Raw genomic sequence first — 144,179 nt, forward strand, 5'->3', positions numbered from 1 at the left:
AGTTCCTTCACATACATAGCATGAGGAAATTCCTAAGCTGCCAACTATGTTTTCTGCTAGTTGAGAAAATAATTTTTTGGTTGAAATGCTTATAGAATGACTTACAGACCCAGAATTGTGAGGTTGGATACATTTGAGTTCTTCTAGTCTTTTTGAAAATTAGTAACAGAACTCCAATGCCTGATACTTATCTATCAATTCATCATAGTACTGTCTGTCCTGTAGACCAAAAAGGCAGCTCTGGCCTTAAGACAGTAAAATTTAGATTGCAAAATTTTTTTCCCATTCTGTAGGTTGCCTCTTCACTCTGATGGTAGTTTCTTTTGCTTTACAGAAGTTCTTTACTTTATTTATATCCCATTTGCCTTAATTTTGACTTTTGTTGCCATTGCTTTTGGTATTTTATATAAGAAGTCCTTGCCCAGGCCAATGTCCTGAATGGTATTGATTGGGTTTTCTTTTAGAGTTTTTATGGTTTTAGGTCATCTGACAAACAGGTAATATCCAGAACCTACAAAGAACACAAATAAATTTACAAGAAAAAAAAAAAAAAAAACACCCCGATCAAAAATTGGGTGAAGTATATGAACAGACACTTCTCAAAAGAAGATATTTATGCAGCCAACAGACACATGCAAAAATGCTCATCATCACTAGCCATTAGAGAAATGCAAATCAAAACCACAATGAGATACCATCTCACACCAGTTAGAATGGCATTCATTAAAAAGTCAGGAAACAACAGGTGCTGGAGAGGATGTGGAGAAATAGGAACACTTTTACACTATTGGTGGGACTATAAACTAGTTCAACCATTGTGGAAGACAGTGTGGCTGCTGTAAGTACACATGCACACATATGTTTATTACAGCAGTATTCACAATAGCAAAGATTTGGAACCAACCCACATGTCAATCAATGACAGACTGGATTAAGAAAATGTGGCACATATACACCATGGAATACTATGCAGCCATAAAAAAGGATGAGTTCATGCCCTTTGTAGAGACATGGATGCAGCTGGAAACCATAATTCTCATCAAAGTATCACAAGAACAGAAAATCAAACACCACATGTTCTCACTCATAGGTGGGAATTGAGAAATGAGAATATTTGGTCACAGGAAGGGGAACATCACACACCGAGGCCTGTTGTGGAATGGGGGGAGTGGGGAAGGATAGCATTAGGAGATATACCTAATGTTTATGATGCATGAATGGATGCAGCACACCAACATGGCACATGTATACATAGGTAACAAACATGCACGTTGTGCACATGTACCCTAGAATATCAAGTATATATAAAAAAAGATAGTAAAATTTAAAGGATTGCCTGTCCTTGTCTTACAATTTGGTTTGACTGACATATTACTTAACAGAGTAGTCTTTCCTGAATATAAGTGTTGGAACTGTGTTAGGATAGACCATGGAATGTTAAAGTCTGGGCATCCTATTTATGGTTCTCTGTACAGTTTTTTAGGACTGCTGCTACTAAGTCTCCCTTATGTTAAACTGTTGCAGATGACTTCTGTTTTTTTTTGAATTATAAACATAGGTGGCATGGCAGGCATCAAAGTACAAGGAAATAAGCCCTTCATAGTAGGGAGGTGCTTCTTTCTTTGTGGTTATAAGCTCTCCTTTATTTGTTTCTCTGATTTAATATGAACCTCAAACCAGAATTCATAGGGGAAGAGCTTAAAGTTTGTGATAACAAACACACAACTGATTATTTTCTGGGTCACAGACTGAATAGGTGGTCTGGTTGCATATGCAGATTCTTAACTTGGTTCTTGCACATTCGTAGTAGCTATGCTGCAGTAGAGTTTCAAATATGGTATTCCTTACCTAAGTAGTGTGTACACACTATGGACATCCTTTTATAAATTTTTCCTTTTTTTAGTGTAGGCAGAAATGTTAACAACGTTAGCATATGTAATAGAAATATGCTTACACCACACATGGGCAAGGCAAACTTTCCTCTGGGCATAGACATTTGCAGCATTTGCAGTAATAACATTACAACAGAACAATCAGTTTGACAGAATTATAACTAGTCTTATAAATTGTATCCACATTTACTTATCCGCAGATTGTCCCCTTGCCTTTGGCTGTGCATAGACTAGTCAGCTTCTGGGATGTGACTAGAGTAGAGCTTGCGGGATCCTCAATCTTCAGCTGTGTGTAGATCAACCAGCCTCCAGTGTGGTCAGAGCAGGGCAGTTGTCCTTTTTACCAGTGGTTGGGTTTTGTCATAGAACTATTTGAGTGGGGTGATCTCACTCTTGTTGGCTAATCTACTGGTTGTCATTGAGAGTCACTGTTGTGACTGGATTCTGCTGGCTATGGTGAATCCAAGGTTTGATACCTGCTACTTTAACTGCAATGGGAATAGACATGATCACAATCTGGGGTCTTTTCCAAATGAGTCTGAGGGTGGCTGGATCCCATTTTTAACCTAAACAAAGTGCTTAGGTTTGAAAGGGTGTACTGGGTCTGTTAGATTTATAGGCTTTTTTTAAACACCTAGTCATGAAATTTTGCATGGTCATATTTAAAGCCTGCATTTGCTTTCTTAAAGTTAGTTGTCCTAGTTTACAGAGATTACCCTTAATTTGACTGATGATGGGGAGCGGCTGGCTGAATAAAATCTTATAGGGTGAATACCCACTTTGTTTGGTGGGGGTGCACCTGACTTGGAGGAGGATTGTGGGCAAGACCTGATTGTAGGAGACCCCCTGAAACTATTGCTATGGAATAAAAGATGAAATGCTGATGATTATTGTAAATAAAAAATTGTGTGCAGGATTGCATAAAGACAATGCCAGATTGGACTGTCAGAATGAGCCAACAGTGCATGATGCGCTTCCCCCTGCAGAGAGCCCATGAATGGATGTGCAGCCAGGGAGGTTTCACATCACCAAGATTCATATCCCAGAAAAGCAGATGTTCATAGCTCTGGAAATGGAATGCCACCCTTGTGGAGAGCCTATAAATGGACGCATGGGTGGCACCTGTCCATATGGATAAGATATGGCTATAAATACTCTCATCTTGCCATGGCTATTCTAGGCCTCTTTAGGGTAAAGGTGTCCTCCTTTATGAGAATCTCTGGTCTAACCGGTTGTCTAGCTTCATGTCCTGTTACTATAGATTGTTTGTAACAAGCTTTTGCTGCAACTGCTACTGCTGATTAATATGTTGCTAATCATAGGTTATGGAAAGACTGTGTTTCTGTTTTAAGGCTCTGTTAGAAATTACTGATGCACACACTATATTGTAAATTCTTATCTCTGTATACTGTACTTCTGCATACAGATGTTATGTTAAAGAATTACTTCATCCTCATGTGAAGTAATTAAATGTCAGATCATAATGAAACGACCCTAAATCCCTCACTAACCTACCCCCACCCTCACTAAACTTAATAATAAATGCTGATATACCCAGTGCATTGGCAGCATCGCGGGACCAGAAGGCTGTGACCACCCTGGGCCCAGCTTTCACTATCTTGTGTGTGTCTATTATTTCTCAACCTGCCAATCCACCTGGGAACAAAGACAGAGCCCTGTTGCATTGCAGGCTGCTGGCCAGATCCCACACACAATGCCTGATACTACCATTGATGAGTTTTTGACAAAATTTCTTCAGCAGCTGTTTGAGCATTCGGTTTATGCTCTTCACTTTACCTGAGCTCTGGGGCCTGTAGGCTGTACGTAATTTCCACTTTATTTTTAATAGTCAAGTTAATGTCAGAAATATTTCAGCCACAAATGTTAGTCCATTGTCTCATCTTAGAGTTAGAGGCAGTCCAAATGTAGGAATAAAGTCTCCTAACAAGACCTTTGTCACATCTAGTGCCTTCTCTGAACAGATGGAGAAGGCCTCAACTTACCTTGAAAAAGTGTAAATGAACACTAACATGGATTGATAGCCCCCTTCTCAAGGCAATTCAGTGAAGCCCATAAACAGTTTTTTATAGGGCATGGCTCCTGTTTCCTGAACTCCCAGGTCTCAAGTAGGTCCTTGTCGTGGATCGTTTTGAGTGCAAGTTAAACACTGTTTGTTTACAAACAGCTTGAGTAAGAGCAGTGAGCCATGGCACATAGAAATGATGCCTTAATAATGACTTTAGTGTTATTATTTTTTTTTTCCATGTGAGATCCTTGGTGGAACTGTTTTACAAATCTGGAGACCACCATTTCAGGTACGGCTAACCTCCTATTGGAGAATTTTACCATCCTTCTTCAATGTAGTTCTTATTTTTCTGGGCAAACCAAGTCCTTTCATTTGGAGAGTAGCTTTGGATCTTCAGGGGGAATCCTCTTTAGAAGGTGGAGTTGTCACTGGAGCCTGGTTTGCCTCTTTGACGGTCTTTCTATATTTTTTTAGCTTGTAGTGTTTTTGCTATTTGGTGTCCCTTGCAGTAAGTAACTGACATCTGTTTTGAGACCTGTACAGCCTCTAAGAGGTGTAGAGTTTCTTCCTTGAACTTTGTTTCTTTACTTCCAGACATTAAATATATTTTTCTCTTTGTAAATAGCCTCATGAAGATGCAAAGTGGCAAAAGCATATTTGGAATCTGTGTAAATATTTGTCTCATGGTCTTCTTCTAGCCAGAGAGCTCTTGTCAGAGCTGTTGTCTCTGCTTCCCAAACAGAAATTTCTGTAGGCGAAGATTGCACCTTTACTACTGAGTCCGAAGTCACCATTGCATACCTAGCTTGGCAGACTCCCTTTAGTATGAAACTGCTTCTATCAGTAAAATATTCAATGCATGGGTCCCCCAGGGGCCCATATGTTAAATGTCTCCAGCTTGAGAACACTTTATCTACCACATCCAAACAACAATGAAGGGGCCTCCTGACACTGACTTGATGAGAAACAAGGTAGCCAGGTTTAGGGTATTCACAGACACTAAAATCAGTTTATTAGCTTCTTGTGGCAGTAGAGCAGTGGCAGCTAGTGCTTAAAATAATAAGGCTATCCAAGTATATGGAATCTAATTGTCTGGATAAGTATGTTACTGGGTAATACCATGTCTCTATGGGTTAAGTTAGAATCTCCTAAAGCTGGGGCCCGAGTCAAGGCTTCTTTGATTTCTTTAAAAGTCTTCTCCTGGTTGGCCTCCTAGAGGAGGGGTTCCTTTTTTCTCTCCTCTTTGTGGCTTCATATGATGGCTTAGCCATAAGCAAGAAATTTGGGATCTAAATGTGGAAGAAACTTGCTGCCCTTAGGAACTCTCTTGATGCAAAGAGGTTGGAATAGGAAGTGCATAAACAGACTGCTTTTGTTCACTATTAAACCATCTTTCTTTCTGGCTTATATAAAAGTCTAAATACTGGACACTTTTAGAGTAGATTTGAGCTTTTTCTCCTGACATTTTATATCCTGCATTTCACAACAGGTGCAGGGGTCTTGGGTTTCTCCGGAGTGTAGAAACCCTTGGCCGGTGTTTTTTTTACACATCAGGGCCCTGACAATTCTTATTCTTTTGACTTTTATCCTTCCAGTGTCCTTTCCTTTTGCACCGTGCTGATTAATTTTTCTTTAGTCTCAGCTGGCTTTTAAACTCCTGTCCAGACTGGCCATGTTCACGAATGTATTCATGCCTGCATCCATGCCTCCTGATCTCAGTTGATGTACAACTTGGTAGCCACTTTAATAAGCTGAGTAGCATTCATGCCTATGGAGCTTCCAACTTCTGCAATTTATGCCCGATAGCTCCATGGGCCTGTCTTACAAATGCCGTATTCACCATTCATTGATTTTTCGGTAGTGTCAGGGTTAAATGGAGTGTAAAACTAAAATGCTTAACAAAGTCTTTTATAAAACTGGTTGGTGCTTTTATCTGCACCCTGGATCACCTGAGATTTTTTATATTGGTTGCCTTTTTCTTTCACTATCCTTTGTCCTTTCCAGAAGTATTTCTTTGCACCTTTGTAGGTGCTGAAGCTGAACTGCATCATCTGGGTCCTGGTAGGGGTCCTCTTGTCCTCTTAAGAGGCATAAGCATAAGTTGGTCATGACCAGGCCTAACATGGCCTGCCTGACCTTTTGAGCCTTTTACTTTAACTTCCTGAAGCTCTGATTTCTCCTTCTCAGGTGAGACTGAGAGTGTGTATCCTTTTGAACTTAACATCTTAGGGGCAGTTAGCCTTGGTAAAGAGGAGTAGATTGGAATGTAGGGAAGAAGGGTCTCTATTCCCTCCTGTGGTTCTTAAAAAACTCTTCTTTTTCTGCCTTTTCTAAGACTTTTATTTTACCTGTATAGCTTCTAGGGCAGCTGATTTTTAATTTCACTTTGGCTTGGTAGTGCTACAAGCCTCTGTGACTTTCTCTTTAACTCTGTAGCTGTCAGTGCAGCTGATATCTCTCTAGCAAGAGAGAGCTGTGAGCATTCTAAAACAAACTGCTATACAAGGATGCATTCATTTAGCTATGAGTCAATATAAAGACTAGGTCTGAATTCCCTGGCTGTCCTCTGACCTTAGTCACCACCTTAAAACACACAACCAATTTCTCAATAGTGCCTTTGGCCAACTATCTGAAACTAAAAGAGGTCTATTCTAATTCAAAATGTGTCCTTAACTTTTGAGCATCCAGTTTCATTCTATAACTACCTCTAAATCCTTTTTAAAAATTCTTTATCATGCACTCCAAGGGAGTTAGTTTCAATGTTTTCTCTCCTATTTCTTCCCTTGTGGTGCACTTTCACTCTCAGTTTTACTCTCAGGTCCATGAGACCGGATCCTATCATGGCAGTTTCAGATGCTCCTTAGCCAGGAACGTGCCTTCCTCTGTCACAGACTGCTGTGGCTGCAAAGCTGGTCCTATCAGCTGTATGCAATATCCTAGGTCTGATTTCCCCCATACTTGCCTTGGAGCACACAGCCCATGCTAAGGGACCTGTGCCTCCCCATGTCACTCCCTGCATTGTTCTCTCTGGAGACCATCTCTTTCACACACTTTCACATTCCTCTCCTGCTCCAGGATTCCTCATTGAATGAAACAATCCTTCTAGTGCCCTGGGTGAGAGTAGTTAGTATCCCACATTTACACACATACACCTCACCATAGTTGTTGAAGTGCTGGTATCATCCTGCAGTCCCATCCTTTGTTTCATTGCACTGACAGGCAGGCCACAGAGAGACAAATGACGTTGAGGAGGATATTTATTATTTAGGTACACTGAGCCAGTAGGATTCATATCTGAAGGACTGAGCCCTGAACAAAGAGTTAAGTTACCTTTTAAGCATTTTATGGGGCTAGGGGGAGGGGGAGATCTGTGTAGGGGGAAGCATATTACAAAAGCAAGAAACAAGGAGTTATTTTATTAATTGAGACATGCATCACATCATTTCTTACTTTTCAAGAAAAAACATGTTTTATGTCTTAAGTTTATCTAATGACCTTGCAGCTGTACAGCCAGAGAAACTGGACCTTCAGTATGCCTGGGAAATGAGAGATAAGGCTCACTAACCACAGAAAATCAGGCAATTAATTTTTTTTTAAATTTATTTATTATTATTATACTTTAAGTTTTAGGGTACATGTGCATAACGTGCAGGTTTGTTACATATGTATACTTGTGCCATGTTGGTGTGCTGCACCCATCAACTCGTCAGCACCCATCAACTCGTCATTTACATCAGGTATAACTCCCAATGCAATCCCTCTCCCCTCCTCCCTCCCCCCTCCCCATGATAGGCCCTGGTGTGTGATGTTCCCCTTCCGCAGTCCAAGTGATCTCATTGTTCAGTTCCCACCTATGAGTGAGAACATTTTTAAATGACTCCAGCTCTTTTTCTTTCTTAGGAGGAATTTGATTTCTTACATACGACTGAGTTTCTGTTTACACAGTCTTTAATTTTTTTAAATTCCTGTTCCAAGTGAAGATTTTTACATATCTGTGGTTTGACTCTCCTGCCAGAACTGAGTTCACTGATGAGATTGTGACCTATTGCTGAATACATCACCATGTGATGTGACTCTATCTTAAGTTTTGACTCAATGTACAGGGAGCGCTTGCCATATTGCTGGGCCTTGCACGTGGGAGTGTCTCTTATCCTTTGTTGGTGTTGTGAAGCTTTGCTGAGCTATATAATCAGATTTTGTAACCCTCCTGCTTGTGTTTTACCCACATGGACAATTGTTACATAACACTAGAGTTATGTAACTCTCCTGCCTGAGCCCTAACTACTGGAAGCATTGTAAGATATCTCTGGACTCATCACTTAGGTGATATGACTCTTTTGCTGCCTGACACCTGCTCACAAAAGGTATTGTGACCTATCTCTGTGCCCACCAATTAACAGATGTGACTCTTGACTTATTTATAGATTTTGCCTGCAGGAAAGATTGTGACATACTGCTAGTCCCAACACTAAGGTGATGTTACACAATTGCATTGTCCTTTTCATCAGAAGGCTTTGTGATATATGTATGAAGCCAGAACAAATGTGATATGAGTCTCCTCTCTCTCTTCTGCAGAGGTCATTGTGACATATCTGTATGTCTAGCAACTATGTGGTGTGTCTCTCTTAACTGGGTTTTCCCTATAGAATAAAACTCTAGACCCAAGACCTAAGTCGCTCTCCTGTCCTGCTTGAACTGTGTCCCTAGAAAAAAGAGTTACTTATCACTTGACTGAACACACAGGTGATGTAATTCTTTTACAGTGTCCCTGCCCACAGGTGGCATTGAATCATGTATATGATCTCATCAACTATTTCATGTGACACTTCTCTCCTACTGGGGCTTCCCTATAAAGAAGATTGTGACAGAACTTTTTACCCAGGAACTAGGTAATATGACTCTTCTTCTGACAAAAAAACGCTCATAAAAATTCCCAAGAAAAGACAGTGACTTGTCACTGGTTCCAGCACCCAGGAGATGTGATTATTCTGCCTGTTTCTTGCTAAAAATGGGCATTGGGATATATATCTAGGTCCATCAACTATTTTATCTGATTTTGTTCTCTAACCTGGGTTTTGCCCATAAAAGTATTATAAAATAAAATTTCCATATCTAAAGCTGAGGTCTGTCAAACTTTAGTAAGGTATCTAGGCCTACTCTTTTCAGAAGGGACCAGAACCAGGCAAAGAGAGGATTAAGCCTATTTTTCTCCTTTTCCCTTCCCCCAACCTTCAAAGAGCTAAGAAAATGTTGCGGCATTACACATATTTGCAGATTCTGGGTATAGTAAAATAGCTCACCTTTTATATTGCCTTATAATGGAAACTCCAGCAGCTAAAACTCACTCTTTTTCAGCTCTACCGGGTCATTTACATTTCTTATATTCCTCAGAAAGGAACATAAATTATATTCCTTAGAAAGGAATGTAAATGACCCAATAAAGCTGAAAATCACAGCATGGGAACTTCATGAAGCATACCCAAGTATCAAGAGCTCAACTGATCTAGCAAAAGAGAGAAGGCAAGCAGACCAGATTAGAGAAAAAGGAATAAGAGAGAACAAATATAAGCTCAGAGAAATACAAGAGTATTTTAAATAGTCGTAACCTATGAATAATTGAAGTACCCGAAAGAGAGAGGGAGAATGGAACAAAGTTAGAAAACACACTTCAAGCTATTATTCAGGAGAACTTTCCAAATCTAGCAAGTCAGGCTAACATTCACATTCAGGAAATACAGAGAACACCACTAAGATACTCTATGAGAAGATCAAACCCCAAACACAAAATCATCAGATTCTCCAAGAAAGAAATGAAAGAAACAACAACAACAACAACAACAACAACAATGTATTAAGGGAAGTCAAAGAGAAAAAAAAAAAAGGTCATCTACAAAGGGAAGGCCATTAGAATAACAGTGAATCTCTCTGCAGAAACCTTACAAGTTAGAAGGGAATGGGAGCAAATAATCATCATTCATAAAGAAAAGAATTATTAATCCAGATTTTCATATCTGGCCAAACTAAGCTTCCTAATTGAAGGAGAAATAAAATCTTGTTCAGACAAGCAAATGCTGAGGGATTTAATTAGATCTCCCTTGCAAGAGATCCTGAAAGGATATGTGTATGCTAACTGTATAGCACTAACTATAAAAAAGGAAAAAGCAGTACCACCCACTGGAAAAACAAACAAACATAGAAACACTAAAGACACTATAAATAAGCTGAATGACTAGTGTGTAAAACACAAAGATAATATGATGAAAGGTTTCAAATTCAAATATAACAATATTAGCATTCAATATAAATAACCTAAATGGCCCAATAACAAGACACAGACTGGCAAATTGGATAAAGAGTCAAGACCCATCTGTGCACTGTATTCAGGAGACCCATCTCACTTGAAAAAACACACAAAAACAGAAAATAAAGAGATGCAGGAAAATTTACCAAGCATATGAAAAGCAAGAAAAAGCAGGGGTTGCAATCCTACTCTCCAATAAACAAACTTTAAATCAAGATCTAAAAAGACAAAGAAGGACATAACATAATGTTAAAGGGATCAGTGCAACAAGAAGAGCTAACTATTCAAAATATAGATGCTCCCAACACAGGACCACCAAGATTCATAAAACAAGTTCTTAGAGACCTTCCAAGAGAGAGTCACAAAATAATAGTGGGAGGCTTTAACATTGTACTGTCAATATTACACACATCAATGAAACGAAAATTAACATGGATATTCAGTACTTGAACTCAATTCTAGATTAAACGGACCTACAAAACTCTTCACCTCAAACCAAATGACTACACATTCTTCTCAGTGACACATGACACTTATTTTAAGATTGACTACGTAATTGGAAGTAAAACACTTCTAAGCAAATGCGAAAGAACTGAAAACATAGAATTCTTTGAGATCTTAAAGCAATCAATTTAGAACTCAGGATTAAGAAGTTCAGCCAGAATCACAAAAGTGTTTAACAACCTGCTCTCTCATGCCTCCTGGGTAAATAATAAAATTAAAACAGATATAAAAATGTTCTCTTGAATCCATGAGAATAAAGACAACTTACTAGAATCTCTGGGAAGCAACTAAAGAATGTTAAGAGGAAAATGTATGACACTAAATGGCCACATCCCAAAGTTAGAAAGCTTTCAAATCAACACCCTACTGTAACAACTAAAAGACTAGAGAAGCTAGAGAAAACTAATCCAAAAGCTAGCAGAAGAAAAAATATAACTATAATCATAGCAGAACTGACAGAGGTACACAAAAATACTTCAAAATCCAGGATCTGTTTTTATTTTTTAAAATAACATATAGATACACTGCTAGATAGACTAATAAACAAGAGATAAGAATCAAATAGACATAATAAAAAATGACAAAGGGGATATTGCCACTGACCCAACATAAATACAAACTATCATTAAGAATACTATAAAAAATGCTATGCAAATAAGCTGGAAAATCTAGAATAAATGATAAATTCCTGGACACATAGATTCTCCCATTGCTAAACCAAGAACAAGTCAAATCCCTGAATAGACCAATAACAGGTTCTAAAATTGAGGCAGTAATTAATAGCCTACCCGTCCCATAAAAAAGCCCAGGACCAAATGAATTTACAATCAAATTATACTGGATGTACAAGGAGGAGCTGGTACCATTCCTTCTGTCACTATTCCAAACCAAGGAAAAGGAGGCATTTCTCCCTAACTCGTTTTGTGAGGCCAGCATCACCTTGATACCAAAATCTGGTAGACACAACTAAAATGGAAAACTTTACACCAGTATTTCTGATGAATATAGATGTGAAAATACTCAGTAAAACATTGGCAAAATATATACAGCAACACATCAAAAACATATCCTCGATGATCATCTCAGCTTCAGTCCTGGGATATAAGGCTGGTTCAACATATTCAAATCAATAAATGCAATCCATCATGTAAACAGAACCAGTGGCAAAAACCACATGATTATTTCAATAGATTGAGAAAAGAGCTTTGATAAAATTCAAAATTCCTTCATGTTAAATACTCTCAGTGAACTAGGTATTGATGGAACATATCTCAAAATAAAAAGAGCTATTAATGGAAATCAATCCCATAGCTTATATCATACTGAATGGGCACAGCTGGAAGCATTCCCTTTGAAAACCAGTGTAAGACAAAGATGCCCTTTCTCACTATTCCTATTCAACATAATATTAGAAGTTCTTGTCAGGGCAATCAGGCAAGAGAAATAAATCAATGTTATTCAAATAGGAAAAGAGGAAGTCAAAATGTCTCAGTTTGCAGACAACATTATTCTATATTTAGAAAACCCCATTTTCTTAGCCAAAAAACTCCTTAAGTTGATAAGCAAATTTTGCACTCTCAGGATACAAAATCAAGCTGCAAAAATCTCAAACATGTCTATACAACCAAAATAGACAAGCAGAGAGCCAAATCGAGAATGAACTTCCACTCACAATTACTACAATGAGAATAAAATACCTAGGAATACAGATATCAAGGGACGTGAAGGATACTTCCAAAGAGAACTACAAAACATTGCTGCTAAAGAAAATAAGAGAGGACACAAACAAATGGAAAATCATTTTATTCTCATGAATAGGAAGAGTTTATATCACAAAAATGGATATACTTCACAAAGTAATTTGTAGATTCAATGCTATTCTTATGAAACTGCCATTGACTTTTTTTTTTACAGAATTAGGGTGAAAAAAAAACCTTTAAAATGCGTATGGAACCAAAAAAAAAGACCTTGTATAGCCAAGACAATCCTAAATGAAAAGTAAAGCTGAAGGCATCATGCTACCTGATTTCAAACTATACTAAAAGGCTAAAGTAACCAAAACAACATTGGTGCTGATACCAAAACAGACACCACAAGCAGAACAGACACCACAGAAATAACACCACACGTCTACCACAATCTGATCTTCAACAAAACTGACAAAAGCAATCAAAATGGAAAAAAATTCGTATTTAATAAATGGTGCTGGGAAAACTGGTTAGCTATGTGCAGAAAACATAAACTGGACCATTTCTTCACATCTTATACAAAAATCAACTCAAGGTGAATTAAAAGCTTAAGTGAAAAAACCAAAAACCATAGAAGAAAACCTATGCAATACCGTTCAGGACATAGGCAGAGACTTCATAATGAATATATATATATATATCTTAGTGAGTAAGACATTAAATAGAACTTAATTACATCATATTTACAGGAATTGTGGTACTAACTTTGTTCTTTGCAGTAGGACTATGTACTGTCACACCCTCTGAGTAAAATACAGAACAAAGTGTCTCATTTGCCATAATCTTTGGCTTAGTTATGATTCTTATAGCAAGAATACTAGTCACACATATGAGATAAACATGAAGATTTTGTTACTATCAAGTTTACTAACATCCACTGCTAGATGTAGCAATGCCTCACATTCTTTGTCCCTTGCAGAATCAGCCATTGCCTGTCTATACAACAAGACTGATTGCTGGGTTTGCTCTGGATGATTTTCTCAGTTTAATAACACCAAAACAGGTGTTTAATCACACATGGTCCTTCCCAAACATACATACAAATGAACACCTGGACCCTTGTATAATATTGGGTAATGGCAATAATATGCAAATTTGTGGATCAACAGAGAATATCTGGATAAGTAACCCCTGTAAGGAGAGTTGTCTCAGATACCAGCTGGAATATCCTGTGTCCTTGATCTTTTAACTATCTATTTGCCAAAATGATTTTTCCTACAAAGCATATAAAGTTCCAAATGGAACTGTGGATTATTATAATAAATAGAAATATCATGCTAAAAATACTTCCATTAGATGTAGGAATGGTGACCTTATATGGCCTGGACTAACCATAACTGGAGTCCTCATAAACCACAATACAGAACCATTCCTTCAGGGAAGAGGGTTTTACTTTGTTTGTGTCTGCTGTGTATACTTAGGCACCAAAGAGAAAGGTGTGCTATAGCACCAATGGTTTCCAATTATTTTTTTAATACTATTGATGTGATAGCATCTTGGGGTGACATCCCCAATTTGGGCTCTTTCTTAAGAGTGCATTTTCTCTTACATACCAAAGCAGGAGATTGTTGTCTCTAAACCATCATATGGAGATTTAACAAAGAGAGAGAGGATTGCAGAGGAGATTCACATGAAAATACTATGTTAGAAAAACAAGGACTAGGGTATGCAGTAGACAGAGGCCTATTTTGATTTGTTGATATTCGCCTTTTTGAAATGTCATTGCTTAGTAGTTCTTTTTTTTTATTTGTAATTTTTTATTTATTTGCTTTTAAGTTCTGGGTTACATCTAAAGAACATGCAGGTTTGTGACAAAGGTATACATGTGCCTAAGTGGTTTTCTACACCTATGAATTCAATATCTAGGTTTTAACCCCCACATTCATTAGGTATTTATTCTAATGTTCTCCCTCACTTTGCACCTCACCCCTGGATAGGCCCCAGTGTGTAATGTTACCCTTCCTGTATCCGTGTGTTCTCATTGGTTAAGTCCCACTTTTGAGTGAGAGCAAGCAGTGTTTGTTTTTCTGTTTCTGTGTTAGTTTGCTGAAAATGGTTGTTTCCAGCTTCATCTATATCCCTGCAAAGAATATGAAGTCATTCTTTTTTATGACTGCATAGTATTCCACAATGTATATGTGCCATATTTTTTACCCAGTCTATTGTAGATGGGCATTTGGGTTGGTTCCAAGTCTTTGTATTGTAAACAGTGCAGCAATAAACATACATGTGCATGTATCTTAATAGTAGAATGGTTTATAATTCTTTTGTTATATACCCAGTAACGAGATTGCTGGATCAAATTGTATTTCTAGTTGTAGATCCTTTAGGAATCACCACTCTTCCTTCTGCAATGGTTGAACCAATTTACAATCCCACAGTGTATGGGTTTCTATTTTTCCACAGCCTCCCCAGGATCTGTTGTATCCTGACTTTTTAATAATCGCCATACTAACTGGAATGAGATGGTATCTCATTGTGGTTTTGATTTGTATTTATCTAATGATCAATTATTAAGAGCTTTTTTCCTTACAGTTGTTAGCTTCATAAATGTCTTCTTTTGAGAGGTATCTGTTCATATTCTTTGTTCAATTTTTGGTGGCCTTGTGTGTGTGTGTGTCTTTTTTCTTGAAAATTTATTTAAGTTCCTTGTAGATTCTCCCTATTAGGTGCTTTTAAGGTGGTTAGATTGCAAAAATGTTCTCCCATTCTGTAGGTTGCCTGTTCACTCTGATGATAGTTTCTTTTGCTGTGCAGAAGCTCTTTAGTATGTTTAGATTCCATTTGTCAATGTTGATTTTTGTTGTTATTGCGCTTGGTGTGGGGTCTCTCCTGCATACCCTGACACAACGATGGATGAATAAAGTATACTGACACACAAATACTCTGCTTTGTCTGTCTATCTGAGCATCTGGGCCACTTAGTCACAGACACAGCCTTGATTAATCAGTGATACTTGAATTTATTCAGTAAAGTTTAATTGACAAAGGTCAGGAGTAAACAATACTAGAAGGTAATTGATGTTGCAAACTTCCTGAGTAGAAAGCAATTAAGAACCCACAGTAGACCAAATGTCAGTATTAGGACCAATTGAGGAAACAAACTAGTTAGGTAAACTACTCTACCTTCCTTTGTACCCACGTTAAGCTATTTACTCCAGCTAGTTGTGTCTAGGTAAAGATTAGGTTTTCTTCAGCCATGAATGTATCCTGAGACTTTTGTAAAAACCTTCAGACCTTCAATGGTTTGTGGCTTATAATTTTCCCCACCATCCTGATTGAGCACCCCCAGTTCCCCTTTTATGTTTTCTGCATCAGATCTTTTGGATTGGAGAATGCAGGTAAGTGCAGCAACTAATCTGTTAGGTGTGGCGGTCAGTGCTCTTTTTCCAGCTTTGCATCCTAGAATTAGCAAATAACATAAAACAATCATAAGTACAATTATCCACATTTCTTTTCCAGTCAAAGAGTGACCCCCAGTGGTGGGGGTTCTAATCAGGAGAAATGCTCTTGCACACCCTTCCATATGGCTGTTTGCTGGATGTATAGCTCTATGGTGTGAAGAAATTCTAAAATGTATATATTGCTTTATGTCTGCTATTAAATTGTCATAAAAATTTCCTCAGAGGTGTTGTTTTACCCCATATCAACTATGTATTGACAGATTCCATGCTAGAGAAGTGACACAGATATGTTTATGTTCCCAGTCACAGTTTAATTACTTTTGGAATTCCAGTGCATGTTGTCATTCACCTACATATTCTAAAGCAGCCTTGAGGGCTTGCAGACACACAATTTTTTTGATCTATACCTTATTAGACATATTTTTGGCCACATTATCTACAAAGACAGGTCTTTGTTCTGACTCAGTAATAGATGCAACAGCAACACTAGCAGTTGACAGGATGAGTGTGACTGAGACTATAACAGCTATAAATGTAACTATGAATCTTTTGTGTCTGACCTGGGACAGACAACGTTCTAAGATGGCAAGGGCAGAGTAACCTTGCCATTCACATGTGAGATTGACTGGTAGAAATACCTCAGATTGTCTCCTTAATAACATGACATTAGTAATTTTAAATTAGATATATTGTGATTAGTGATACATGAGGGAAATCAAGGCTGTCCCTGCACCTGGGTCACCCATGGAATTTTGTGATGTAATGGAAATGTTAGTTTCCATAAAAAAAAAATATGGATTGATAATGCAAATCAGGCAATGATCAGTGTAATTATGGATAAAGGTTATAGTATAGTTGCAACTGGAATTACAACATGTCTCATGAGAGGTGTTAAGAAAGTTGCTAGGCTGTCCCAGGAGTCATAAGTTGCCTTGGGGTGGCATGGACTTTACTTGGGGTCTGGGGTATCCCATCCCCACATAGGCCCAAATCATAGGGGAATGGGGTGTGGCTATGAAACTGTGAATCATGCTATGATGGATGAAGGCATTAGTAAGGCTGTCCTGAAACCAGCTGTGGGGGTTCCAGTCTGAGATGTTATAATTTTGTGATAGATCTCTGAGCAAAAGAGAAGTCCATTACTTTCCCCACATTGTTCTTTAGCACAGGAAAGAGTATTTGGAAAGTGGCATTGATTGCATTGCCCAGTTTGAGGCTACTTACAGCTAAGTGTGTTAAGGCAAAATTTCCTTTGCCATGATGTAGTCATACTTGTTTTTGTGCAGGTACACAGTAAAGGTTAGAGCCTTTATAACTTATAGTCAGTGGTAGAATAGTGGAGTGATATGTAGCGTTATCTGACACCTTAGTCCAATGTGTGCAATTATTGAGGGATCCCACTTGGGGTAAATCTATCCCTCCTAGCCAAGCAGTCACATTATTATAGGCTGGGAAGGGAGTGTCTGCCCAGGTGACAGGGTTAAAGAAAGGCAGGTCTAAAATATAAGCCCAATAGAGTGTAGCAGGTACAGGTTGCGGATAAAGTGAGAGCACAGAAAGGATTAATACCATACATGAGTTGCTATGTACAAAAGAAAGCATAGCAAGAAACAAATGATCTGGAGTTAATGGTGTCTGTGTCCAGAGCAGGATTCTTTCAGCCTCTTGTGTTGTCCTCTTCAGCATTCCCTAGGTAACATCTGACACTTGTGTCATTCATGGAAGCCACATTGCCTGGGGCTACAAGTATTGAAGGGTTAGTTCCTTCAGCCCTGGTACCAGATTGGGTCCTAGCCATGCTATGGTATGATTTGATGTGTCATGGTGGAATTGAAAAAGAACCTGAGAGGGTGTGGACACAAGCATACCTCTTCTCCATGTTAATAAACTACCTGGACCACAGCATAAATTATTAGGTTCTAGTCCTCTAGGGTTAACACCAGTGGAAGGAGTGGAACATACCTGTGAGTTGGCAATCTGGGTATTGCAGGATAATTTGTTTAGCTAGTCTGTGGGTATGTTGAAATTGCTTAAATAAGTTTCTTCAGTTTGGGTGAAAAAATTGATGTGATTGAATGGCTTGGCAAAGGAGTGATGTCATAACTTCAAGGTCTGCTAAATTATTGTCATAAGCCAAAGGGCCAGGTAGTGAGCTGTGGTCTTGAGTATGTGTAATAAAAATAGGATGTGTATATTGATTTAACAAATGCTAAAGTCAGAGAAAAAGAGCACACAAGAAAGGTTCCCGAGTGGACTTAATTAGGGCTGCTCAAAGTTCTGCAATAAATAGAGTATTGCTCTAATTGAATGAGTGTGCAGACTCATAATATTTATAAACTGAGTGAAAAAAGTTTCCAAGGCTAGTATCAGAGCCCCAATCTCAGTTCTCTGGGTTCTACTAAACCCAGATCAAGTGACTGAATTTTGTATTCTCCACCAGACTGCTGCTTTTCTGTGTTTAGCAGACCCATCAGTAAACAGTGTGAATGCATTAGGTATAGGGGAGTGAACTGTTTTTGTGGACAAAATTACCAGTATATGAGGTAAGAAATGAAGGACTCTATCAGCAGGAAGTATGAGCTCTATTTTTTGTATGTAATCAGAGAAGACTATTTGCAGATCTATCAATAAGGGCCATAATGCTTAGAATTGCTTTTTACTTGTAGGAATCCTGATGACATCAGATTATAACCCAGCAACTGATTGCATCATTTGCGGCCTGAATAGATGACTTCAGTAATTAATGGAATATAAGGAGATATTGTTTTGGTGCCAGTATGTGAGCAAAATTCCATTCTAGGAAGTGTAGCTCAGGGGCAATTTGTCCTATTAACCATGTAGAGGAGTGTTTCATGGGAAAGATAAACAGCTGAACTGAAAATCCTGCATCTATGTAATCTAGTTACCTCAGAGAGATGGTTAGTTCTATTTCTTCAATTTCTCTTTTTGCTACAGTGGTTAAATATCTGGGAGAATCTAGGGCTGAATTGACCTTTAAGATAGAAAACAGGTTTTGTAATTTATCAGTAGAAATCCCCAAAGTGGTGCAGGGCCAATTAATGACTCCAGTAATTTTTGATAATTATTTAAGGTGTGTAAGTTGTTAGTATTTAGTTGTTAGTATTTAATTTGAGCTTTTGAAGTCTTATTGACCCAAGAAGTATCTAAGATATTTCCAAGAAGAAAACATCTGCACTTTCTCAGGCACAATGTTTAAACCTCTTAGCTGTATGTTCTTTGCAACAGGGAAATAAAAATTTAAAATTACTTGCTCCATTTGGGGATGCTAGAATAATACCATCCATAAAATGATTAATCTTAAAATCAGGAAATTCTTGTCTGCTGGGGATCAAACCTTGATTTACATGATAGTGACACCTGGTAGGATTGTTTAGCATTCCTTGAGAAGCACTATTCAATGAAATTGGCAAGCTAGCTTTTCATTATTGATAGCTGGTATTGTAAATGCAAATTTTTTTTCTGTCCTTTTCTGCTAGAGAAAGAGTATAAAAGCAATATTTTAAGTCAATAACAATTATAGGCCAATCTTAAGAAATTGTTGTGGGAGAGGGGAAGGCCCTTGATGGGGTCCCATAGGCTGTAAATTAGCATTAATAGAATGTAAGTCATACAAAATCTCAATTTCCCAGACTTTTTGTGAATGACAAAAATGGGTGAATTCCAGGAGCTGTGAGATAATTCCACATAGCCAGCCTTCATTATTCTTCAGGTAAGGCATGAGTTTTCAGTAATTTCACCCCCTTCAGAAGCCACTGTTCTACCCAAATCAGATCTTGAGAAAGTCATATCTGGGTTAGGGGAGAAATAACAACAGCTGCCCTTGTTATAAAGGGGTCTAAAGTGACCCCCGCATTGGACTAATATGTCCCATCCCACGGATTAGCAGGGATGGGCATGATTGAAGGTTGTAGAACTGTCTTTATTCCCTCAGATCTCAGCATGTTGTGGGGTGTATGTGTGCTCTGCTTGGCTGTGTATGTTGGTGTGTCCAATAAGACAGTAAAATTCTTATTTCCAATATTTAAGGTAATAATGGGTCTCTGATCAATGATTAATTGAATCTAATATCTCCTGTGGCTCCTATGCTTGCAAATCTTCCCCTTCCCCTTTCTTTTCTGTGGGCACTGGGGACCCAGTATGTTAAAAATCATTAACTGAGCTATCTTGGATCTAGGGGAAAGAATATGCTGACTTTTACATTCCATCACATCCAATATTTCATCCTGATAATCACTATCAATTATCCCAGTGAGGACATTAATTCTTTTACTAGATAAGTTAGACTGACCTATGACTAATATCACTGTTCCTGGAGGCAGTAGGCCCCAGACCCCGGTCACAATACTTTTAGGGTCTTCCCCCTCTTTTAGCACCATTTCATTGGGGCAGAGTAAGTCCAGTCCTGTGCTCCCAGTGGTAGCTGCTCTAAGAGAGAGAACTGTGGGATTTCCACACGACCAATGGAAGCTGCTGGCATTTCCCCAGTTGGGAGTGGGGTCTGGGGCTAGTCCCTTGTGAAGTTTCCCAACTGCTTTCTTATGGGGTTACTGTTTTTATCAAATTTAGACCTGTGCTGCTTTGTCCAGTACTTCCCCTTCTTACACTGGGGACATATAGAAGGGGATTCGTTCCCTGAGTTACCTTGGTCTCTACTATTGGGCATTCATTCTTCATGTGTCCTAGCTCTCTACATAGAAAACAATTTTGGCTTCTCTCCGTTTTCGCTTTAGGAGGCCTTAATGCAATAGACAATATTTTGGCTTTGTGTGTTTCAGTTCTTACTAGCTGACAAGCTCATATTAGCTCCCTGACTGTGGTTACCATTTCTCTGATTGCCTGCATTGCCTGCTGTCAATCTACATTAGTGTTTCCAAAAGCCAATTGCAGCAATAAGATATCAGCAGGCTGGGCATGACTAATTTGTCTCTTAATTGTCTGGGTTAACCAATTGATAAACTCAACAAACGGCTCCTGAGGCCCTTGTTGAACATTTACAAAAGATACCTGCTAAACTCTGCTTTTGAGAATTCAGTCCCAAGCTCTGAGAACAACACAGAGAGACGTAAGTATAGACCTGGGGATCAAAATTTTGTTGTTGCACATTGGAATGAGGACCCCGCCTCCCACTGGGACTTATCAACTGTTATATTTTGCCCTGATGCCTGAATATGTTTGGCTTGTTGTTTGCACAACTCATAACATTCTGCTTTCCAGAGGAGGTATTGACTAGACTCCAGAGTTGTTTTGACCATCATTAACCAGTCCCATAGGGTCATATGGAAGTGGTCTGCCAATACCTCAATAATTCCTTTCATAAATGGGATAGTGACTCCATTTTCTTTAATGCTTTTTCTTAGCTCTTTATAAGCATTAAAATAAAATGGTTCATGTACCTGATTGCTGTGTCAGTCTTACATTACTGAGCAGGCTAAGAGCTCCCCTTTGAATGTGGCTAAGACAAGGTCCTATAGCTGGAGCACATTTCTTGTTTTTTTCCTACTTATTGGAGGAATGGAGCTCAGGTAAAACTTTCATTTCCTCTTTGTTATTTTGGCCTGGTGATAGGGGGGTTGAGGGAAAAGGCAGTAAAGCAGGTGAGGTTTCCTTCTTCTTCCCCTTTTTAGGCTCCTCTCTGTATAATTGGACTATGCCATCTGTACTAAAGCACACAGTGTAACAATGATGCTGGGACCTATTGCCCTTGTTCATAATGTTGTTTACGATTTCTCCCTACTTGTTCCAAGAGTTCTACATCTAGCATTCCTTCTTTTGGGAACACTGGATTATGTGAGATAAGAGTCTGCATTAGGTCCCTTAACTGAGCCTGTGAAACTCATGCTCAACTAGCCTCCTAAGTAACTGTTTCAGTACTTTTATATGCTTTTTCTGTTGACAACTTTCACTGTTGTCCCATGATGAAAGCTTAGAGTGATCAATCCCCCCAAAACTTGAAAATCCCAAGTGGGCACAAATGACTTACTGAATACTCACGGACCACACAGTTTCTTTTTTTCTTTCATTTTCAGGGGTCTGTCATGCTTCCTTTGCAGCATTCCTCACATGGGGGTACCAACTATGGGGGTCTGTCCTGCAAACCCTGACCTGTTAATGGATGAATAATGTACACTGACATGCTTTGCAAGTCCAGCTGAGCATGTGGGCCACTTAGTGGCAGCTGTGGCCTTGAGCATTCAGTGAGATTTGTATTTATTCAGTAAAGATTAATTGACAAAGGTCATGAGCAAACAACACTAGTAGGCAATTGACATTGTGAAGTTCCTGAGTAGACAGCAACAAAACACCCATGGTTGATAAAAGTTTAGTCTTAGGATCACATGGGTAAACAAGCTGGTTAGGTAAATTATTCTGCTTTTCTTTTTATCCACTTTAAGCTATTTGCTCAAGGTAAGAGTTAGGTTGCCTTCAGCCATGACTTCATCCTGAGATTTTTTCAAAAATCTTCATGTTTTCCAAGAAGGTATGTGGCTTATAATTTTCCCCATCATCCTGCCTGAACCCCCACACAAAGTCTTTTCCCATGCCTATGTCTTGAAATGATATTGCCTAGGTTTTCTTCTAGAGATTTTATGGTTTCAGGTTTTACACTGAAGTCTTCAATCCATTTTGAGTGAATTATTATATAAAGTGAAGGAAGAAGTCCAATTTCAGTTTTCTGAATATGGCTACCCTGTTTTCCCAGTATCATTCATTAAATAGGAAATTCTTTTTCCATTGCTGGTTTTTGTCAGGTTTGTTAAAGATCAGATAGTTTGTAGATGTGTGCTGCTATTTCTAAGGCCTCTGTTCTGTTTCATGGTGCCAGTACCATTCTGCTTTGGTTACTGTATCCTTGTATTGAGTTCAAATGGTGGTAGCATGATGCCTCGAATTTTGTTCTCTTGCTTAGTATTTTCTTGTCTATATGAGCTGTTTTTTGGTTCTACATGAAATTTAAAGTACTTTTTTATTCAAATTGTGCAAAGAAAGTCTCTAGTAACTTGATGAGAAAGAATTGAATCTATCACTTTGGGCTATTTTCATGATATTTATTCTTCCTATCCATGAACATGATTTTTTAAAATCTGTTTGTGTCCTCTTTTACTTTCCTTGCACAGTGGCTTGCAGTTCTCCTTGATGGAGTCCTTCACTTCCCTTGTAAGTTGTATTCTTAGGTATTTCATTACCCTTGTATCAATTTTTAATGGTAGTTCTTTGATGCTTTGTTTCTCTGTTTATCTATTATAGGTGTTTAGACATGTGTATGATTTTTTAACATTGATTTTGTACCTCAAGATTTGCTCTATTTGCTTATAAGCTTAAAAAGTTTTTCAGCTGAGTCGATGGGGTTTTCTAAATATACAACCATGTCATCTGCAAACAATTTGACTTCCTATATTCCTACTTGGATATCCTTTATTTCAGTCTCTTTGCTAATTGTCATGGCCAGAGCTTCCAATGCTATGCTGAATAGGAGTGGTGAAAGAGAGCATCCTTTTCTTGTGCTGGTTTTCAAAGGGAAAGCTTCCAGACTTTGTAATTTCAGTATAATGATGGCTATGGGATTGTCATAAATATCTCTCATTATTTTGAGATATGTTTCATCAATACCTGGTTTATTGAGAGTTTTTTAGCATGAAGGGGTGTTGAATTTTATCAAATGCTTTCATCTATTGAAATAATCATATGACTTTTGTCATAAGTTCTGTTTATTTGATGGATAACATTTATTGATTTGCATATGTCAAACAAGTCTTGCATCCTAGCAATGAAGTAAACATGATCATTTTGGATAAGCTTTTTGATGTGGTACTGGATCCAGTTTTTCAGCATTTTATTGAGAATTTTTGTATTGATATTTATCATGGATATTGTCCTGATCTGCCAGGTTTTGGTATAAGGATGATGCTGACCTCATAAAATGAGATATGGAGGAGTCCCTTTGTTTTCCATTGTTTTGAACAGTTTCAGAAGGAATGGTACCAGCTTCACATTGTACCTCTGCTAGAATTCAGCTGTGAATCCTCCTGGTCCTGGATTTTTGTTGTTGTTGTTGTTATTCAGTAGGCTATTAATTACTACCTCAATTACAGAACCTGTTATTGATCTATTCAGAGATTTGACTTCTTCCTGAATTAGTCTTGGCAGACTGTATATGTCTAAGAATTTATTCACGTCTTCTAAATTTTCTAGTTTATTTGAATGCAAGTCTTTACAGTATTTGCTGATGGTAGTTTGTATTTCTGTTGGGTCAGTGCTAATATCTCCCTTTTTCATTTTTATTGTGTCTATTTGATTTTTCTCTGTTTTATTTCTTCTTATTCTAGCTAGTGGTCTATATATTTTGCTAGTCTTCTCAAAAAAAAATCCTGGATTTATTTTTTTTCAAGTTTCTGTGAGTGTGTGTGGATGTGTGTCTGCTTCAGTTCTCTCTAATACTAGTGATTTCTGGTCTTCTCCTAGGTTTTGAATTTCTTTTGCTTCTCTAGTTCTTTTAATTGTGATGTTTGGGTGTCAAGTTCAGATTTTTCCAGCTTTCTGATGTAGACATTTAGTGCTATAAATTTATCTCTTAACACTCCTTTAGGCATGTCCAAGAGATTCTGTTTCATTGTCTCTTTGTCCTCATTGCTTTCAAATAATTTCATTTCTGCCTTAATTTCATTATTTATCCAGTAGTCACTCAGGTGCTGCTTGTTCAATGTCCATGTAGTTGTGCAGATTTTTTCATTTGTTTGTTTGTTTGTTTTTGAGACAGAACCTCACTCGCATGATCTTGGCTCACTGAAAGCTCTGCCTCAAGGATTCATGCCACTCTCGCGCCTCAGCTCCTGAGTAGCTGGGACTGCAGGTGCCCATCATCATGCCTGGCTTAATATTTGTATTTTTAGTAGAGACTGTGTTTCACCATGTTAGCCATTATGGTCTCGATCTTCTGACCTTGTGATCCACCCACCTCAGCCTCTTAAAGTGTTGGGATTACAGGTGTGAGCCACTGAGCCTGGACAGTTGTGCAGTTTTAAGTGAGTTTCCTAATTGTGAGATCTAATTGATTGCACTGTGGTTTGAGAGACTCTTTGTTATGATTTCTATTGTTTTGTATTTGCTGAGGAGTGTTTTACTTCCAATTACTTCTTAAGTTTTAGAAAAGATGCTTCATGGTGCTGAGAATAATGTATATCAGTTGATTTGTGGAAGAAAATTCTGAAGTTGTCTGTTAGGTCCCCTTGGTTCAGAACTGAGTTCAAATTCTGAATATCCTTGTTAATTTTCTTTCTCATTGGTCTAATATTGACTGTGGGGTGTTAAATTCACCCACTATTATTTTTTGAAAGTCTGTCTCTTCAAAGGTCTCTAAGAACTTGTTTTATGAATGTTGGTCCTCCTGCATTGGGTGCATACATATTTAGAATAGTTATTTCTTCTTGTTTCATTGATCCCTTTACCATAATGTAATGTTCTTCTTTGTCTTTTTTAATCTTTGAAAAAGTCTGTTTTATCAGAGACTAGAATTGCAATCCTTCCTTTTTTGCTTTCCATTTACTTGGCAAATATTCCTCATTCCTTTATTTTGAGCCTTTGTGTGTCTTTCCAAGTGAGATGGGTCACCTGATTACAACACACAAATAGGTTTTGCCTTTTTATCCAATTTTCCAGTCTGTGTCTTCTAATCAGGGCATTTGGGCATTTACATTTAAGGTTGATATTGTTATGTGTGAATTTGATTCTGTCATCATGATACTAGCTGGTTATTTTGCACATTAGTTGAAAGTTTCTTTTAGTGTCATTGGTCTTTATATTTCGGTGTGCTTTTGCAGTGACTGGTACTTTCCATATTTAATGTTTCCTTCAGGAACTCTTGTAAGGCAGGCCTGGTGGTGACAAGGTTGCTCAGCATTTGCTTGTCCGGAAAGAATTTTATTTAGCTTGGTTGATATGAAATTCTGAGTTGAAAATTCTATACCTTAAGAATTTTGAATATTGGCCCCCACCCTGTTCTGACTTGTAGTGTTTCCATAGAAATATCCACTATTAATCTGATGAGCTTCCCTTTCTATGTACCCTGACCTTTCTTTCTTGCTGCTCTTAACATTTTTTCCTTCATTTCAACCTTGGACAATCTGATGATTTTATATCTTGAGGTTGCTCTTCTTCAGGTTTATCTTACTTCTGTTCTCTCTAATGGGAGAGAAGATGACTATCATAGTTAGACTGTGTGCAATAGGTTAGGGCTAGGGTTAGGGTCTGTGTTAGTCAGCAGAAGTTTTACATCACAGAAGATAACACTTCTGTATATTATGTATTGCCCTTGAATGGTACAGAGACTCATAAAAATGTCTAAAACACAGATGAGATGATAACTCATATTTGCACATCAACACAACCCTACTCTCATTGGCATTATGATATAGGTGGGCCAAGCACTGAGATGATGTGACTTTTCTGCCTGAGCCCTGCAGTCAAGGGAATTGTAAAATATTAATGGGTACAGAACCTAGGTGATAGACTTTTCTCTCCCATTTGTGCCCTGCCCACAAAAAAGATTATGACAAAAATTTCTGGATACAGAATATAGGTGTTGTGACTCTCCTGCCAGAGTTTTTTTTCACAGGGGTCATTGTTACATATCTCTGAGCTCACAACCTATATGGTGTGACTCTCATTTCTTGCCCACACCCACATGGGAAATTGTGACATATTATTGGGCTCAGTCCGAAGGTAATGCGACTCTCCTCTTTTGCTGAGCTTTGCCCACAAAGGGAATTGTGACATATTGCTGGGTCCAACACTTATTTGATGTAAATCTCTTCCCTGGAAACAACAACTTGATTATGTGACTCCCTCTCCTCTCAGTGGCATATGATGCTGAGTACACACCATATATGATTTGGGCTACTGCATACACACTGAATACAACACCACATAGAACACTGAGCATTGGTACACATGAATGAAACAGGGATAGCAGGCACTGAAAAAGACATTAGACCAAGTGTACCTGTCACCAGCTCCTCCTCATCCTCCTGCCTCAGGAAAAAGTGCCACTGGAGACTGAAAGTGAAAGTCTGGTCCCAGTGTCTCCAGGAAGCACCTCACACCACCCACATCCTTAGCAGCTTCTACCAGTATCTCTGGGTGGGAGGAAGGTGGTGGAACTTGCAGGAATCTCCAGAGAATGGCAAGGACCTGTGGAGGTGACAGCCTCACTGGCAGGGTTTCTGGCAGCCCAGGAAGACCAATGAAACTCTGACCCTGACCTAGGAACAAGCTCTGCCCACTGCTCCCATACTAGCACACCTCCTTCTGCACCCAAAACTCTTTTCCTCCTGCCAACACACACCCGTGACTGGGCTCCCCACCAGCTCTAACTGCACACAGCATGGGGCTGACAGGAGGTGCTCATGCAAAACCCACAGCTTACCTCTTGAGCACGCCCCAGTGCAGTCCTCTGGTAACCCCATACCGGTGCTTTTTCTGCAGCATCCCCAAGGTGAAGGGGTGCTAAGTGGGCCATCAGCAGGCCCTACAATTGTCTTTGCAGGCTTCACAAGCCCATCTTGTCACCCACACAGCTCCTTAGCAGCATGGAGTGTTTACGATTAGGTGGGCAACTCTCAGCACTCTCTGGTACCACTTCTTCAGAGGCCATGACAAGGCAGACTCCACAGTGCTGGTAGTTCCATCTCCATGTATGCTTGTTTCCTGTGCTGTCACCACAACCAAGCTCTCCTCACCATTATTCTTGAGAACTCAGGGAGAAGAAATGGAAAAATCAGCTAGGTAAGACTCAGGCTACAGAAGAGACCTTCTGAAATGTCACAGCAATAGGTAAAAATAAAGTATCCTAGGAAAAAAACTAAGGCTGCACCTTCAGAGATAAGCAGACAAGGTCTGGCACATAAGTCCTTTCTTTTTATAATTAGGAAGCTCACAGGAAAATGTTTTCTCCAATTATCAGGCATACACTTTGTGGGAACTTGCACAGGCAGGAGGGGTGCTTACTTAAAAAACCCACAGTTAAACAAACAAAAAAGACACTTTGTGCTTGCCTAGAGACATACCCAAAGGTGCATAAAATAAAGGGAGTTGTAGAAACATCTTTACTGATAAGAGAAATTACGCAAACTGCTATAGAGATGGAAGATGTTTCTTATAAAGCTTGTGAATTCAGCTGTAACCCAGCAATCCACTCAGACACCCCTCTTTCTGTGGAGAACTTTCTTCTTTTGCTTATTAACCTTTGCTCCCATCTCACCCTGTGTCCCTTTCCTTAATTTTCTTGAATGTAGGACAAAAAAAAAAAAAAAAAAAGAAAACACAGGGACTAGTTCAGGCAATGAGAAACCACTACATTAAGGCACATTGGTAAGACTGCAATATATTCTCTGATTTATTTTTATCTCGCCTAAATCCCTATATAAGAGGTCTGGAGACTTTTGACCTACAAATTATAAATTTTCATGAGATGGGTTTTATTTGACCAAATATATTGTGACTTACTTTCCAATATGACTCTAGCATAACATTTGGTGACAAAGGAAAAAAGTGTTTATATATATGTGTGTGTGTGTGTGTGTGTGTGTGTTATTCTAAATAACATATATATATATTTGAGATGGAGTCTTGCTCTGTCACCCAGGCAGGAGTACAGTGGCATGACCTTGGATCACTGCAAACTCCACCTCCCATGTGCAAGCAATTCCCCTGCCTCAGCTTCCTGAGTATCTGGGTTTACAGGTGCCCACCACCGCACTTGACTAATTTTGTATTTTTTTGTAGAGACAGGGTTTCAGCATGTTGGCCAGGCTGGCCTCAGACTATGCCCTGGTGGTCTGCTTGCCTCAGCCTCCTAGAGTGCTGGGAATACAGGTGTGAGCCACTGCACCTGGTTAAAGTCATAATATTTTACCGAAAACATGTTTCTCTGTCGTATTTTGAAATAGCCCTACAACACTGTTCTTTGTGGGGAAAAATTTGCATTTGTAATGAATGTCTGTTAACATCGCTAGATAATTTTCTTCCAGTCTCCCTCAATCCTAAAGAGATTAAGAGACTAAGGGTCTATCACCTTTTAAAGATCTATAGAGGAAACATTTGTCTGGTATTGTCACTGAGAGCAGCAACTGTAAGACCTCAAGAGAAACTTGGTTTCCAAAATCTTTTATCCTAAGCTGAACATTTTCTTTCTATTGTTCTCAGGTCTTTAGATAAACTCAACAAATTGCCAACCATAAAATATTTAAAGTTACCTATAATCTGGAAGCACCTACCTGAATCCTGCTTTGACCTGTCCTGCCGTTCTGAACAAAACCAATGTATTTCTTAAATATATTTGATTGGTGTCTCATGCCTCTAAAATGAATAAAACCAAACTGCACCAAACATCTTGGGCACATGTTCTCAGGACCTCCTGAGGGCTGTGTCATAGGCCATGCTCACTCATATTTGACTCAAAACAAATCTCTTCAAGTATTTTAGAGAGTTTGACTCTTAGATATGCTCCAGCTCCACCACCTGTTGCCCCCAGGGTATTGACTTCTTTCCTCTGGCCAGATTCCCTGGGGCTTTTGGTGGGTAATGGTTGTGGGTGGGCACATGTTTAGGCTGTCTCTTCCTTCTTGATACTCTCCTCATTCTTTTTCAGCTTCCCTTACCCTGACACCATGACCAGCTGGTTGGAAAGGCTCCAGGCTTGCTTGCAATACTCTACCTCAGAGAACAGAGGTATGGTGCCTGGGTGACGGGGGCAAGAAGGTTGGGTGCCAGGTGCCACAGGCATGATGATGGCCTGTAGGCTGTGGAACCCCATCAGTCACACTTACTGTGTCTCCCTCTGGCACCTGTGCCTGTGGGACTGGAGCCAGTGGCAGGAAGTTGGGCAACACTGCTAGGAAAATTGGGTCCAAGGGAGGCCTCCACAGACACTCACATGGTGATACTCCAAGGGGCAGCAACTGTTCCTACTGAATCTTCAGACCACCCAAGACCGCTCACTGACAGAGTTTATTGCATCAGTAAAGATTCTTGTGGCTGGTGATGGGGTAGGAAAGTGACAACTGGGCCAGGCAGTGCACGAGAGGCTCCAGAGCTGAAGGCCAGACTTTTGTGCCATGAGCCAGCTGGTGATAGCCTTTGCTCCATCTGTGCATGCTGCTCTGACCTTCCCCACCTTCTGTCCTTCCTGCCTATCTAAACTTTGTTTCAGCATATTTCTCGGTCTCCACAACTGCACTTCACACGTGTTAAAACTATGTAGGTATGAGCGTGCTGGAGCCAGGAGCTGATAATAAGGCTGAGGTATGAGGGGGTCATTGTCAGGTGCCAGCTGCCACTCAGCCCTGGTAAACCTGGTGCCTGCCCCAGGCTCATGAAATCAGAATGGGAAAGTCTGAGAAGTGTGAATGCTTTTGTTAACAACATTGTTTAGGTCATTCTACCATCATTTAAATCCTGTCATCAAAAAGAATGATACTGTGAGAGGCCTGTGAACAAGAGCAAACTCATCTAGAATAGGAGCTGGGTAAAATGAGGTTGAGACCTACTAGGCTGCATTTCCACATTGTAAAGGCATTCTAGGTCACAGACGAGATAGGAGTTCCACAAAAATTACCAGTCATAAAGACCTTGCTGATAAAACAGGTTGCAATAAAGAAGCTGGCTAAATCTTATCAAAACCAAGACAGTCACGAGAATGATCTATGTTTGTCCTCAATGCTAAACTCCCACCAGCACCATGACAGCTAACAGATGCCATGGCAACATCAGGCTATTATCCTATATGGACTATAATGCAGAGGCATAAATAATCAAACCCTTGTTTAGCATATAATCAAGAAATAACCATTAAAAAAATGGGCAAGCAGCAGCCATTTGATCTACTATGTAGTAGCCATTTTTTATGTTCCTTTACATTCCTAATAAACTTGCTTTGTCTGGGCATCATGACTCACACTTGTAATCCTAGAACTTTAGGAGGCCAAGGCAGATGTGTCACCGGAAGTTGGGAGTTCAAAACCAGGGCCAGACTGGCCAGCATGGCAAAATCCGATGTCTACTAAAAAATACAAAACTTAGCTGGAAACCCAGGTACTTGGGAAGCTGAGGTAGGAGAATCAGTTGATCCTGGGAGGTGGAGGTTATAGTAAGTAGAGATCATGTCATTGCACTCCAGCCTGGGTGACAAAGTAAGAATCTGTAAAAAATAAAGTTAAATAAACAAACAAACAAACTTGTTTTCACTTTATGCACTTGCCTTCAATTGTTTCTTGTGTGAGATTCAAGAACACTCTCTTGGGGTCTAGAATACACTAAGTTCCTCCTTTCACCTCTGTGAAAACAGGACTGTGAAGAGAACAGGACTGCTCATCATCAGCATGGCAAAAAACACTGCAGACTTGCATGAGGGAAGGTAGGTTATCTTTCATGGTGAGTAATCCTAGAACTAATTAGTGATGATTTTTTAAAACCATGGTTTAAGAATGGCTCAAAAATAAGCATATATTTATAGTATTCACCCGTTTTTCCTAGCGACCATTTTCTACTGGGAGTCATAGGAACACTTATCAGCAGAGTCCTCTCATCTCTTGGACTAGGAATTTAAAACTGGTTTCAGGTTCCAATGGCCACACTATAGTAAAATATAGTGTCATTATAATAGTTTTATTGTATTGTTAGTGTTACTAATCTCTCATTGTGCCTTACTTATAAATTAAACTTTATTATAGGCATGTTCGTATAGAAGAAAACTGTGTGAATAAGGTTCAGTACTATCCCAGGTTTCAGGTATCTATCTATTGGGCTTTTCGGCATGTGCCCACTGTCTGAAAATCATTAGATTGAGACTTGTTGAAATTTTGGGATTGTGATCCAATTTATCAATCTCTTTTTATAGGAGATCTCTAAGATTAAATTAGAATTTAGAAACTGGTGGTACTTCAATAGATCTATGATAAACACTAATCATATCATACAATATTTGAAATCATTCACAGACCTCATTCTGATAGATCCTGAAAAAAATTTATCTCGAAGAACATCACAAAATAATTTTAATTTATTTTAAGAAAAAATACATATTATTAAAATTTACTAGAGAAGTTCAAGAGTGTCAGAAGAAAAGAAAGCCATGCCTGCTTTGAATGTTGGGCCAAGAGTTCCAACAATTAAGAACTTTAAGTTAATTACCTTTAAAACTCTGTTACTTCATCTGCAAACCAGAGGACTGCATGGTTCTCTATATTTTACAGAAGCCACCCCTGTAAGACGGCATCATATCTGTACAAAAGGAAGCTTACCTTTGGGAAAGAAATGGCTGTGTAACTCTACATTTCTCTCCAATTATATATTTGTGACAACTTTTCAAATATTATACCCAGACGCCATCTCTCACTCAACCTAACAAAAGTTTAATGACTTGTCCTGAATTCCTTTTTGATTTTGCCTAGAATGACTCTTTGCTCTATTTTCCAAATGAGATGGTATTTATCCAGGAATATAAATGCCAGTGTTCCTCCCCACAAAAAACACAAAGGCTGTGGATAATTTACAAAAGAAGAAATATGAACAATTAATAAATATTCAAATTCACTAGTAATAAAATGACACATTAAAATGATATAACATTTTTTTCTTCAAATGTCAGAATTATTTTCCTATAATAATGGTACTGAGGGTTAGCAAAATGAACACTCTTATACACTGCTGGTAGGAACTTGGATTGATACTAACTCTTTTGAAATGCATACCAAGAGGTTTTTAAAACACTTTGACATATTTCATTTGTCCCTCAGCTGAATAAATATGAATGTGTGCAGCTGGGGGCCAGTAGTTTGATGGGAGGCAGTCCAGAAGACCAAAGTAGTTATTTTCATACAGTCTAAGTCATAATATGAATTTATCTAGTAGATTGTGAAAACAGGCAAAGGTCTAAGATAGGGAAAAAAGACGGTATATAATAGCTAAGGAAAAGCTCCAGGAATGCAGATAAACAGCATATCATATAAAAAGTAGTGAAGAGTAACTGTTACATTATGGTATGATTACTACTTTGAATGAATGAAGTAATCAGATTAATTTCAGTGAGACTTGGCAGCACATTTAGGGGAACTCAGAAACATATAACATTTTCTCTAAAGTAATAGTAACTGCATTTTTAAGTTTGGATAATGGTTTTTATTAAGAAGTTACCTTTGTAAAGTAAGAAAAACTGTACAACTAAAAATAAAATACTAACAAACTAGAAAATATATATGTAAGAAATAAGAACTAGGGTAATAGTCTTTAAATATATATATATAAAAAAAAGATGTCACATCAGTAAAATAAATGGCAACATTACTCCCCCCAGAAAAGAAGAAAGCCATGGATAATTTACAAAAAGAAGAAGTGTAAAATATTAATAAACACTGACAAATATACAAATTTACTAGTAAAATGATGCATTAAAACAGCATAACATTGCTTTTTCCCAAATGACAGTATAATTTTCTAGTGATAATGCTATTGAGAGAAAAATGAACACTCTTATACACTGTTGGTAGGAAACTGGTTGGATATTAACTCTTTTGAAATACATACCAAGAGGCTTACAAAAATCTATGTCTTTGACCACATAAGTCTGTGATTAAAAACCTATTCTGAGATACTACCTGAAAGACAGGCAAAAATGTATGGACAAGAGTATTCATGTTGCTTTTATACTTAAAATCCTTCAGCAGTTTTGTCTTGCATTAGAATAAAATCCAAACCTTGTTCCTTGGCTCACAGGGGTCAGCATCATTAGACCCCTTGCCTGCCTTCTAACTTTAATTTTACTCTTGCTTCACTAACCATTGTTTTATTACAGGACATAATCAAACCATGGTTTTATTACACAAGATTTATTTCCTGTGATTGTGGAACATCTTGCCCTACTTTTCCCAGTTCTAATTCTACTACGTCTTAAGGTATGCGATCAAATGCTACTTTTCCCAAAACGGAATTCTTGAACTCCCATGTAAATTATGTCCTCCTTGTATTATTCTCCACAACAAAAGAATTTGTAATTCTGTGTTTATGTAGTGTTTAGAAACTGATAACAGATCTGTTCTCCATGGCATGCCCAGGCCTCAAATCACACTTTTAAATTGCAACTGTCACAAATAAAACTGGTTGTCTCATTTGAAGGCAAAGCACTGTCAAGATGTGGGTGTTCTCTTTTTAATTAACATAATATCAGTGGTTCTGTTATTCAGGCATTATAGTCTTCCTTAACATATTAATTAGAACTATGCATTCATTTGATCATGCCATATTTAGGTAATACCTCAGGAGTGTGGAACAAAAGAATCTTGTAATGCCGACATCCCATGCAAGGAAAGGAGCTGTATAGTGTTCTCTCTGCCCTCATAAAACGGAAGAGGTATCTATATTTGGAATAATATTATTGAAGCATGTAAAAACACTTTTCTCCTTTTACTTCCACATACATAATGTTGCTAGTTAGCCCAAGTCATCCATCTACTGTGGAGGACATTAGAATTATCACAACAATAAGACTGCACCTATACATGGAAAAAAATTAATATTCAGTTTCTAACACTTGAAATAGGACATTTTCATCTGCAGTGAAACAGTAGGATTGGAGGCATGGCTTTGTTGAGAGAAAATGTAAATCTGTGTTATTTTCTTTTTACTTTTAATATGTTTAGAAACTGGTTTGTCTAGTAGGCTATTGAATCTTAGCACACTGATTAAGAGACTTAGGATGAGGTTGTGGGAGAGAGAAACAATAGGGTATGTAATTTACTGCCCAGGTTTTGGTGCTTACCCCCCATGTTTGTTGGGCACTCAGGATAAGCACTCAGAAATAGTTAATAAATTAATAAATAAAGTACATAACAATGTTTCCTTTTTTGTTAGCACACATACAGTAAGGAAGAAATGAGCAACATGCAGTAGCTACTAGTCTGCATAATAAAAGACTGTTGTTGGGGACTTGCGGAGACTCATACCCTATCTAGTCCTAACCAGTTTTTTTAATGCTCTATGTTGATCAAACACTGCCTACTCTCTAATTCATGTGTAAAAACTTGCATTTCACCACAGACCATCAACTCATTTATCCAAAATCCCTCTCTGTAATAGAGAGCTATTCTTTTTCTTTAACCCATTAGATTTCTTCAGTTAACTGCAACTTTTGTGTGTCTGTATCTTTGATCTCTGTGGCCATGAGACAATTAACTTTAGGTTTTTGGTTCTTTGACAACAAGACTACTTTATCTGGGGGCTTATCTGCCACAGAGCATTTAGCTAATCCTCCAGTGCCCTCAGGGTGCTGGGAATGTTGGCTCTGTTACTAGCTAGTTTCCTTTCACAGAAAGCCAAGCCATTTCATGGGGCTAGAAGAGTTCCTGAGGCAACTGAAGGTTTCTGGCTGAGGTCATACCCCATTGTTACCTGAAGGCTTCTGTACTAACACCAGTTCCCAGCAGCCCATTGGTTGTCAACAATAGGATCTTCAAACTTTTTCTATCACAATTTTCTTATTTCCTTTTATGGTGATTATGTTTTCTACTTCCTCTTTGTATGCAATGCTTTTTGAGTTCTTACAGCTCAGGGAAATAATCAAGATCAGCAACAGCCATAATAAGTGGAAATATAACTCAAGGAATAGACATTTTTGTGATTTTCCTAGAAACAGAGGATTTTATCCCCAGTGAACATCCTTCTCTTTCTACCTTTTGTCTGGAGAACACATGGAAATAAAGTTACTGCCTGGTATTTCAAGTTCTACAGGGTCACTTAGCGGAATGAAAAGTCTCCCCATGAGGAACTTTTTTTTTTGGTCAAAAACCTCTAGTTTTCCAATTCTCCTTCCATTTTGTGTCTCTCTGCTAGAGATAAGGCTTGATGCCACTTCTGTGAATGGGAAAACTCAATAATGAGGAGAAAAATATCCTCTGAAAACAAATTTTAATCCAATATTGTCACATCAACAAGAAAACAATAATTCAGTGCCTAGGTTGTTTTAAGACACCTATTTTCCCTCTTAATTAGAATGGTACTTAAATAGAAAAGGATTGCATGTCTAGAGGTTAATCAAAACCACTGCTTAAGAATTCATGCTGTAGTCTGGGACATAAGAGCAGAATATAGAGCTCAACTCAGTATATTCCATCTATTAAAGGGTTTTGACCAAATACAATGAATACATATTATTTCCCAAAATACATCTATTGCGGAGCCACACAGATGACACAAGTCTGGAAATCACCAGCAGAGGACTAAGGTTCTCTGTGGATAAGCATGACCATTATCACCACCTAGCTTTCCCAGATCCTTTAATTAGAGTCATGGCTAAATCCGTGGGCTGCATTTTTAACAGATGTTGGAGCCCAAGAAACCAGGGAGGGAAAACAAAGTGCAAAACTCTCACTGACTTCTTTTCCACCATGGGTCATTGCAAAGGAAGGATGGGGTTGAATGAATCCTTGCTCCTCTATCTCTCTATCCATATTCAGTCTGTACTTGAGTGCATTCTGAAGCACCAGGACTCCTTTGACCCTGAGATTTTGAAGAAAAGGCAGTGGTTTTTTTTTTTTTTTTTTTTTTTTTTTTTTTTTTTTTTAACATAAGAATGTGGCCTTCAACTATATTGAATGGACCTGATCTTCTGAAAGAAGCCTTGATTTAAATATTATCCAATAATTGTATCTTTTCTGTAGAGAAAAGGAAAAATGATCTGAGTTTCTCTGTGTACAAGCTTTCTTTGCCCTATGAGAAAACCCAGAACCTCATAAGTGTTGCACAATCAACCCAATTATCTTCGCAGTCATTAAAGGGAAGCCTCGAAGGGAATAATTCCCCAACGTTAAGAAACAAATTTTGTGGGAGTTATCCAAGACAGCTATTGGGTTTCTTGGCTCTTTTTGTTCCCCTTATTTAGGGCACCCTCTACCCACTCCATCAATTCCTTTTGGTCTAACATCTCCAAAACTTTCCACTATCCCAGCTTTGCTCTTTCCCCTACAGAAAATGACCAACAGAAAGATGCCCATAGGGTTCAAGTTTTTTTCTCATTGAAGAACCTTGGGCAAATAAAGGGAGACTTGGGTTGATTTTCTGATGACCCCAATAGAGTATATAATAGCTTTCCAAAATTTAACTCAGATTGTAGTTGGGGGACCTGTTACTTACTCATGCCTCCTTAATCATGTCTGAAAGTCTCATTCCTTTATTAAGAAGAGATATTTTAGCTTGCATAGGGGCCAGCATTCTTATGGTCCCAGGACAAACCCTTTTATCTTTCCCTCGTGGAAACTAATATCAATCCAGAAGTGTGGACAACTCAAGGAAAAATAGGCCATGCTAGACCAGTCTGGAGTCACCCTAAAGATCCCACTTTCTTTTCTAACCAGAAACTATATCCCCTAAAGTCAGAGGCTGGGAAAGGACTAGAATTATTAATAATCTAAAAATGCAGGGTATCCTCAAACACTGAAACAGCCCTTTCAACACCAAATATTAAGGGTTCAAAACACAATAGAGAAAGGAGATTAGTTCACAACCTTTGCCTCATTAATGAAGCTGTATTCCCAATTCATCCAGTGGTCCCTAATTCCTAAACCTTGCTGACTCAAATACCTGATGGAACTAAGTGGTTCATAGACTTAGATTTAAAAGATGCTCTTTTTTGTATATCATTACACCCTGACTCTAAGTATCTGTTTGACTTCAAGGATCCTTCTGGCCAAACTACCCAGTTATCAAAGATGGTGCTGCTTCCAGAATTTAAATATGTTCCTCACTTGTTTGGATAGGCACTGTCAAAGAACTCAACTTCAGGTCAGGATTTTACAATATGTAGATGACATTCTCTTCTGTGCCTTAACTGAAGTAGCTTCACAGGAAGACACTGAAGCTCTCCTTAATTTCTTAGTCAACTAATTACTTGGTTTTAAAATCCAAGGCCCAGCTTTGCTAAACCTCAGTGAAGTACCTGGGTTTAGTGTTGCCTGAAGGAACCGGAGCATAAGTGGAATAAGGGACTATATTCTTTTCCTCCTTCTCTCTTCCTATAACCCACAAGCAACTAAGGATTTTGGGACAGAAATCCACAGACTATGGATACCTTGGTAAAATGAATTAGATTTCCCCTTTTATCATCTCAACAAACAAACTCAAGTGCTAAAATTCATTTCCTATTCTGGAAAACTAAAGCTCAAAATGCCTTTAACCGGCTAAATGGAGCCTTACTTACGGTACAAGCCCTCAGATTTCTGTTGAGAGGGTCTTCAATCTTTATATATCAGAAAGGCAAGGAATGGCCCTGGGAGTTTTAACTTAAGCCTGAGAAATAAATCAACAGAAATAAATAAAATCAGAGTTAAAACAATAATTTAGTGGCTAAAGGATGGCCAGCATGGCTCCTAGGACTTGCAGCAGTGGCCTTCCTACTGCCAGAGGTCGCCAAATTAACCTTGGGAAATGTCTTTACTGTTTACACCACACATAATATAGCAGGATTATGGTGGAACATTTCAATTTTTGGCTAACAGACAGCTGCTTCCTTAAATATCAGGCTCTGATGTTATAGGAATCTATGGTCCAATTAAAATGTCCTCTCACTAAACCCAGCCATTTTTCTTCCTGAGGAACTGGAGAACCTGAATATAGTTGTGAACAAATGGTGGTACAAACCTATATATTCAGAGAGTATCTTAGAAAAGCCCCACTAGAAATCCTAGACTAGATTCTCTTTATGGTTGGGAGCAGGGAGTCTGTAAGACAGGTTGTACAGTACTCACTGGGAATGATGTTATTGAAAGTGTGCCTGTCTCTCTTGTCACAACTGCTCAACTAGCTGAACTAATAGTTCTTACAGGAGTACTTGAATTAAGCAAGAGAAAGGTACTTAACATTGACATTTACTCCAAGCATGCTTTCTTATTCCTTCATGCTTCTGCTGCCATTTGAGGGAAAAAAAGGTAGTTTCATACTGCTGATGAATACCTTATAAAATACCTTCAGGAAATTAACAGGTTATTATCCTTAGTTTTCCTTCCTTGCAAAGTAACAGTGATACATTCTAAGGGATGTCAGATGGAAACAGATAAAGTAGTCAAAGAAAAGAGTTTAGCTGATCAGACAGCCAAGTCAGCCACAAAACAAACAAACAAACAAACAAAAAAAAACAAAACCTTAGGGCCTCAACACAGTTGAAGTACCTCTAAACAGGAAAGACATCATAAGATAAATTAAGTCTCATTATGCATGTGCAGAGATAGAAAGGGCCAACTCTCCAGGGTATCATTCTCAAGCCTTCAGGATGGCTACAATTAGAGGATGTCAAACTCCTCTTCCAGTCTCCAGCCAGGGGAAAATACTTAAAATAATTCGCTGAGCTTTTCACTTGGAATAGAATAAAATTTATTAGTGTGCCCAAAAAATTGTTTTCAGGAGAGGACGTTTTAAAAATAGTCAAAGAAGTTGTTAATGCTTGTGGAGTTAGTCTTTAAAATAATCCCCTAAACAGTTTCTTTCTTCTCTAACTCAAAGGATAAGGAGAGGATGCTATCCAGAGGAGGACTGGTTGATGGAATTCACCCATATGCCAAAGATGAAGGGTATCCAACACCTCCTGGTATGGGTGGATACTTTCACTAACTTAGTAGAAATATTTCCATGTGATACAGAAAAGACCTATGAAGTAATAAAAATGTTAGTTAATAAAATAACTCCCACTTTGATCCACTGAAGTACTTCCAAAGTGACAATGGCCCCTTATTTAAGGAAGCCATCCCACAAAGAATTTCAAAGACACTAGTCATGCAGTATTATCTCCACTGTGCTCAGAGATGTCAGTCCTCATATAACGCAAAGAAGACAAATGATATTATCAAGAAAAACAGCTTAGAAAATGGCCTGACTCAAAAATATTCCAAATTTACAACTGACATACAATTATCAAAAAAACAAACTTTACATTTAAACAAATGGAACCCGCATTCATTCCAAAGAAACTAAATTATACAGGTATCATGAGAAACATGTGCTTTATTCTCTATAAAAATATATTGATCATATTCAAAATCTTCATATGTGTAATTATTACATATTGGAATTGAATTCTGTCACAAATTTTTTTGTGTTGACATATGTAAATGTTATGCCTAAGAGGAACATCAAATTTTATAAAGAAAGTAAAATATAACAAAATAAAACTAATATCTAATCTTCTTTACTTATGCATGACACTACTTCCAAGTGCCCACTTGTAAATGATTGATTTCTAAAAGATTTCTGACAGACTTTGAATCTTTTATTCCTTGACTTTCTCATAAAATGCCCAGTCTTTTAGGAGAAGAAAGAAAAATTTATTTATTTATTTATTTCTGCATGTGGACATACTGCCATATAGAGGTTTTTAAGACCTTCTGTGTTGTGATGATTTATTCCTGTAATTACACCACTTCAGGAGACTGAAGTAGGAGAATTCCTGTAGTCCCAGCCTAAGGAGTTCAATGCTGCAGTGAACTATGATTACATCACTGAATTCCAGCCTAAGTAACAGAGAGACCCTGTTAAAAATTGAAGAAATGTAAAACAACAAAAGAAAACCTATTTTTAATGTAATTGAAAAATAGGTGCGTTAACAAAAGAAGAATTAAAGGAGTGGACAGGGTCAGTATTTAAAAAGAAACTTTTTTGAGAAACAACTTTGATTTTATATAATTTTTTTGATATTGAGTTCAAAATTTTATTTAGGAATATTTCAAACCAAAAGAGAAAACAAGATAACAAATATCCAGATTTTTTTTTACCTTTATTTACAAAAGCTAATATTTTGAAACATATATATACATACATATATGTATGTGTGTGTGTGCATATATGTATTTATATGGGTGTGTGCATTTAGGGAAATTATTTGGCTTAAGTAATTAAAAATATAATAAAGTCCAGGGAAAAATAACACAACATCAATATTCGTTAATAAATAAATCATATTTAAATTTTTAGGAGGGTAAGTTTTGAACCTGGCTTAAAAAATTAGTGGAATGAAAGAAAACAGGTCAAGTAGGAGTTGCAAATATTATTGCATTTAAATTAATAATGTGAAATTTTATTTATAACCCATTCTCTGCAAAACCAGATTTGTGAGTTTAGTGGTTAAGAATATCTGCTCCAAGAACTGGATGGGAAGAATGGAAAGTATAAGTTTTCTCTTTTACTACAAATTTTAGGAGAATTTTTATGCTGTGAGCATGTATTGAATTGGAGTACTGGAACAAGAGCCATAAATTTAGGCAAGATTGACACTGATAGTGCTTTCTGGCAGTTTGTCTCTTGAAAGCATGATGGATGTGATATACTCATGGAAAGAATTCTGTCTGTTACTTGAACACATCATTTGTTGCTGAAATTGTCCTAATAGAGGTCTCATGCTCTTAGAGCTCCTCTTTTTGTCTTGTCACAGGGCATAAAGGGTATGAAAAAAGGAGGAAAAGAGGATGTATGAGCGAGAAGGGTAAAGAGGATTTAAAATGTAATGTGTGTACTTTCTAATCAGAAGAGAATATTAGCTCTTAACATGAAGACACATTCTTATTTTTCAACAGTAGTTTTAACTTTCTAATTCTTTGTGATGTTTATGTATTTTAAATATACTTTTTAAATTAAGAAAAATCCAGAATTCTCCCGAAAGAACATTGGATTTTTTTTTTTTTTTTTTTTTTTTTTTTTTAGAATAGGAAGTACCATCATCACACTGATAATTTTTAAAGTAACAACTCTCTCACTATGTTAACTACTGTAGTAACTGAGTAATCATATGGGAAGAATAATGTCATTGAAATAATAATTTACTACCTACAGCTTCCTCAAAAAAGGAGCAAGCTACAACATGCCCGGCCACTAGATTTAGTCAGGAGGCAAGAGTAAGAGAAATGGAAAGTGGAGGGCACAGTCTTTCCTGGGTTTCTACATAAAAGGCAAGGTAGGGCAGCATAAACTACTTAGGATTCACTAATTTGAAAAATTCTTGTGGTCTTACAGGGGATAGGGGCTTTTCCTATTTGTTGGGCACCTGGCTCTGAGTGATTTAGAACAGGAGAAATATTGGCTGGGTATGGGAGAGTAAGATCAAGGTGGTAGTTGCGGTTATGAACTTGGGTTAAGTTGAAAATTTACTTGTATGATTTTGCACATCTGCAAAACCTGGGTCACAGGGAGATTTGAACAACTTTGGATTGTTATCCTTATAATAAATAGATGGCAAATAGATGCAGAATTTTAAATGACACAGAGCACATTCTTTTCTTCTCTCTCTCTCTCTCTCTCTCACACACACACACACACACACAGACACACACACAGACACACACAAAAGATAGAGCAAAATCTCCCTCCTACTCTTGTCCTCCAATTATTTCTCACTCTTTTGTTTTTGGGTAACCACTCTTAATAGTCTTTTGGTATATCCTTGGAATTCTTTCCAGATTATCACAAAGAGAACTTTCTCATTACTTTCTCACTTTTAAATGACTGCTTATAATTTTACTGAACATATTTACAACTAATTAATTAACTGGTACCTTACTGATGGATATTTGACTAGTTTCTCATAGTCAACAATGTGAAGAATATTGCAGTGCATAGCATTTTACATGCATCATTTAGAACATATGCCATATATCTGTAGTGTATTTTTCTATTATTATTATTATTATTGAGACAGACTCTCATCTGTCACCCAGTCTAGACTGCAGTGGCATGATCTAGGCTTACTGCAAATTCTGCCTCCTGGTTTCAAGCCATTCTCCAACCTCAATCTCCCAAATAGCTGGGATAGCAGGTGTGAGCCACTGCATCCAGCTAATTTTTGTGTTTGTAGTGCAGACAGGGTTTCACCATACTGGCCAGGATGATCTCAAAATCCTGACCTCAAGTGGTCCACACACCTCAGCCTCCCGAAGTGCTGAGATTACAAGCATGAGCCATGGCACCTGGCCGGCTTCCTTCCTTCCTTCCTTCCTTCCTTCCTTCCTTCCTTCCTTCCTTCCTTCCTTCCTTCCTTCCTTCCTTCCTTCCTTCCTTCCTTCCTTCCTTCCCTCCTTCCCTTTCTTCTCTTTCTTTTTTCTTTCTTTCTTTCTTTCTCTTTCTTTTTCTTTCTTTCTTTCTTTCTTTTCTTTCGTTTTTTTTTGATTTTTTAAATTTTTTTTATTATGCTATATGTTCTAGGGTACATGTGCACAACATGCAGGTTTGTTACATATGTATACATGTGCCATGTTGGTGTGCTGCACCCGTTAATGCATCATTTACATTAGATATATCTCCTAATGCTCTCCCTCCCCACTCCCCCCATCCCAAAAGAGGTCCCAGTGTGTGATGTTCCCCTTCCTGTGTCCAAGTGATTTCATTGTTCAATTCCTTCCTATGAGTGAGAGCATGCAGTGCTTCGTTTTATGTTCTTGTGACAGTTTGCTGAGAATGATGGTTTCCAGCTGCATCCATGTCCCTACAAAGGACACAAATTCATCCTTTTTTATGGCTGCATAATATTCCATGGTGTATATGTGCCACATTTTCTTAATCCAGTCTGTCATTAATGGACATTTGGGTTAATTCCAAGTCTTTGCTGTTGTGAAGTGTCACAATGAACATACGTGAGCATGTGTCTTTATAACAGCATGATTTATAATCTTTTGGATATATACCCAGTAATGGGATGGCTGGGTGAAATGATATTTTTAGTTCCAGATCCTTGAGGAACCACCACAATGATTTCCACAATGGTTGAACTAGTTTACAGTCCCACCAGCAGTGTAAAAGCATTCCTATTTCTCCACATCCTCTCCAGCACCTGTTGTTTCCTAACTTTTTAATAGTCACCATTCTAACTGGTGTGAAATGGTATCTCATTGTAGTTTTGATTTGCATTTCTCTGACGACAAGTGACGATGAGCATTTTTTCATGTGTATGTTGACTGCATAAATAATATCTTCTGAGAAATGTCTGTCTATATCCTTTGCCCACTTTTTGATTTTTTTTGTTTTGTTTTGTTTTTTCTTGTAAATTTGTTTGAGTTCTTTGTAGGTTCTGGATATTAGCCCTTTGTCAGATGAGTAGATTGCAAAAATGTTCTCCCATTCTGTAGGTTGCCTGTTCACCCTGATGGCAGTTTCTTCTGCTGTGCAGAAGCTCTTTAGTTTAATTAGATCCCATTTGTCAATTTTGGCTTTTGTTGCTATTTCTTTTGGTGTTTTAGACATGAAGTCCTTGCACATGTCTATGTCCTGAATGGTATTGCCTAGGTTTTCTTCTAGAGTTTTTATGGCTTCAGGTCTAACATCTAAGTCTCTAATTCATCTTGAATTAATTTTTGTGTAAGGAGTAAGGGAAGGATCCAGTTTCAGCTTTCTATTACGGCTAGCCAATTTTCCCAGTACCACGTATTAAATAGGAAATCCTTTCCTCATTTCTTGTTTTTCTCAGGTTTGTCAAAGATCAGATAGTTGTAGATGTGTGGTATTATTTTGGGGGGCTCTGTTCTGTTCCATTGTTTTATATGTCTGTTTTGGAACCAGTACCATACTGTTTTGGTTACTGTATCCTTGTTGTATAGTTTGAAGTCAGGTAGGTGATGCCTCCAGCTTTGTCCTTTTGACTTAGGATTGTCTGGGCAATGAAGGGGTTTTTTTTTTGGTTCCATATGAACTTTAAAGTAGTTTTTTCCAATTCTGTGAAGAAAGTCATTGGTAGCTTAACAGGGATGGCATTGAATCTCTAAATTACGTTAGGCAGTATGGCCATTTTCATGATATTGATTCTTCCTGTCCATGGGCATGGTATGTTCTTCCATTTGTTTGTGTTCTCTTTTATTTCCTTGAGCAGTCGTTTGTAGTTCTCCTTGAAGAGATCCTTAACCTCCTTGTATGTAGGATTCCTAGGTATTTTATTCTCTTTGAAGCAATTGTGAATGGGAGTTCACTCATGATTTGGCTCTCTGTTTGTCTGTTATTGGTGTATGAGAATGCTAGTGAATTTTGCACATTGATTTTGTATCCTGAGACTTTGCCAAAATTGCTTATCAGCTTAAGGAGATTTTGGGCTGAGACAATGGGGTTTTATAAATACAATTATGTCATCTGCAAACAGAGACAATTTGACTTCTTCTTTTCTTAGTTGAATGTCCTTCATTTCTTTCTCTTGCCTGATTGCTCTGGGCAAAACTTCCAACACTATGTTGAATGAGAGTGGTGAGAGAGGGCAACCCTGTCTTGTGCCAGTTTTCAAAGGGAATGCTTCTAGGTTTTTGTCCATTCAGTATGATATTGGCTGTGGGTTTGTCATAAATAGCTCTTATTATTTCGAGATACGTTCTATCAATACCAAATTTGTTGAGTTTCTGTCATGAAGGGTTTTTGAATTTTATTGAGGGCCTTTTCTGCATCTATTGAGGCCATCATGTGGTTTTTGTCTTTGGTTCTGTTTATATGCTGGATTACATTTGTTGATTTTCATATTTTGAACCAGCCTTGCATCCCAGGGATGAAGCCCACTTGATCATGGTGGATAAGCTTTTTTATATGCTGCTGGATTCAGTTTACCACTATTTTATTGAGGATTTTTGCATCGATGTTCATCAGGGATATTGGTCGAAAATTCTCTTTTTTGTGTGTCTCTGCCAGGCTTTTGTATCAGGATGATGTTGGCCTCATAAAATGAGTTAGGGAGGATTCCCTCTTTTCCTATTGATTGGAATAGTTTCAGAAGGAATGGTACCAGCTCCTCCTTGTACCTCTGGTAGAATTCAGCTGTGAATCCCTCTGGTCCTGGACATTTTTTTTTTTTAATTGGTAGGCTATTAAGTATTGTCTCAATTTCAGAGCCTACTATTGGTCTATTCAGAGATTCAACTTCTTCCTGGTTTAGTCTGGGGATAGTGTATGTCTCCAGGAATTTGTCCATTTCTTCCAGGTTTTCTAGTTTATTTGTGTAGAGGTGTTTATAGTAATCTCTGATGGTAGTTAAAGAATGTCTCTCTCTGTTGCCCAGTTTCAAGTTCAGTGGTATTATCATAGCGCACTTTAGCCTTAAACCTCCCAGGTTCAAGTGATCCTTCCATCTCTGCCACCCGTGTAGCTGGGACTACAGGCATGTGCCACCATAGTTAACTAATTTTTGTACTTTTTGTAGGGACAAAGTCTCACTATATTGCCCAAGCTGGTTTCAAACTCTTGGGCTCAAGTTATCTGCCTGTTTCAGCCTCCCAAGATGATGGAATTACAGGTATGAATCACTGTTCCCAACTTAATATAAGTTTTCACAAGTGCCATTGCTGGATCAAAGGCTATATATATTTATAATTTTGATAGGAATTGTTGAAATGTTCTTCTTGAGAGGTGTACATGTTTTGATCCCTCTAAAAATCTATGCAAGAAACTGTTTCTCAGTCTCAACAGAGTATAAAGAAAAATAATAATAAATTTAGTTTATTATATATATAATAATATATATATTTAGTTATTTACTATATAAAAATAATAATAAATTTAGTTATTTGTTGTTATAATAATAAATTTAGTTATGGTTTTGGGACAGGATCTCACTCTGTCACTTGAACTGGAATGCAGTGGCATGATCATACTTCACTGTAACCTTGAACTCCTGGGTTCAAGTGATCCTCCCGCCTCAGTTTCCCAAGAAGCTGAGACTACCAGTATGCACCACCACGCCTTGCTAGGTGTGTTTGTGTGTTCGTATTTGTGTACTTTTATTAGATATGAGATCTTGCTTTGATGTCAGGGCTGGTGTTGAACTCCTGGTCCCAAGTGATACCCTTGCCTCAACCTCTCAAAAGGCTGAAATGACAGATGTGAGCCACCTTGCTCATCCCAAAACAATTTTGAATTAAAAAAATTTTGAATTCATGCCTTGTGCTTGGAAGGTACTCAACAAATATGTATTCAATTATGTAATATATAGTCATCTGCTTTGGGAAAAATGTTTAAGACGATTGCTGAAATATATCTAAAATGCATCAATAATCTATACATTCATTCAGAAAATATTTATCAACCTCCTACTGTATCCCTGGTGCTGGAAGAGCAGTGGTGGGGAACACAGATAACTGTATGTTAGCTATACAGATTAGAGTTAGGCACAAATGCAGTGCCCCCCCCCCCCCACCATCCCATAAAGGAAAGCTAGTAGAGAATTAAAATGTTTCATACAAGAAAAAATAATACAAAGGAAACAAGGTACTAAAAGGTAAGTTAGAAGGGAAGGCCTATCTGAGAAAATGAGTTTCTTTTTTTTTTTATTTTTATTTTTTTATTTTATTTTTTAAGACAGAATATCAACCTGTTGCCCAGGCTGGAGTGCAGTGGCACAGTCTCAGCTCACTACAAGCTCCACCTCCAGAATTCAAGTGTGTCTCCTGACAGCCTCCCAAGTAGCTGGTGTGTCCAGAATTGGTTCCTTCCAGTGGGTTCTTGGTCTCACTCATTCCAAAAATGAAGCTGCGGACACTTACTCTAGTAAATTTTACAGTTTTTAAAGATGGTGTGTCCAGAATTTGTCCCTTCAGATGTTCAGATATGTCCAGAATTTCTTCCTTCCAGTGGGTTCGTGGTCTTGCTGACTCCAGCAATGAAACTTCAGACCTTCACAGTGAGTGTTACAGCTCTTAAAGTGGCATGTCCAGAGTTGTTTGTTCCTTCTGGTGTGTTCATGGTCTTGCTGACTTCAGGAGTGAAGCTGCAGACCTTTGCAGTTAGTATTATAGCTTATAAAGGCAATGCGGACCCAAAGAGTGGGCAGCAGCAAGATTTATTATGAAGAGCAAAAGAACAACGCTCCCACAGCATGGAAGGGTACCAAAGAGGGTTGCCGCTGCTGGTTCAGGTGACCAGCTTTCATGCCCTAATTTGGCCCCTCCCACATCCTGCTGATTGGTTCATTTTACAGAGTGGTGTATGGTCCATTTTACACAGTGCTGATGGGTCCATTTTTACAGCGTGCTGATTGGTGCATTTACAAACCTTTAGCTAGACACTGAGCACTGGTTGGTACGTTTTTTCAGAACCCTGATTGGTGAATTTACAAACCATTAGCTATACACAGAGTGCTGATTGGTGCATTTTTACAGAGTGTTGATTGGTGCATTGACAAACGTTTAGCTAGACACAGAGTGCTGATTGGTGTGTTTATAATCCTTTTGCTAGACAGAAAAGTTCTCCAAGTCCCCACCCAACCCAGAGGCCCAGACAGCTTCACTTCTCAATCCCCACGTTAAACAGGATACACCAATTGCTGTTGGGAAGTGGACAATGACCACTCTATCTACTTTCTGCTGGATAAGGGGAAAGGGGCCCTGCAGTTGTAGTGTCCTACAGAGGGGAACTCTTTAGGCCAGTGAAAGGACCAGTGGGTCAGTCAAGGTGTCCTCAGTACAAGTTGTTAGTTAACCTCATTTGGGGTTCCATTTTATGACCATCTGTAGCTTGATGGCCTCAATCCTAGAGGAAACAAATTTGACAAGGAGGTTAAAAATACAGGGCCCAAAGGGGAGTAATAGCAAGATGGCTGTCATGGGACATAGAAAGGGAAGAAGCCATGTCACCGAATTCCAGAGGTTGGTATAAAAATTTGAAAGGTAGTGTCAGATTTCTGAAGACTGTTCCTGTAAATGCCAGGCAGCATCTCATACTATCCCTGACTGGTTAGTGTAAAAACAACATTTTTTCTCCAAGAAGGTTCAGAGTCCTCCTTTTGCAGCAGTAAGGATATCTAGGCCTCAGCAGTTTCAGAGAGTCACTGCTGACTGAGTCTATTTGATATTGTAGAGTAAGGATAGATTTCGTTATTTCTTCAAACTGTCTGAGAAATCCTTTGAGAGTGTGTGGTAATGAAATAGATAAACCTGCTATTCCTGTTTCTGCAATAGTAGCCATTCCTAACCCAGTAAGTAGGTGTATTTGTTGTATGGCCCTGCGCTGATAGACTTGAGCTTTGAGGGCCACAGATAGTGTCTAATTTCCATAAGATTAGAAGTTAGGATAATACATATTACACTGTTAACTTTTTTAGCAAAGTTTACTTTTGTTGAAAACGCTGTAAGTTTGGGATTTCAGTTATTTTTTGCTATTAATAAGACCTTGTTCATTCCATATTAACTTAGAACTGGTATAGATGACTCCTTCCTGATTTTGTAAGTACTTCAAGGTTTGGCTGACTGCAAACAACTCACACATTTGAGCAGACCAATTATTAGGCAATTTTCCTAACTGTACTTCTACAAGAGTCTCATCACTACTGAATAGTCATTGTGTCTTTTTCTCTTAATTACCTGGGAGAAAACATCTATTGTCCAATACTGAAGGAAGTTCCTCCTAGACCTGGTTGGACCTTTGTATGGTAATCAATTAAGATTTTAAATGTCCTGTTAGGAAACCTGCTGGGTTAAGGATTTTTTATTGGAAGGCTATGGTTTTTCAGTGGCCTCAGTGTTTTCAAGCACTTGTTTACACTGACAGCAAGGTGGAATTGGAGTGTTACATGCTTACAGAAAAGGCCTTCAATGATCAATTGTAGGCTTTAACATTACCCTGGCTTTTAAAGAAATAGGGTACACTGGTTTTTCTTTACTACTTCCATCTCTCTTTCTCTTTGACTTTGTCTCTCTCTTTCTGACTCCCTCTTTGTCTATCTCTTTCTCTCTTTCTTTGACTTTCTGTGTCTCTTTCTCTCTCCCTGACTCCCTCTTTTCTCTATCTCTTCCTCTCTCTCTATCTCTTCCTCTCTCTCTTTCTCTGACTTTCTGTCTCTTTCTCATTTCTGCTGGTCTTGTCCTGCCTCTGCCAGCTGCTTTTGCTGCTGTTCTCCTCTCTTCTTCCCCTTTCAATGGTTTTGGTAGTGTAAGACTGCCACCTCCTTGGGGTTTTGCACCGCGTGGAATAACTCCATGGTTTTCTTATGATACTTAATGTGTGTTCCCACAGAGGTTAAGAACTCCTTTTCTTTCCATATTGCACCATGGGCATATAGGATGAGATAAGCATACCTACTATCTGTATACACATTTATTCTTCCTTTTCTCAGTTCTAAGGGTTGGGTAAGTGCCACTAGTTCTGCTAAATGGGCACTGATCCCTTGGGGAAGAGGTCTACTTTCAAGTACTGTTACTATGGCATAAACTGCCTTTCATATCCCATTTTCCACAAATTAACTTTCATCAGTGTATAGGTTAAGTTCAAGATTAACTAAGGGGACTTATAAGAGCTCCTCTTGAGTGGCATAAGTCTGGATTATAATTTGTTGGCAGTCATGCTTGATTGATTCCTCATCCTCTGGGACTAAGGTGGCAAGGCTGACGGCCACTCACATATGCACTTGAAGCACCAGTCCCTCAAGGAATAGTGTGTGATATCTAAGTAGGAAGTTTTCTGATAGCCATAAACTTCCTTTGACACATAGTATAACATTTATATCATGAGTAGTCCAGAGAGTGAGATCCTTTCCTTGTATTATTTTGATAGCCACTGACACTAAGATAGCCACCACCACAACTACCCTTAAACAGTGAGGCTAACCTTTTGCTACTACATCAATTTTCTTTCTTAGGTATGCCACTGGTTGTGAGGTTGTCCCACGAGTCTGAGTAAGGACTCCAAGAGCTATCCGTACTCTTTCTTTGATATATAAAGAAAAGTTTTTTTCCCATGGGAAGGCTTTAGGATGGAGCTTGAGTTTGTTCCTTCCAATGCCCAGACTTCAGAGTTGATTACCTCCTCTAGTAGGGGACAACAAATGGGTCACTCATTCCACATATTTATGTAGATAATAACTCCAGCTTTGGCTAACATATCCCTCCCTAAAAAGGGTATGGGAGTTTCAGGCATGAAAAGAAATGCATGTGAAAAGAGCAAAGTCTCCCAATTACAACTGAGGAAGTAGGAGAAATACCTGGTTACAGGCTGTCCCAGGATTCCTCATATAGTAACAGACCTTGAGGACAGCTGTCCAGGACAAGAGATTAACACTGAGAAGGCCACACCAGTGTCCAGAAGGAAGTCAATTTTCTGACCTTCAGTGATTAAATGTACCTGGGGTTCAGTGACGGTGATGACATGAACTGGCTCTTGCCCTGGGCAGCCTCAGTCCTGTTGTTGATCATCTGGTTGGGAGCTTCTGGCCCAGAGAGCCTTTGTCCTCTGGGGCAGTGCACTTTCCAGTGATTGCCTCATCCTAGTGGACATAGGTGAGGAGGCATCTTGTTTCTCATTGGGCAATCTTTTGTTAAAGTGATGCTGCAAATCACACTGATAACAAGCCCTACCAGGTGACTGACCTGAGTCATTTTCTGTCCTTTATGAACCACCAAGATTTGTCTGTCTGAGGGCCATGACTAAGGCTGTGGTCTTTCTCTGATCTCACTTTTCCTTTTTGGTCTGTTCTTCTTGGTCATTTTATAGAAAACCAAGGTTGCCAGGTTTAATTATGCCTCTATATTTTGTTCAGAGTCCAAGGCTTGATTTTGGAGCTTTCTCCTGATATCTGTCACTGATTGGGTAATAAATTTATCTTTTAGGATCAATTGACCTTCTAGTGAGTTGGGTGACAGGGGAGTATATTTTCTTAAGGTCTTCCATAGTCACTGGAGGAAGGCAGAAAGATTTTCTTCCTTTCCCTGAGTTGTGGTGGGCATCATTGAATGATTCATGGGCTTTTCTTAATTCTCCATAGTCCTTCTAAAACACAGATCAAAACACAGATGTTTACAACTCCAGTCCCTATTATGAGTCTAGTTCCCAGTGGGGACCTCATCCCCATTCTGGAGATGGCTTTCTGACTGGCAGGGAATTTGTTCCTTTCTTCAGTTGTCATTCTATCATTTACTTGACTAAGACACCAGGTATCACCCAACTCTCAGGTTGCAGCTAAAGCCACATTCTTTTCATTAAAGGTCAGGGTTGTATCTAACAATAGCATGACATCTCTCCAAGTGAGATCGAAGGTTTGCCCTAAACCCTGTAGGACATCTATATACCTATCAGGATCATCTGATAACTTCCCCACGTCTGCCTTGATCTGCTTTACATCAGAGGGAGAAGGGAACATGTACCTGGGTTGGGAAAAATTTCCCTCCCTCTACAGCTTGAAGGGGGCATATCCAATAGCCCAGGGGTTTTTGTGGTCCTTTGGGAGATTTCTTTGCTTATTTCCTTCTGGGTAGTGGAGATTAGAGGAGGTTTACTATTAATAGGAAGGGAAGCTCTAAAGAGGTTAGGATATGGGGGTAAGCTGAGAGGTCCCCCTGTGGGTTGTAAAAGGCAAGTTTTGCATAGTTGTGGATTCTCTTTCAATGAAAAGAAAGCTTGGATGTAAGGTATTTCACTCCATTTGCCTTCTTTCTTACAGAAAAGATCAAGCTGCAGGATAGTGTTGTAATTTGTATTTCCTTCAGATGACCATTTTTCCCCATCAGAGAGAGAATACTAGGGCCAAGATGTAGGACAGAAAAAAAATGAGCCACCTCTTTTTCATAGTTTGCAGGTCAAATTTGTCCCAATAGCTTAGGATGGATTTCAAGGGTGAACCTGTTGATATCTGAGTGTTTCCCTTCTGAAAGACAAAACTTTCTTCAGTTTTGGCTTGTTTCCTTCTCCCTCTGCCCAAGAAACCACAACGGTCCCTGGACCCTGATGATAAGAACAGTTGCACTCACTGATGCAGCAGAAACTCTAGTTTTCCTCCTAGACCACAAGGAGGACCGAGTAATGTCAGATTTACTGGCCCTTACTGATGTATTCTCAAAAACCCGCACCCTTGCCTGTCCTCCTAGACCACAAAGAGGACCAAGAAATATCGGATTTAGTGGCCCTTACCAATGCATTCTCAAAAACCTGTTAGAGTCCTAAGCATTCTCCTGTTAGTATTGGGACTTTACCTCTGTTCTATAAAGATGCTATGCCCCAAAAATGAAGTGGAAGGCCAAACCCTGAGGGAGGGGAGGAATCTCCAGAGTGGGAAGAGTGTTGTCTTTTTGTTCTCACTTATATGAATAGGAAGGATATCATTTCTGAAGCTCCCCATATCCTAGCTTCAGGAGTAGTTAGGCCTGCTTGTCTGAGGAGGGATCCAAAAATTCCAGATAGTCCTCCCTGTAACAGGGGTTGGGGCAAAAAATATATCTTTCTGATTAGTGAGACTGGGTTGCAAAAGAAGGGAATACAGTCTTGGAGTTTATACTAGAAATCATTCTTTTAGGAGAAACTAGAAAAGCACCAAAGATGGAGTGGTTTTCAGAAGCGAGGCTAGCCTTGGAATAGAGAGGTGAGATGAAGTTTGTCTGACAGGCGTTAGGACCCAGGAGGCAATGGTCAGGACAGATAGGATAGATGGGCGAGTCTCACTCGGGTGGCACCACTTTGAGAGTTCCTTTCATGGCCACAGGGTGAACCAACTTTCTGTGGGGACCCTGAAACTGAATGGCTTTCCTCTCTGTTGACCCTCAGCTTAGCCCAGAAGTACAGGAAAAGCAGAAGCTGGGTCCAGGCAAACTAATATTCCCTATTCCAAAGAGTCGAGGGCTGTGAGAGAGCCCTTTCCCAGAAAGCCTGACACCCATGTCTTTAGTCCAGCACCCTTACTAGTTGCTTTTAACTGGCCAACAGTTGCCCAGTATTTTGCCTCCTAATTCTAATGAAAAATAGGAGAGGAATAACAAACAAAAGGGGGCCAATGGTACTCAACATTTAGTGATAGTCACATCTGGGTCACCAAAATTTGTCCAGAATTGGTTCCTTCTATGCGTTCTTGATCTTGCTGACTTTAGGAATGAACCCGCAGACCCTCACGATGAGTGCTACAGTTCTTAAAAATGGTGTCTCTGGAGTTTGTTCCTTCAGATGTTCAGATGTGTTCAGAGTTTCTTTTTTCTGGTGGGTTTGTGGTTTCACGGACTGCAGGAATGAAGCTGCAGACCTTCACAGTGAGTGTTACAGCTCTTAAAGCTGGCATGTCTGGAGTTGTTTGTTCCTCCCAGTGGGTTTGTGGTCCCACTGACTTCAGAATTGAAGCCACAGATCACAGTGAATGTTACATCTCTTAAAGGTGACACATCTGATGTTGTTTGTTCCTCCTAGTGTGTTCATGGTCTTGCTGACTTTAGGAGTGAAACTACAGACCTTCGCAGTGAATATTAGAGCTCAAGAGATAGTACAGACACAAAAAGTGAGCAGCAGCAAGATTTATTATGAAGAGCAAAAGAACAAAGTTTCCACAGTGTGGAAGGGGACTTGAGAAGGTTGTTGCTGATAGCTTGGATGGCCAGCTTTTATTCCCTTATTTGGCTCTGCCCACATCCTGCTGATTGGTCTATTTTACAGAGTGCTGATTAGTCCATTTTTACAGAGTGCTGATTAGTGCATTTACTTTTAGATAGACACAGAGCACTGATTGGTGCCTTTTTACAGAGTGCTGATTGGTACATTTACAAACCTTTAGCTAGACAAAGAGTGCGATTGGTATGTTTACAATCCTTTAACTAGATAGAAAAGTTCTCTGAGTCCCCACCTGACTCAGAAGCCCATATGGCTTCACCTCTCACTGGGGTTGTAGGTGCCCACTGCCATAGCTGATGAATTTTATGAATTTTTTAGTAGAGATGGGATTTCACCATGTTAGCCAGGATGGTCTCAATATCCTGACCTTGTGATCTGCCCACCTCAGTCTCCCAAAGTGCTGGGATTACAGGTGTGAACCTCTGCACCCAGCCCTGAGATAATGAGTTGTAACTTTAATGTGAATTTTAACTTTCCTAAGAAAGGGAAGGAACTAACTATAAAAGGAGCTTGTAAAGAACATTACAGGCAGAGGGAATGGCATAAACATAGTCTCTCAGATGAAAATTGGTGGAGCTGGATCCTAGAGAGGAAGTTGAGAAATCACAGGAGAGAGGTTGAAGAGAAAGAAAGGCCTATTCATATATGTTTTTGTGGGGCACGGTAAGGATCCAGGAATCAATCCAGAATTTTAAGAAAGTGATGGTGTATTGTGACTTGCATCCCACAGTGTTACTATGTGGTCAGAGGATGTATTTGCAAGACTTGAGAAAACCATTTGAGTAACTATTGCAGCCACTGATGGGATACAAAAGTATTCCAGATATGATGGTCATGTACATAGAGACTTATATAGACAAAAAGATGGACTGGAAATTGCGGATGTAGTGGATTTGTATGATAGCTTCTAGGTGTCTGGCTTGAACAACTGGATAAAAAATAGTGGTGCCATTTACTGAAACAGAGAATATTCATAGATAATTAAATGAGTGTTTTGAAGTAAGTGTACTAGTTTGTACATGTTGAGTTTGAGATTACTGTGAAGAATCCTAGGAAAGATTTCTCATAAGGATTCAAGTATATAAATTTATAGCTCAGTGGAAGGGGCTGAGCTGAAATGCAGAATTCCAAACATACGGTAGTGTGAAACAAAAACTTCATGAGACAAGCTTCAATTAATTTAGAAAATTATTTAACCAACATAAAGAAAATATCTGTGACACAGCCTCAGGGAGGTCCTCATGACATGTGCCTGAGCTAGCCAGCTTACAATTCTATATATTTTAGGGAGATATAAGACATAAATCAATACATGTAAAATGTACATTGTTGAGTCAGCAAAGACAGGACAAGTGGAAGCAAGGACATTCAGGTAATAGGTGGACTCAGAGATTTTCTGATTGGCAATTGGTTGAGTTATTATCTAAAGACCTGGAATCAATGGAAAGGAAAGTCTGGGCTGCAATAAAAAGTTATGGAGGACAAGGTTTTATCATGTAGATGAGGCCTGCAAGCAGCAGGCTTCAGAGTAATAGATGGTAATTGTTTCCTATCAGATTTAAAGAGTCTGTTTTAACAGTCTTAAATTCTGTGTTGATGTTAATGGTAAAGAGACGTGTCCAAGTTTCCCTTCCTATAGTAGTCTGAATGAGTTTTATAGGTTAGCTTTGGAATGCCATTGGCTGAGGAAAGAGTCCATTCAGGTGGTTGGGGAGTTTTTTAGTTTATTTTTCATTTACATTGTGTATTTACATAAAGAGAATAGAAAAGATCACTTAGGAAAGGTATTTCAAAAAATAATATAGGAATACTAACAGTAAATATTTATAAGAAAAAAGACATACATCCTATTGGTGTTTATTTAAATCACATTAATCCCTTTATTTAAATACCTACTGTAAATTAAAATTAAAATTAAAAATCTCCACAACCACCTGAATGGCCTATACCTGACGTAAATGATGAGTTAATGGGTGCAACACACCAACATGGTACATGTATACATATGTAACACACCTGCACGTTGTGCACATGTAGCCTAGAACTTAAAGGATAATAGTTATTATAAAAGTATAAAAGTTAAAGTATAATAAAAAATACATACATACATACATATGTATATAATCTTAATGCACAATGCGTGTTACCATCTGAGTAACACGCCTGGGTTAACACCTGGGTATTTTACACCCAAGCAGACTCATAAGTTTTACTTTAGGCCTGTTTGTGAGAATTATCAAATTATTGAGTTGCTTCTTAAGTATGCTTTTCTTTTGTTTAACTTAGGGGACTTTAAATAAATTAGTTTGATATGATTTGACTCTTGCCCTCACTCAAATCTTATCTCAAATTGTAATCTCCACATGTCAAGGGAGGGACCTGAAGGGAGGTGATTGAATCATGGGGGTGGTTTCCCCATTCTGTTTACATTATGAACAGTGAGTTCTCACAAGGTCTGATGATGTAATGTATGTTACAGTTTAGACATCATAATCTTATTTTGAGCCAGATCGTTAGGCTATAACACACTTACTGTCTTCATAAATGATGTTGGAGACTAAAATTTGAAGACAGTAGTTGTTTATGCACTTCCTGTGATACTAAAGATAGGCATTGATAATAACAAATTTATTAACTATGTTGTGAAATTTTATGGACAGAATGCTGACAGGAGACATAATATCATCAAGGTTCAGTAAGAAAGGTGAGCACCAGGGATAAGACAACATCCACACCTCTTTGTTTAGGACAGCCCCAGAAAAATTCAGAGCACAGAGAACAAAAACATAGTTAGTGCTGCCAGAGTATCTAGGAATATTGTGCAAATAGAAAGCAAGTGTGTGCTGATAATTAACCTTAAAAACAGCCTTTAAAACAGTAACATTTGTCTGGAAGTTTGGAAAATGGAGTAGTATCAATGGTAATTGTTTCCTATCAGGTTTAAAGAGTCTGTTTTAAGTCTTAAACTCTATGTTGATGTTAACAGTAATGAGACGTGTCCAAGTTTCCCTTCCCAATTAGAACAATTCTCTATATTTTTTTTAATTCCCTGTAACTGTATATAAATAATTTTATTTTACTTAGCTGGATATGTTACAGTTTTAAAATAGTTACCAAACTTGTGGAAATGTATTTCTTTTTGCACTTTTTTTTTTTTGAGACAGAGTGTCTAATTCTTAGGCTGGAGTGCAATGGCATGGAGTGTAGTTAGCATGAAATCAGCTAACTGTAACCTCTGCCTCCTAGATTCAAGAGCACTAAGATTTCCACGTCATGATTTCAAGCAATTCTCCTACCTCAGCCTCCCAAGTAGTTGAGACTACAATTGCACACCACCATGTTCAGCTAATTTTTGTATTTTTAGTAAACATGGGGTTTCACCATGTTGACCAAGATGGTCTCTATCTCAGAACCTCCTCTCTGCTGCTGAAAGTTAGTCTAGGAAATTAGATTCTGAGAACTGGCTGGTTACATGGTGGTTGTTTATATAAAATGAATCATGAGGTGCCCACAGTGGCTGCAAATGTATACAGGTACATGCTATATTTACAATGAATATTCAATGAACTGTAAACACCATAACCAAATTGCACACCCCAGTTATATTTCTTACAAGTGCAGAAAACATGCTAACCCATTCAAATTCAAAGAATCAACTTAGAGGCACAAGGAACAGCAAAAGTGAGACTTAAATTTAAAGTATCTGAGAAACATGCTCAGTTTCTACTAAAATACAAAAAATTAGCCAGGCATGGTGTCATGTGTCTGCAGTCCCAGCTACTTGGAAGACTAAGGCATGAGAATGGCTTGAGCGTGGGAGGCGGAGGTGGTGAGCTGAGATCATTTCACCATGTTGTCCAGGCTGGTCTCTAATTCATGATGTCAGGTGATCTACCCATCTTGTCCTCCCAAACTGCTGGGATTACAGGCTTGGGCCACTGTACCCAGACTCTTTGTACTTTAATATGAAATGACACACCATCTTTACTTTCTAGAACTTCATAAAGAATATTCTACTGTCATTTTAAGATTAAAAAGTTGTTAAGTAAGAAAGTAGCAGGCTGGGAGCATATTCTTGTAGCCCCAACTACACCACTTGGGAGGTTAAGGCAGGAAGATTGCTTGAGCCCAGGAGTTTGGGGCCACAGTGCATGATAATTGTGTCTGTGAATAGCACTCCAGGTTAGGCAAGATAGATCTCATTTCTTAAAAAAGAAAGAAAAAGAAAATTGTAAATTAGATTTTTAGAAAATATGATGACATGATGTTAAGCATGTGAATTCAATGTCTCAAACAGCAGCATAAAGAGATAGATAGAGACTGAAATGTAGGGCTCATTTACTGTGTGTAAATCAGCACATGCAACCATTTTCTTGCCAGATAAAACAATCTCTCTCTTTTTCTAGTAGCTTAATATGTTAATATTACTGTGAAAGTTTCTTAAGCAACAGTTTTCATCATCATAATATATTTTAGCTGGCCCTGAATATATCAAGAGCCCTAGGACATAGTATAAGTATGTCCTTACATAGATATGCATTATTCTGCTCATCACTCATAGCTTGGATGGGATGATATTTTCAAAATATCAGTAATCTACACAGTTGGCTTGCTACTGTTTATAGTTATTTAAGAAACACTGTATCCTAAAAGGTGTGTGCTTGTGTGTGTGTGTGTGTGTGTGTAATTTGTCCAACATAAGGATTTTGTTTCAAGAGCATGATGAATAATGAGAAATTAAACTAGCTGTAGGACTCACTTAGTCCAGAGATTTATAACATTCTTCGGTTATCTTATCTTGGGAAACAAGTCCAGAAACACCAGTGACCAACTCTGACCAGGAAGAATAGCAACTAGGCAAGAAGGTATTCTCTTCAAGGTGTGGATTGTTCAGATTAAGCTTATGAATAACACCTGCTCTGAATAATGCCTCTATGTATGGATATTCTTTTTTGAAGGGGCTGTTTATTCCCTTCTCATTCTGGATTTTACTCAGGAGTTTTATCTCATGTGTAGAGAATCTCATCTGAACCAAGTGCCCAGGGTGAAGAGAGAGGAGATGCAGACACACTTTTCCAGTGGGGCAGGTCTGAGCAACAGCATCTGAAATGTTCTTTAGGTAACTGGAATCATGCTGTGGTGCCCGTCATCACCTCTTCACTGCTGTTGAAAGTTAATTAGTCTAGGAAGTTAGATTATGAGAACTGGCTGGTTTTATGTTTGTTGCTGACATAAAATGAATCAGGAGGAAAACTCTGTCTCAAAAAAAAAAAAATAGATAATTTGGCTGCTAAGCTCTTTCTATTAATAAGTGAAAGCAGGAAGCCTCAGTGAACATTCAGATCTTGCAAAATCTCACTATTTACCCATCCATAGGATCACATATTTTGGTTGCAAAGCAAACCCTGGGTTCATTTGCTGTATACTTTCTCCAATATCACTCAATTTTTTTCTATCCAAAGAACTAACTAATAACAATAGGCAAGATTATTTGTCATAAATCCAAAATATGGTTAACATTATAATAAAAAGTAAGTGAAAACACTATGAGATATGAAAATTACAGTCTCCATAGTATATCAGGATATTGATAAACAGTAATTTACTCATATAACTAATAATTACAAAACAGTATGATACATTGCATTAGTAGTGGTAAGTTTAGGCATTATTCAAAGGTGTTCATATGAACATTAGGAATTTTGCATAATATTATTCTTATCCACATATCAATACTATGTATTAAGCTGTCACAATCTAAAAATACCTAACATCATTAAATCAAAATATGAAATATGATTTTACATACTACTTATACATGAAGTCATTTATTCTACGCTGAGAAGATCAGACAGGGTTCAATTAAGTGATTAATAATACATTAATACGCATTGGATGTTGGATGTGTTTGTTTTGATTATTTTTAGTCTTCTGGCTCAAAAGAGCATTACATTTTCTTTAGAATTATAAAATAATTTTGTATTAGATCTATGTGGGAAAACTCTGAAAAATGAAACAGCAGAATTTCCCAGAATTTCTAAATCCAAAAATAGTAACAGTAACAGTTTGGGTAAGGAGATCTTAATGTTCACATCCAACTCTAATCATGAGTTACAGGTCATCTGAGATCACTTAATGCATAAGTAGGCACATTCTTAGAGTCTAGGTCATTCCCAATTATCCCGACATTGCAATATGTTAGAGTTGCCTACAAATGATGTCTTGTCCAATTCTTTCACTTTACAGAAGAAGACACTAAACACTAACTCAGGTCTACCAGCTGTTTTTGGTTTGTTTGCTTGCGGGGTGGTTGGTTTGTATGTTTTTAGGGAGAGTCCTGCTCTGTCATGCAGGCTGGTGTGCAGTGGTACCACCGTGGCTCATTGCAATTTATGCCCCTTGGGCTCAAGCAGTCCTCCCAGATAAGGCTCCAGAGCAGCTGGGATTATAGGTATACCATGCCATCACACCCAGATAAATTTTGAATTTTCTGTAGTGACTGGATTTTGCTATGTGGTCCACAGCAAAACTTGGGCTCCTGATTGCTCTTAATGTTCTTCCCATGTTTTCTTTGAAAAATTACATGGAAATCAGCTAATTGGCTTAAAAATTATTTTAACTACACTGAGAAACTAACAAAGATATTGAAAATAATTGATAATAATTTTTGAGAAAATTCTCTTTTGTGGTTGGAATAGAAGTCAATTGACTGGTGTGTAGTCAGCGTGTCTTATATTTTGCAGTTTTAATACCACCTTTTTTAAGGAAAGAAACTGGAATTTTTAATTAAAACTACTTAAAAATCAATACATCTTACCTATAACATATTAACTATATGATAGATTGTCATACACAAATATTAATAACCTTTATCTTAATGAGTTAATATTTACTTTTAGGGGTTTACTGTGCAATTATGCATATTTTAAAAAATGCCTGATGTAGCAATGAGTTTGTTAAAATAGTGGGGGGGGGGCTTTCATAAAATTTTAGTGTGGAAATGTGTATGAGTGTTGTGAATAGAATTGCTGGAAGTGAGGACATCATGAATGTCTAACCAACTTTCTTCATTTTGAGAAATTCACAAAATCAATCTCGTAATTAGGTACCTACTTTTCTTAGGGATATTATGAATGTCTCCTAAAATCTGGTATACTCTGCTGATTGAGATTATAAATGCCTTATTTGCCTTGGTAAGGTGTTTCTTTCTGAGACCACTGTACAGTAAACAGATTAGATGATACAATGCTGATGTAACACTACAGAGAATATATTGTTTATCAGCAACATCCACACTGCATCTCTCTTCCTCCTGCTCTATTTGATGACAAAACAACAACAACAAAAAAGCTGCTTTGTGATGTGAGTGACATCCCAACAAGCATAATGATTAACAATAAATAATTCCTAAACTGCTCTGTAAGGAGTTATCAGTCAGCTGCCAGCCTTCTGATATGCTGAGGAGATTTGGAGACTCTAAGGGCTGGAGGTGAAAGGGGTACAGACATTAGAGTGATTTTATGAGCAATATGTGGAAGAACAAGGGAGGGAGATCACAGAGCAGACTGCTTTAAAACAGTGCAGTAAGAATTCAAATATCAAACCAAGGTTATTGCCTTTAAGATTCTTGTAAACAATGAGCATTTTGTGTTTCTATTGTAATTTAAATATGTCATGTCAATGGGTTTAATAAGTCTACTGGGTAGAGATGCCAAAGCTAAAAATATTTGAAAAATCAGATAACTTTTTTATGCCAAGCAGTGCATTAGCACTTGCACATGAAAATTGATGCTCCATTTCACAGTGAAGGTAACTGAGGTGTAGAAAATTTAATCATTTGTTCAGAATGTCAGAGCCAAGGGGCAAACCATATTTTTTGACTCCAATCCAGTACTTACTAGATGATAAATTTATTCTTCCTTTGTAGCCATTCAAAGTAGATCACATTCACATAAGTACATACTTTTCTGTTTTGAGTTAGGCTATGGAGCAAATTTCACAGAAAGATTGCAGAAAATTGATATGTTAGGACTTTCTAGTTTGTTTTCTGTTCAATGTTGCTATACCATGTTCATGATGGAAAAGAAACTCCCTAAACTGCATTCATGACCAAAAACTCTGAAGCTTACCTTGGGGAAAAAGAAAAAAAAAAAAATTGTATCCTATTGTAGTACTCAAGGATAATGACCAAGATACAGAGAAAGACCTGGCTCACCAGAGCCAGTCACAATATGGTAGAGCCTAATGCCCCTGTTGCTTCTGCGCTGTAATGCCCACTGCTACCATGGGACTGGCTGTGTGATTAGTCCATAGTCTTCAATATGTGAAAATATTTTTTGGTCATACATTGGTGAAATTTCTGAAGGGTGGTAGAGATTACTGCCAGGCATACCAAGATATCTATGCAAACTCAGGCACTGTAGAAATTCACTACTACTCCACCAGGAAATCCCCATGAGAGTGGTTAACCTAGAGGCAGGAGTGTTCAATTGACATCAACATAACATTTTACAAGAGTACAGACCTATTTGGGATAAACCTCAGTGCACGTTCTTTCTCAGTATTACTAGATTGAATAATTGTTGCTTATTGTTAGCAAGTTCATTTGATTTACCATTGCTCCCAACTTTATACTCAATGCCCTAAGAATTTCAAGGGGAGCATATTAAAGTAGACCTTCATTTTTTTGCATCCTTTCTGTATTCATTTTTACAAATTCTTTCCAAACTCTAATAAGTGTTATTAAAATAAAATTTAAAAAATGACTCAAATAAGCTGCCCCGCTCCAGTAGGAATCACTTATAAGATCATGAAGTTTCTTATTAGACACAATACAACTAGTGCAACCTTAAACAATTATAGAGAAGAACTTAAGAAGTATGCGGTCACCTCATGGAAAGAGTATGTGAAGGAGCTTATGGCACTATTCTTGTGGAGAAAGAACTTGATTGTTGTTTTGCTTTTCATTTTGTTACTGGCCTTGGGAGAGCTCCAGTTCTTTTTACTGTAGCATTAACTGAAAGTGGAAGGAAATGTGAAGACATCGTATGACTCATAAGACAGAAATGTAAATTTTAACAGTGAACAATTTTTGTGTTTGGAGTAATATCATACTAAAAATGTCGCTGTGCTTCAAAGACTCCAAGACTCATAAAATCAATTGCCACATTTAATAAAACTGGAGTGCCTAATGTCACATTTCCTTGGAAGTGGAACTTGAGGCAGGACTTAATTTGTCATACAAATTTGCCAACATGTTGGTTTGGTGGACGACTCTAATGAAGCTTCCATAGGAGTACTGATGAGAGTTTACCAGGCCACAAGCTATGCAGAATTGGCAACCTCCATGTTTGAGTTATGATCAACCTATTTGCACACTTGACAAAAAATTCTTACTGAACAGCTAAATGCTTTTAAATAATTTATATCAATTCCTGAAATCATGTGATTTTTTTTTTGTTTATATCTTCCCATGCCAGAGTCTTATCAATATATGAGAAATTGAGGAAGATTAAATACCAAAATACCTACTATAATACTTGTGTATTTTTGGTGTCATATAGCACTAAAATCTCAGGAATAAGAACACTTAGACTTGATGTGGTTTACACCTTCAGTAATTTCAAACATTGAAAGTAAGGTTATATGGTTATTTGTCTACTCTGTTTATATCTCCCACATTCATACCAGCATACATCAGATTTATTTAAAAATTGATTTAAAAATTTTTTTACCAAGACTTACAGTGATTATTTAATGTCTTTTGATAAATCTTATTTTACGCTATTACCAAAAATTCCATTTTGAAAATCTACATTGTAGAGGAAATATCTTTAATGTCTTCAGGCAGAAATGTCTTACAGGTAATTAAGGTCTGTACTCTTTGGTACAACCTTATAGGAAGGACCTGAAAAAGGAATAGGAGAAAGTTATTAATTATTTTTAATAAAATATAACTTTTATCTTGTGAAAAATATGTAGAATATGATCATTAATTAGTAATTATTTTTAAAAGGTATACATGATGTTATTGTTACTGAAACACTTCTTAATCATAACATTTCTGAAAATCTTGTAATATTTTTCCATACCTACCAGAAGTAATTTTTGTTTAAAGTGTGATTTTTTTTCCTTCTTTTCCCACCCTCCCTTAACAAAACAAGAAGTGGGTTTCTACTAGAGAATTGAGAAGACATCTCATAACTTACATGGCTTTTGAGCTGTGTAACTTAGTTTTTGGATACTTGATAATTTGTTTTATTACATAATTGATAACATGGTAATATAGTAAATATTAATTCAACCATATATTTATAGTATCTGGGGATGTGTGGTTACAGTTCTATAGGAGAAATAATTTGTCTTTATTCACCAGCTTGTAAAACTTTCATGTGAGAGCTTCAACATCTAAGTAAATAATAAAATACAAAAAGGGACTAATATCAAAACATTTACCAAATGCCCAATATGTGCTCATCATTTAGGTTATTTAGGCAGAACAATAAACAAAATAGAAAAGGTCCCCTGTATTCTCAGAATTTGCATTCTAGTGCAGGAAAATGGAAAATATAACAAAAAAACAAGGTAAAATAATCTGAGATAATCATGATAGGTGTGAAGGAAATAAAAGACTACAATAGACTACAGAGATTAATTGCAATAGCTTAGATTAAAATTTATGTAACAATACAGAAAATGAAAGAAGAATATCATAATCACATCAAATGTAAGTGAATTAAATTCTACTATGAAAAGGCAGAGATGAGAAGCTTGAATTGAAAGGCAGAATTTGAAAGCTCAGATTAAAATAACAACACCCATCTATATGCTGCCTTAAAAGATTCACTTTAGATATAAGACAGAAAGAGGCTCAAGGGTAAGTATGGAAAAAAAAATATTCCATGCAATTGGCAATCAAATGAAAGCTAAGATGACTATTTATTGGCACGCAAAAGAGACTTTAAATTTTAAAAAGTTCAGGAGGTTAAAAGGTTCTATCTAGCAAGAAAATACAACAATTATAAAGCTATACATAGCTAACAACAGAGCCTCAATTTATGTGAAGCAAAAATGCACAGAAATGAAGTGAGATATAGACAACTTTGTAGTAATTGTTGAAGATTCCAGTACTCTACTTTCAAAAATCCCACACCTCAGGCAGGGAGGGGCTCAATGCTCTAGCTGCAAGGAGTGGAAAATTGGATTAAAAAAGAAGCAAGTCTAAACCTTCTGCAGTATTCAAGGGACCCACCTCACACGTAATGCATTTATATGTTATTAATAACAGCATCTGTTATTTTTTGACTTTTAATGATATGTTGTGTGACTGCAGTGAAATTATATTTCACTGTGTTTTTGACTTGTATTTCTCTAATAATCAAATGTTGAGGTTTTTTTTTTTCATATGCGTGTTGACCATATTTATGTCTTTCTTTGGAAAGTATTTGTTCATCCCTTTTGCTCGCTTTCTAATGGGTTTTTGTGTTACTATGTTTTGGGTTTTTTTCTTTTTTTTTGTAGATTTGTTGAAATTCCTTATATATGCAGGATACTAGATCTTTATCAGATGCCTAATCTGTAAAATTTTTTCTCTCAACATGTAAGTTTTGTGTTTCAATAGTTTATTTTGCTGTGCAGAAGCACTTTGGTTTAATTAGATTACATTTGTCATTTTTTGCATTTGATACAATGGCTTTTGGCATCCTTTTCCATATGGTATTTCGTATGTTGTCTTCCAGGGTTCTTATCCTTTTAGGTTTTACATGTAACTCTTTAATCCATCTTTAGTTGATTTTTGTATCTAGGATAAGAAAGAGGTTACTTTTAATCTTCATATGGTTACCCAATTATTTCAGAACCACTCGTTGAATAGGAAGGCTTTTCCCTATTGCTTGATTTTTCAGGCTTGTCAAAGATCAGAAGGAAGTAGGGGTGTGGCCTTATTACTGGGTTATCTGTTCTGTTTCACTGGTGTACATGTCTGTTTTTGTACTAGTATCATGCTGCTTTGGTTTTTACAGCCATGTAATATAGTTTAAAGTCGGATAGCATGATACCGCTAGCTGTCTACATTTTGCTTAGGATTGCCTTAGTTATTCAGACTCATTTTTAGTTCCATGTGAATTTTTAAATAGTGTTTTTTTATAATCCTGAAAAGAATATTGTTAGGAGTTTGACAGGAATAGTATTGAACCTCAAAATGACTTGGGATGTATGACCAAATTAATAATATTGATTCTTTCATTCTGTTAGCATGGAATGTTTTCCCATTTGTTTATGCTATCTCTGATTTCTTTGAATAATGTTTATGATTGCTGACATCTTTTGACTTCCTGGTTAGCTTTATTCCTAAATATTTTGTTCTTTTTTGTGACAATTGGGAATGGAATTGTATTTCTTATTTGATTTAGCTGTTGGTGTATAGGAATTTAGCTCTTGTGTTTAGCTGTTGGTGTATAGGAATGCTAGTAGTCTATTTGAAAATGTAGATTTTGGATCCCAAAACTTCGCTGAAGTCTCTTATCAGCTTAAGGTACTTTGGGGCAGAGACTATGGTGTTTTCTACATATAGAATCATTTCATCTACAAACAGAAATAATTTGACTTCCTCTTTTTCTATGTGGATGCCCTTTATTTATTTATCGCACCTGATTGCTCCAGCCAGGACTTCCAATACTTTGTTGCAAAGAAGTAAGATTGGTAAGAGTAGGCAACCTTGTTTTTTTTCCCCCCTTGTTTTCAACAGGAATACTTCCAGCTTTTGCCATTCAAGTATGATGTTGGCTGTGGGTTATTCACAGATGGCTCTTGTTATTTTTTGGTATGTTTCATTAATACCTAGTTTATTTAGAGTTTATAACATGAAGGTATGTTAAATTTCATCAAAAGCCTTTTGCTTATCTGTTGAGACAGTACTGTACTTTTTGTCTTTAGTTCTGTTTATGTGATTAATCAAATTTATATATTAATTCAAGCTTCTTGGATAGATTAGATGGTGATTTAGCAACCCTTATAAAATACCACATTATAAATTAAACCACTGGTAAAACTGATGAACTAGTTAATTTAACTGTCCAATTATCCTGCACTATAATAAAAAATACATCTTCAGCTAGGTAATTTACAGTTAAAATTACTAATCTCACAAACCTCTCAGCCCCAGAAACAATACTAAACTCTCAAATGCCAAGGACTGTTCCTTTCTGTTCTATTACTACTGTGAAAAAAAAAATCTGGACACCTTAAATTGAAATGCTTTAAGGTACAAAAAAAGCAATATTGGGATGATAAAATTCAGAAAGACTAGAAGTGCTGCAAGAAAATTAACAGATTTTAACTCTCCCAATACTCCACCTTGACAAACTGATTGGGAGAGGTTGATATAATAATGAACAATGATTTCTCCACTGTCTGAAAGATATCAGATCAACTGTACTTATTATAAATCTCACTTTATTTAGAAACTCTATTACTTCAAGTAAGAAAAAGATTAATATAATGGGGCTGTCTAATAAAACTATGTTATGATTTAAATCCAAACATACCTTACTGGTTCATCAGGTTTGGCATTCCCCCTGAGGACTATAAATGTGACACACTCACTTGATTTTATGAGTTTCTAATATTTCCCCAGGCATCCTGTCATTTTTATAGTTAATGACCTCAACATCATCATAAAATGTATAGGTGTATTACATCAAAAGATAAATTTTGTTGGTGAGGGGAATTGGACTTCAGGGATCAGGAAAAAAACTTAAAACATCTTTACTAGGCCCCACAGTTTAGTATTTGTAGTGTTAGAGCACCATCTTGTGACTAGAGAAATGAACTAGAGAGGAAAAATAAAGTATTGAAGAAGAGAGAAAAAATGGATTAAAGATTACAAGCTGTAAAACTCATTTTAGTCTCACAAATTTTTATCTTGTCTTCCAATGTAGAACATTTGCCTAAGGCCATTTCTTCTACTCATGGCCTCAGTCAAATATAGATGAGAAACAATACTCTTAGTCCTGCAACAAAGTTTGAGATAAATGCATAGTATTAAACAATACCACAATGACAGGAAGCCACTGGTGGAGTTGCTACTATCATACAAAACCATCTCAAAACAGGGCTTATTAATCCCTCTAACTGCCTTTGCAACACCTCCATCTTCCCTGTAAAAACAAAACAAAACAAGTGGGAGAAGACGGAGATTTTTACAGGACTTAAGGGCAATAAACAGTATTATAATATTCAGGTACTTAGTAGTTACCAATCCACATGCTTTTCTGTTGGCTTTACTCATGACCAGTCAGTGCTTTTCAGTTGTGGATCTCTGTAGTGATTTTTCAAATGATGTATTTCTGTGGATTCCATGAGTCAATATTTATTTGCCTTCTCTTGAAATGAGTAAGAACCAGCAGACAGGCTCTTACTCAGTAGCGCTCGCCACTTCTGTATTTTAGGGGACCCAAAAGAGTGCTTTGGGGAGGGAAGGCATGGAATGACAATTGATTTCTCCTCCAAGTCTGTCCCCTGATATTGGTGTTGTCCCTTTAACATGGAGTCAGAGGAAATGCTGGCACTGTACCCACACCTTATTTGCCCCACAAGAGAATTTGCTGCTCTGTGCTCCTTTCTCTGTTAAGCATGATCTGCCCTGAGGATTAATTCACCGGCAGACCCAAAACATCCATGGAACCCACTCATCCCTTGTGCATGGCGAACTCAGAGTGGATTGTGAGCTATGTTTGTGTGCATCCTGGCAATTCAAGGGAGGAGGATCCTGGAGAAGGGCATTGGCACCACAGATGTGCATGATGCCATGGCCTGGGGTTTCCAGACAAACAAATGGCTGTGGGGCCCCACACAGCTCATGCAACTCCATCCTGGCAGGTCTGCCTCCCTTATCGGCCTTGACAAGACCAACTTGTTAGGCTTGTCTTAAGCCACCTGTCATTGATAGTTGTTTCAGCCCAGATCATTAAACTGTTTCAGATATTCCAGACCATGGGATGGCCTGGAGAGAAGCTATGGTTGATTTTCAGGCCAAATTCTTCCCAATACAATCCTGAAGAAGGAAAGGCACCCAGCTCCTGTGCCAGTACACAAACGCTTTTCACATTTTTCTCAGTCACTTCTCTAATGCTTGAGCTTATGCCACAGATCTCAACTCAATACCCTGGGCAGTGTGCTCAAGTCCTGAGGAGTTAGTTATACTGGGCCTGTACATTTTTTTCTGACTCCTTTGAGTCAAGCACCCACAGTGATGGGGGTGTGAATGGCTCCCAGGCTGCTAAAGAAGTACTCAGACAGAGCAGTGAAAGCTGTACTGTAGGTATGCTTCTGTGGGAGAAGCCAGGCAGACAGTCTTGAGAGCAGGCACCAAGAAATGGGGAATGTGGATGAGATGAACCTTTGTCCAACCTGCTTTCTTCCAGCTCAGCAGAGAACAAGAGCTCTTGCCACTCAGCACAAGATGGAGAGACTTTGGGGATGAGTACCTATGGTTTTGTTTTGCTGCAGCTAAACTGTGCAGAAAAACCTCTGGACACAGAATGAGTTGAAGCTGTGTCTCTCCTTGTTCTCTTGGTGACTCTGCCTTGCATTTCAAAGCTCTACGGGGGTAACAGGAACCCCTGTAGCTAGGATCTCAGAGGTTGATAGTAGACCTCAAAGGGGCCCTCTTACCTTGGGCCCCTTTAAGGGGCTGGGGAACAGTTCTGGTGCCCAGCAACTCCTGGGAGACTTTATAGGTTTGTCTGTTCAACCACAATGTCTACATATCTATGAACTTTTAGCATTTTCTCTCAAATGAGCTGTTCAAAGTGTTATGGTTTACTCAATATTTTGCTTCCTCTCCATGAAAGAGGCACTTTTCACAGTTGCATCTAGTGAGCCATCTTGTCCCCTCACCCCAGACAAGTTTGTTTGTCCCTTATATCACTTAAGTACTCCTTGTTATTTAGCCCACTAAATTATTATTCTTATTATGGTAACATTTACAGATGATAAGAAATGTAAAAGTTTATTTAACAAAACCAGAAAATAAATAGTGCTATCAGAAACTGGGGTGTGCAGAAGGAGGAGGAGATGGGGAGATATTGATCAAAGGATATAAATTACAGCTAAATAAGAGAAGTAAGAAGGAGGAGGAGATGGGGAGATGTTGATCAAAGGATACAAATTACAGCTAAATAAGAGAAGTAAGTCCAAGAGATCAGTTGCACAGCATAGTAACTATAGTTAATGCACAATATTATTAATTGAAAAATGAAAAAGTAGATGTTAAGCTTTATTTCAACAAAAATAATAAATATTTAAGGTAATAAAAATATTAATATTTAATTAAGTTAATAGAATAGTTAATGCAATACAAACATTAATTATCTAGATGGAACCAGTTCATAATGTATATATTCTTCAAAATATTTTTCTATCTTTAAAATAAATAAATAGCTATAGTTAAAAAATAAATAAGTGAAGAAAAATAAAATTCACATAACAAACTTCAACATGTAATTGAAGTGTATAATTGAATAGCACTTGGTACATTCATGCTGTATAACTATCACCATTATCTAGTTCAAGAACGTTTTCCTCAGCTCAAAAGAAAATCCCAGTCCCATTAAGAAGTCATTCCTCATTTCTTCTTTCTCTTATCCCTGATCACCACTAATTTGCTATCTGTATAGCCTTGCTGACTCGAACATTCTATGTAAACGGAATCATACAATGGCAACAAAAGTGTCTGTTCATATCATTTGCCTGCTTTTTGACGGGGGTGTTTGTTTTTTTTCTTGTAAATTTAAGTTCTTTGTGGATTCTAGATATTAGCCCTTTGTCAGATGAATACATTGCAAAATTTTTCTCCCATTCACTCTGATAATAATTTCTTTTGCTGTACAGAAGTGCTGTAGTTTAATTTGAGCACATTTGTCAATTTTGGCTTTTGTTACCATTTTTTGGTGTTTTAGACATGAATTCTTTGCCTATGCCTACGTCCTAAATGGTATCGGGTTTTCTTCTAGGACTTTTATGGTTTTAGGTCTTATGTTTAAGTCTTTAATATATCTTGAGTCAATTTTGCTATAAGGTGTAAAGTAGGAGTGCAGTTTCTGTTTTGTACATATGGCTACCCAGTTTTCCCAATGCCATTTATTAATTAGGGAATCCTTTCCCCATTGATGTTTTTGTCAGGTTTGTCAAAGATCAGATGGATGTAGATGCATGGTGTTATTTCGGAGGCCTCTGTTCTGTTTTGTTGTTCTATATATCTGTTTTGGTACCAGTACCATGCTGTTTTGATAACAGTACCATGATGTATTGGTTACTGTAACCTTGTAGTATAAAGTCAGAATAAAGAAACATAACGCCTCCAGCTTTATTCTTTTTGCTTAGCATTGTCTTGGCTATGCGGGCTGTTTCTTAGTTCCATGTGAAACTTAAAGTAGTTTTTCCAATTCTGTTAAGAAAGTCAGAGGTAGCTTGATGTGGATAGCATTGAATTTATAAATTACTTTGGGCAGTATGGCCATTTTCACGATATTGATTCTCCTATCTATAAGCAAGAATGTTTTTCCATTTGTTTGTGTCCTCTGTTATTTCCTTGAGCAGTGGTTTGTAGTTCTCCTTGAAGAGGTTGTTCTTTTTTTTTTTTATTTTTTATTATTATTATACTTTAAGTTCTAGGGTACATGTTCATAGCATGCAGGTTTGTTACATATGTATACTTGTGCCATGTTGCTGTGCTGCACCCATCAACTTGTCAGCACCCATCAACTCGTCATTTACATCAGGTATAACTCCCAATGCATCTCTCCCCCCTCCCCCCTCCCCACGATAGGCCCGGGTGTGTGATGTTCCCCTTCCCGAGTCCATGTGATCTCATTGTTCAGTTCCCACCTATGAGTGAGAACACGCGGTGTTTGGTTTTCTGTCCTTGAGACAGTTTGCTTAGAATGATGGTTTCTAGCTTCATCCATGTCACTACTAAGGATATGAACTAATCCTTTTTTATGGCTGCATAGTATTCCAGGGTGCATATGTGCCACATTTTCTTAATCCAGTTTATTGCTGATGAGCATTTGGATTGGTTCCAAGTCTTTGCTATTATGAATAGTGCCACAATAAACATACGTGTGCATATGTCTTTGTAGTAGCATGATTTATAATCATTTGGGTATATACCCAGTAATGGGATTTCTGGGTCAAAATATTTCACTTCTAGATCCTTGAGGAAACATCACACTGTCTTCCCCAATGGCTGAAGTAGTTAACACTCCCACCAACAGGGCAAAAGTGCTCCTATTTCTCCACATCGTCTCCAGAATCTATTGTTTCCTCACTTTAATAATCGTCATTCTAACTGGTGTGACACGGTATCTCATTGCAGTTTTGATTTGCGTTTCTCTGATGACCCGCGATCATGAGCATTTTTTCATGTGTCTATTGGCTGCATAAATATCTTCTTTTGAGAAGTGTCTATTCATATCATTCACCCACTTTTGATAGGGTTGTTTGATTTTTTCTTGTAAATATGTTTAAGTTCTGTGTAGATTCTGGATATTAGCCTTTTGCCAGATGGGTAGGTTGCAAAGATTTTTTCCCAATCTGTAGGTTGCTTGTTCACTCTGATGACAGTTCTTTTGCTGTCCAGAAGCTTTTTAGTTTAATTAGATCCCATTGGTTTATTTTGGCTTTTGTTGCCATTGCTTTTGGTGTTTTAATCACGAAGTCTCTGTCCATGCCTATGTCCTGAATGGTATTGTCTAGGTATTCTTCAAGGGTTTTTATGATTTTAGGTCTACCATTTAAGTCTTTAATGCATCTTGAATTAATTTTTATATAAAGTGTAAGGAAGGGATCCAGTTTCAGCTTTCTACATATGGCTAGCCAGTTTTCCCATCACCATTTATTAAAAAGGGAATCCCTTCCCTGTTGATGTTTTTGTCAGGTTTGTCAAAGTTCAGATGGTTGCAGATGTGTGGTATGATTTCTGAGGGCTCTTTTCTGTTCCATTGGTCTATATATCTGTTGTGGTGCCATTACTATGGTGTTTTGGTTACTGTAGCCTTTTAGCGTAGTTTGAAGTCAGGTAACTTGATGCCTCCAGCTTTGTTCTTTTTGCTTAGGATTGTCTTGGCAATGCAGGTTCTTTTTTGGTTCCACATGAATGTTAAAGTAGTTTTTCCAGTTCTGTGAAGAAAGTCATTGATAGTTTGATGGGGATGGCATTGAATCTATACATTACTTTGGGAACTATGGCTACTTTCACAATATTGTGTCTTCCTTTCCATGAGCATGGAATGTTCCTCCACTTATTTGTGTCCTCTTTTATTTCGATGAGTAGTTCTCCTTGAAGAGATCCTTTAGATCCCTTGTAAGTTGGATTCCTAGGTATTTTATTCTCCTTTGAGCAGTTGTGAATGGGAGTTCATTCATGATTTTGCTCTCTGTTTGTTATTGGTGTATTGTGATATTTGTGATTTTTCCAAAATGATTGTGTATCTTGAGACTTTGCTGAAGTTGTAATGCTTGTGATATTTCCACAATGATTTTGTATCTTGAGACTTTCCTAAAGTTGCTTATCAGCTTAAGGTTATTTTGGGTTTGGACGATGGCATTTTCTAAATATAAAATTTTGTCATCAGCAAACAGGGACAGTTTGACTTCCTCTTTTCCTAATTGAATACAGTTTATCTCTTTCTTCTGCCTGATTTTCCTGGCCAGAACTTCCAACCCTATATTGAATAGGAGTGTTGAGAGAGGGCATCCCTGTCTTGTGCCACCTTTCAAAAGGAATGCTTCCAGTGTTTGCCCATTCCATATGATATTGGCTGTGGGTTTGTCTAAATTGCTTTTATTATTTTGAGATGTGTCCAATCAATACCAAGTTTATTGGGAGTTTTTAGCATGAAGGCCTGCTGGCTTTCATCAAAGTCCTTTTCTGCATTTATTGAATAATCTTGTGGTTTTTGTCTTTGGTTCTGTTTATGTGATAGATAATTTTTATTGATTTGTCTATCTTGAACTAGCCTTGCATCCCACAGATGAAGCCAACTTGATTATGGTGGTTAAACTTTTTGATGTGCTGCTGGATTAGATTTTCCTGCATTTTACTGAGGATTTTTGCATTGATGTTCATGAGAGATATTGGTCTAAAATTCTTTTTTGTTGTTGTGTCTCTGCCAGGCTTTGGCCTCATAAAATGAGTTAGGGAGGTTTCCTTCTTTTTGTGTTGATTGGAATAGTTTCAGAAGGAATGGTACCAGCTCTTCTTTGTACCTCTGGTAGAATTCAGCTGTGAATCCGTCTGGTTCTGGAATTTTTTTTTTTTTTTTTGGTTGGTAGGCTATTAATAATTGCCTCAATTTCAGAGCCTGTTATTGATCTATTCAGGGATTCCACTTCTTCCTGGTTTATTCTTGGGAGGGTGTATGTGTCCAGTGATTTATCCATTTCTTCTAGATTTTCTAGTTTATTTGCATTGAGGTGTCTATAGTATTCTTTAATGGTAGTTTGTATTTCTGTGGGATTGGTGGTGATATACTCTTTATCGTTTTTATCACATCTATTTGCTTATTCTCTCTTTTCTTCTTTATTAGTCTTGCTGGTGGTATATTTGTTAATATTTCCAGAAAAAATAAAACAACTCCTGAATTCATTGATTTTTTGAAGGGTTTATTATGTCTCTATCTCCTTCAGTGCTGCTGTCATCTTAGTTATTTCTTATCTTCTGCTAGCTTTTGATTGGTTTGTTCTTGCTTCTCTAGTTCTTTTAATTGTGACATTAGGGTGTTGGTTTTAGATCTTTCCTTCTTCTTGTGGGCATTTAGTGTTATAAATTTCCTTCTGCTTTAAATGTGTCCCAGAGATGCAGTAACTGTGTCTTTGTTCTCACTGGTTTCAAAAAACATCTTTATTTCTGCCTTCATTTCATTATCCAGTAGTCATTCAGGAACAGGTTGATCAGTTTCCATGTGGTTGTGCAGTTTTGGTTGAGTTTCTTAATCCTGATTTCTAACTTGATTGAACTGTGGTCTGGGAGACAGATTGTTGTGATTTCTGTTCTTTTACATTTGCTGAGGAATGCTTTAATTCCAACTAAGTGGTCAATTTTGGAATAAGTGTGATACAGTGCTGAGAAGAATGTATATTCTGTTGATTTGGGTGTAGAGTTCTGTAGATGTCTATTAGATCTGCTTGGTGCAGTTGAGTTCAAGTCCTGGATATGTTTGTTAACCTTCTGTCTCATTGATCTGTCTAATGTTAACAGTGTGATATTGAAGTCTCCCATTATTATTGTGTGGGAGTCTAAGTCTCTTTGTAGGCCTCTAAGGAGTTGCTTTATAAATCTGGGTGCTCCTGTATTGGATGCATATATAGGACAGTTTTATCTTCTTTTTGAATTGATCCCTTTAACATTATGTAATGGCCTTATTTGTCTCTTGCAATCTTTGTTGGTAAAAACTCTGTTTTTTCAGAGTCTAGGATTGCAACCACTGCTTTTTGTTTGTTTGTTTTCCATTTGCTTGTTAGATGTTCCTCTATCCTTTTATTTTGAGCCTTTGCCTGTCTCAGCACATGACATGGGTCTCCTGAATACAGCACACTGATGGGTCTTGACTCTTTGTCCAATTTGCCAGACTGTGTTTTTTAATTGGGGCATTTAGGCCATTTACATTTAGGGTTCATATTATTATGAGTGAATTTGATCCTGTCATTGTGATGTTAGCTGGTTATTTTGCTCATTAGTTGATGCAGTTTCTTCCCAGCATCCATGGTCTTTACAATTTTGTATGTTTTTGCAGTGGTTGGTAACAACTGTTCCTTTCCATGTTTAGTGCTTCCTTCAAGAGCTCTTGTAAGGCAGGCCTGATGGTGACAAAATCTCTCAGCATTTGCTTGTCTATAAAGGATTTTATTTCTCCTTCATTTATGAAGATTAATTTGGCTGGTTATGAATTTTTGGGTTGAAAATTCTCTTTCTTAAGAATGTTGAATATTGGCCCCCACTCTCTTCTGGCTTGCAGAGTTTCTGCTGGGAGATCTGCTGTTAGTCTGATGGGCTTCCGTTTGTAGGTAACCCAACCTATCTCTCTGCCCTTAATATTTTTTCCTTTATTTCAACCTTGGGGAATCTGACAATTATGTGTCTTGCGGTTGCTCTTCTCTTGGAGTATCTTTAAGGCATTCTCTCTATTTCCTGTGTTTGAATGTTGGCCTGCCTTACTAGCTTGAGGAAGTCCTCCTGGATAATATCCTGAAGAGTGTTTTCCAACTAGAATTGATTATACCCATCACTTTCAGGTTCACCAATCAAACATAGATTTGGTCTTTTCACATAGTCCCATATTTCTTGGAGGCTTCTATTGTTTCTTTTTTCTCTAAACTTCTCTTCTTGCTTCATTTCATCACTTTTATCTTCAATCACTGATATCCTGTCTTCTACTTGATCAAATTAGCTAGTGAAGCTTATGCATGCATCTTGTAGTTCTCTTGCCATATTTTTCAGCTGCATCAGGTCATTTAAGGTCTTCTCTACGCTGTTTATTCTACTTAGCCACTCGTCTAGTCTCTTTTCAAGGTTTTTAGCGTTCTTGCAATGGGTTTGAACATCCTCTGTTAACTCGGAGAGGTTTGTTATTACCGACCTTCTGAAACCTACTTCTGTCAACTCATCAAAGTCATTCTCCATCCATCTTTGTTTTATTGCTGGAGATGAGCTGTGATCCTTTGGAGGAGAAGAGACACTCAGTTTTTAGAATTTTCAGCTTATCTCCTCTGAATTCTCTCCATCTTTGTGGTTTCATCTATCGTTGGTCTTTCATGATGGTGACCTATTCAAAACCTACTCATTTTTGCATTTGATTGTTTTTCTAGGGTCCCATTTTGACTGCCTTCTCATTTATTTTCAGTATGTTTCCATAGTTGTTTACTTAATGGCCATTAGGGGGATCATATTGATATCTTAAATTTATAATAATATACTATGAATTTAAACAATTTACTGTGGACATTGTACAATTTTTTTTCATACCGCTGCCCCTACCTTTCTCTGTTTTAGTGTCAAAAGTTGTTTGTTATACAATGTGTGTTAGTAGCACAGATTTTTTTTAAATTATTTGTCATATCTTTATTTTATTGTTTTATTTTATTTTACTTTATTGAGACAGGGTCTCACTCAGTCACAAAGGGAGAATTAGATTCACTGCAGCCTCAAGCTCCTGAGCTCAAGTGGTCCCCTCACCTCATCCTGCCATGTAGCTAAGACCAGACGTGCATGCCACTAACATTACTAATATTTATTTTATGTAGAGACAGGGTCTTGTTTTGTTATCCATGCTGATCTCAATTGCTGGACTTAAGCAATCTTCCCTGACAAGCCATGGTACTTACTAGGCAAATATTTTATTTCACTTCACTTAAATGTTCTCAAAGATCTAAAGGAAGCTGGGAGAACAAGGTTTCAATGAATGGATAATACCAATAAATACATATAAATTATTTTAAATAACAGAATCAATATCATCTTACTAGAAGGATTGAATAGGATGCATAAACAAGCAGGAACCATAATCAGGGAACTTTCAGATGAACTGTTTGCCATTATTCAATCTAAGGAACAAGAGAAGAAAATAAAAAAGGAAAATGAGCAAAACTAAGGTAGCCGTGGGACACCATCAAGCATATCAACATATTCATAATGAGAGTCTCACAGGGAAAGGAGAGATAGGAATAGAAAGAATATTTGAATAAACAATGGTTAAAATTTTATAAATGTATTCCTAGACCCAAATCTACCTATCCAAAAATCTCACAAAAAAAAAAAAAAAAAAAAAAAAAAGAAAAGAAAAGAAAAGAAGAAAGAAAACTCCAAGGAGGATAAACTGAAAGATATCCAAACTGAAACACATACAATGAAATTAAAAAAGACAAAGAAACAGACAATTTTGAAGGAAGTAAAACATAAGTCACTGATCACATGCAAGTTGTCTTCAATGATATTAACAGCCAATTTCTTCTTTAAAATTATGGAGGCAGAAGTCACTGGGGTGACATGTTTAAAGTGCTTTAAAAAAAGTCAATCATGAACTCAGTATCTGGTAAAACTAAACTTCAAAATTAAGAGTAAAAAGACATTTCTAAGTAAAGAGAAGTCAAGGTAATATATCATTACTAGGTCAACCTTACAAAAAATGATAAAGGAAGTTAGGAATGAAAGGAAAATAGACAGTAATTCATGTGCAAATAAAGTAATTGGCCAGGAGTGGTGGTTCACACCTGTAATAATGGCAGTTTGGGAGGCTGAGGCAAGTGGATTACCTGAGCTCAGGACTTTGAAAGCACCCTGGGCAACATGATGAAATCCTGTCTCTACTAAAATTAAAAAGAAAAAAAATAATAACTGGGCGTGGTTGTATGTGCCTGTTGTCTCAGCTACTTAGGAGCCTGAGGCATGAGAAAGACTTGAACCTGGAAGGTGGGGTTCACAGTGAGATGAGATCAGGCCATCTTGGGTTACAGAGTGATACTATATCTTAAAAAATAAAATAAAATAGGGAAATTAAGAACATAAATAAGTAATTACACCAGTAAACTTTCATTGGTCTATTCAGAGATTCGACTTCTTCCTAGTTTAATTTGGGAGGGTGTATGTGTCTAAGAATTTATCCTTTTTTTCCATATTTTCTAGTTTATTTGTGTAGAGGTGTTATAATAGAGATGCTATTATAATAGAGATGCTATTATGGTAGTTTGTATTTTTGTGGGATCAGTGGTGATTTACCTTTATCATTTTTTTTATTGCGATTATTTGATTATTCTCGTTTTTCTTCTTCATTAGTCTTGCTAGCAGTCTATCTATTTTGTTGACCTTTTCAAAAAGCCAGCTCCTGGATTCACTGATTTTTTGAAGGTGTTTTTTTGTTTTTTGTTTTTTTTTGTTTTTTTGTTTTTTGTCTATCTCCTGCAGTTCTGCTCCATTCTTAGTTATTTTTTGTCTCCTGCTAGCTTTTGAATTTGTTTGCTCTTGCTTCATTAGTTCTTTTAATTGTAATGTTAGAGTGTTGATTTTAGATGTTTTCTGCTCTATCTTGCTGGCAGTTAGTGCTATAAATTTCCCTCTACAAACTACTGTAAATGTGTATCAGATATTCTGGTGTGTTGTGTCTTTGTTCTCATTGTTTTCAAAGAACATCTTTATTCTGGTGTTAATTTTGTTATTTACCCAGTAGTCATTCAGGAGTAGGTTGTTTGTTTTCCATGTAATTGTGTGCTTTTGAGTGACGTTCCTAATTTGAGTTCCAATTTGATTGCACTGTGGTCTCACAGACAGTTTGTTGTGATTTCTCTTCCTTACATTTGCTGAGGAGTGTTTTCCTTTCAATTAGGTGATCAATTTAGAGTAAGTGTGATGTGGTGCTGAGAAGAATGTATGTTCTGGAAATTTGGGGTGGCAAGTTCTGTAGATTTCTATTAGGTCAGCTTGGTCCAGAGCTGAGTTCAAGTACTGGATATCCTAATTATTTATTTGTCTTGTTGATTTGTCTAATATTGACAGTGGGTTGTTAAAGTCACCCACTATTATTGTTTGGGACTCTAAGTGTTTTTGTAAGTGTCTAAGAACTATCCCATTACCATTATGTAATGCCTTTCTTTATCCCTTTTTACCTTTGTTGGTATAAAGTCTGTTTTATCAGAGACTAGAATAGCAACCCCTGCATTTTTTTTTTATTTGCTTGGTAAATCTTCCTCCATCCCTTTATTTTGAGCCTATATGTTTCTTTGCACATGAGCTGGGTCTCCTGAATACAGCGCACTGATGGGTCTTGACTCTTTTTCCAGTTTACCAGTCTGTGTCTTTAATTAGGACTTTTAGCCCATTTACATTTAAGGTTCATATTGTTTTGCATGAATTTGATCTTATCATTATGATACTAGCTGGATATTTTGCCCATTAGTTGATGCAGTTTCTTCATAGCGTCAATGGTCTTTACAGTTTGTTATGTTTTTGTAGTGACTGGTACCACTTGTTATTTTCCATGTTTAGTGCTCCGTTCAGGAGGTCTTGTAAGGCAGGCCTGGTGGTGACAAAATCTCAGCATTTGCTTTTCTGTACAGGTTTGATATCCTCCACTTAGGAAGTTTATTTGGCTTGATATGAAATTTTGGATTGAAAATTATTTTTATTAAGAATGTTGAGTATCGGCCCCCACTGTCTTGTGGCTGTAGAGTTTCTTTTGAGAGTTCTGCTGTTAGTCTGATGGATTTCCCTTTGTGGGTAACCTGACCTTTCTCTCTGACTGCGCTTAACATTTTTTCCTTCATTTCAACCTTGGTGAATCTGACAATTATGAATCTTGGGGTTGCTCTTCTCAAGGAATATCTTTGTGATGTTCCCCGTATTTTCTGAATTTAAATATTTGCCTGCCTTGTTAGGTTGGGGAAGTTCTCCTGCATAATATCCTGAAGAGAGTTTTCCAGCTTGGATACATTCTCTCTGTCACTTTCAGGTATATTAGTCAAATGGTTTCTTTATCTCTGAGTAGATACCCAGTAGTGAGGTTCCTGGATCAAATGGTTGTACTACTTTTAGTTTCTTAGGGAAACTCCACATTGTTTTCCATAGTGGTTGTACTAGCTAACATTTCTGCTGGCAGTGTAGAAGTGTTCCCTGTTCACTACATCTAGAATATATGGTGAGGCCTTGGAGGCCTTGTTCATTTCTTTTCACTCTTTTTTTTTTAGATCAATTTTGCCTTCTTGCTTTCTTTCAATAAGTTGACTTTCAATCACTGATATCCTTTCTTTCACTTGATCAATTCAAGTATTGAGACTTGTGTATGTTTCACAAAGTTCTCTTGCTCCTTTTTTCAACCCTATCAGTTTATTTACATTCTTCTCAACATTCCATTTATATACCTTAAAATACTCAAAGTGGAAACTCTAAAAACATTAACATTATTAACTGTATTTATGAGGAAATAAGGCTCAATAAAAATAAATGGCCATAATCCATTAACTGATACCAGCTAACTCCTGCAGAAACATCAAGAATTAAGAAACTTAAAAATAATGCATGTTGGTGTGGATGTGGTGAACAGGGAACACTTCTACACTGCCAGCAGAAATGTTAACTAGTACAACCACTATGGAAAACAGTATGGAGTTTCCCTATAGAACTAAAAATAGAACAACCATTTGATCCAGGAACCCCACTACTGGGTATCTACTCAGAGATAAAGAACTCATTATAGGCTGGGCCTGGTGGCTCACACCTGTAATCCCAGAACTTAGGGAGGCCGAGGAAGGCAGACCACGAGGTCAGGAGATGGAGACCATGCATGCTAATTCAGTGAAACATCATCTCTACTAAAAATACAGAAAAAAATTAGAAGTAAAAATAGCCAGGAGTGGTGATGGGCACCTGTAGTCCCAGCTACTTGGGAGGCTGAGGCAGGAGAATGGCATGAATGGCATGAACCCAGAAGGCAGAACTTGCAGTGAGTGGAGATCATGCCACTCTACTCCAGCCTGGATGACAGAGTGAGAATCTATCTCCAAAATAATAATAATAATAATAAATAATAAATAAAAATAAAAGAGAGAGAGAGAGAAGTTATTATACAGAAAAGATACACACACATGTTTATAGTGGCACAACTCACAATTGCAAAAATAAAAAATGTAACCAAGCTTAATGTCCATCAGTCAATGAATGCATAAAGAAACTGAAGCATATATACAATGAAATACTACTCAATAATAAGAAACAATAAATTAATGACATATGTACTGACCTGGATGAGATTGGATACTATTATTTGAAGTGAAGTAACGCAGGAATGGAGAACCAAACATCATATATTCTCATAAGCGCGAGTTAGGCTATGAGGATGCAAAGGCATAAGAATGACACAGTGGACTTTGGAGGCTCAGGGGGATAGTGTGGGAAGGAGAACACACGTGAAAGACTATAAAAAGTGCCATGTATACTTCTCAGGTGACTGGTGCACCAAAATCTCACAGATAACCATTAAAAATGTATGTTATGAAACACCAAGTGTTCACCTTACAGCAATATAAACAACAACAACAAAAAAGACCTAAAAGTTAAATTTTTATTTATTTACTTTCATTTCATATTTATTTATGTATTTATGTATTTATTTATTTATTTATTTGATGATAGAGTCTCATTCTGTTGCTCAAACTAGAGTACAGTGATATGATTTTGGCTCAGTGAAGATTCTACCTCCCAGATTCAAGCAGTTCTCTTGCCTCAGCCTCCTTAATTGCTGGGTTTACAGGCACTCTCCAACATGTCTGGCTAATTTTGCAATTTTAGTAGAGATGGAGTTTCATCCTATTGGCCAGGCTGGTCTTGAACTCTTTACCTCAGGTGATCCACCTGCCTCAGCCTCCCAAAGTGCTGAGATTAGAGGGATGAGCCACTGCATCCAGCCAAAATTAAATGTTAGAAGTAAAATTTGGCCAAGTTTGGTGACTCATACCAAGTTTGGTGACTCCCAGCATTTTGGTAGGCCAAAGTGAGCAATTTGGTTGAGCCTGTACTTCAAGACCAACCTGAGCAACATGGCTAGACTTTCTCTACAAAAACAAACAAACAAACAAAAAAACCCTGCAGTCCCAGATACTCAGGAGGCTGAGGTGGAAGGATTGCTTGAGTCTAGGAAGTAAGCATGGGTCTTTGCTTTGGTACTCAGTACACCAAGCTTGCCACAGTAAAATTGGTTTGGGGAAGAACCCCTTTCTGTCCCCTGACCTCAGGCAAAACTCTAGATTTCACTTCTGAATCAGACAGGAAGCTTTGGCCTAAGCAGGATGAATTTCAGTTTCAGCCAGTATTAAAACTGATTGGCTACAGTGGCCTCAGGTCCCGAATAAGCTTCAGAGGAGGGCAGACCATGGCAGCTGCAGGCCTTGGGTGCACCCTAATGCTTAACCATGGGTCATAGGTGCAACCTGGCACTGAGTCAACTTTGGTGGTCACATTATTCCAGATACCAGTATCTGGGCCTCAGGTACTGCTACAAGGTCTGAAGTTTTCATGTGCTTAAAGACTTTAATTGCCTTCTTCTTCTTCCCCTGAATCTCTAGACAGGCTTATTGTGGAAGGAAGCTTCAAAACCAAACCAAACCATGAACATTGATTTAGGTCCTTACATTACTGTGCAGACATTAATACATAGATAAACGCAATAATCAATATCAATGAGGGAAACATGATGTCACTAAGTAGATAAAATAAGGTGCTAGTGGTGACTGACCTGAAAGGGATAGGGATGAAAACATTGTCTAACAAGAAATTCAGAATAGCTGTTTTAGAGACAAGATAATGAACTTCAGGAAAACAGAAACAATTCAGAAATTTATCAGAGAAACTTAACAGGGAGATTAAAATAATGGAAGAAAAATAAATCTTAATACAAATACAACAAATAAAATAAAAATACAAGTGACAGCACTGACAATGGAAATAATCAAGCAGAAAAATTCAAGGACAATGGAAAATGTACAGTAAAAGGAGAAAAAAGAAAAAAAAAGAGACTGATGTGATTTGTGAGATAACATCCAAAGAAGCAACATATGAGTTATTGGTGTTCAATAGTAGGATGGAAAAGAAAAAACAGTAGAAAGCTTATTTAGAGAAATAAAAACTGAACAATTAATATACCTGAATAAAAATATAACTATTCAGGTACAGAAATACCAAAGGCCTCCAATGAGATTTAATTCAAATAAGAATATCACCATGAGTTAATACTATCAAAAAAATCAATCAAATTTCAAAGAGAAACACAGGATACAGAATGAAACAGGAAAAAAAAAAAGAAGAAGAAAATGTCATACCAGCAATACACCTTCCCAATACATCCTACCTCAGACTTCTCACCACAAGCCTTACAGGACAAGAGAGAGTAGAATGATACATTCAAATTTCTCATGAAAAAAATATGCTGCAAATCAAGAATAGTGGATCTTGAAATACTGCCCTTCTGAAATGGAGATCATATTCTGGACAATCAAGAGCTGAAGAAGTAGATCACCACCAGAATTATCCTGTTTACAATATCTAGAAAACAAGTACAACTCCCTGACAGAACTCACTTAATTTTAAATAAACATGCTTTTTGAGGCTGAAGAAAAATTTATTTTCAATGTGAAAATAAAATATAATTGCTATTTCTGAGCAAAACTTGTCTCTAATCCTAATGTGACAGAAATGTATATGGTGATCAGTATTTAGTAATTTTTTTCAGGTGGTAAATTTCAAAGCATGGAACTACACAGAGCTGAACATCCCAGTCTGCACAAAAGTATCACATTTCTCTCTGGAACTTCTTGACAAATTTGCTATGTGAGCAACAAACTTTGCAGGGACATGGGATTCTGTTTCCTTGATATTAGTGGTATGCTCTTGGGAAAATTTCTTCCAGACAAGCAAAGAATGTTTGGCATCATCAGAGTACGAAAACCTCAAATATATTGCTGACCTTTCTTGTGATGCTTTTCCAGCATTCTTTCAATCAAGTTCAATCAGTCTGAGGTTTACATATTTGATACTGTGCTAAGGATTGTACTTCTTGAGGTGGGCGTGGGCACCCAGCACTGTATTTTCTACAAGGAAACAAAAATAAAATTCTTACACCAAACCTTGTGTCTTTTGCACTCCGTTGGATAAGAAGTGAGCATCTGATCAGCTGGGTCCACTGCTACATTTTCTAGGATTTGACATTTTCAGTGACTAATAGAATTGCCACATTCTGTAAATGAAAACACCACTACTAGAAATAGAATTCTATAAATAAAATGATGTGTTCTCTTTCCAAAGTCAATACACTACATACACTCAAAAATAATAATACAAGTGAGATGTTTGTGGCAAACTTTGGTGGTAAGGTTAGGACTCTAATGTGTAAGTGTTTTTTAGGTAAATGCTGCAGCTGCAAGCACCACTGATGAGAAATCTCAATGCAAATGAGAAATAGGCACAGTGTTCTTCAAAATAGAAAAAAAAAATGCTATTAAATAACACAAAAAATACAAGAGTTTGTAAGTCAAATTCTGAACAATCTAATAATGTAAAGTTCGTTGTAAGAGCATAGGAGTTCAAGACCAGCCTGAGTAAATGGCACAGCTTTACCTTGATAAAAATAGGAAAAGTGAAAATAGCCACACATATTGACACATCTCTAGTCCCAGCTATTCAGGAAGCTGAGACAGGAGGACCCTTCCGGCCCAGGAGTTTGAGGTTGCAGTGAGCTGTGATCACACCACTGCACTACACCCTGGGTGACAGAGCAAGACTCTGTCTCTAAAACAGAAACAAGTTTTACTTCTACTACAAAAATTTCTTAAGAAATAGGCAATAAAAAGTTGTAAATTGTGACAACAAAAACTCAAAACATGGAAAATCATGGACTAAAGTACTTTTTTTCTACTTTTTAAAAAATCACAGTTAAGTTGTTAACAGTTTAAAATACCCTAGTATAACAACAATTTGTTTTTTTAAGTCTCAGGTTAATCACAGTGAACATTGATACAATCAAAAATAAGCAATGATTCAAAACATACTACCATAATATGAAAAAAAAATGCCTACATCACTAATCATCAAAGATGATTAGCAAACTGAATCCACAATGAGATTCAGTCAATAAGAATGGCTAATATTCAGAAGAAATTACAAAATACTGGCAAGGATGTGGAGAAAGGTGAATTTTTATACACTGCTGGTGTGAATGTAAATTAGTACAACCACTATAGAAAACAGTATGGAGATTCCTCAAAAAAAAAAAGCAGAACTACTTTTTGACCCAACAATACCACCATTGTGTGTCTATCCAAAGGAATACAAATCAGCTTATCAAAGGGATATCTGCACTTGCATGTTTATTGTACCTCTATTCACTGGAGCCAAACTTGGAAGCATAACGCATGTCCATCAAAAAACAAAATGATCAAGAAAATGTGACATATATACACACAGAATAGTAGGCCACTAAAAAAGAGATAAATAATGTTATTTGCAGCAACATAGATGGAACTTGAAGTAATTATGTTAAGTAAAATAACCCAAGCACAGAAGATCAAATATCACATAATCTCACTCATATGTGGAAGCTAAAGCAATTAATCCCATAGAAAGTAGAACAATAGACACCAGAGGCAAGGAAGGGCAAACAAATGGAAGAAGCAATGATGGAAGACAAATTAATGGGTACACAAATACAGTTACATAGAATATATAAGTTACATTGTTCAATAATCCCAGTAGGCTGATTAGTTAATAACAATCTGTTGTATATTTGAAAGAAGCTAAAAGTTTTGAATTGCTTGCAACAATAGAAATAATAAATACTCAAAGTGACAGAAACATCAAATACCCTGTCTTGATCATTACACATTCTATGCACGTAGAAAAACATAAGTCACCCATAAATATGTAGGTTATTATGTGTTCATTAAAAATAAAATAATTTAAAGGTAGTGCTAGAGAAAAACACTTTTCCAGAAGGAAGACAGAGAAGGAAGGAAAAAAGTTTCTCTCAAACACTTTTTATAAATTGTCTATAAAATTTTTAAATTGTCTATAAAACAATTTAAAAATGTGTTTCTCAAAAAAATACACAAAATGTCATTATATAATGATAATGGGCAAGACAATGTATTGAGTATAAGTATATATTTGGCCAATATCAAAGCATCTTGGTATATAAAGCAAATATTAGTATGAATATTAATATTTATATCTCCAAAGGGAGATATAAACCACAAGATACTAATAGAAAACTTCAGCACCCTACTTTCAGCATTGAATAGATTATACAGACAGAAAATCAACAAGGATAATTGGATTCAAATGTACTCTAGGGCAAATGAAGCAAACAATTTCAGAACTATCTATCCAAGAGCTACAGAATACATATTCTTATCTACTGAACACATCTAACATTTTCTATCATAGATCATACATTAGGCCAAAAAACAAGTAAGTCTTAACAAATTTGAAAAGATCAAAATCATATTAAGTATCTTTTCTGAAATCAATATTTCATAAGTACATGGAAATTAAACCACATACTACTGAACAACTAATGAGTAATAAAGATATTAAAGGAAAAGCACCATATTTCTAGAGAGAAAAATAGAAAGAAAACACACCAAAACCTATGGGATACAACCAAAGCAGTTTTAAGAGGAAAGTTGTGAAAAGAAATGCCAACCCAACTAATTTTTTAAAAGACTCAAAATAAATAAAATCAGAGACAAAAAAGGAGATAGTATAACACACCTAGAAATAAATTAATGATAAGAAATCTAATAAACAGTGAAAGGTCACTCATCAAAGAAAAACCCCGGACCTGAAGGATTCATTGTTGCATTGTAGCTGCCACTAAAAAAGAACAACTACTAACTATTTTTAACCTAGTCAAAATAAAGGTGGGCAAGCCATGGGAATAGTTCTGAACTAGTTGTATGAGGTTTGCATTATATTGACAAAAATACCAGACAAAGATACAAAAAAGTGAAAACTACGGGCAGGTATATCCCATTAACCTAATATAAATATCCTCAACAAAATATTGGGAAGTTAACTTAAAAAGCACGTTAAGAAGATCATTCACCATTATCAAGTGAGACTACTGAGATGCAAGAGTAATTTAATACACAAGATGTATTAAATGAGATACATCAACAGAATAAATAACAAAATATTTATTAATATTTCAATAAAGGACTAAAAGCATTTGACAAAATTCAAGATCCCTTTACAGTAAAACTTCTCAAAAATTGTGCAGAGAAAAATTGTAACTCAGCATAATAAATGACAGACAAGAGTAAACACATAATGTCACACACAGCAAACCCACAGCTAATATCACACAAAATAAGAGTAAAAACTTGAAAGCTTTTCTGATAAAATCTGAAAGAAGACCAGGATTTCCACTCTCATCACTTATATTTAACACAATACTGGAAGTCCTATCCAGAAAAATTAGATAGAAGAAAGAAATACAAAGGTACCCAAATTGGTAAGGAATAGGTAAAATAGTCCATATCTGCTAATGATATAATATGAAAATCCCTAAATACACTGCTAAAGAGCAGGTAGAACTAATTCAGAAAATTAGTAAAGCTGTAGTTTACAAAATCAACATATACAAATCAGTAACATTTCCATATACTAATAGCAAAATATCTAAAAAGAAATCAAGAAAACAACCCCATTTACAATACCTATGACTTAGGAGCAAACTTAACCAAGAAGGTAAAAAATTGACTTTCTGAAAACTATAAAACATTAATGAAATAAATTGAAATGACAGAATAATAAATAAAAAGAAAGACATTTTTTATTCATTGTTTTAAAAAAGTAAAATGGTTAAAATATCTACATGACACAAAGAGGTCCAGGTCCACAGATTCAATACAATCTCTATCAGAGCACCAATGGTATTTTTTACAGAAGGAAAAAAATTCCTAAATTTATATGAAATCACACAAAAAATACTAAATAGTCAAACCAATCTTGAGGGTGGGGGTTGGGGGTGTACCCACAATGTTGGAGACATCACAATGCTCTAAACCAATACAACAGAATAGAGTGAGCAGAAATAATCCACACATGTATAGTTAACTGATTTTCTATAGAGGTGCCAAGAACACAAAATGAGGGAAGTTCAGTCTCTTCAATAACTGGTGCTGGGAGAACATGCAGAAGAATAAAATTAGAACCTTATCACTTACCACATACAAAAATTAACTCAAACTGATTAAAAAGTCTAGTGTGCACCTAGACTATAGGTGCAGTGGTGTGCACCTATAGTATGAGCTACTCTGCGGTCTGAGACAGGAGGATCACTTCAGCTGAGGAGTTCAAGGCTGACCTTGATCTGGGCAAAGATTTTTTTTTAAAGACCTCAAATGCACAAGCAATAAGAAAAAACAGACAGACAAATAAGATTACATTATACTATAAAGATTCTGTACAGCAATGGAAACAATAACCAGAGTGATAAAAACAATAGTATGAGAGCAAATATTTGCAAAATATACCTGACAAGGGTTAATCAAAATGCACAAAGAACTAAAATGAAGACTCAAAGCAAAACAAACAAACAAATGTAAAATCTGATTACAAATAGGTCTCTTCCAATGGAACAGAACAGAACCCTCAGAAATAATACCACACATCTACAACCATCTGATGTTTGACAAACCTGACAAAAGCAGGAAATTGGGAAAGGATTCCCTATTTAATACATGGTCCTGGGGAAATTGGCTAGCCATACGTAGAAAGCTGAAACTGGATCCCTTCCTTACTCCTTATGCAAAAATTAATTCAAGATGGATTAGAGACTTAAATGTTAGACCTGACGCCTTAAAAACCCTACAAAAAAACCTAGGCAATACCATTTAGGACATAGGCATGGGAAAGGACGTTATGTCTAAAATATCAAAAGCAATGGCAACAAAAGCCAAAATTGACAAATGGGATCTCATTAAACTAAAGAGCTTCTGTAGAACAAAAGAAACTACCATCAGGGTGAACAGGCAACCTACAGAATGGGAGAACATTTTTGCAATCTACTCATCTGACAAAGGGCTAATATCCAGAACCTACAAAGAACTCAAACAAATTTACAAGGGGGGTAAAAAAAAAACCATGAAAAAGTGGGCAAAGGATATGAACAGACAATTCTTCTCAAAAGAAGACATTTATGCAGCCAACAGACACATGAAAAAATGCTCATCATCACTTATCATCAGAGAAATGCAAACCAAACCACAATGAGATACCATCTCACACCAGTTACAATGGCAAACATTAAAAAGTCAGAAACAAACAGGTGCCAGAGAGGATGTGGAGAAATAGGAACACTTTTACACTGTTGGCGGGACTGTAAACTAGTTTAACCATTGTGGAAGACAGTGTGGCAATTCCTCAAGGATCTAGAACTAGAAATACCATTTGACCCAGCCATCCCATTACTGGGTATATACCCAAAGGATTATAAATCATGCTGCTATAAGGACACATGCACATGTATGTTTATTGCTGCACTATTCATAACAGCAAAGACTTGGAACTAACTCAAATGTCCATCAGTGACAGACTGGATTAAGAAAATGTGGCACATACATATAATGGAATACTACGCAACCATAAAAAGGGATGAGTTCATGTCCTTCAAAGGGACATAGATGCAGCTGGAAACCATCATTCTCAGCAAACTCTCACAAGAACAGAAAACCGAACATCAAATGTTATCATTCATAGGTGGGAATTGAACAATGAGAACACCTGGACACAGAAAGGGGAACAACACACACCAGGTCCTGTTGTGGGGCACGGGGAGTGGGAAGGGACAGCATTAGGAGATATACCTAATGTAAGTGATGAGTTAATGGGTGCAGCAAACCAACATGACACATGTATACATGTGTAACAAACCTGCATGTTGTGCACATGTACCCTAGAACTTAAAGTATAATAAAAAAATAAAAAATAAAATTAAATAAAAATAAAAATAGAAACAAAAATCTCTCTAAAAAACAAAAACAAAAACAAAATGAACAAAAAAAACTCTATAAACCTCTAATTAAATTCACAAAACCAATATAATCTACTGAATACACATAGTCTGCCATGATTGTAAGTTTCCTGAGGCCTCCCAAGCCATGTTGAACTATCAGTCAACTAAACCTCTTTCCTTTATAAATTAAAAAAATAAGGCCAGGCGCGGTGGCTCAAGCCTGTAATCCCAGCACTTTGGGAGGCCGAGACGGGCGGATCACGAGGTCAGGAGATCGAGACCATCCTGGCTAACACGGTGAAACCCCGTCTCTACTAAAAAATACAAAAAACTAGCCAAGCGAGGTGGCGGGCGCCTGTAGTCCCAGCTACTCGGGAGGCTGAGGCAGGAGAATGGAGTAAACCCGGGAGGCAGAGCTTGCAGTGAGCTCAGATCCAGCCACTGCACGCCAGCGTGGGCGAGAGAGCGAGACTCCATATAGGTCTCTTCACTTTTCAAAAGAATACATATACGTTGCTAAGTATATTAAAAAATATCTCAACATCACCGTTCATGAGAGCAATGCGAATCAAAACCGTGAGATATCATCTCACACCAACAAGAATGGCTATTAATAAAAGTCAAAATAGAACAGATGCTGGCAAGATTGCAGAGAAAAAGGAACAGTTTTACACTGTTGGTAAGAGTGCAAATTAGTTCAACCACTGCAGAAAGCAATGTGATCATCCTTCAAATACCTAAAAACAGAACTACAGTTTGACCCAGCAATCCCATTACTGGGTATATACCCAAAGGATTATAAACTGTTCTATCAGAAAGACATGCAGGCATATGTTCACTGCTGGACTATTCCCTATAGCAAAGATATGGAATCAACCTAAATGCCCCTCAATGACAAACTGGATAAAGAAAATATGACACATATATACAATGGAATATTATGCAGCTACAAAAATAAAATAAGATCATGACCTTTGCAGGAACATGGATGGAGCTGGAGACCACTATCTTTAGCAAACTAACACAAGAGCAAAAAGACAAATACCACATGTTTCTCACATAAAAATAGGAGCTAAGTGATGAGAATATATGCACATATAGAGAGGAACAATACAAACTGGGTCTGTCAGGGAATCGAGGACAGGAGAAGGGAGAGTATCTACAAAAAAAAAAAACCAAACAAACAAACAAAAAACTAGTGTTGTATTAAAGCACAAGGCATATTACCTGGATGTTAAGGCTATAATACCTGAGTGAGGAAATAATCTAAACAACAAACCCCTATCTCCCAAGTTTACCTATATAACAAACCTGAACATGTGTACCTGAACCTAAAAGTTGAATTTTAAATTGTTTTTTTTTTAAATAAGAAATCATTTAGTATTAAAAAAAACATTTTTGGATAGGCCTTTCTCAAAAGGCATGTTTCAGCTGAGTAAGTAGCTCATGCCTGTAATCCCACCACTTTGTGGGGCTGAGGCATGTGAATCAGCTGATATCAGTAGCTCAAAACCAGCCTAATCAATAAGATGAAACCCCATCTTGACAAAAATACAAAATTAGCAAGCCATGGTGGCTAGCAGCTGTAATCCCAATTACCCAGGAAGCTGAATAGGAGAATTGCTTGAACCTGGGAGGCAGAGGTGGTAGTGAGCCAAGATTGCACCACTGTACTCTAGCCTGGGTGACAAAGTGAGACTTCGTCTCAAAAAAAAAAAAAAAAAAGAAAAAAAAAGAAAGAAAGAAAAAGAAAAAAATCACAAGACAACATACAAATTGCTAACAGGTCTATGAAAAAATGTTCAACATAACTAACCATCAGGGAAATGCAAATAAAAAGCACAATAAATTATCACCTCACTACAGTTAGAATGGTCATTATTTAAATAAAAAAAGAGGAGGAAAAGAAAAAGAAAAAAATCCAAAGCTGTCCTGGTGTGGTGGCTAATGCCAGTAATCCCAGAATTTTGGGAGACTGAGGTAGACAGATCACTTGAGGTCAGGAGTTTGAGACCAGCCTTCCCAACATGGCAAAACCACAGCTCTACTAAAAACACTAAAATTAGCCAGGCATGGTGTCATGCTCCTATAGTCCCAGCTACTCAGGGGTCTGAGACTGGAGAATCACTGGAACCTGGGAAGTGGAAGTTGCAGGGAACTAAGATCAGGCCACTTCACTCCAGCCTGGGTGATAGAACTAGATTGTCTAGAGCACAAGAACACACACAAACAAAAGTCTCCAAAACACTATGGAGAAAATCCTTGCACACTGTAAGTAAGAATGAAAATTAGTACTCCCATTACACTTTACTACACCAACTATACTCCATAAACAGTTTAGAGCTTCCTTAAAAATGAAAAAATAGTGCAATTCATTATCCAGAAATTCTACTACTAGGTATATATTCAAAGGAATTAAAACCAGTATGTGCAAGAGATATCTGTACTCCTGTATTTATTTCAGCTTTATTCACAGTAGCAAAAATAGGGAATCAGAATAAGTGTCAATTAATGAATGAATGCATAAGGACCTCTCAGCAGAAAGCTTAAAATCCAGAAGAGATTGGCGGACTATTTTCAGCATTCTTCAAACTATTTTTTTTCAACCAAGAATTTTATATTCCACCAAACTGAGCTGTGTAAGTGATGGAGAAATAAAATCCTTCTCAGACAAGCAAATGCTAATGACATAAATTTCAACTATACAAGGCTTTCAAGACATCCTCAAGGAAATGACAAACAAGAATAAAAAAGAATGACCCCTGCAACTACAAAAACACATACCCCACAGGCACTAAAGCAACTATATAATCAAGTCTGCAAAACAACCAGATAACATAATGACAGGATCAAAATCACACATATCAATACTAATTTTTAAAGACACAGCAACAGGGTGAATAAAAATACAAAATCCAACCATTTGGTGGCTTCACGACATCTTTGTTACATCCAGTGACACCCGTCAACACAAAGTAAAAGAGTGGGGTAAGATCTACTATGCAAATGGAAAAAAAAAATAGTAGGAAAACAGAAGTGAAATAAATGAAAATTGAGAACAAAGAATGGCATTCTCTGATGGTAATGGGTACAATTTAACACTATCCTAAATATCATACATCAAACATTAGAGAATGCTGATTTGTAGAATTTATTTTTGGCCTTTGAAAAGGCAATCACACAGTAATAGTGTGAAATTTCAACAACCACTGACAGCACCACACAGAGCACTGAGGCAAAAAACTAACAAAGAAACTCCAGACTTCAACTCAACATTTGACCAAGTGGACCTAACAAACATCTACAGAACACTCTACCCAAGAAACACTAAATAGACACTCTTCTATCTGCACATAGAACATAGTCTAAGACTGACCATGAACTCAGTAGCAAGGGAATCCTCAGCAAATAAAAAATAAAAATATAAAATATAAATAAAATAATGCTGAAATCACAAATAAACACTCTTGGACCACACTGAAATAAAAATAGAAATCAATTCCATGAAGATCTCCCAAAACCATACAAATACATGGATAAAAACAACTTTCACCTGAATAACTCCTGAGTGAACATCAAAATTAAGGCAGAAACTAAAATCATTATTTGAATTAAATGAAAACAGGAAAAACTTACCAAAATCTGAGATGCAGTCAAAGCAGTAGTAAGAGGAAAGTTTACAGTTCTAAAATGCTTTCACTGAGAAGTTAGAAAGATTATAAATTAACAATCTAACATTATATTTAAAATAACAATGGTGGGGGAACCTGATTTCTTATCCCAAGAAATCAGAATAAAGTAACTAAAACTAGAGAAGAACTTAATAAAACTGGGATACAAAAATCCACACAAAAGATTGATGACACCATGAGTTGGTTCTTCAAAATAAAATAAATAATATTACAAACTGTCACCTAAATTAACAAAGAGAAAGAAAGCAGGCCAGGTGCAATTGTTCACCTTTGTAATGCCAGCACTTTGGGAGGCCAAGGTGGGTGCATCATTTGAGATCAGCAGTTTGAGAACAGCCTGGCCTACATAGTAAAACCCTGTCTCTTCTAAAAATGCAAAAAAATAGCCAGGCATGATGGTGCATGCCTGTAATCCCAGCTACTCTGGAGGCTGAGGGATGAGAACTTCTTGAAACTGGATCCTACAGGCTGCAAAGAACTGAGACCATGCCATTGCAAGATAGCTTGGGTGACAGAGAAAACTCCTCTGTCCTAAAGAAGGAAGGAAGGAAGGAAGGAAGGAAGGAAGGAAGGAAGGAAGGAAGGAAGGAAGGAAGGAAAGAAAGGAGGGAGAGAGGGCAAGGAAGGAGAAGGAAGAAAGAAAGAAGGAAGGAAGAAAAGAACGAAGGAAGGAAAGAAGGAAGGAAGGAAGGAAGGAAGGAAGGAAGGAGAAGGAAGGAAGAAAGGAAGAAGGAAGGGAGGGAGGAAGAAAGGAAAGAAGGAAGGAAGGTAAAAAGGAAGGAAACAAAGAAAAAAGGAAGAAAGGAGGGAAAGAAAGAAAAAAACGAAGGAAAGAAAGAAGTAAGGAAGGAAGGAAAGAAGGAAGGAAGGGGAAAAGGAAGGAAGAAAGGAAATGAAAGAAGAGGAAGGAAGAAAGTAAGGAAAGGGAAAGAAGGAAGGAAGGAAGGAAAGAAGGAAGGAAGGAAAAGGAAGGAAAGAAGAAAGGAAGGAAAGAAAGAAGAAAGGAAGGAAGGAAAGAAGGGAGGGAGGGAAGGAGGGAGGATGGAAAGGAGGGATAAAAGTAAGACAAGATCCAAAGAACTACAAAATCAGAAACAATATAGGAAATATTACAACTGATCCCACAGAAACAGGAAAGATCCTGAGAGCCCACTATGAACAACTCTATGCAAACAATTAGAAAATCTAGAGGAAACAGACAAATGCCTGGAAGCATACAATCACCCAAGACTGAATCAAGAAAAGACTGAAACTCTGAATAGGCCAGTATCTATGCCTGAAATTGTTTCATAATAAATAACCCACCAAAAAAGAAAAAATTTTCTGAAGAAGGTAGGTTCACAGTCAAATTCTTCCAGATATAGAAAGAAGAAGTGATATCAATGCTACTGAAATTGTTCTAAAAATAATGGAGGGGGTGGGGCTTTATCCCCATCTTAAGAGGCCAGCATCAGCCAGATACCAAAATCTGGCAGAGAGACAATAAAAAAGGAAACTTCTGGCCAATATCACTCATGAACATAGGCAGAAAAATCCTCAACAAAATATCAGCAGTGCATCAAAAAGTTAATATACTCAAATCAAAAAATGTGACTCACCATGTGAATCGAATAAAAAGCAAAAACCAAAGTGGGAAAAGCTTTTGATAAAACTCAACATCCTGAGTTTCTGTTTCAAGATGACTGAATAAGAATAGCTCTGGTCTGCAGCTCCCAGCGTGATCGACACAGAAGATGGATGATTCTGCATTTCCAACTGAGGCACCTGGTTCATCTCATTGGGACTGATTGGACAGTGGGAGCAGCCCATGGAGGGTGAGCTCAAGCAGGCCAATATTCAAAATTCTTAAAAACAAAAAATAATTTTCAACCCAGAATTTCATACCCAGCCAAACTAGCTTAGTAGTAAAGGAGAAATGATATACTTTACAGAAAAGCAAATATGGAGAGATTTTGTCACCACTAGGCCCATCTTACAGGAGTTCCTGAAGGAAGCATTAAACATAGAAAAGAACAACCAGTATGAGACACTACAAAAACTTGCCAAATTTTAAAGATGGTATGAAGAAGCTGCATCAATTAACACACAAAATAACCAGCTAGCATCATAATATCAGGATCAAATTCACATGTAACAATATTAACCTCAAAAGTAAATGGGCTAAAAGACTCAGTTAAAAGACTCAGACTAGCAAATTGGATAGAGAATCAAGATCCATCAGTGTGCTGTATTCAGGAGATGCATCTCACCTTCAGAGACACCTGTGGAATCCAAAATAAAGGGATGAGGAAGATCTACAAAGCCAATGGAAAGAAAAAAAAAAGTAGGGCGACAGAGCGAGACTCCGTCTCAAAAAAAAAAAAAAAAAAAAAAAAAAAAGTAGGGGTTTGCAATCCTAATCTCTAATAAAATATATATATATATATTTTTAATTTATTTATTATTATTATACTTTAAGTTGTAGGGTACATGTGCATAACGTGCAGGTTTGTTACATATGTATACTTGTGCCATGTTGGTGTGCTGCACCCATCAACTCATCATTTACATCAGGTATAACTCCCAATGCAACCCCTACCCCCTCCCCCCTCCCCATGATAGGCCCCTGTGTGTGATGTTCCCCTTCCTGAGTCCAAGTGATCTTATTGTTCAGTTCCCACCTATGAGTGAGAACATGCGGTGTTTGGTTTTCTGTTCTTGTGATAATTTGCTAAGAATGATGGTTTCCAGCTGCATCCATGTCCCTACAAAGGACGCAAACTCATCCTTTTTGATGGCTGCATAGTATTCCATGGTGTATATGTGCCACATTTTCTTAATCCAATCTGTCACTGATGGACATTTGGGTTGATTCCAAGTCTTTGCTATTGTGAATAGTGCTGCAATAAACATACGTGTGCATGTGTCTTTATAGCAGCATAATTTATAATCCTTTGGGTATATACCCAGTAATGGGATGGCTGGGTCATATGATACATCTAGTTCTAGATCCTTGAGGAATCGCCATACTGTTTTCCATAATGGTTGAACTAGTTTACAACCACATCAACAGTGTAAAAGTGTTCCTATTTCTCCACATCCTCTCCAGCACCTGTTGTTACCTGACTTTTGAACGATCGCCATTCTAACTGGTGTGAGATGGTATCTCATTGTGGTTTTGATTTGCATTTCTCTAAAATATATTTTAAACCAACAAAGATCAAAAGAAAAAAGAAGGTCATTACATAATGGTAAAAGATCAAGATCAAGTCAACAAGAAGTCTCCAATTATTATTATTGTACCCAATACAGGAGCACCCACATTCATAAAGTTTAAGAGACTTTAACACCCCACTGTCAATATTAGACAGATAAATGAGACAGAAGGTTAATGAGGATATCCAGGACTTGAACTCAGCTCTGCACCAAGCAACATAATAGACATCCACAGAACTCTACACCCCAAAATAAGAGACTGATATTGCCAGTGGAGTGTCTAAGTCTCTTTGTATGCCTCTAAGGAGTTGCTTTATGAATCTAGGTGCATATATATTTAGACTGAAATCTTAAGTTATAAAAATTATCTTGGGTGTTTATAAGACTCCAGAAATTGGAGAAAATATTGACAATATTATTGTATTGGAGTCTAAGATTCTTTGTAAGTCTCTCAGATTTCTCAGAAATCCATGAGACTTATTCTAAAATTTACCACACAATTGGAAGTAAAGCCCTCCTCAGCAAATGTAAAAGAGCAGAAATCACAACAAATTGTCTCTGAAACCATGCTGCAATCAAACTATAATTCAAAATTAAGAAACTTACTAAAAACAGTATAACTACAAGGAAACTGAACAATCTACTCCTGAATGACTACTGGGTAAATAACGAAATGAAGGTAGAAATCAAGATGTTCTTTGAAACCAATTAGAACAAAGACACAACATACAGAATCTCTGAGACACATTTAAAGCAGTGTGCAGAGGGAAATTTAGAGCACTAAATGCCCACTACTGAAAGCAGGAATGACCTAAAATCAACACACTAGCATCACTATTAAAAGAACTAGAGAAACAAGAGTAAATAAATTGAAAACTTAGCATAACGCAAGAAATAACTAAGATCAGAGCAGAACTGAAGGAGATAGAGACACAGTAAAAAAAAAAAAAACAGCTTAAAAAAAATAATGAATCCAGGAGCTTTTTTTTTTTTTTAAAGATCAACAAAATTAATAGACCACTAGCAAGACTAATAAAGAAGAAAAGAAAGAAGAATATAAATACCACTATGCAAATAAACTACAAAATCTAGAAGAAATGCATAAATTCCTGGACACATATGCCCTCCCAAGACTAAACCAGGAAGAAGTACAATATCTAAATAGATCAATAACAGGCTCTTAAATTGAGACAATAATATCCTACCAACAAAGAAACTTCAGAACGAGAAGATTCACAGTCGAAATCTATCAGAGGTAAAAAGAGGAGTTTGTGCTATTCCTTCTGAAACTTTTCCAATCAATAGAAAAAGAGGGAATCCTCTCTAACTCATTTTATGAGGCCAGCATCATCGTGATACCAAAACCTGGCAAGAGACATACACAAAAGAAGAGAAGTTTAGACCAATATCCCTGACTAATATCAATGTGATCATCCTCAATAAAATACTGCCAAAGCAAATCCAACAGCACATCAAAAAGCTTATTCACCATGATCATGTTGGTTTCATCCCTAGGATGCAAGACTGGTTCAACATATGCAAAACAATAGAAGTAATCCATTACATAAACAGAACCAAAGACAAAAACCACATGATTATTTCAATATATGTAGAAAAGGCCTTTGACAAAATTCAACAGTCTTTCATGCTAAAAATGCTCAATAAACTAGGTATTAATGGAATGTATCTCAAAATGGAAACAGTAATTTATGACAAACCCACAGTCAATATCATACTAACCAGGCAAAAACTGGAAGCATTCCCTTTGAAAATTGGCACAAGACAAGGGTGCCCTTTCTTAAAACTCCTATTAAACAGTGCTAGAAGTTCTGGTCACAGCATTCAGGAAAAAGAAAGAAAGAAAGGGTATTCAATTAGGAAAAAAGGCAGTCAAATTGTCTTTGTTTGCCAATGATATGATCATATATATAGAAAACCCATTTGCCTCAGCCTAAAATTTCCTTAAGCTGATAAGCAATTTCAGCAAAATCTCAGAATAAATAATCGATGTGCAAAAACAACAAGCATTTTTTACACCAATAACAGACAGAGAGCCAAATCATAAGTAAACTCCCATTCATAATTGCTATAAAGAGAATAAAACACCCAGGAATCCAACGTACAAGGGATGTGAAGAACCTCTTCAAGGAGAACTACAAATCACTGTTCAGTGAAGTAAAAGAGAACACAAACAAACGGAAGAATATTCCATACTCATGGATAGGAAGAATCAACGTCGTGAAAGTGGCCATACTGCCCAAGGTAATTTATAGATTCAATGGCATCCCCATCAAGCTACCACTGACATTCTTCACAGAATTAGAAAATATTACTTTAAAGTTCACATGGAACCAAAAACTCCCACATTGCCAAGACAGTCCTACGTAAAAAGAACTAAGCTGGAGGCATCATGTTACCTGACTTCAAGCTATACTACTAGGCTACAGTAACCAAACCAGCATGGGCGTTGTGCCAAAACAGAGATATAGACCAATGGAACAGAACAGAGACCTCAGAAATAACACCACACATCTACAACCATCTGATCTTTGACAAACTGACAAAAAACAGCAATGGGGAAATGATTCCCTATTTAATAAATGGTGATGGGAAAAGTGGCTAGCCATATGTAGGAAGCTGAAATTGGATCCCTTCCTTACACTTTGTACAAAAATTAATTCAAGATGGATTAGAGACTTAAATGTTAGACCTAAATCCATAAATACCCGAGGAGAAAACCTAGGTGATACCAGTCAGGACATAAACATTGGCAAGGACTTCACGAATAAAACATCAAAAGCAATGGCAATAAAAGCCAAAACAGACAAAAGGGATCTAATTAAACTAAAGAGTTTCTGCACAGCAAAAGAAACTACCATCAGAGTGAACAGGCACCCTACAGAATGGGAGAAAATTTTTGCAATCTTACATGAGGCTAATATCCCAAATCTACAAACAACTTAAACAATTTTACAGGGAATCATTGAAAGTAAAAATATTAAATAGAAGTAAATCATCGAAAGTAAAAATATTAAATAAAAGTAAAGAAAGATAACTATTTGGCTGGTGACTTTTATAAAATTTTATAGTCTTAGGCAAGTTCGAATTTTTATGCTTTTATAGTTTCTGCTTCTATTACAAGCAATGCTATTTATGCAAGACAGATTGTAATAATAATACATTGTAGATAAAAACTTATTCCTCCACCTCATATCTAAAATATTATATCTAGTTTAATTTAACCCTTCAGGGTCAAAAAAATAAAATGATAACTTCCATTCATATTAAATTTCTTTAGAGGACAGCTGCATCTATATATAACCTGCTAACAAAATAAATTCATACAAATTCAATCTTATGAAAAATTTAGCGTAACCATGACTTAGGATTAAATATTTCAACTTCCTAATTTCTATTATTTATTATTATTACTTTCTGACCTTTGTCTAACTAAATTTCAGCATCAAATAACCCAACTTACTTCTATCCAAAGGCTACTGTCTTATAGTAAGAGTGACATACATCTGAAAAATTAATTCTGCAACAGAACTAAGAAAAGCCTGAATCACTGACATGCATTTGAAAGTCTTGTGCTGCATGAAAAATCCCAGATTGAGAGTATGATCTCCCTTTCCAGTATCATCTTTCTCCTCGTGCTATTAACTTGAGTCTCTTTCATCTTCTTTTGAAGCTTTTTTAAAATAATTTCTGGTAATTTATAATGGTCTGCAAATACCAGTTAACAGGGAGTAACATCCGAGATTAACATTTCCTAGTGACAGATGTGTGGAAATATTTGGAAGTTTATTAGTAGATGAACTCTTAATTTTGAAATTATACAACTAAATAACAAACATTTAATTACTCTGGATTTAATAAAGTTTCTAATGTTTTCTAATTTTACAATTTATTTTAGTTCCCCCCATATTTTCAACTTAAAATAATATAGAACTGCATTCTTATAAAAAGCTTGCAGCAACAGACAGAAAAGTAAAATGTAAACATCCCTTCATTCATAGACAATTCAATTCACTTAACAGTCAGCAACTATTTTCAGCTTGCTTAAATAATATCCCAACCTTTTTTGAGACTGGGATATTGCACTTACATTTTGACACATTTAAAAAAAAGATATTTTTCTAAAAACAATGGTGTTCTACATACCTTTTTGACGTTTTAAAAACATCAAAGTTTTTAAGTGTTTTTCCCATTATATAAATTTCAACTGCCTCAAAGAATTCTGACTTATCATTGTAACATATTTTGATTCATAATTTTTCTCTAGTGGTGAGATTTAGCTCATTTATCATCTGTTTAAAGACTGTGGTATTAAAAAAAAATCTCAATGAATACTTAAAGCAGTACCAAGTAAATGAAAAAAAAAAAAAAAAGACACACCCACAAATGTGATCTGTAGTGTTTAACTTCAAAGTTGTTCTCAAAGAACATCAACAAATAAAATTCTGTAGGAAATGAGCAGATCTTTATACGAAGTTACTAAGCATATATAAAAACAAGATACCATGAATAAGAAGCATAAAAATGACCCCAACAGAGTTCCTGTGTAAAACTTATCAAGCCAAAAATATTTACTTTTTGAATAAATAAAAATGTGGTTCACAAACCTGAAAAAGAAAACTTCTAAAGAACCAACAGAACTTCTAGAAAACAATATATAAAACCACTGTGTGGATTAAATAGTTGAAAGATAAGATAACTGGAAAATAAAATTTAAAAAATGTAGTACAGAGAGAAAAAAGTACAAAATACAAGATGAAGATTACACAGCAGTTAAAGAAAGACTGAGAAACCCTACACTTTTAATCAGAATTTCAAAGGGAGATAGGAAGTAGCAATATCTTTAAAATAATGAAAAGCAAAAGAATTTCAATTTGTTACAATTGGGAATACTCAGATTAAGAAAGTCTTATGTATCCTAAGCAGAAAAAAAAAAAAAACACACACACACACATAAAAAATAAAACTGAAATAACTGAAACTGGGAATGGTGGCTTATGCCTGTAATTCCAGCATTTGGGGAGGATGAGATGGGTGGATCCCTTGAGCTTAGGAGTTTGAGACCAGCCTGGACAGCATGATGAAACTCCATCTCTACTAAAAATGAAAAAAAAAATAAGGTGGAGGTAGTGGTGCGTAATTGTAGGCCAGCTACTCAGGACTCTGAGGTAGAATAATTATTTGAAACTGGAAGGCAGATTTTGCAATAAGCTGAGATATCATCACTGCACTGTAGCTCTAGAGTGCATTCACTCTAGACAGAGTGAGGCTCTATCTCAAAAAAAGAAAAAAAAGGTGTTAATTTTTAAGTAACTCAGTATGTTCACATAGACTAAACTTACTTGTTCACAACTATAGATTGTCAGGTGATTTTAGACTTTACACTAAAGCATAAGAACAAGAAATAAAAACAATCAGCAAAAACAAATTCTCTTAGAACAAACAACAGAAAAAGCTCATAGCACTTTTATGAAATGAGATCAAATTATCTTCAAGGTAAAAAAAAATTGTCAGCAATAAAAAAGGTGAGTGCAAAACAGTATTTTGTCAGATAGACGTCAGATTTAAGTTTTGATACATCCAGTAACATGTAAAAATGAACACAGCCAGCATAAACCTAAAAAACAAACATGTGACTACAAGGCATCTCATGGTTTAGAGCTAATTTTTTGTTAGAATACAATTGCAGTTGTTGGAAAAGAAAATATTAAAATATGTAAAAAATAACATAAGTAACACACTTCTGTTACAGAAAAGGCATCCACATCTAAGAGAGGGCTTTTGAATCTCAAGCAAGAAAGAATAGAGCATGAGTGTACAGTGAAAAGTAAAGGCAAGTTTATCAGGAAAGCGAAGTAGTAAAAGAACAGTTACTCTATACAGAGCAGGATGTTCCTGAAAGTAAGAGGAATGCACCCACCTTAGGTACAACGCTTGTATATATGAGTATGTGTGTTCTGCTACAAGAGTTGTAATAAAGAATTAATTTTCTTAATTACAACATATATTTCAAGAATCGATATTATTGTCTTTAAAGCAAAATTAGAAATGCCATTGTTCTCCAGATATCGAGATACCTGGACACTCCCAAGTCTGGGTCTGTTTAGTAAACATTAATAATTTGTTCTCTTAACTATAAACATGTAGCGACTAGGAATGGCTAACTTTCTGGGAAGGTAGCCCAGCAAGTCTCAGCCTCAATTTTCTAGCCGTCACTCAAAATGGAATCACTCTGGATCCAATGCCTCTGACGCATTCCACCCTCCCTTTGCAAGAGGACCTTTAATCCTAAGCATTGCAGAGGGACGAAGATCCATCTTCTGTAACTTCCGTAGGCTGAATAGGTACAATGATATTAATACCTAACTATTAGGATCTCTTGCATTCAGGGTAGAGAGAAGTTCAGTCAGAGAGGATTGGTATGTTGAAGGTCCTTCATAACTCTAAATCTCAGCAAAAGGTGAAATATGGAAGATTAATGAATGGCCAGTTTAAGAAAGCATTGAGTGAGCTTGTCCTACATTCCTACACAAAGAATACAACCACAATGGATTCCACAACAGCAGAGCAAAATAAGCCAAAACATTCCAATAAACTTAAGAGGAAGGTTTTCCAAGAATTGGGCAGTTGTTTGAACCAAGCCAATATAGGATCAACTGATAGCACATCAGTGGCAGATATATGAGTGTCTAAAGCTTTCATAGTCTCGGTAATATTATGTGAATAGTTTGGAACATACACACAACATTAAGTTTTGAACAGAGCACAAGTTCCCCTTTCAGCTGCTGTTAAAATGTCCTATACCATATGATTTTGTAAGACTACCTGCCTAATTTGAGAAGTCTCCTCAGTTAAGAGGGTAAGGGGCCTGACGCAGTAGCTCATACCTATAATCCCAGTAATTTTGGAGGCCCAAGTGGGTGGATCATTTGGGGTCAGGAGGTCATGTTAGCCAATTTTTAGTCTCTCCTAAAAATACAAAAATTAGCGAAGCAGTAGGACCACATGCCTGTAATCCCAGCTACTCAGGAGGCTGAGGCAGGAGAATTGCTTGAGCCTAGGAGGTGGAAATTGTGGTGAGCCAAGATCACACCACTACATTCCACTCTGGGTAATGGAGTTGAGACACTGTCTCATAAAAATTATATTTAAATAAAGGTAATGGCATGGCATGCATTATTGGAAGTTGTAGCAGTGTGTGTGGCTAAGGCTTCAACTTCTAACTGGAGTATAGTTAGAATTCTAGCTGCCTGAGGGGAAAATGTAGCCATTGGATAGAACCACAAAGATGACCATTTTTTGTTACTTATGATGAGCTTTTACAATTACCTGGTTAGATGGGAGAGAGTTCAATTTTGCTAGGATATGTCCTGGGAGATAAGGATGACCCCATGTACAACTTGCAGTCCAATTGTAATGTAAGTATGGCCAGCCATGAGTTCCAAATGTCCATAACCATCCCCAAGAAGAAGAATAGGGACTCATTTTTGGCAAATTATCTTGCCATTCCATTCACATGTTTTTGGTTAAAAGCAGGGTCTGATTACATTGCTGAGGTGACAACTGTGTCTTCACACAACTGACTTCAGTCTGGTGGTGACTACTATTGTACCTTTCAAAACATAGAGGTGCTTTGCCTGATACATGTGCTTGAACAGCTGTCATTCACCAAGTTCATTATGTATAGCATAAGCTAAATTTGGGGTGGATGTTAGCTGTTTTCTAATTAGATTTAAAAAGTTGCCTTCTTGTCTCTTCATAGGAAGGGAAGGAGCTAAGGACCATGTGATTGTGATACATGGGAGAAGAGGGGCTATGTTTATAATGTTCACTTTCCCAATAATATTAAAATCCCCATAAACTTAACTTGACTGGTTGAATATGCCAGGACAACAAAACAGTAGAGAATGGCAACAATTCTCCACATACCTAATAATTTGTTTAACTATATAGAGATAGTAAAGTCTGTGCCCACTCAGTAAATACGTTACTGTCTACATGATTTCAATTTATACCCAAAAGTAGAACACCAGTTCATATCGTGATGTTATCTATCAGTTTCATTTCTTCTGAGCAGACATCAGAAGTCACTGATTGGTTCTCAGGAATGAATGGGATCAATCTCTTTTTTTCCATCAGCCTGTGGGATTTCATAAGAGACAGGATTAATATGAGATAAGTGGACCCAGATCTTTATTCCCAGAAGTTTAAATACATTGTGGTACTAAGGAATTCCTGGGGGTGAAGATAGGTTTTGGGTAATTGTCATCATGAAAGATGGGGCATTATCTCTCTGTAAGTTCTTAGGCAACCAAAATCTAGGAATTATTCCTATAGTAGGAGTTCAGAAACCTCTATTTCCTTTTCAGATTGCTTAGGGAACTCCTCGACCCAATTGGTAAAAGTGTCAAGGATACTAATAAATATTTAAACTCCTTACCTGGTGGTATCTGAGTATAATCAATTTGCCAGTCTTCACTAGGGTATATTTCCCAATTCTGAACAGGTCTTACTAGAGAAGAAGGTAAAGACTGGCTATTGGGATTATTCTGCGCACATGTTCACATGTCTGAGTTACCCACTTTACTGTTTTAAGTAAGCCTTTGCCTGTAAAAAGCTGAGACATTAATTGAAATATGAAATTTCTTTCCAAATGAATAGAGTCACACAAATGCTTAACTATTTTTCACTGATTGCCACCTGGTATTAAAAGTTCATCAAAAGTCTAGTAATAAAGTCTGATATTTCAATAAATATCCCCCTGTCATCCACTGGTGTCCTTTAGCTTCTGGTACTCCTTATACTTGCTGTGACGTTAAAACCTCCATTTGTTGTCCTACAACCTCCTGTTGTTGTAGGACAAGCTCACTCAATGCTGCTGCTGCTGCTCTGTGGCATCCAGACATGACAAGAAAGTAATGTGAGAAAACCAAAGTCCCTGAAGGGTAGCTTAGAGGATAGGTAAAATGTCTTCTATAGGTTTGTCCATCTATCTCCATGACCATATAGTTTTGGGATGACAGAAGTCCATTATAATGAATGAAAACTGAGTAAGTAGTCCAGAAAGAAGCTAACTAACTTACCTGCCACATCAACGGTTACCTGAGGTTCCTCTGGAGACAAGGCTAGTTGTCCAGTGGGAGGTGTAACAGAAGTTTTCAGGCCCCATAACTCTTGAGCTTCCCTGGCTTTTTTGGTAATCACTGCTTTGTGTGCCGATGGCTCCCTTTGGATTGCTGGGTAGCTCTCTTCTAATGGCCAGTTTTCTTACAGTGTACACAGTGATTCATACCTAAGCCTTGACTTGCATGCTGAGCTTTGTAATTCCCATCTTTCATTTTCACTTGTTCAGGCCAAAAGCCAGGAGAGCAACCTCATATCAAGGTGAGCTTAAGGTTGCAGCTATGAGCTGCAACTTGTGGTAGGCCCTTCTTGCTCTGCTTCCTCTGCTTTGTCCCTGTTATTAAAAACTAAAAATGCCATGTCCAAAAGATGTTCCATAGGAATTTGGGGACCCATAGCTGCTTTTTGTAGTTTCCTATGGATATAAGGGGCAAATCGGGTTATAAAATGTACTCCAAAAAAGGATTTGTCCTTCCCTTGTGGCAGGATCTGCGTTAGTATATTTCCTGATTGTCTCTATTGAAAGCCCTTGAAACAAACCTGGATTCTTATATTTGTGTTGAGAAACTTAACCTTTTCACAGTTAACAGGCTTTTTTGTACATGTTTTCATTCCTTTCAATAAACAACTGATCATATGATCTCTTGTCCCCAAATCCTCACCACTCCTTTGATAGTTCCACTCTGAATCTTGATCTGGAACTGTCATACCGCCTGCTGGACATATATTATGGTTTGGATTGTAAGATAATATTTCATGTGTATGGGCCATATCTGTCCCCAAAATGCACTGTTTATCTTCCACTGTACAACACACAGACAACAAAATATGCAGATCCTGCCCAGTTAAACTATAGGTCAGATTTAATTTCTCAAACTTATCAGTAAATTTTCCTGGATCTTCAGAGAAATGATCTTCTCTTCACAAAGGGCCAAAGCAGACATAGAAAAGGGAACATGCACTTTCACAGTGCCTTCTTCCCCATTTGCCATGTCTCAGAGTGGACAAAGATTTCCCTTTGGAGGTAAATAGGAGGCTCCACTATGAGTAGTATTTGATGGCCTAAGTTCCTCAGGGAGTGGTAGGTATAGAGTGGGACTGGAAGAGATGAAGTGGTCCCAATAGAACTTCCAAGTACACTAGAGGAGAAAAGGGCCAATACATCTTAACATTCAGAGCTGACAGAAGGAAGTTCTGCTCCACCAAAAAATGCCCACTGAACCAGAAGAGAGGGCTTGCATTAAAGAATCATCTAGTATGTTTAGCTTTTTTTCCTATTTTTCTGTCATCAAGTATGCAGTGTTTTTTCCTGACTGAACAACAAAAATGCTTGAACATATGATATTTTGTCTCATTTTCTCTCCCGCTTACAAAATAAATTGAGTTGAAGTATAATATTACAGCTGTAGTTCCAGCAAGAGGTTATTTCTCTTCCTTTATTGAATAATATGGAGACCAAATGATATTACATAGAAACACCAGTTTTTTCATGTTAAACCCATTCAGCTTAAACTAATCTCAACATTCAAGCCACTAGCCACTAAAAATAATGGGAGGTTTTTAAGGCCAGCTGCATTAATGAGGGGATTCCTGCTGAAAACTAAATTGTCTTATTCATATTATCCAAATAATGTAAGTGAAACAAGTCATGAATCTTAGGTAAACCACAACATGGACTTCCACAAAAATATCAAATTAAGGCAGAAGAAACAAAGAGGATTTAAATGGGAATGACCAGAGCAAGCAGGCCCTGGGCAATAGCAGACAGGCAAAGCTAGTGTGTTGAAGTTAAAGAAAGAAGTGTTTTTTAGTGTGCAAAATGCAACAAAACATCAAGGAGGATAAAACCCCTTATTTCTGTCCTGGTGGTTCTTGATGGTCAGAATAGTGACAAAAAAACATAACTTTATCTACTTAACCCTATGCTTATAGCTGTTAAACACCAAATCTAAATCAGCAATTTTAGAGATAAAGGCTTCAATGATTTTTGTTCCCAATGTTTCATAAGCAAAGAGATGAAAATTGAGATGCACACAGGGAAAGAGTAAGTTAAAAGCCCTAAGACCAGTTAAATAGTCTCCCGAAAATGACAGTGAAACAGAGCCAGCAACCAACAAATGTATTCATTGAGTAAATAAGTTAAAGCTGATTAATACAAATAGTATAGCTTGTGGTGGTTACCAAACCCATTCTTAGCCAAGGGCAACTTTACTCAGAGGGATCTCTAACCACTTAAATCTTAAAAGAGACTCTAACCCTTCTAATTGAAGCCTCTAACCCAAAGTCAGTCAAAGGTCTTTGCCTTTTTTGTTTGTTTTCATTTTTTAATGGAGTCTCACTCTGTCACCAGGTTGGAGAGCAGTGGCAAGATCTTGGCTCACTGCAACATCTGCCACCTAGGTTGAAGTGATTCCCCTGCCTCAGCCTCCTAAGTAGCTGAGACTACAGGTGTGCACCACCATGCCCATCTAATTTTTTGTATTTTAGAAGAGATGACGTTTCACTCTATTGGCCAGGATGGTCTCGATCTCCTGATCTCATGGTCCACATGCTTCACCCTTCAAAAGTGTTGGGATTACAGTCATGAGATGAGCCCCTTGCCTTTTAATAGCAGGATATTGAAACCTACTTTGTCTTAGATAATATAACTACCATAAGTTGGGACTCTAACCCAATCCCATTCTTTACCAATGTATATGCACCCCATTTACCCAAAGTCAGCCAATTGTTGCACACAAATAATTTTCCTTTGGATCAGATAGTCTCTTCAGTGTCATCCCTGGTTCACCAGAAATACATTACAGGACCCCAACACTTACCCAAAGTTGGTAGTTTTCTCATTATAGTCCCTTCTGTGGCCTCCAGAAATATGTTACAGGACCCCAACACTTACCCAAAGGTAGCCATTAGGTCAGGGTTTCTGCACCACAGTCCCATCTGTAGTCACCAGAAATATGTTTCAGGAACGGGGTGTCAATCCAGACCCCAAGTGAGGGTTCTTGGATCTTGAGCAAGAAAGAGTTCATAATGATGTGTCCTGCTATAAGATTTTGTGACAAAAGTTTAATTTTCTTAATTACTGCATTTTACAAGAATCAATATATCTTAAAAGCAAAATTAGGAATGCCTTTGTTCTCCAGATAACCCTGATACCTGAACATTGCCAAGTCTGTCTCTGTTTAATAAACTTTATTAATTTGTTGCCTTAACTGTAAATATCCAGAGGCTAAAAATGGCTAACTTTCTGAAATGGCAGCCAAGTGAGTCTCATTTTCCTAGCCTTGACTCAAAATGGAGTTGCTCTTGTTCAAATGCCTCTATTCTTTAAAAAACAGGATGTTTTTAATGGCTCTGAAGTCTCTGCTATCATTGTCTGCTATTGTATCTCTCTCTGTCACCACATAAGCCAACGGCCCTAATATATCATTTTATTAGACCCTATTAATTAGCTTTTTTAAGACAATTATTAAATGTATGATAAATTAAATAGAAAATCATATAATTATACATTTTAGATACCTTTGACCATTAGATGTAAAATATCAATTGTTATCTCTATGTCATTTTTGTTTCTGACTGTGTAAGAAGCAACTTCTCCACACTCCCTCATCTTCTATTATCTTATCTCAAAAGTGTTATTGGCTTTTTGGAAAGGAAAGTTGTATAGATTTATCCACATCTCCAGAAGCATAAGAGAATCTGAGTCTAAAATTGTGTTTATAAGTTTTTATACAGTAAAAACATGCATGTGAAAATGCAAGACATTTGATTCAATTATCTTACCCTCAAAAAGGAAAAGAAAAGAGGGATGGAAGAGAGGAGATAACTGAGAATGTTTAGACCTAGCATATTTAATCCTGCCTGATAATTCATGTGAATCATCCTAGTCTTTCTAAACACTCATTAAGTCAACTAACACCAAAAGTTTTTCCTTCATCCTTAATCTTTTATGTTTTTGACATTGAAGAAAGACATTGAAGAATTTATCTTTGCAGAAATAAAATAGTAACACAAGTATAAAAAGTGATCATGAAAGTAAAACTTTCTAAAAACTTTTGGAGATCTTGGAGAGGACATTTAGCTATAAAGATGTGTTAATCAGGAACTTCCAAGTCAATCTTAAGGTTGGTAGTGTTCTCAATTGATGTCTATACACACCACAATTCTCTCAGTTACAGTTCATCAGAATTTAACTATCACTATATTTCTTACAAATTACCTTTCCCATTTTGCATATATTTGTTTTGTAGTTTTAAAGAATAAATATAATTAAATCTATTAAAAATGTAACTACACGTCCAAAACCAAAAACAGATTGAAGGAAAAAGAAACTCCAGACCAATATCCTTTATGAAGACAGATACAAAAATCCTTAACATGCACAACAATTCCTTCTGTGGTCTCCAGAAATGTGTCACAGGACCACACCACTTACTCAAAGGTAGCCATTATTAGGTCACAGTTTCTGTACCACAGTCCCATCTGTAGTCACCAGAAATATGTTTCAGGAGCAGGGTCCCAATCCAGACCCCAAGTGAGGGTTCTTGGATCTTGAGCAAGAAGGAGTTCGTAGAGAATCCACAGTGCAAAATAAAACCAAATTTCTTAGGAAAGTAAAGTGGTAAAAGAACAGATACTGCACAGAGAGAGTAGGCCATTCCTAAAAGTAAGAGGAGAATTCCTCTTACTTCCTCTGCCACCTCTCCGCTTCTCCCGACTCTCTCCAAACCCACCAATATTTAAAAAGGATAATACACAGCTGGGTGTGATGGCACATGCCTATAACCCAAGCACTTTGGAAGCCAAGGCGGGCAGATCACAAGAACAGGAGATCGAGATCATCCCAGCTAACACCGTGAAACCCTGTCTCTACTAAAAATACAAAATATTAGCCAGGCGTGGTGGCGGGCACCTGTAGTCCCAGCTGCTTGGGAGGCTGAGGCAGGAGAATGGTGTGAACCCTGGGAGACGGAGCTTGAAGTGAGTCCAGATCCACCACTGCACTCCAGCCTGGGTGACAGAAGGAGACTCCGTCTCAAAAAAAAAAAAGATCATACACAACAATGAATTAAGATTTATTCCAGCAACAAGAATGGATTCAACATATAAAAATCCGTGTAGAGAAGGGATGGAGCAAGATGGCCGAATAGGAAGAGCTCCAGTCCCCAGCTCCCAGTGCCAGGCACACAGAAGACAGGTGATTTCTGCATTTTCAACTGAGGTACCAGGTTCATCTCACTAGAGAGTGTTGGATAATGGATGCTGGTCAGCTGCTGCAGCCCGACCAGAGAGAGCTGAAGCAGGGCGAGGCATCGCCTCACCTGGGAAGTGCAAGGGCGAAGGGAATCCCTTTTACTAGCCAGGGGAACTGAGACACACAACACCTGGAAAATCGGGTAACTCCCACCCCAATACTGCACTTTACCAAGGGTTTTAGCAAAGGGCACACCAGGAGATTATATCCCACACATGGCCGGGAGGGTCCCACGACAATGGAGCCTCCCTCATTGCTAGCACAGCAGTCTGTGATCTAAGGGCAAGGCAGCAGTGAGGCTGGGGAAGGGTCGCCCACCATTACTGAGCCTTAAGTAGGTAAACAAAGCCACTGGGAAGCTTGAACTGGGTGGAGCCCACAGCAGCTCAAGGAGGCCTGCCTGTCTCTGTAGACTCCACCTCTGGGGACAGAACACATTTAAACAAACAAACAAAAAGCAGCACAAACCTCTGCAGCTGCAAACGACCCTGTCTGACAGGTTTAAAGAGAGCAGTGGATCTCCCAACTCGGAGGTTGAGATCTGAAAACAGACAAGACTGCCTGCTCAAGTGGGTCCCTGACCCTGAGTAGCCTAACTGGGAGACATCCCCTACTAGGGGCAGACCGACACCCCATACCTCACATGGTGGGGTACACCCTTGAGACAAAGCTTCCAAAGCAAGAATCAGACAGTTACACTCGCTGTTCAGCAACATTCTATTTCTGCAGCCTCTGCTGCTGATACCCCGGCAAGCAGGGTCTGGAGTAGACCTCAAGCAATCTCCAACAGACCTACAACTGTGGGTCCTGACTGTTAGAAGGAAAACTAACAAACATGAAGGACACCCACACCAAAACCCCATCAGTACGTCACCATCATCAAAGAGTAAAGGCAGATAAAACCACAAAGATGGGGAAAAAGCAGGGCAGAAAAGCTGGTAATTCAAAAAATAAGAGTGCATCTCCCCCTCCAAAGGAGCAGAGCTCATCACCAGCAATGGATCAAAGCTGGATGGAGAATGACTTTGATGAGTTGAGAGAAGAAGTCTTCAGTCCATCAAACTTCTCAGAGTTACAGGAGGAATAATGTACCCAAAGCAAAGAAACTAAAAATCTTGAAAAAAGAATGGAAGAATAGATAACTAGAATAATCAATGTAGAGAAGGCCATAAACGAACTGACAGAGATAAAAACCATGACACAAGAAACACGTGACAAATGCACAAGCTTCAGTAACTGACTCAACAAACTGGAAGAAAGAGTATCAGTGATTGAGGATCAAATGAATGAAATGAAGTGAGAAGAGAAGTCTAAAGAAAAAAGAGGAAGAAGAAATGAACAAATCCTTCAAGAAGTATGAGATTATGTGAAAAGACCAAATCTACGTCTGATTGGGGTGCCTGAAAGTGAGGTGGAAAATTGAACCAAGTTGGAAAACACTCTTCAGGATATCATCCAGGAGAACTTCCCTAACCTAATAAAGCAACCAAAATTCAAATTCAGGAAATACAGAGAATGCCACAAATATACTCCTCGAGAAGAACAACTCCAAGACACATAATTGTCAGATTCACCAAAGTTGAAATGAAGGAAAAAATGTTAAGAGCAGCCAGAGAGAAAGGTCGGGTTATCCACCAAGGGAAACCCATCAGACTAAAAGAAGATCTCTCAGCAGAAAGTCTACAAGCTAGAGGAAAGTGAGGGCCAATATTCAACATTCTTAAAGAAAAGAATTTTAAACCCAGAATTTCATATCCAGCCAAACTAAGTTTCATAAGTGAAGGAGAAATAAAATCCTTTACAGATAAGCAAATGCTTAGAGATTTTGTCACCACCAGGTCTGCCTTACAAGAGACCCTGAAGGAAGCACTAAACATGGAAAGGAACAACCAGTACCAGCCATTGCAAAAACATGCCAAAATGTAAAGACCATTGATGCTAGGAAGAAACTGCATCAACTAACGAGCAAAATAACCAGTTAATATCATAATGACAGGACCAAGTTCACACATAACAATATTAACCTTAAATTTAAATGGCCTAAATGGTCCAATAAAAGACACAAATGGGCAAACTGGAGAGGCAAGATTCATCAGTTTGTTGTATTCAGGAGACCCATCTCCCACGCAGAGACACACATAGGCTCAAAATAAAGGGATGGGGGAAGATCTACCAAGCAAATGGAGAACAAAAAAAAAAAAAAAAAAAAAAAAAAAAAAAAAAAAAAAGCAGGGGTTGCAATCCTAGTCTCTGATAAAGCAGACTTTAAACCATCAAAGATCAAAAGAGACAAAGAAGACCATTACATAATGGTAAAGGATGAATTCAATAGGAAGAGCTAACTGTCCTAAATATATATGCACCCAATGCAGGAGCACCCAGATTCATAAAGCAAGTCCTTAGAGACTTACAAAGAGACTTAGACTCCCATACAATAATAATGGGAGACTTCAACACCCCACAGTCAACATTAGGCAGATCAACAAGACAGAAAGTTAACAAAGATATCCAGGAATTGAATTCATCTCTGCACCAAGGAGACCTAATAGACATCTATAGAACTCTCTACCGCAAATCAATAGAATATATATTCTTCTCAGCACCACATCACTCTTATTCCAAAATTGACCACATAAATGGAAGTAAAGCACTCCTCAGCAAATGTACAAGAACAGAAATTATAACAAACTGTCTCTCAGACCACAGTGCAATCAAACTAGAACTCAGAACTAAAAAACTCAATCAAAACTGCTCAACTACATGGAAACTGAACAACCTGCTCCTGAATGACTACTGGGTAAATAACAAAATGAAGGCAGAAATAAAGATGTTCTTTGAAATCAATGAGAACAAAGATACAACATACCAGAATCTCTGGGACACATTTAAAGCAGTGTGTAGAGGGAAATTTATAGCACTAAATGCCCACAAGAGAGAGCTGGAAAGATCTAAATTTGACAATCTAACATCACAATTAAAAGAACTAGAGAAGCAAGAGCAAACACATTCAAAAGATAGGAGAAGGCAAGAAATAACTAAGATCAGAGCAAAACTGAAGGAGATAGAGACACAAAAAAACTCTCCAAAAAATCATTGATTCCAGGAGTTGGTTTTTTGAAAAGATCAACAAAATTGATAGACTGCTAGCAAGACTAATAAGACAAGAGAGAGGAATCAAATAGATGCCATAAAAAGTGATAAAGAGGATATCACCACTGACCCCACAGAAATACAAACTTGCATCAGAGAATACTATAAACACCTCTACGCAAATAAACTAGAAAAACTAGAAGAAATGGATAAATTCCTGGACACTTACACTCTGCCAAGACTAAACCTGGAAGAAGTTGAATCTCTGAATAGATCAACAGCAAGCTATGAAATTGAGGCAATAATTAATAGCCTACCAATCAAAAAAAGTCCAGAACCAGATGGATTCACAGCTGAATTCTACCAGAGGTACAAGGAGGAGCTGGTACCATTCCTTCTGAAACTATTCCAATCAATAGAAAAAGAGGGAATCCTCCCTAACTCATTTTATGAGGCCAACATCATCCTGATACCAAAGCCTGGCAGAGACACAACAAAAAAAGAGAATTTTAGACCAATATCCCTGATGAACATCGATGCAAAAATCCTCAATAAAATACTGGCAAACCAAATCCAGCAGCACATCAAAAAGCTTATCCACCATGATCAAGTTGGCTTCATCCCTGGCATGCAAGGCTGGTTGAACATACACAAATCAGTAAATGTAATCCAACATATAAACAGAACCAAAGACAAAAACCACATGATTATCTCAATAGATGCAGGAAAGGTCTTTGACAAAATTCAACAGCTCTTCATGCTAAAAACTCTCAATAAATTCAGTATTGATGAAATGTATCTCAAAAAAAAATAAGAGCTATTTATGACAAACCCACAGCCAATATCATACTGAATGGGCAAAAACTGCAAAAATTCCCTTTGAAAACTGGCACAAGACAGGGATGCCCTCTCTCACCACTCCTATTCAACATAGTGTTGGAAGTTCTGGCTAGGGCAATTAGGCAAGAGAAAGAAATAAAAGGTATTCAGTTAGGAAAATAAGATATCAAATTGTCCCTGTTTGTAGATGATATGATTGTATATTTGGCCCAAAATCATCTCAGCCCAAAATCTCCTTCAGCTGATAAGCAACATCAGCAAAGTCTCAGGATAAAAAATTAATGTGCAAAAATCACAAGCATTCTTATATACCAGTAACAGACAACGAAGAGCCAAATTATGACTGAATTTCCATTCACAATTGCTTCAAAGAGAATAAAATACCTAGGAATCCAACTTACAAGGCATGTAAAGGACCTCTTCAAGGAGAACTACAAACCACTGCTCAGTGAAATAAAAGAGGACACAAACAAATGGAAGAACATACCATGCTCATGGATAGGAAGAATCAATATCGTGAAAATGGCTATACTGCCCAAGATAATTTATAGATTCAATGCCATTCCCATCAAGCTACCGACGGGTTTCTTCACATAATTGGAAAAAACTGCTTTAAAGTTCATATGGAACCAAAAAAAGAGCCCGCAATGCCAAGACAATCCTAAGTCAAAAGATCAAAGCTGAAGGCATCACGCTACCTGATTTCAAACTACACTACGAGGATATAGTAACCAAAACAGCATGATACTAGTTCCAAAACAGAGATATAGACCAATGGAACAGAACAGAGACCTCAGAAATAATACCATACATCTACAGCCATCTGATCTTTGACAAACCTGAAAAAAACAAGAAATGAGGAAAGGATTCCATATTTAATAAATGGTGCTGGTAAAATTGGCTAGCCATAAGCAGAAAGCTGAAACTGGATTCTTTCCTTATTCCTTATATGAAAATTAATTCAAGGTGGATTAGAGACTTAAATGTTAGACCTAATACCATAAAAACCCTAGAAGAAAACCTAGGCAATACCATTCAGGAAATAGGCATGGGCAAGGACTTCATATCTAAAATATCAAAAGCAATGGCAACAAAAGCCAAAATTGACAAATGGGATCTCATTAAACTAAAGCGCTTCTGTACAGCAAAACAAACTACCATCAGAGTGAACAGGCAACCTACAGAATGGGAGAAAATTTTTGCAATCTACTCATTTGGCAAAGGGCTAATATCCAGAACCTACAAAAAACTCAAACAAATTTACGAGAAAAAAGCAAACAACCCCATCAAAAAGTGGACAAGGGATATGAACAGATACTTCTCAAAAGAGGACATGCATACAGCCAACAGACACATGAAAAAATGCTCATCATCACTGGCCATCAGAGAAATGCAAACTAAAACCACAATGAGATACCATCTCACACCAGTTACAATGGCAAACATTAAAAAGTCAGAAACAAACAGGTGCCAGAGAGGATGTGGAGAAATAGGAACACTTTTACACTGTTGGTGGGATTGTAAACTAGTTCAACCATTATGGAAAACAGTATGGCAATTCCTCAAGGATCTAGAACTAGAAATACCATATGACCCAGCCATCCCATTACTGGGTATATGCCGAAAGGATTATAAATCATGCTGCTATAAAGACACATACACACGTATGTTCATTGCGGCACTATTCACAATAGCAAAGACTTGGAATCAACCCAAATGTCCATCAGTGACAGACTGGATTAAGAAAATGTGGCACATATACACCATGGAATACTATGAAGCCATAAAAAAGGATGAATTTTTGTCCTTTGTAGGGACATGGATGAAGCTGGAAACCATCATTCTCAGCAAACTATCACAAGAACAGAAAACCAAACACCGCATATTCTCACTCATAGGTGGGAACTGAACAATGAGATCCCTTGGACTCGGGAAGGGGAACATCACACACCAGAGCCTATCATGGGGAGGGGGGAGGGGGAGGGATTGCATTAGGAGTTATACCTGATGTAAATGATGAGTTGATGGGTGCTGACGAGTTGATGGGTGCACACACCAACATGACACAAGCCTGCACGTTATGCACATGTACCCTAGAACTTAAAAAAAAATGAAAGAAAGAAAAAGAAAAAATTTAGTGAAATAGACCGGGCATGGTAGCTCATGCCTGTAATCCCAGAACTTTGGGATGCCAAGGCGGGCAGATCACGAGGTCAGGAGATTGAGATCATCCTGGAGAACACGGTGAAACCTCATCTCTACAAAAAATACAAAAAAATTAGCCGGGCTTGGTGGCGGGTGCCTGTAGTCCCAGCTTCTAGGGAAGCTGAGGCAGGAGGATGGTGTGAACCCAGAACATGGCAGAGCTTGCAGTGAGGGGAGATCACGCCACTGAACTCCAGCCTGGGCGACAGAGCAAAACTCCGTCTCAAAAATAAAAATAATAATAATAATAATAATAATAGTAAAATTTAAAAAATAAAAATCAGTGGAATATATCACATCGGTAGAATACTAGACAAAAGTCACAGAATCATCTCAATAGACAAAAGATCCCATTTTGCTAAATTCAACACATTTCAGAATAAAAACACTCAGAAAACAATACCTTGCCAAAGTAGCAAATGACATCTAATAAGAAAAATACAATGTAGCATACTATTTTCTGGCGAAAGTGAAAACTAAAGTCTGATCTTTTAATTTGCCCAAATTCCCAAGGATTCTGGGTAATCATCCCCTACAAACCATAAATTCTAAACAGATGGATTTTATTTAACTCTATATTTTGTGTCTTACTTTCCAATCCAATTATTTTATTTAATTTGCATAACTTTATGTAACAAAAATAAGTCAAACTATTTTATCCCAAAACGTATTTATTTCCCATGTTTTGAAATGGTCTTGCAAAGCTGTCCTTTGTAGTGACAAATTTCTGTCTGTAAAGAATCTCTATTAACATGGCTAGATCTTTTTCTTCAGGCTCTCCCAATCCTGAAGAGTTCAACTAATAGTCTATCACCTTTTTAAGGTCTGAATAGGAAACATTTGTTGTTTTTTTCTAAAGGCTGTCCCTATAAGACCTCTAAAGAAACTTGGTCTCCATAGTCTTTTAGCTTAGCGCAAATATTTCCTTTTTATCAATGCCAGGTCTTCAGACAAACTCATCCAGTTGTCAATCAGAAAATGTTTAAATTAATGTATAGCCTCAAAGCGACTTCTCCTGCGAGTTGTGTTTTCCCACCTTTCTGGACCAAACCGATATATTTCTTAAATATATTTAATTGATGTCTCATGCCTCCCTAAAATACAAAAAACCAAGCTTCCTCCTGACCACCTTGGGAACATGTTCTCAGTGCCTGCTGCAGTCTGTGTCTTGGACCATGTTTCATGACACCACAGCTTGCTGCAGTATATGTAAACTAGAAGTAACATGGTCACTCATATTTGGCTCAAAATAAATCTCTTCAAAATGTTTTACAGTTTGACACCTTTCGTTTAATATAATTTTGTGTCCCAACACGTGGGACCTCAGAGAACACTTAGGACCCCAAAGGAGTTACCCAATCTTAGAGCTAAGGTACCATTAGAGCCTACCCAACTTTGAGATTCTCTTCCAGTGATGATGGTAAGTCCTCCTGGGCCCCAGATCTCTCTTTCAGTTGACAGTTCTGGATTTATTCTAAGCTGGCTTTTCTCCTAGAAAGTTTTGTTTTAGGATATTAATCCTAGTTCAGAGATGCATTCTAAAGTGTTTTCTTTGTCATTTTTCTCCCACAATTAATCTTAATTCAGTTTGTGCACATTTGCATGAGGAAATACACTTCTGTTTTCATAGGTTAAGCAGAGTCTGAGATTTCTCAGCTCCAAAGGAAAAAGGCATTTGTGTCTCCCAACTGAAAGACACCCCTGGGTGACTGGGGAATTATGGGAGTATCTGGGGGGTTCATCCCCATGATGTGCAGCAGCCACACAGGGTAATCCACGACAAAAATTCATTGTGCAAATGGCTCATCCAGGAAATGAGTGTAAGGGTTGATAACCTACTATTTTGGGCCTTCTCAGAGGTTATAGACTTTTCATGGAATGTGTGTAAGTGAGTGAAATGAATCAGTGGTGACACACTGTGGAGTCCTGCCTACAACCAGCATGTCAGTTCACCACACAGAAACCCTAGGGCACAGCTCGTTCAACTTTTGAATAAATAAATAAATAAATGTGGAAAACAAATAATTTAAGAATAAGGCAAAGACAAAGGAATAATCTTGTTTCAAGCACTCTGTAGGTTTCATGGCACCACAGCTTGCTGCAGTATATGTAAACTAGAAGTAACATGGTCTTTACGCACATTTATATTAAGGAAAAACAGCCCTATGATTGACTTGCAAACTATAGATTCATAATCTCTCTTTTTTTATTTTATTTCAATTTCTGCCTGCTTTTAATCTGCTATTGCTTTTCTACTAATATAAAAACCACAATTTAGCACTAACAGACTTTTATTTAATTTGCAAGCTGGGTAATTTATAATTATCTCATGTTCAAAGTCCTAAGGTAAAATTATAGAATGTTTGTGTTTTTGTGCATATGTATGCTTATGTGTGTGCATTGAAAAGGTTTTTAAGCCACCTGAAGCCCTGAATTTAATTGCCATCAGCTTTCATAGTGAACAAGGACTTACTGAAGAAAATAATGGAAAGGATGGTTAACTCTTTTATCTCTGAGCATTGAATGAGATAAATTTCCAGATACTATTCTCTATTTTTACGTTATTGGACCAATGTTTTGTATAAATAATTAAGATGTAATCATTTAATAGTCTGTAACAATCAACCTCAGTATTGTCCCTACAATATTACCTTCAGCAAATGTTATTCTCTTGTGCCAGATACCAAAATTTAGTGAGATGTCTCTAAGGCACATAGTAGAAAACACAATTTGTTCATTACTCAAGTTTCTTTCACCGTGATTTGGAAATAATTTAATCTTTATAGAATGAAATGCTGTTTTGGACTAGCATTTTATGAAAATGGCTCAATTTGTTTTGATAAGAATTGCATTCATATTTAATTGTGCTTGCTTTTCCACTGGGCACATCATTTTGATCATTAACCAGAGTACCTGTACTCTTAGAAAACTGTGGTTTATGACAAGTATATAAAATATTTTTTAAAAGTTTATGTAGTTCTTAAGGAGGAAGGTAAATGAGATGTAATTTAAAAGTAGTAGTGGGAAAATGTTGATATTTAACATTACTGGATTTAGACTCACCAAATGGCATAGTAGTCTCTGAAACCTCTTGTCAAGTGTAGGTAAATGTTTTGTGCATGAATTTTTACCAGAAAGCTTTATTTCTCTGAAAAACACAAGATTCTTAGAATGAAAAAAATAGATAAAATAATTATCCTACATGTGTTTTTCATTATTTTTAGTGTCATGACTTTAAAACTGAAATCTTTATTTTAATTGCCATAAACAAGCTTATTGTTTTAATACAACACTTTAAATCCAGTTTGTGTTTTGTCAATTTGAACTGCAATCTCTGTTGTTACTTTGGAGGTCATAAATCGTTTTCAAATCTACTGATTTGTATACTGTGGTATAAGTATCTTTAAGCTTTGATAGTGAAAGAAGACCTCCAACAATTTTTAGTCTAGGCAAGAGGAATATTGGGAATTTGACTTCAAAGTTTAGAATACAGCAGTTATTTTAAGGTCGTGGTTAATACTTCTTAAGGTTCAGCTGAAATTCAGTTAAAACTTCAAAGCTAAGAGGAACCTAAATCTTAGCTAAAAATAGATAGTCATAATAGTAGATAGCATTAATTAGATTGTTCACAGTTATTAATTCATCATAAAGATAAAATGAAGAAACTCTCCCCTTTTTAAAAAAAGAAGAAAATTATTTATAAATTAATATGCTAGTAGTTATTCCTGCAGGAACAAAATATGGTACTGAAAGCCACCTATTTTTATTTTAGACTAACTTAAACCACTAGAATGGATTCTAGGAAATATTTTAAGCTTGTGTGCTGCCTGTGGTGACTTTTGTTGGGGACATTTTTTGGTTTTGGTTTGATTTTCTGTATTTTGCTATCTGGGGATTTTGTTTGTTTGTTTTGGTTTTGGTTTGTTTTATTTTCTTTGCAACAGAGCTGTTGTGGGTTATCAGTGTATTTATTTTATGTTTTTGGCATGTCTATGGCAGTTTAAAAGTGGTATATTTTGCTTCAGACAGAGAATCAGGTTATAATAATTGTTCTTCCTCTAAACAATCTGTCGAGCTTTACATACATCAGGTCAAGGATTTTCAGGATTTCTCAAAAACAGGACTCTTGTCAGCATATCCATGCTGAGTAAAGTCTTTCTGGCTCCAACTTCTGGGTGTCCATCTGTTGTCCAGCTCTGCTGCCAACTGGCCTTTCTGAATGCCATGTCAACTAACTTTTCATATGTTAAGACACACCTAATATGAAAAGAGGAATAATATTCTAGATATTCTAAGACATTTCTTAATTTGGCATCTCAGAGGAGGTAGGTGGAAAGTAGAGGAAGAGATAATTTTGGGAGAAAATTTGTGGAAACAGAAAACATTTTGTTGTGTATAGATGTTAAACAGAGTGGGAGGCAATGTATTTGTAACAACAACCATTCTGACCTTTTAAAAGAGAAGCTCCTGCAGAAGTCAGGGAGAGACACAGTATGAATAAAAGCAATTAACATACTCTTTAATGTGTTTTTTCCAAAGAGCACTACTGAATCCTGTTCTCTAACCCAAAGGGCAATGAAGGTGGTTTGAAACCCACAGAATATTGAGCTCTTTCTCTTGTGGACTTGGTAGGGTGGTGGGATGAAGAAAAGGATTAAAGATCAATTTAAACATCGAGGGAATATCCTTTTTATAACTTTTATTTTAGGTTCAGGGGAACATGTGCACTTTTGCTATATAGGTAGACTCATGTCAACGGGTTTTGTTGTATAGATTGTTTTGTCACCCAGGTGTTAAGCTTAGTACCCAGTAGTTATCTTTCCTGCTCTTCTCCCTCCTCCCACCCTCCACCCTTAAGTAGGTCCCAGTGTCTGTTGTTCCCTTCTTTGTGTCCCTGAGTTCTTTAGCTCTTACTTGTAAGTGAGAACATGTAGTATCTCATTTTCTGTTCTGTGTCAGTTTGCTAAGGATAATCACCTCCAGCTCAGATGGAACATCTCTATCACATAAACTTGTTACAGGGCAGGATCAGATGATGGACTTTGAAGTCAACTTGCTAAGGTCAATTGCTCTTCCTAGCCTCCTTTCTGTCTTCAGAGTCTTTTGATTCCATCTCTCCTGGCATTGTTTTGTGTGCTGATATTTAGTTCTAAATTGGATTCAACTGTGCTCGTAGGAAGTAGTGGTATTTTCAAGCAATCTTAAAAGGTGGCCAATCAAAAGGCCTGAGTCTGAATCCCTTCTGTGTTTTAAATAATTTGAGGATCAAGTCTAATGTCCTATTAATGTCCTGTTCTACTGTGCCAGACACTATCTTGAATGCTCTTACATGTTCAAATTCAAAGTAGCTCTTTCATACTGGGAATGATAGTAACATATAACTTGCAATAGATTCCTTCATCTTAGTAATAAGACGATCAGTTAGGAAAGAATAAAGATTTGAAAAAATTAACATTTCCAAGTTTACAGAGTAAAAATTAGCAGATCTCTGCCTTGTTTTGTGGAAAAGACTTAACACTGATAAACAGAATATTTCTATTCCTACACTATTCTTTCAGTATATCATCACTGAAGATGGAAAGATAGGCACACAGATTCTTCCCCACAGTAATTCATGTCATGTGTGTCCATGTGAGGAGAACACCAAACAGGCTTTGTGTAAGCAATAAAGTTTTTTTAATCAGCTGGGTGCAGGCAGACTGAATCTGAAAAAAGAATCAGCAAAGGGAAATGGGGTGGGGCCATTTTATAGGATTTGGGTAGGTAGTGGAAAATGATAGTCAAAGGGGTTGTTCTCTGGCAAACAGGGACATAGGGGGCAATCCCAAGGTGCTCAGTGGGGGAGCTTCTGAGTCAGAAGGAATTTCTCAAGGTAATGTCACCAGTGAAGGCAGGAACTGGCCATCTTCACTTCTTTTGTGATTATTCACTTCCTTAAGGCCATCTTGATGTATACATGCAGGCTTAGGATCAGAGGCCTGGCATTCCTGTGTTCTTATATTAATAAGAAAAATAAAACAAAATAGTGTCGAAGTGTTGGGGCAGTGAAAATTATGGGGGGGGGGTCATATGGAGAGCTAATGGGCAGGGTTTCTCACAGCTGCTTCAAGTGGGATTAGGGGTGACACGTGAACCTACAGTGGGAGAGATTAAGCTGAAGGAAGATTTTGTGGTAAGGGGCAATATTGTGGGGTTGTTAGAAGGAGCATTTGTCATATAGAATGATTGGTGATGGCCTGGATGCCGTTTTGTATGTACCATGTATCAAGAAACTAAACAGAAGATATAAGGTCTGAATAAGAGAAGGAGAAAAACACGTATTAAAGGACTAAGAATTGGGAGGACCCAGTGTCAGGCCTCTGAGCCCAAGCCTGCACGTATACATCCAGATGACCTGAAGTAATTAAAGAATCACAAAAGACGTGAAAATGGCCTGTTCCTGCCTTAACCGATGACATCACTTTGTGAAATTCCTTCTCCTGTCTCAGAAGCTCCCCTACTGAGCATCTTGTGACCCCCACCCCTGCCTACCAGAGAACAACCTCCTTTGACTGTAATTTTCCAATACCTAACCAAATCCTGTAAAACAGCTGTACCCATATCTCACTTCACTGACTGTCTTTTTGGAATCAACCCACTTGCACCCAGGTGAAATAAATAGCCTTGTTTCTCACACAAAGCCTGTTTGGTGGTCTCTACACAGATGTGTTTGACATTTGGTGCCAAAACACTACCATGCTGTTATATGGGCTGAAAGAGGTTTCCTCACTACACAAGGGCCCTCCATTATTAATATTTCTTCAATAAAAGTTTTTCTCAAGGCCACTTTACCTCCAAAGAAAGCTGGAGTCATTTATCACAGGGGCCATCAAAAGGCATCAGATTCCAATCTCTCAGGGCAATACTTATGTTCATAATGTAGCTAAAGAAGCAACTTGCATTCCAACTTCTGTCCCTCATGGTCAGTTTTTCTCTTCTCATTGGTCACTCCCACCTACTCCCCCACTGTAACTTCCACATATCAGTCTCTTCTGACACCAGGCAAATAGTTCTTGGACCAAGGAAAATATCTCCTTCCAGCCTCACAGACCAAATTCTATTCTGTCATCATTTCATAACCTCTTCCTTGTAGGTTACAAGCCACTAGCCTGCCTCGTAAAACCTCTCATTTCCTTTCCATCATGGAAATCTATTCTCAAAAAAATCACTGCTCAGTGTTCCATCTGCTTTTCTACTACTCCTCAGGAATTTATCAGGCCCCTTCCATTCCCTACACATTAAGCTCAAGAATTTGAGCCTGCCCAGATCTGGCAAATTGGCTTTACTCACATGCCCCAAGTCAGGAAACTAAGATACCTCTTGGTCTAGTTATACACTTTCACTGGATGGGTAAAGGCCTTTCCCACACAGTCTGAGAAGGCCACCACTGTCATTTCTTCCCTTCTGTCAGACATAATTCCTTGGTTCGGCCTTCCTACCGCTATATAATCCAATAACAGACAGGCCTTTATTAGTCAAATCACCCAAGCAGTTTCTCAGGCTCTTGGTATTCAGTGGAAACTTCATACCCCTTACCATCCTCAATCTTCAGGAAGGGTAGAATGAACTAATGGTCTTTTAAAAATACACCTCACCAAGTTCAGCCTCCAACTTAAACAGGAGGACTCTGTCAAAGATAGAGCCAAAAAACTCACCAACCAAGCTGAACCACCTTGGGCACTGTCTAATTGGATGTCTTTGATCCTCCCAATTCTTAGACCTTAAATACCTGTTTTCTCCTTCTCTTATATGGATCTTGTGTCTTCCATTTAGTTTCCCAATTCAAACAAAATTATATCCAGACCATAACCAATCATTATTTATTTATTTATTTATTTATTTATTTATTTATTTTAGATGGAGTCTTACTCTGTTTCCCAGGCTGGAGTGACTATCAACAATCATTCTATACAACAAATGTTTCTTCTAACAACCCCACAATATCACCCCTTACCATAAAATCTTCCTTCAGTTTAATCTCTCCCACTCTAGGTTCCCACATCACCCCCTAATCTTGCTTGAAGCAGCCCTGAGAAACATTGCCAATTAGCTCTCCATATCACCCCCAAAGATTTTTGCCCCCCAATACTTTACTTTACTATTTTATTTTTCTTATTAATATAAGAAGACAGAAATGTCAGTCCTCTGAGCCCAAGCCTACACAATACATCCGGATGTCCTGAAGCAACTGAAGAATCACAAAAGAAGGGAAAATGGCTGGGTCTTGCCTTAACTGATGACATTGCTTTGTGAAATTCTTTCTCCTGGATCAGAAGCTCCCACATTGAGCACCTTGTGACTCCCGCCTCTGCTGCCAGAGAACAACCCTGTTTGACTGTAATTTTCCACCATCTACCCACATCCTATAAAACAGACCCACCCTATCTCCCTTGGCTGATTCTCTTTTCAGGTGCAGCCAGCCTGCACCCAGGTGAAATAAATAGCCTTGTTGCTCACACAAAGTCTGTTTGGTGGGCTGTTTGCACAGCATGTGTGACATCCAGGACATCTAATTGGAGAGTGCCTAAGGGAGTTCAGCATGATTATTTTCTTCATTGGCAAGTTTTGGGGCTCTACTTTTGAGTATTTTTATGTTGTCATATACCAGGCCAGATTGATTTTGGCAAAAACTATACTTTTCATTCAAAAATATACAGAGTCCCCTTTTTTTAGCAGTGAGTAAGTTGAGGCCTCAGTGGTTTTGAAGGAAAGAGAAATGCAAAGCCACCAGTTGTTTGCTAAAGAAGGATTAGAAATGACTAGAAGACAGTGAGTGAAATTGGCAGTGTCATGGAGATAGCTGGGGAGGTAGAGGGTGGCATAAGAATGGGAGTGAAAATAAAAGTGAGTATAAAACTAAAGAATAGGACTTCATCAGGTTGAAAGTATTGGATTGTACCTTGCATTGAAGATCTTGTATCCACTTCATGAGAGACTCAGAGGTGTCAGTTTGAGGTAAAACCAGAAGCCACTGAATACCAAGAGCTTGAGAACTGCTTGGGTGATTTGATTAATAAAGGCCCATCCGTTATCAGAAGGTATAGAGGTGGGAAGACAAAATTGAGGAGTTATTTCTGACAGAATGGAAAAAACGACCACAGTCACCTTCTCAGACCCTATAGGAAAGTCTCCTAACCATTCAATGAAAATGTCTACTTAGACCAAGAAATACTTCAGTTTCCTGACTCAGGGCTTGTGAGTAAAGTCAATTTTCCTGTCATTGCCTTAAGTCACTCTTGCAAAGAGACTACATGTCAATATTTATACTGACTCTAAATATGCCTTCCATATCCTGCACCACCATGCTGTTATATGGACTGAATGAGGTTTCCTTACTACACAAGGATCCTCCATCCTTAATGCCTCTTTAATAAAAAACTCAAGGATAGAGACCCAAAACTTGCCAACCAAGCAAATAATCATGATGAACCCCTTTGGCCACTCTCTAATTAGATGTCCTGGGCCCTCCTAATTCTTAGTCCTTTAATACTTGTGTTTCTCCTTGTCTTATTCAGACCTCGTGTCTTCCATTTAGTTTCTCAATTCACACAAAACCACATCCAGGCCATCATCAATCATTCTACATGACAAATGCTCCTTCTAACAACCCCACAATATTGCCTCTTACCACAAAATCTATCTTCAGCTTAATCTCTCCCACTCTAGGTTCATATGCCACCCCCAACCCCACTTGAAGCAGCCATGAGATACCCTGCCTGTTATCTCTCCAAATGACCCCAATATTTTTTTTGCTGCCCCAAAACTTCAACACTATTATGTTTTGTTTTTCTTATTAATATAAGGAGACAGGAATGTCAGACCTCTGAGCCCAACCTGCACGTATGCATCCAGATGGCATGAAGCAATTGAAAAATCACAAAAGAAGTGAAAATAGTCAGTTCCTGCCTTAACTGATGACATTACCTTGTGAAATTCCTCCTCCTGACTCAGAAGCTCCGCCACTGATCAGCTTGTGGCCCCTGGCCCTGCCGCCAGAGAACAACGCTCTTTGATTGTAATTTTTCACTACCTACCCAAATCCCATAAAATAGCCCCACCCCATCTCCATTCACTAACTCTCTTTTCAGACACAGTCCACCTGCCGCCAGGTGATTAAAAAGTTTTATTGTTCACACAAGGCCTGTTTGGTCGTCCCTTCACATGGATGTATGTGACAATACACAGAGAACTAGGTAAAAGAAATGAAGTATATATTACAAAGTACAATGTGATAGCGTTTATTATTCCGATACTCCCAGGATTCTTGAAGAAAACAAAAGGTGACGGTTCAGTTAGGGCATGAACTTCCAGAGGAGCATTGCTTAAGCTGAACTTGAGAGCATTGTGCAAAAGCACAGTCAACTGTTAAGTAGAAATAACCTAGATTGTGCCACTTCGAGAGTATTAAGACATAGGCCTAGAAATGTGGACAAAGGTTAGATCCTAGACTGCCTTGCATTGTTCTCTTTCCTGTTGATTACAAATCTCAAAATTGAAGTTGAATATGTTTTTCCTCCTGCCTAATACAAAACTACTTAAGGCAAAAAATTAAATTCTTCCTTGTTGTAGGTGCAAACAAGGTTGAATATATTCATGCCTTCTTATTTTGGACTAGCAATATATATTATACTTTCTTAAGTTTTGCCTGAATAATACATAAGGTGCAGACAAATGACTATTTAGGTCAGTATTTTTAGAAACTCTTAATAGCTCATATTCCATTGATGCGAAAACCAGCACTGAGTGTTAAAGCACATATCTGCACAAGAAGGAAAGAGGGTTGCATTTGCACATCCTGGGTGCACAAAAAAACTTCCAAAAAGCAAGAACTTATGCTCTTTGCAAAACCTTTGAGAAGTTACTGGATATAGGAAGCTTATAACATGAATGGAATATTTCTACATATCTCAGTTTTTTGGTATCCTGTAACAGTAGATGTTCAAAATACATAATTGATTAATACCAGCATTGTGAATGCTCTGCAACCATGTGATTATTATGAAGTAAGTCACTATCAGCTTCAGAAAAGCAGCTTCATAATTATGTTATTTATGCACTGCCTTCAATGACTTCTAATCTGCCCTCAACTAACCCGAAAATCTGAAATGCTACTCCAATATCAGAAAAAAAAGTTGGGTGGGGGGGGCATGGAAATATACTTCTTGTGATTTTAAGAGTAGAATCATTCACATATATTTCCTGTGATTTTAAGTGTAGAGAGTCATTCACATCTCTGGTTAGTTCATATGTCTAGTATGTAATAAAAGTCAAGATGAACTTTCAAAAAATAAAATCAAATAAATAAAATGTTTTTAAATATGTCTATTGTTTTATGTTCAACTGGCAGTTAAATCCAATTTAATTCCGTCTAGCACACCAGACTTTTTCTCCCCCTCCTTATCATGTACATTTTTCTTTTTTTGTAAATTTATTATTACTATTATACTTTAAGTTCTAGGGTACATGTGCATAATGTGCAGGTTTGTTACATATGTATACTTGTGCCATGTTGCTGTGCTGCACTCATCAACTCGTCAGCACCCATCAACTCGTCATTTACATCAGGTATAACTCTCAATGCAATCCCTCTCCCCTTCCCCCTCCCCCCTTCCCATGACAGGCCCCAGTGTGTGATGTTCCCCTTCCCGAGTCCAAGCGATCTCATTGTTCATTTCCCACCTATGAGTGAGAACATGTGGTGTTTGGTTTTCTGTTCTTGTGATAGTTTGCTAAGAATGATGGTTTCCAGCTGCATCCATGTTCCTACAAAGGACACAAACTCATCCTTTTTTATGGCTGCATAGTATTCCATGGTGTATATGTGCCACATTTTCTTAATCCAATCTGTCACTGATGGACATTTGGGTTGATTCCAAGTCTTTGCTATTGTGAATAGTGCCGCAATAAACATACGTGTGCATGTGTCTTTATAGCAGCATGATTTATAATCTTTTGGGTATATCCCCAGTAATGGGATGGCTGGGTCATATGGTACATCTAGTTCTAGATCTTTGAGGAATCACCATACTGTTTTCCATAATGGTTGAACTAGTTTACAATCCCACCAACAGTGTAAAAATGTTCCTATTTCTCCACAGCCTCTCAAGCACCTGTTGTTTCCTGACTTTTGAATAATCGCCATTCTAACTTGTGTGAGATGGTATCTCATTGTGGTTTTGATTTGCATTTCTCTGATGACCAGTGATGATGAGCATTTTTTCATGTGTCTGTTGGCTGTATGAATGTCTTCTTTTGAGAAATGTCTGTTCATATCCTTTGCCCACTTCTTGATGGGGTTGTTTGTTTTTTTCTTGTAAATTTGTTTGAGTTCTGAAATAATACCACACATCTACAGCCATCTGATCTTAGATAAACCTGAGAGAAACAAGAAATGGAGAAAGGATTCCCTATTTAATAAATGGTGCTGGGAAAATTGGCTAGCCATCAGTAGAAAGCTGAAACTGGATCCTTTCCTTACTCCTTATGTGAAAATTAATTCAAGATGGATTAGAGACTTAAATGTTAGACCTAATACCATAGGTAGTACCATTCAGGACATAGGCATGGGCAAAGTCTTCATGTCTAAAACACCAAAAGCAATGGCAGCAAAAGCCAAAATTGACAAATAGGATGTAATTAAACTGAAGAGCTTCTGCAGAGCAAAAGAAACTATCATCAGAGTGAACAGGCAACCTACAGAATGGGAGAAAATTTTTGCAATCTACTCATCTGAAAAAGGGCTAACATCCAGAACCTACAAAGAACTCAAACAAATTTACATGATGTACATTTTTCTATCTGACATTCACCTGAGTTGTTTTCTCTAATATACAAATGTAGAGCTATTTAGCTGACAACTGCCTAGGTGATGCAACATGTTATCAACAATTTGAAAGTCTAAGACAGGAAAAAAGAGATAAAAGAAGTCTTTATAAAGCTAAGATTTATTTTATCAGCATGCCTAAAATCTATGTATTTATGCGTTGTATATACAGTATTTCACTACTAAAAATATATAAAACAGCTATGGTTAATTTGCTTTAAAAAGGTGCTTAAATCAGATATTTAAAGTAAGACTAGTCAAATGACTTTTCAAATTTGTGTTACTTAAACAAAATATTTAATAAATAAATTGGCTTTAAAATTTCGGTAAAATAGTATTAGCAATATCTTAAAAATTATTAGCATTTTGCTAGCATTTTTTTTTTTTTTTGAACCAAGCGGCTTTATCTTTATTCCTGCAGAACACTATGATTTACCATAGGGCTATAAACTGTAAAACCAAGCCCAATATTACTAGGGTGTCCGTCTTCCCAGAACTCTCAAGATGGTGGAGGGCCACTTCCAAGATGGTGGTGGACCACTTCCAAGATAGTGGCAAGCCTTGTGTTCCCTGACCTGGAGTTCTTGGTCTCACAGATTCCAAGGAATGGAATCTTGAGCCATGCTGTGAGTATTATAACTCTATTAGAAGCCATGGGTCACAGAAGAGAACCGTCGAAGCCAGTGACTAGTGTTCAGCTCAATTATCATGAATCCAGGCACTTAGCCATGAAGGAACAATGGCAAGCCTTTAGCCTGATTGGGAGTAACAATGGGCAACTCACTGGATTGGGAGAACCACAGACACCGTGCCAGATTTGGAGGAATGGAATTCAGTGACAGGTCTGTGGTGGCAGCAAACAACTGTGGTGGACGGCGAGCAAAAGCTCAGCTCAAGACTTAGCAAACACAGACCAGAAGAGAGTGTGGTTGCAAGATTTAACGGACTGGAAACAGAGCTCCAGTACAAAGGGAGGGGACCCAAAGAGGTTAGCCATTGCCAGCTTGAATGCCTGGGTTTATATGCTGATCATTTTCCCTCCTGCAGTACTCTCAAGTGATAGATGATTGGCTATTTCTTTGCCTCCTGTTTTTGCCTAATTAACATTTTAGTAAGTTCTCTTTACTACCAGATTGGTTGGTAGTGAGCTACGTTGGAAGCCCCATGTTTACAGGTGGATGCAGTCACCTTCCAAGCTAGGCTTAGGAATTCTTAGTCAGTCTAGGAAATCCAGCTAGTCCTGTCTCTCAGTCATGGCTAAACCGGGGAGGCAGAGCTTACAGTGAGCTGAGTTCTGGCCACTGCACTCCAGCCCGGGTGACAGAGCAAGATTCCGTCTTAAGAAAAAAAAAAGAAAGAAAGAAAAACAATTTTTAAGTTTACAGCTTCATTTCTGGAAGAGACAAACTTAACAAGGAGATTAATGATACAGGGTCTAAACGGGAGTAACAACATTATAGCTGCTAGAGGTCCTAAGAAGGGAAGAATCCAGGGCATCCATTGGCTGAGGAGGTCCCAAAGTCTGGTGTTTTGAAGCTTCTCTGCTCTACCTTGTATTTGGTCTCAAATTTCTTTAACTTTCTCAGTGATGATTCCAGATTGATTAACATAATAACAGCATTTTTCCCTTAAAAATAAACAGGTTCCCCCTCTTTTGGTAGTTAGCAAGTCTAAAGCTCTTCAATTTTGAAGGACTACTGCTGCTAGGGAGTTAAGTTGATCTTACAAGGTGACCAGGGAGTCAGTGACCCATTCCATGTCATCGTTTAATTCTTGAGATAGTTTGTAGTAGAGCTGAGTAGAGATTGCGATACAGCCAATGCCAGTACCTAGTCGGCCTAGCACTCCTGCTGTGATAACAAAGGAAAAATGGGTACTCTTAAGTTGTGGGGCTTAGATATGACATAATTGTACAAGTCTTGGTTCAGTTTAGATGGTTATGGGGCACTAAGAATGAGAGGAAGCACATAGATTCTGAAGAGCCATTCATGAAATGATAGGCTGAGGTACCACAGCCAAAACAAATATTCCTGAGGGTAGGCAGACTGTTTGTGTGGGAGCAGGTACCCGCCTGATGCATTGGGAGTTGGTAGTGTCTATAGTATTGCTGAAATTTACACCGGTGAGGTTTGAGGTATGGGTTACTTCCATATTGGAAACAAGAGATGCTACAAAAACAGAAGTGGTGTTTATTTTTGTGATAAAGTTATTCCATTGTTCAGGTACAGGCATTGAAATGTATGGCCTGAAGTGCAGGGGCAGGCACATCCAACAGTTAGTAGGGTTTTGGGCCAAGACGTCATGGAGCCAAGTCTAAGTGAGGATGGTATTAAATAGGCTCACCAGGCAAGTATGGGCACGGAGGGTTTCATGAAGTTTTGAGAGATCTAGTCCTTTGTAGGGGGTAGGAGTGCTATGTTCCTAGGTCAGTTGGGGGATTACTTCCTTTGCATGTTTTTCTCTTGCCTGATCTTCAACTCCACCCCACCAGACATACCAGTATGGGTGAAGTAAGTCCAACAGATAGCGGCTCCAAGTCCTCCAGGACAACTAGGATTAATTATTTTTCTTGTTCAATAACGAGTATTTGCATGTATGCAAAGAGTGGCAGAGTTATAGCAGTTGCGGGACATACGCATGTGGGCAGTGAAGGTGGGGTTTCTGTTAGATAAACTCTTATAGGATGGGGCTTCAATATTTCTGGGAAGCCGTATTCTTCATTGAAACTCTTGGTAAGGGGAGCTACTGGTTGTACAGAGGCATAGATGGGGGCAAGAGAACAGTAAAAAGAAAAATATGACAAGTGAGGGCCAAGGGGATTTACGATTTTAGTTACTTTCCTTATGGTTGTTGCTTGAAGAGCAGATGCAGATCTTATAGGGGCTCACAGGAATAGCTAGAATTGACTCCTGGATTTTAGGGTTCCTTTGGCAGTATCCAGGATTTGACTCTAGTGTAATGCATCCAAGACTCCACTCCAGCCACTTTAACCATGGTTGAGTTAGAGAAAATGACTAGGTAGGGTCCTTCCAAGGATGTATCTAGGGATGGGGAATTAGAAGAAAGGGACTTGACAAATACCATGTCACAAGGGTGAAATAATTCCTTTCCCTCTTCTCAGGGACAGGCTCCTTGTAATGTTTTAAGGACTTGTTGATATTTGACTAAGGAGATGATATCTGCAACTAAGTTGGCTGTTATGGGAAGTCAGGGACCCTGAATGGATGGACCAGCTGAAGCTGAAGCAGAAGAACATAAACTGTGAAGATTTCATGAGCATTTATCAGTTCCCCAAATTAATACTTTTATAATTTATTAAGAACTGTCTTTACTGCAATTTCTGAACATAAATTGTGAAGATTTCATAGACATTTATCACTTCCCCAATCAATACTCTCGTGATGTCCTGTGCCTGTCTTTAATCTCTTAATCCTATCATCTTCATATGTTGAGGAGGATGAATGTCGCCTCAGGAACCTGTGATGATTGCCTTAACTGCACAAATTGTTTGGAGAGCATGTATGTTTGAACAATATGAAATCTAGACACCTTGAAAAAATAACAGGATAAGAACAATGTTCAGGGAACAAGTGAGATAAGACTTCTGACTTCCGGTGAGCCAGTTGGAACAGAGCCATATTTCTCTTCTTTCAAAAGCAAATAGGAGAAATAGTGCTGAAATCTTTTTTCTCAGCAAGGAGCATCCCTGAGAAACAGAATGTACCCTGAGGGTGTGTCTATCAGGTCAATAGACGCCCCGCTAAAGGCAACCACCTTTTATGGTTGATGCCGAAGGGATGAAATAAGCCCCGGTCTCCTGTAGCGCTCCTAGGCCTATTAGGATGAAGAAATTCCCTCCTAATAAATTTTGGTCAGATAAGTTGTCTTCTCTCAAACACTGTCTCCTGATAAGATGTTATCAATGATAATACATGCCTGAAATTTCATTAGCAATTTTAATTTCACTCCATCATATGGCTCTGTGATCTCACCCTGCCTCCACTTGCTTTGTGATATTTTATTAACTTATGAAGTATGTGATCTCTGTGACCCACATCCTATTCATACACTTCTCCCCTTTTGATAATCGCTAAGAAAACTTGCTGGTTTTACAGCTCAGGGAACATCACAGAACCTGCTGACATGTAATATTTCCCCCGGACACCCAGCTTTAAATTTCTCTCTCTTGTGCTCTTTCCCTTTATTTCTCAAACCAGTTGAGGCACTTAGGGATTAGAAAATAACCCACAATAAATATCGGGGGTGGGTTTTTCACCCGATAGTTGGCCATCCCTCAGTCAAGTACAAGGTCATTGGTTAGGAAGGGCTGTCCATACAGCATTTCAAGTGGGCTAAGTTCTGCTTTTGGGGGAGAGTTTCCAATTTTCAGTAAGGCTTTAGGCAACATAGCAGGCCATGTGAGTCAAGTTTCTGCTTTTTTGCATGTCATTTGAGTGTTTTGTTCATTTCCTCAACCTTCCCTGAGGATTGTGGCCTCCAGGAGCATTGTAAGTGATACTGTATACATAACATCTAGGATACTCTCTGGGTCCTGCAACATTGAAAGTGGGGCCATTGTCACTCTGTAAGCCTCGGGGAGGTCAGAATTTGGGAATTATCTCATGAACTAATGCCTTTAATAGTTCTTTTTTTTTTTTTTTTTTTTTTTTTTTAAGTCCTATAGGTGAAAGCCTCTGCCCAACCAGTGAAAGTATCTACCCAAACTAGTAGCTACTAAAAGCCCTGAAATCCCTGAGATTTGGGCATGTCAGTAAAATCTAGTTTCCAGTCTTCTCCTGGGTAATGGCCTCTTCTTTGTTCTCCCAAAGGGGCTTGACAATAAGGTGGGGATTATTTTTTTGACACACTTCACAGGCCTTGACTAACTGATTGATAGTTTTGAAAAGGCCTGGTCCAGTAAATAATGATTTGGCCATCTGATGGGTGCTATCAATGCCTAAGTGAAAGGTTTGGTGAAAGTTTTAAGTAATTTTCATTGGCTAGCTGCAGGCAAAACTATCTTTCCTTCTTCGGTGGCTAGCCATCCTGAGGGGAAGAAACTACATCCTTGTGAGGTTCCCCATTCTATTTCTTCTGCTGAATACTGGGGCTTGGTTTCCAAGAAGGGATTACCCCACACTAGGGGTCCTTCTAGAAGCATTTCTAATGGAGGATGCTGCCTTATGGCTCTTTGGGCTTCAATGTCCAGTTGACATTTCCCTTCTATTTCCCTTTTCTTTCCTTTTATCATGACCCAGGTAGTGTGAGACTGCCACCTCTTTAGGTTTCTGTACAGCCAATAATAATCTTCTAATGGCTTCCTGATATTTGATAGGTGTTCCCTCAGAAGTTAGGAATTCTCTTTCTCTCCATATTGCTGCATGGGCATGGATGACTAGGTAAGTATACTTAGAGTCTGTGTATATATTTACCCTTTTTCCTTTTCCTAATTCTAGTGCCTGAGTGAGGGCTATTAGTTTTCTAGGCTGAGTACTAGTTCCTGGAGTAAGGAAATTACTTTAGAGTATTTTGTTATCATTGACCACTGCATACCCTGCTTTTTGAAGTCCTTTTTCTACAAACGAACTTCTATCAGTGTGCAAGCTGAGGTCGGGATCACTCACGGGAACCTACAAAAGGTCCCTTCAAGCAGCGTAGATTTGAACAATTACTTGTTGATAGTTAAGTTCTACCATTTCTTCACTGTCAGGAAGAAATGTGACTGGGTTAAAAGTTGCAAAAGTGTGCAGTTACAGCACTGGCCCTTCAAGTAATAAAGTCTGATATTTAAGTAAATGGTTATCTGACAGCCACAAGACTCCTTTAACAGTGAGTATGCTGTTCACATCATGAGATGTCCATACAATAAGATGGCTTTCCTGTATTATTTCAACTGTTTGAGCTACTAAGACTACCACTGCTGCCACTCTCCATAAACAATTAGGCCAACCCTTTGGCACTACATCAATTTTCTTACTTAGGTATGCTACGGGTTGCAAGCTCATCCCTCGGACCTGTGTAATGACTCCTAGAGCTATTCCTGCCTTTTTTCTGTGACATATAAAGAAAAGTCTTGCCCTGTTGGCAAGATTAACCCTGGGACTTGGGTTAGGACCTTCTTTAGGGCATAGAAAGCTGCTTCTGCTCCAGGTGTCCATCTTACTAAATGGGTATTGGCTTTCTGAGTTTCCTTAATTAGTGTATGCAATGGCCTGGTTATTTCACCATACCTGGGAATCCATATTTGGCGGAAGCCTCTTATGCCAAGGAAATCTCTTAGTTGCTTTAGGGTTTGGGGATGAGGATAAGCCAATATGAGCTGGATACATTTCCTCACTGAGGGCCCTGGTGCCTTTGGATAATTTTATCCCTAAGTATTTAAACTGCTGTGAGCAGAACTGAGTCTTTTGTTTGGAAATCTTGTAGCCACAGGTGGTGAGGAAATTTAAAAGCCCTTGGGTGGCTTGATGACACAAGGTTTCTGAACTGGTGGCTAAAACTAAATCATCCACATACCAAAGAACAAGAGTGTCCAGGTATGAGAACTGGTTCAAATCTTGGGCTACAGTCTGGCCAAAGAGATGGGGGCTATACCTGAACCCTTGGGATAGAAAAGTACAGGTGAGTTGAGATGTTGGTAGTGAAAGATCTTCAAAGGCAAACAAGAATGGAGAGTCAGGATGTACAGCGATGCAGAAAAAGCTATCCTTAAGGTCTAGGACTGTAAACCACTGTGCTTCCCCTGGCATTTGGGGAAGCAGAGTATAAGCGTTAGGTACAACTGGGTATAGAGGGACAACAGCCTCATCGATAATCCTAAGATCTTGCACTAACCTCCACTATACGTTGGGTTTCTGTACTCCTAAAATTGGAGTATTGCAGAGGTTATTGCATGATTTCACTAGGCCTTGGACTTTTAGGTCCTTAACAATGCTTTAAGTCCCTATTGGGCCTAGGTCTAAGGGTGTGCTGCCTTTGGTAGGGAAAGGAGGTAGAATCCTTGGGTTTAATTTGAACAAGACAGGCATTTTTTGCTTGTCCATATTGTCCTTCTGTTACCTAGTCTTCAGGATTAATTCCTTCCTCAAGCCGGGGACAATAAACGGGTGTTTCTTCTCCTATGTTCAGGTCTATAATGTTCAGGTCTATAATTCTGCTTTTGCTAGAATGTCTTTCCCTAACAAGGGAGTGGGGCTTTCAGGCATAATTAGAAAAGCATGTGAAAAAAGTAAAGTTCCCCAGTCACCACTTAGTGACTGGGAGAAGTATCTAGTGACTGACTGTCCTAGGACCCCTCTGATAGTGACAGATCTGGAAGACAGTTGTCCAGAAAAGGAGAGGGAGACTGAGAAGGCCACATCAGGGTCCAGGAGACAGTTAACCTCCTGACCCTCAATGGTCAAGAATACCTGGGGATCTGTGAGAGTGATGGCACTGGCTAGCATTCATCCTGGGCACCCTTAATCTTGCTGCTGGATCATCTGGTTAGTGACTTCCGACCCAGAAGAACTTTGTCCCCTGACACAGTTGGCCTTCCAGTGATTTCCTTGACATAAGGGACGTGGAAGAGGAGGTGGCTTACTTCTATTTGGACAGTCTTTTTTAAAGGGTCCTTGTAGACCTCACTGGAAGAAAGCACTATTAGACATTCAATTTGCCCAGCTTTTTCGTGTTCCAGAGCCTCCAAAGTCCACTTGCCTGAGAGCCATGACGAAACCAGTGGCCTATTTTTAATCCAATTTGTCCCATTCTGTCTGCTCCTCCTGATCTCTATTATAAAAAACTGAGGTTGCCAAGTTGAATAGTGTTTCCAAATTTTGCTCAGGGCCTAAGGAGGACTTTTGAAGTTTATTTCTAACGTCTGCAGCTGACTGAGTGATAAACTTATCCTTTAAGATTAGTGGGCCTTCAACAGACTCTGGTGACAGAGAGCTATACTTTCTCAATGCCTCCCTTAGTCTCTCCAAAAAAGCAGTAGGATTTTCTTCCTTTCCCTGTGTTATACTGGACATCATTCAATAATTCATAGGCTTCTTCTTAGTTTTCCTTTGTCCTTCTAGCACGCAAGTGAGCAAATGTCTGTGGCACAAATCTCCATGTTCTGATTATGTGTCCTAGTGAGCGTCTGCACTGGTAGCTGCCTGCTAAACTGTGGGGAATCATTTCCTTTCCTCTGTTGTCATCCTATCATTGACTGGATTGAGATACCAGAGATCGGCAAACTCTCAGGCTGCCATTATGGTGGCACTTTTGTAATTTGGGGTTGGTGCCTGACTTAGCAGTAACATTATATCTCTCCACATCAGATCAAAGGATTGTCCTAACCCTGGTAAAACATCAAGATATCTGAGAATTTACCTAGGTCTATTTTAATTTGCTTCAGGTCTGAGAGAGAAAAAGGTACATGCACTCTGTCTGGGTCAAATTCTCCTCCCCCTACTGCTTGAAGTGGGCATAACTGGGGAATATAGGCAGTCTTTGATTCATTGTTTACCCCTTTGTCTATCTCCTTTTGGACACTTTGGGTTGAAGGGGTGTCCTTCTTAGTTGGAGAAGGAGCTGTGGGGATGCTGCTGTAGGGAGGTAGACTCTGAGGGTTTCCTGTAGGGCATAAATCACACTTTTTACATAATTGCGAGTTGTATCTTAATGAAAAGAAAGTCTCATGTTTGTACACATGACACTTCACTCCACCTGCCTTCTTTTCTGCAAAAGACGTCTAGTTGCAAGATGGTGTTATAATTCATGTTTCCCACAGAAGGCCAGGTTTCTCCCTCTTGAAGAGGATATTGTGGCCAGGCAGTACTGCAGAAGAATATCAGTCATTTCTTTCTTAGCATCTGAGGGTTAAATTGGTCCCAGTTCTCCAGAACACATCTTGGGGTGTTCTTGCCTTGGGGGAATGTTTCCCATCTGAAAAAAGAACACAGTGATGCCAGCACCCTTGTCATTTTCCAATGAGTATTAGTCACAGAGTGTCCTCTATGATCCTAATGCTTATTTCTTTCCAGGGTGCATAACCACCTATGGACCTTTGCTTATCGGATTAGTTACACTCACTGATATAGCAGTCCTGCACCTCATTTCCCACCTTTCTTGATCACAAAGAAAAGGGTCCAGGTTGCTGGATTCTAGTGGTCTTTACCAGTGAGCCCAACATTGCCTTTGTGTTCAGAGGTAAGCCCTAGATCTGGACTGGGTTCATGAGCATTTCATAACAGCCTAGTTGCCCCATGAAGTTACAGTCTCATAAACAACATTTCTCAAGCAAATTCATTTCAGAGAAGGTGTAGGTGTAGGGATACATGCATGGGTGACCTTTTAGTAGAGATTTCTGGCAGCAGCATGATCTCAACCAGCTAATGCTGGGAGTTCAGGATGACAGTATTCTTCCTCTAGTCAGCCCTTGGTTTCACCAGGAAAATTGAAAGGGGAAGCTGGCTCCAGGCAGATCAACTTTCCCAACCCACAAGGTTTGGTGGTTGTTAGAAAGCCGTTCCCCAGATAGCCGCACACCTGAGTCTTAAGTCCAGCAGCCATGCTAATCATTTTTAACCAGCTAGCAGGTATCTGGTATTTTCCTCCAATTCTAAGGAAGGATAAGATATAATAGCAAGTGAAAATGTTCCAAGCTTACTCACTACTTTGGAGTTCACTTCATGGTTGCCAAGTGTTACCAGGAGGTCTCTGCTCCCAGAGCTCCCAAGGTGGTGGCAGGCCATGTCCAAGATGGTGGCAAGCCTCGTGTTCTCTGACCTGGGGTGCTTCTTCAAGGATTCCAAACAATGGAATCTTGGGCCATGCATGAGTGCTATAGCTCTATTAGAAGCCATGGTTCACAGAAGAGAACCACGGAACCCAGTGACTACTGCTTAGCTCAATTAGGATGAACCCAGGTACTTTGCAATGCAAGAACAATGGCAAGCCTGATCAGCAGTGGCAACGGGTGCCTCGCTGGATCAGGAGCACAGTAGACACCCTGCCATATCCAGAGGGATTGAAGTCAGTGGCGGGTCTGTGATGGCGGCAAACAGCAGTGGTGGACAGTGAGTGAAAACTCAGCTTGAGCCATAATAAACATGGACCAGAAGAGTGCACTTTCAAGTGAATAGAGTGAAAACAAAGCTACCCTACAAAGGTAGGGGACCCAAAGATGGTAGACATTGCCAGCTCAAATGCCCGGGTTTATATCCCAATCATTGTCCCTCCCACTGTGCTCTCAGATGATAGATGATTGGCTATTTCTTTAACTACTGTTTTTGTCTAATTAACAATTTAGTGAGCTTTCTTTACTACCTGATTGATTGGGTGTGATCTAAGTTGCAAGCCCCATGTTTAAAGGTGGATGTGGTCACCTTCGCAGCTAGGCTTAGGGATTCTTAGTCAGCCTAGGAAATCCAGCTAGTCCTGTTTCTCACCAAGACAGATTGATCTTTGCTTGTATGCCTATGAAATATGGTTTGACTTAATAAAAACAATCCTAAGTTATAGGTGTAGATACTCTTCAAATGAGCCATAAGTGTTATCACTTAAGTAAACACCTGAAATTCATGACTGTAAAAATCTTTAATAACAAAATAACTTTAAATATTGGCTATCCATTAAGAGATATGACTAATGTAAATGACGAGTTAAAGGGGGCAGCATATCAACATGGCACATGTATACGTATGTAACAAATCTGCATGTTGTGCACATGTACCCTACAACTTAAAGCATAATAAAAAAGAAAAATACATATATTTCCACATAAAGAAAATGTCAGAAAGATTACTTAAAAAGTTAGTTATGCTGATTACATCAGGGAAGAATTACTGAGTGTTAAATTCTGTGAAATATCTTTTGTAATTTTTTGACTTCATCTTGTTTCTATAAATTGTCCATTCAAAAATTAATTTTAAATAACAAAAAATAAAATAAAAAAATTAACGTTGGCTATCAAAGTTTTTGCAAATAATCTAGGTAAAGCATTATTCAGGAAAATGTGATATGTCTCCAATGAGTGGGGAACTACATGGTCCTTGATCTGGTCCTTGACACCAATAGGATTAACAACACTATCACATATGGAGTGTTTTATTATTGGTTATTTTAAGTTCTAGGATACATGTGCACAATGTGCATGTTTGTTACATAGGTATTGTCATGCACGTCCTTGTGAGGAGACCACCAAACAGGCTTTGTGTGAACAATAAACCTTTTTAATCACCTGGGTGCAAGTGGGTTGAGTCTGAAAAATGAATCAGTGAAGGGAGATAGGGATGGGGCTGTTTTATAGGATTTTGGTTGGATAGTAGAAAATTGCAGTTAAAGGGGTTATTTCTCTTGCAGACAGGGGCAGGGGTCACAAGTTATTCAGTGGGGGAGCTTCTGGAGCCAGGAGTAGGAATTTCACAAGATTAATCGCTCAGTTAAGGTGGGGCAGAAACAAATCACAATGGTGGAATGTCATCAGTTAAGGCAGGAACCGGCCATTTTCACTTCTTTTGTGATTCTTCACTTTCTTCAGGACATCTGGATGTGTATGTGCAAATCACAGGGGATATGATAGCTTAGCTTGGGCTCAGAGGCCTGACATTCCTGTTTTCTTATATTAACAAGAAAAATTACATAAAATAGTGTTGAAGTGTTGGGGCAGCAAAAAACATTTGGGGGGTGGTATGGAGATAGAATTGGCGATGTTTCTCAGGGCTGCTTCAAGCGGGATTAAGGGCATTGTGGGAACCTAAAGTGGGAAAGATGAAGCTGAAGAAAGATTTTGTGGTAGGAGGGTGATATAGTGGGGTTGTTAGAAGGAGCATTTGTCATACAGAATAATTGGTGATAACCTGGATATGGTTTTGGATGAATTGAGAAAATAAACGGAAGACACAAGGTCCAAATAAGAGAAAGAGATAAACAGATATTAAAGGACTAAGAATTGGGAAGACCCAGGACACCCAATTGGAGAATACCCAAGGGGGTTCAGTTTAATTACTTGCCTGGATGGCAAGTTTTTGGGCTGTATCCTTGAGTTTTTTTTTTTTTTATGTTGTCATACAGCAGGCCAGATTAATTTAGGTAAAAACAACACTCTTCACTTAAAAATATACAGAGCCCTCCTTTTTCAGAAGTAAGTAAGTCAAGGCCTCAGCAGTTCCAGAGGACAATTGTAGGTAGAGAGTAAACTTGGGCCTGAAGGACTGATAAATTTCATGATATGTCTGTGTTGCTAGCAGAGAAGCCTTTAGAGAGGCTATGGAAGATTGCAACAGAGGCTGAAATGCTGCTATTTCAGTACTGAGAGCAATCATAGAGGCAGAAAGTCCTAAAGCAGCAAGCAAGGAAATTAGTGGACTAACTTTTCTGTCATGTCAGTGTCATGAGGGGAACAGGAAGCTCTTCAGTCTCATTTGCAAATTGAATTTTGGGAGTAAGGAAAATTAGTGTGTATGTGCTTGTCCAATTAGCAGGTAGACACATATAGGTAGAGGATTCACAGACGAAGAAGAGACCTTGTGCAAGCCAAAACTGGAAATGTAAAGTAAAAAGATGAGAAGGAGAACTCAAAAACGTGTCTGGTACCCAGACTCCTAGGGATTCGGCTAAGGCAACAGCCACCGGAGGTTGTAATGGGGCTGATGGGGTAACTACATAGAGGGGGAGGTTTGATTTTCATGGTGTATGAGAAAATGTTGAGTGTCTATGAGCAATCTTTCGCCGTTATTTACAGGATTGGGTAAAAGTAAACAAGAAGAGGGACTGGGAGGAGAGTCTGATGAGCAAGGGGAAGGTAGCCAAGGAAGGAGTGAAATATAGGGTAAGTGTCTTCCTAAGCAATAATTACTGCTAATGCTCTTAAGTTTGCCTGTATTGATAGAGAGATTATCTGTAATATGGAGCTGGAACGCTCCAATTGTTTCAGTGATGTGTGTAGTTGGGCTTTGGAGATGAAGAGTGAAGGAACATCGAGAAGATGAAATGTTATCCACGGGAATTCCAGTGGGTCTTTGCTGAGAGATTCATAAAGGAGTAACCACAGGAATAGTAGTTTGTGTTGTGAGGGGTCCAATGAGGAGAGTAGACTTGATATAAGGAGAAAGGTTTTTTAATAAGGGCGGAGGAGGGTGGCAGCTTGCTGATA

The sequence above is a fragment of the Macaca fascicularis genome, chromosome Y (genome assembly GCF_037993035.2).
Source record: "Macaca fascicularis isolate 582-1 chromosome Y, T2T-MFA8v1.1".
Lineage (NCBI taxonomy): Eukaryota > Metazoa > Chordata > Mammalia > Primates > Cercopithecidae > Macaca > Macaca fascicularis.